General features: G+C 43.1%; 1 protein-coding gene and 1 long non-coding RNA gene across 2 annotated transcripts; one reads left to right on the forward strand and one right to left on the reverse strand.

The window, feature by feature from the left end:
• The first annotated feature begins 2,641 nt into the window (after positions 1 to 2,641).
• On the forward strand, positions 2,642 to 89,379 carry NGFR (nerve growth factor receptor). The gene is made up of 6 exons (XM_040435050.1): positions 2,642 to 2,756; positions 35,808 to 35,943; positions 73,814 to 74,173; positions 81,966 to 82,182; positions 82,823 to 82,971; positions 86,846 to 89,379. Exons 1-6 carry the CDS (start codon positions 2,721 to 2,723, stop codon positions 87,142 to 87,144), a joined length of 1,197 nt encoding a protein of 398 aa, XP_040290984.1. The 5' UTR covers positions 2,642 to 2,720; the 3' UTR covers positions 87,145 to 89,379.
• On the reverse strand, positions 22,596 to 23,005 carry LOC121003315. The gene is made up of 3 exons (XR_005779459.1): positions 22,986 to 23,005; positions 22,883 to 22,917; positions 22,596 to 22,642 (listed from the first exon to the last, which is right to left on the reverse strand). It is a non-coding gene; the product is annotated as an uncharacterized LOC121003315 (long non-coding RNA).
• Positions 89,380 to 144,179: the final 54,800 nt, after the last annotated feature.

Consider the following 144,179-nt stretch of genomic DNA (forward strand, 5'->3'; position numbering starts at 1 on the left):
ATCAGTATGGCAGCCCACAACAGAGAGCATAGTAATAGTGCATATGATAATAATGGAGGGTAGGGTTCTTAAGAATATGTCCATCAAGAATCTTCCCTGAGACAACCCCCTTAATGAATGTGATAGGTATCAGATTACCAAAGATTCCAGATTACAAAAGGATTGTAAAATAATACATCTGACACTTTTATTTTTTTATTTTTTTTTGGAATACAGATTATTTTGCATTGAACTACCTGAGATCTCAGATTATCAAATGCTGGATTAAAGGAATTAATTAAAAAATGAACAATCCTGACAATAATAATCAAATAAAAAATAAAATTTCTATTTTACCTCTTTCAGTTGCGCTTTGCACGTGGCGATGATGCATGTTTGAATGACCCATTAATCATCACAGAGCGAGCGGGTGACAATGGCGCCATTCAGACCTTGCCATATTTTACAATTTTGCAGCGCATGGACTATTTCTTGTGTCATGTGGCTGTGAGTATCAGCGCTGCAGTTTATACTGGCCGTATACTGGCAATGCATGAAGAGTGGAGGAAAACTACAAGGAAAAAGCTGTGACCGGGGGCATATGAGTTATTATTACTATTCATCTTATGTGCCAGGGAATGTGTGGGCGAGTCATACCCGGCAGAGAAATGACAGCATTAATTCTTTAAATAAAAAAATAAAAAAATCAATATTTTTATATGCTGTTACATTTGGGAAAGCTGGCAACGACTCCAGCCGTCATTAGACTGGGTTTACACATTGCAGTTGTCGCTGTGAAAAAAAGTAATGTACTGTAAAAAACCACATGCGACTGCTGCAGGTTTGCGATTTGTTAACCGGTCACGTGGTTTTTACATGTGAAACATGTTAAATAGATGTGCTTCCCATGTAAAAACCGTGTGGGCAATTACTGCTTCACAAAAACATGTGGGGTCATTTATCAAACTGGTGTAAAGTAGAACTGGCCTAGCTGCCCATAGCAACCAATCAGATTCCAGCTTTCATTTTCCAAAGGAGCTGTGAAAAACTAAAGGAGGAATATGATTGGTTGCTATGGGCAACTAAGCCAGTTCTACTTTACACCAGTTTGATAAATGACCCCAATGGTGTTTACTATGTGTTTTTGCTGCGTTTTAAAACATATTGCAATATGGACTCAGGCTGTTAGCTGCACACAGCTTTCCCACACTCCTGATATCCAAACCTATCCAAGGATACAGTCCATTAATACTTGAGAGTCAGGAAAAGCGAGAAGACATTCCCTGTGGGGGTTGCAGTCTGATTGGTTTTCACTCTGCTGTCCCAGATTCCTGAATGGTAAATCTGCCCAGTTATGCAGTGCTATATTCCCTGAATAACTAGGCAGACATGCAATGGGAATCAGGAAGACTAAGAGGCACCCTCTGAGGGAGCTCCAGCACTGCAGCACTTTCTGTACATAGAGTGCACCAAATTGCTAGAAAGTATGGTGGTTGGTGGACACTAAAGATACCTGGGGCATCATGGGGTATCAGGGAAGGGAGAAGATGCAGATACAATTCAATACTGAAAATACCTGGGCATCAGGGAAGGGAGAGGATGCAGATGCAGTTGAACACTGAAGATACCTGGGCACCATGGGGTACCAGGGAAGGGAGAGGACGCAGATGAAATTGAACATTGAAGATACCTGGGCATCATGGGGTACCAAGGAAGGGAGAGGACGCAGATGCAGTTGAACACTTAAGATACCTGGGCATCATGGGGTACCAGGGAAGGGAGAGGACACAGATGAAATTGAACATTGAAGATACCTGGGCATCATGGGGTACCAGGGAAGGGAGAGGACGCAGATGAAATTGAACATTGAAGATACCTGGGCATCATGGGGTACCAAGGAAGGGAGAGGACGCAGATGCAGTTGAACACTTAAGATACCTGGGCATCATGGGGTATAAGGGAAGGGAGAGGAAGCAAATGAAACTGAACATTGAAGATAGCTGGGCATCATGGGGTACCAGGAAAGGGAGAGGGCATAGATGAAATTGAACATTGAAGATATCTCGGCATAATGCGGTACCGGAGAAGAGAGAGGACGCAGATACAATTAAATGTGATATTTGTTGCCGCCAAGAGATCCAGAGCACTGGGCAAAGGATCTGGGACATGTTTCCCCTGGTCCCAAGTTCTATCAGTGTCACTGGAAATGTTCAGGCTCCGACCTGTGACCCATTTGTATCATCTGATACCCAGTGTGTGCTAATTCACATACATTAGGTCCAGCACTACCCAGGCATTGCCAGGCTGGTATTATTTGTCCCATGGCATTGCTTTACATAGCCCAGCACAGATTCTTCCTGTCAAACCACATGTGTGCAGAGCGAAATGCACAGCAAGGGGATCAGCAGAGGGACAAAGGAAAACGCTGCATCTTTTCTTTTCTCGTCTCCTCTTAAATAATTAGCAGTTAAGTGTTTATGGGGCTCAGATCCAAACATCATTCCCTAAATCCAATCCTGTCAACCAGTCGTTGCTTGTTGGATTGCTTCCCTGTATGGGAGGGAGGCAGGGAGGCGATGCTGTGTTTCAATGGGATGGACTTGCAGCTAATGGGAGGACAGCTAGGGGGAAGGATTTCTTTAAACAGAAGGGGATGGATTGTCAAAGCTTTAGGGGCAGGTGTAGCTGACTCGCTGCATTCTCTGTCTGCTTATCACTCCACAACCATCAGGACCAGGAGAATGGAGGCTCCCCTGCTTGTCATCCTGTGCAGCATAGTAAGTGCACCCTTTCTGTAGGACCACATCTGCAATGCTCCACAATTCATTCCTAGACCTAGATCCTTACATAATATAATGATATTATCATATTTTGCATGACATGCTTCTTGCGGTCCAGCTAGTGACTGGCCAACTCCATCATCTGGACTAAAGGATAGCATCCTTGCCTCTTGTTCCAGAAGGGTCATTCCGGGCTAAGCTTTGGCTTTTGATGTCCTTGTCCTATGGCAGCTCTATTATAGTTTTTTTTTATTCTATTTATGTTGTGTTGCCTTGCTGGGAGCCTTACTAGCCCAGATCTGCAGTGTCTAAGGGTTTGGCTTGTTGTAGATAATGCAGTGGTGGATAATTACCTTTCTATTACTGTGCACACAAAACCCTACAGACTCAGATTTCAGTAGAAGCTGCACAATGCATGCCCTTCAGTCCAGGAGCCAGTCCCAAACCTTTCACCCCCCCTCCCTATGTAAAACCCATTAATGGAATATATCATATGGTTAGTTGGTGCATGGAAGCTGTCACTCTCTGCTTATCTTCTGCTCCTCCTTGCAGTCTCCTTTCCATTCATATTCTGCTTATTTTCATGTCTTTATTACATTTTCATCTTACTTTTATGACATGCAAAGTTGGATGACCTTATTTGGTTCAGGAAAAGCCATGCTGACAGTGCACTGTCTGTATTCATTCAGATTAGATTGCAAGCTCTGTAGTCTAATTCTTTATTTCCTCAAACCCTGTTTTATTTATATAATAATGATATTCTAATTATTTCCGTTTTATAACTCAGATTAGAGAGAAAGCTCTTTAGATGTATGTTACTTCCACTCTTCCTGTATATTTTCGATAGCACAATGTAAAGTTCAAGCTCTTTGGTCTCTTTTTCATGTAATTGTTCCATCCTTCAAACTCTTAGGGTTTAATTCATTTACTCCCATATAGTCCCATTTGTAATAGCTCAGAGCAGAGTGCAAGCTTTTTGGATCTATTTCCCTTTTCCCCTAAATTTTTGTTCTCTCTTTCATAGCTCAATTTAGAGTACAAGTTCCTTGGGTCCAATTCCTTTTTACCTATATGGTACAATATGTATTAGCTTGATCTAAGTGAGCGCAAGCTCTTTGGTTCTAATTTCTTTTTCCCTATATAGTTATATCTACAGTAGCTTGGTCGAGATTGCAAGCTCTTTGGGAGACATTTATGAAATCTGATACGCCAGTTTTCTGGTGTTAAAATGTCTCAAGTGCTGGAGCATGTGACTTTTTTGTGCAGAATTTTGGACTCCTGCACCACCCCATGCCACTTTTAAAAGTGGGCTGGGATTAAGGCTAACTTTGCAGATTGAATCACTTTTAAGTCTCATTTATCTTCTGTAACATTCACAAAAGTCACAAAAATGTTTCAACTCCACACGAGGCAAACCCCAGACGTGCTTTAAAAGACTTTAAAGGCGTAAACCACATCACACTTGCACCAATTTCATTATCACTGTGCACCATTTCATAAATTAGGTGCATCAGCACAAACCAAAGACAGACTTACAAACTGTCTATTTCCATAATCCCTTCACTCTGCATGGAACTCTACCCATGCACTTTCCTTTATTGTATGGAATGATATAGATTAACAGAGTAATCAAATGCAGTCTTAATCATTTATTCTCCTGTTATGTTTAGTCAACACCCAACCCAAATTAAAATTCCTGTACGTTTGTGGCCATGTACAGACTGTGCCAGTGTAGGTGGGAAGTAATTTACAAGATGATTTTCTTTGCGTGTCAAGCTCTAGCCAGCAGTTGTGAATTTGGCATGCTTGTAATTTTAGATGTTTTCTAGATTCCACTGGAAAAGTTTTGAATGGGGAGATGATTTGGTTTGTAACTTTTTGAAAAAAGGGTGGTGAAGGGCATATGGAGATAGGTTGGGGTAGTGGTGTATAAATAGTGAATTATTCTAAATGCAAGTTACTTCAAGTTGGTGTTTCTGAGAAGACTTGCAAAGGGGAGTATCATGGTCACATATTTTTTTTTTTAAACATGTATGTACTTATTTAGTGAGAGTCTCAGTAATAGCTGTTTATTGTGCCCAGATTATGGGAGGATCACTGGTAAATGTGGCCACAGATGGTAACATTTTAGATACTCTTAAAGCCAATAGTTTTACTACCACAACTATAGAAACTCAATATCATTTTTTCACCAATATTAATCATACCCCAGACTTTCTCTTTAAAGGAGCCTCCAAATCAAACAGAGGGTAGTATATGACACTATGTGTGATATTGGACTTTGTTTTCTACAGGTATTGAACGTTTAGCTTAGGTTATGAAATCGGTTTTCAAAACATCAGGTCAAGTGTTCCTTCAAAACCTGGTCATGGAAGAGTTAAAAGTATGCCACCTTGAGAGGGTCCATTGAAAATCTATTGTTTCTGCAATCCAATTTTAACTCTTTCCTAAAAGCAGTCAATGGCATCTGGACTATATGATGCAGTGTTACTTGCAAGAGTAGGTGGTCCATATTCTGATTGTATCTCTACAAGAACTATTTTTGAGATATTTTGATGTCTGCTGAGTTGGCTTCTTTGATGAGGTGCTTTAGTAGTACTTTAGAATGGAGTTGGATTCTTGGTGACCATAGTAATGTTTCTCCAGGTTGTTCTGTCTTCTGCATGGGGCTTCAAGCTTCTCATTGGCATGTTCTTGATTATCAAGCTACAAATGGTCGTGTCCAGACTTGGGTCTTGTCATAAGGGATTACCATACTATCAAAATTGGTAGAGTAGTAGATAAACCATTGTGGACCGGTGACAGAATGTTGGATGTTGATTAGCATGGTTTTGTGGCCATAGTGTGTCCGTGGTTGAGTAACATATTTGTGTGTGTTTAAAACTTTGTAGGAGGTCAGTGGGGACTCAATAGGGATTGACATCCATCTTGTGCAGAACAATACATTGTTGTAAAAGCTGTCATGATTATTTCAGAAATGTACAAGAAATTACATTTGCTGGAAAGATGCTATAAATGTTGATTAACTGAGGAATGTGAAACTGATTATAATGTTTTCTTATGGACTATTTCACTTGAATAGCATCAATTATGATCGCACTTTTGCAAGTGACATAAAAAAAAACAGGTGTTGAACAGAGGGCTCTATAGGACTGTAAAGAACGTCTTATATGAGATGATCCAGGGCTACGCAGCGCATGGGCGACCAGCCGCTGCACTCATTTCAGGGGGGCTGCAGGGAGTACAACACCCCTGTTCTGGTGATTGTAGGGGTTCCAGCAGTAGAACCCACACTGATCTAATAGTTATCCCCTATAGGGGATAGGGGATAACTTAATCTACCCAGAATACTCCTTTAAAGTGCAACTGTTGTTTCAGTTTAAAGAGTCTTCTTAGCAAAGGCCTAAATAAATGTTGCTAAGGAGAGTGTCTTCAGTCTTCAGTATTTAACTGAGCATTGAAGCCACCTGTGTGTAACAAGTCAGACAGGCAGAGTGATGAGGAGTGATAGTTAGAGCACATATACATAGTCAGGGATTGGGATGATGAAAAGGGGTAGGCTGAAAGTCTCTGTATATTACACACAGGTGTCTTCAGCGATCAGTAGAACTGAAGACTGAAAGACTTTGCTTAGCAACGCTCAGGTAGAATTTTACTAAGAAGACTCTTTACACTGTTTTCTAATACTAAGAAACATATTTCCCTAATAAAGTTATTACAAAAATGTTTAACATTTCTGTTCCCTACGTTATACTAAAAATAAACTGAAATGACAATTACACTTTAACATGTGGCCTGGGCTTAAAATCATTAGATGCAATGGATAATGCAGGTTGTTGTCACAACCTTTAGATGAAATCCAACACATGATTTTATACGTCATAGCACAGATTAATATTGAACCTCCATCTGATTTATTGGTTTACACCACTAAATACCTAAGAACTTGAGACATGAAGACCAGTGTTTGTTTACCCATAATGTCCATTCCATGATCATTCGTTTTTCCAATGGTGTATATCCTGCACAGGTGCTCAATGCCCATTAAAATAAGTGATATAACCAACCAGGGCTTGGCCATATGTTTTTCTTCTATGGTAGGTATACCCTTGATTTGAATGTTGAATGTTGCATTTTCTCAACATCTTTAATATGTGTTGTTCTTATGGTTTCAGGTCTCTCTTTCCATTTCACCATTTGGGCTACTTTTTGTTTGCCCCACAAAATTTTTTCTACAGTTTTCAAACCAGCACTTGGATCTGAATACTTCTGCAATTGCATGTAATTAAAAATGTAGTAAAGCCTCAATGAAACCTGTTTGTATAGTGCCACCTGTTGTTTGCTCTTTGTCTTATGTCTCTGTCCACCTCTCTGAGGTGGATGCAAATGCTTAGTTCCATCCTTCAGCTGCAGCAGAAAGGACATCCCCTGCAAAAGGACATGCCAGCTTGAAATAAATCTAGCAGAGCAATTTGGGCAATGAATGGGGAGATCTCTGTACCCATGTCAGGTACAGAAATGGTTCTAGCCTTGTTAGAAAGAAATTGTCATGCAATATATAATGTCTGATTCTCATCTTAACATTAATCATGGGATAATCCCTTTAAGTGCAGTGTGGAGCAGTTGTTGGCATAACACTGTCCAGTAATGGAGCCATGAGTTTGATTTTGAAGGGATATCTTTTGCATGATGCTTGTACATTCTTTCAAGTGGATGTCATACACTTGGGTGTGTAAATGGGCTCCCTGTGAAATTGTTCCTAGAGTATGAGCCTCACTGAGCATTCTCTGACATTTTAATTGACCATTGCTACCATTTCTCTGGGCTTTCCTGGTAGTGTCTTGCTTTGGCTGAGGTTTGGGCACCATAGATATTTGCAATGTCATATCTGACTTCGTGTAATACTAAGCCAGTCATCTCTGGTTATTCTAGTCAACAAAGTTGCTGATTTTCAGGCTTCCCCAGTCTATTTGAGCTTTCACTTTCTTGGGTCAAACGTCAAACAATCTAGAACAACATTCCTAAAATTTACAAATTACTCCACCCTAAAGTCTATCACAAACTGTAGATCTTTCAGACATGGTGCTGGGTGCTTTACTTCTGTCAGGAATATAATAGTAATAACATAGTAACCACATATACAATTCAAATGAGTATTACACAGTCCACCAGACTGATAATACGTGTGAACCAATGATAGGCATTTATATAATGGTATAAAGGTAGCAGCTCTCTATACAAATGTAGCAAAGATGAATTTCTCATTTTATTCTTTGGTTCCGCCTTGCTTGTATATTGTGATTAGGGATGAACAAAGCGAGCTTGGATCCTGGATCCGAAGTCGCTTCGCTCAAAACTTTGGTTTAATGCTGTTCAGAGATCCGTCTCTGTACAGCATTAAAATGCATGGTCTCTAAAGAGGCGAAGTCAGTTATTCCTGAAGTCTCGTGAGACTTCGGTGAATAACTTCGATATTAGATTTTTAAACTGAAAAACTATTTTAAACTTGGATCCAAACTCGGGTTTCCAGGTACCAGCCCGAGCCAGCATTAAACCGAAGTTTTGAGCTAGGATCTGAAGCTCGCTTTGCTCATCCCTAATTCTGATGACTCTTTGGGTACGGCCACACGGTCAGGTTTCTGCATGTAGTTTTGGAAGCCAAAACCAGGAGTGAATAATAAAAAAAAAGTTGTATCTGACCTTCAAACTTTCTGCCCTTGTATGATTCACTCCTGGTTTTGACTTCCAAAACTGCAAGCAGAAACCTGACCGGGTGGCCGTACCCACATAGTTCAGAAAATGCTATATATCCCTGAGCTGTACCAAGTGTGAACGCTGCAGCACTTGACAAACCCAACACTGCCACAACTGTGTGTATTTCTTTCAGGGCTTCTGTACAGTGTAATGCACTCATTCAGATGACAGGATCCGTAAGTTAAGTCACACGTCCTCTATAGTGGTGAGGGTGTGTATATAACAGGTCCAGAGCTGAAGACTAATGATTCATGCACTTTATCTTACTTCTAACTAAGCCACCACATATTTCAATAATCTGTGTGTCCAAGACCTTGTGTTTGTTCACATGCCTGGTCGTGTGTTTAATTGTGCGATCATGTGAATTGTTGCGTGTCTACACTGGTTTGTTTGTGTGTGTAGACTTGTTTTTAATTATTTTTTCAAATGATTCTGTAAACTTCACTGAATGTATTTCTGCAACCTCTACAGGAGATAACCTAGTGGCCTATGTGGCATAAGGGTATCTCCACACGGTCAGGTTTCTGCATGCGGTTTTGGAAGCTAAAATCAGGAGTGGATAAGAATGGTCAGATATGACGTCTCCTCTTTTTTAATTCACTCCTGGTTTTGGCTTCCAAAACTGCATGCAGAAGCCTGACCGTGTGGTTGTACCCTAAGGTTGGGCTCCTTCCCACTACCTGCCTCTTATTATACCACCTCAATACATACCCTCTCTACCTCCTGAGTCCAATATTAATAAAACTGTTAAATGTTTGACAACCCCTGATGGGTCATATGGCCACTCTGGACTCTCATTCATAAATCAGAGCAGAGCGACTTTTAATATGGCAGGTTTTTTGGCCCCCTCAGGAACTAGGAGTTGGGTGCAACTGCAACTTTTGCACCCTCTATAACAACATCATCATAGTTGATCCTGCAGATCCTACAAGATGGGTCTTTCTGACACTCTCATACATCTGCTTTTATGTATCTATCCTTGGCCTCATAAAACCTGATTTCTGATTGGTTAACAGAATGCAATATCCTTAGGCAAAAACTCACTGAGTGAAGTCCATCCAGTGAGGTCCATCAGTAGTGATGGTTTAATTGCCATTTCAAAGCTACTAATGATTTCTTTATTACTGACCATCTGTCTTCATGAACGAGGCAAGCAGTGGTTTTGACAGTCCACATTTGAGACTAAAGTAGTAGGGGATCATCACCTTTTTGTATCCCTTGTCAAGGGCCAGAATAAAAGATTAGCTGATCTGTGCCCTGGGGCAGCAGAAGCTTAAGGGTAGATCTTCCATCTTACGGTGTATTATAGTCACTTCCATTAGAAGTACATTAGAAGATTGAGGGCCACCTTCACAAAAGATCCAAATGGTACCTGTATCATGATGGCAGGATTTACTGGCCATAACAAAATGGCCTAACATTTGTTTTCTCCTCCAAGCTATTTCCATGACTTTTGTGCCATTTCTCCACCCAAATGTTTCCCATGTTTCCCTCCATTACCACGCCTGTAGGGAGCACAGTCAGCATACCCTCATTTGCAGAACCAGTGTCAGAGATAATAGCATACCTCTAATAGAGACAGTCAATGCAGCTGCTATGGGGCGCGTGGAGGAAGGGGGCCCAGCCCTGCAGTAACGCCCCATTCCCAATTACATTTACATACAGTGGCGTTCCTAGGGTGTTTGGCACCCGGGGAGGATCCTTTCTCCACCCCCCCCTCCCAATACTTTAAAGATATTGTACCCCCTCACAGTATTATTGCCCTCATTGTACAACCTTCACAGTAGTTTTGTACAGATGTGTGCCCCTTCACAGTAGTTATGCCCTCTCTGTGCCCATTTCACAGTTGTAATGCCCTCTCTGGCCCCCTTCACAGTAATAATTCCAATTGTACCCCCTTCACAGTAATAATCTCCTCTGTGTCCCCTTCATAGTAATACTCCCCAATGTGTCCCCTTCATAGTAATAATCCCAATTGTTCCCCCTTTATAGTAATAATGCCCATTGTTCCCCCTCCACAGTAATAATGACCATTGTGCCCCTTAATAGTAGTAATGCCGACTGTGCTAGTAATGCCCTCTGTGCCCCCTCTATAGTAGAAATCCCCATTGTGCCCCCTTCACAGTAATAATGCCCACTGTGCCCCTTCACAGTAGTTATGCCCTCTCTGTGCCCATTTCACAGTTGTAATGCCCTCTCTGGTCCCCTTCACAGTAATAATCCCAATTGTACCCCCTTCACAGTAATAATCTCCTCTGTGTCCCCTTCATAGTAATACTCCCCAATGTGTCCCCTTCATAGTAATAATCCCAATTGTGCCCCCTTTATAGTAATAATGCCCATTGTTCCCCCTTCACAGTAATAATGCCCATTGTGCCCCTTAATAGTAGTAATGCCCACTGTGGTAGTAATGCCCTCTGTGCCCCCTCTATAGTAGAAATCCCCATTGTGCCCCCTCCATAGTAGAAATGCCCATTGTGCCCCCTTCACATTAGTAATGCCCTCTGTGCCCCCTCCATAGTAATAAAGTCCTATGTGCCCCCTCCATAGTAATAAAACCCTCTGTGCCCCCTCTGTATTAAAAACAAACAAAAACCCACAGTAACTACTCACCTTGTCCAGTTCCTGAAGCTCATATACCTCTCTTCCCTGCAGGCACAGATCGCTCTGCAGCACTGTGTGGGCGGAGCTTATGCAGATTTCGAGTCTGCAGGCTTCGCCCACACAGGCTGGCAGCGCGATCTGTGTCTGCAGGCTGAATGGTGCAGCGGGGCGAAGTCTTCCTGCTTCACCATTTTGTGCACCGCCGTCCTGAAGGAGGGGAGGAGCGCTGGGAGCTGAGCGGTGAGTGACAGGATCACAGCTCCCAGCGCTCCAGCAATGAGCACTTCCATCTGTATTAATGGAAGCGCTCATTGCTTCTGGCACCCGGGGCGGACCACTTCCAATGCGCCCCCCCTTAGTATGCCACTGCTTACATAGCTAACTGTGAAAACCTAGCTAGCTGTACAGAAGGACCTGCGATGATATAATCAGCATGTGTTCAGGGCAGTTTTATAGAGTCAGTAGTTTTGAAAGAAGTCCGAGGGCTGGGCCCACAGATTCAGAGGGTACACGATGCCACACAGACACAGCATTTACTGAACAGTTATAGTGAACAAGTAGCTGAGCTTACATAAACAGAATGGTAACAGAGCATAAACACAGTAAGGATAATACTGCCTAACACTAACCCAGTACTTGCGTAATTTTCTCCAATGTCCATAAAGCAGCCTGGATGCGCCTGAATGTTCCTGAGCAAGCTTTAATATTGGGGTGCACCCTAAGTATTGCGCAATACTATTTGTAATCCAAAGAAAGTGAAGTCTGTATCCTGCAGCTTTCATATATATCCAAAAGTGTCACTGGAACAGTGCAATGTGATGGGACATGGCGAAGCCGCACTTACAGTTCCTTGGATACTTAGGCAGACTCTTGGCGTTCTTTCCCTGAACCACTGGTCCACTCCCGAACTGGACCATACAGTCACGTGATTACCGGAGTCGTTGTTGCGAATATTCCCTTGATGCTGTTGCCAGACTCAACTGTGAGCCATAAATCCTCTTCCAGGCTCCACAGAGGTTCTCTCCTGACATCCTCAGCATTCACCGGGCAGCCTCCGTCTGGTCACTTCCTGCTCTGCACCAGAACTCCTCCTCTTCCAGGGAGAGTGTGATGCAGTAAGTTAATATCTTTGTGCAGCCTCAAATCTGCAATTACAGTTCGCTATCACCCTACTGAAGGTCCCTAAATTAACTTTATTTGAACTTTGAAAGACAAAACTGAATATAACTTTTCTCTGCTAACAGCTTTAGTGAGACTATATCTTATCGCCATCTACTGACAGAAGAGAGACATTGCAGGCATAATACAAATTACATTCAACAGCGTTAATGAACATTGTTCCACACCCTTACAGTTTTACAGCTGAAGGACCTGTGATGGTGTCATTGTCATGTCACCAGGGCAGGGTGATGGATCTCAGCAGTGAAGAGGGAAATGTAGTGAAACTACATGGGGAGGAGCTTCTGTGTGTGCCTGGAGGAGAGGTGAGTGGTGTCCTGGGATAGCCTATAACAGGCATGCTCAACCTGCGGCCCTCCAGCTGTTGCAAAACTACAACTCCCAGCATCCCTCAACAGCCTACAGCTATCAGCCTACAGCAATGCATGGTGGGAGTTGTAGTTTTACAACAGCTGGAGGGCTGCAGGTTGAGCATCCCTGGCCTATAACATCCTATTACTGGGAGTTGGAGTTTTGTCCTACTGTATCCACATCCATACAGGGGCGGACTGACCGGTCGGGCACTTCGGGCATGGTCCGAGGGCCCGGGCGGGATGGGGGCCCGCCGCAGAATAACATTATGTGTTAATGTTATCCCCCAGGGCTCCATTTGCGACTAGAGCCGCGCCGCAGCTCTGAATACAGCGGCGGGGCACAGGAGCTGAACTATCATGTTCTTATCAGCAGCGCAGTGGAAGAGTCTCTCCCTCCCCCTGTGCTGCTGCCGCCGCGGCCAATAAGAAGAGGGACAGGCGGAGGGGCTGTGGCCACTGCGCCACCAATGAAGATAACTGAGCTGTTAATACAAATACAGGAGGCGGGTGCTGGAATCAAATAGCCGGCACCCGACCTCTGACAGGGAGCGGCACCTAAGGGGTTAACTGCCGCTGATCGCAGCCCCCTGTCATAGAGGTCGGGTGCCGCTATTTGATTCCGGCACCCGCCTCCTGTATTTGTATTAACAGCTCAGTTATCTTCATTGGTGGCGCAGTGCCCCCCCCCCCCCCAGTATAATAAACATTGAGTGCGGCGCCCCCCCCCAGTATAATAAACATTGAGTGCGGCGCCCCCCCCCCCAGTATAATAAACATTGAGTGTGGCGCCCCCCCCCCCCAGTATAATAAACATTGAGTGCGGCGCCCCCCCCCAGTATAATAAACATTGAGTGCGGCCCCCCCCCCCCCATATAATAAACATTGGTGGCTCAGTGGGAAGTGCCAATGAGGGTTAAAATAAATAAATAAAAATTAATTCACCTCCTCCAATTGATCGCGCAGCTGCCGGTCTCCTGTTCTTTCTTCAGGACCTGTGGTGACGTCACTGAGCTCCATCACATGGTCCATTACCATGGTGATGGATCATGTGATGTATCATGTGATGAGCACAGTGATGTCACCACAGGTCCTTTGACAGGCTGCTACGCGATCAATTGGAGGAGGTGAGTTAATTTTTATTTATTTATTTTAACCCTCATTGGCACTGCCCACTGCGCCACCAATGTTTATTATACTGGGGGGGGCGCCGCACTCAATGTTTATTATACGGGGGGGGCCGCACTCAATGTTTATTATACTGGGGGGGTGGGGGGCGCACTCAATGTTTTTATTTATTTTTTTAACCCTCATTGGCACTGCCCACCAATGTTTATATATTTATTATACTAGGGAGGGGGGGGCGCACTGCGCCACCAATGTTTATATGTTTATTATACTAGGGAGGGGGGGGCGCACTGCGCCACCAATGTTTATATGTTTATTATACTAGGGAGGGGGGGCGCACTGCGCCACCAATGTTTATATGTTTATTATACTAGGGAGGGGGGGCGCACTGCGCCACCAATGTTTATATGTTTATTATACTAGGGAGTAGGGAGGGGGGGCGCACTGCGCCACCAATGTTTATTATGTTGGGGGGGGGACGCACTGCGCCACCAATGTTTATATGTTTATATGTTTATTATACTAGGGAGGGGGGGGCGCACTGCGCCACCAATGTTTATTATGTTGGGGGGGGACGCACTGCGCCACCAATGTTTATATGTTTATTATACTAGGGAGGTGGGGGGCGCACTGTGCCACCAATGTTTATTATGTTGGGGGGGGACGCACTGCGCCACCAATGTTTATATGTTTGTTATACTAGGGAGGGGGGGCGCACTGCGCCACCAATGTTTATATGTTTATTATACTAGGGAGTAGGGAGGGGGGGCGCACTGCGCCACCAATGTTTATTATGTTGGAGGGGGACGCACTGCGCCACCAATGTTTATTATACTAGGGAGGGGGGGGCGCACTGCGCCACCAATGTTTATTATGTTGGGGGGGGGACGCACTGCGCCACCAATGTTTATATGTTTGTTATACTAGGGAGGGGGGGCGCACTGCGCCACCAATGTTTATTATGTTGGGGGGGACGCACTGCGCCACCAATGTTTACTATACTGGGGTGTTGGGGGGGCGCACTGTGCCACCAATGTTTATTATATTGACCTTCTACTACACATTCTGCATTAAAGAATGCTATTATTTTCCCTTATAACCATGTTGTTATAAGGGAAAGTAATACAGTGAATAGACTTTCATCCTAGCAACCATGCGTGAAAATCGCACGGTTCAACCGGAAGGATGGATCCGGCATTCCGGTATTTTGAATGCCGGATACGGCACTAATACATTCCTATGGGGAAAAATGCTGAATCCGGCATTCAGGCAAATCTTCAGTTTTTTTCGCCAGAGATAAAACCGTAGAATGCTGCGGTTTTATCTTTTGCCTGATCAGTGAAAAAGACTGACCTGAAGACATCTTTTCCGGTATAGAGCCCCTGTGACGGAACTCTATGCCAGAAATTAAAAACGCTAGTGTGAAAGTACCCTAAAATATTAAAGAGGACCTTTCACCTGTATAAACTATGTGAACTGAGTATGCTGCCATATAGAGCGGCGCCCGGGGATCTCACTGCACTTACTATTATCCCCGGGCGCCGCTCCGTTCTCCCGTTATAGGCTCCGGTACCTTTGCTTCTTAAGTTATAGTAGGCGGGTCTTCCCTTGTCCTGTGGGCGTCTCCTTCTCCTAGGCTGCAGCGCTGGCCAATTGCAGCGCACAGCTCACAGCCTGAGAGGTTTTTTTCTCCCAGGCTGTGAGCTGTGCGCTGTGATTGGCCAGCGCTGCAGCCTAGGAGAAGGAGACGCCCACAGGACAAGGGAAAACCCGCCTACTATAACTTAAGAAGCAAAGGTACCGGAGCCTATAACGGGAGAACGGAGCGGCGCCCGGGGATAATAGTAAGTGCAGTGAGATCCCCGGGCGCCGCTCTATATGGCAGCATACTCAGTTCACATAGTTTATACAGGTGAAAGGTCCTCTTTAAGTTTAAATCCCCCCTTTCCCAATTTTACATACAAAATATATAAACAATAAATAAACATATTACATAGCGCTGTGTCCGAAAAGTCCAAACCAATAAATTATTAAAAAATATCTCCTATGCGGTGAGCATTCGCCATTTTTAGTCACCTTGTCACCCCAAAAAATAGGATAGGACTGTTCTATTATGGGCCGAACGTTTCATAAAATGCAAAATGCACGCGGCTTTTTTTGGTGTTTTTTTGCGCGGTATTGAGTATCGTAATACCTTTTTATGGTGACGAAAGCGAATCAAAACTTTGGTATCGAAACAACCCTACGCCAATCTGATCGGCGTAGCGTTGTCACGATACCAAAATTTTGATTCAGTTTTGATTTGGCGACTAAAAATTTAATTTGGCTCCTAAATTTTTCAGTTCAGGAGCCAATGGCTACTAGGTATTTTTTTTAGTCTGGAGCACTGTGCCCAGCACCCCGATTCCGAATGTTATGCTGGCCTGGTAATGGCAGCGGGGCCCGGTGCAGTCACTGTATTCTATTACACCGGGCCCCGCTCACTGTAATACTAATATTCATATGTGAACAACTTGAAATCCTCTGCGATCCTCTCCCTCTGAGCTCTCTGTACTCACACTCAGTAGCAGGCCGGGCGGCAGCGCAACTCACTGACGTCACGCGCCTGCTCCTCCTGCTTCATTCATAAAGTGGGAGGAGCAGGCGCGTGACGTCAGTGAGTTGCGCTGCAGCCCGGCCTGCTACTGAGTTTGTGAGTACAGAGAGGGAGAGGATCGCAGAGGATTTCAAGTTGTTCACATATGAATATTAGTATTACAGTGAGCGGGGCCCGGTGTAATAGAATACAGTGACTGCACCGGGCCCCGCTGCCATTACAACACAAGATGCCGGCCCCCAGACCCTGTATTGGGGGTCATTCACTCACAGCGACACTGTTATGGGGGTATCTGTGGATGACACATATATAGCATAAGGTGCTATATATGTGTCACCCACAGATCCCCCCCACAACAGTGCCATCCACAGCGCCCCCACAACAGTGCCATCCGCAGAGCCCCCACAACAGTGCCATCCACAGAGCCCCCACAACAGTGCCATCCACAGAGCCCCCATAACAGTGCCATCCACAGAGCCCCCATAACAGTGCCATCCACAGAGCCCCCATAACAGTGCCATCCACAGAGCCCCCATAACACCTTTTGGTTCAAAATATTTTTTAATTTGGCTATTCCCCACCCCTCTTGTAATTGTTCCGCTACTTGTGGGCTGCGCGGGAATGAGTTCAGTCACTTCGGTGCGCAATCCCGTCCTGCAGCGCGTGATCCCGCAAGACCCACCGCTGTAGGTCACGGGTCTCGCGGGATCACGCGCCGCAGGATGGGATTGCGCACCGAAGTGACTAAACTCATGCCCATGTAGCCCGCAAGTAGAGGATCAGTGGAACAAGTACAGGGTGGGTGGGGGGATGATCTGTGGGGTTGCTCAGACGGCTAGGCCCTTCACAGTAGTTATTAACCCCTTTCAGCAGTCCCCCCCCCCCCTTTCACAGTAGTTATGCCCAGATATGTGCCCCCTTCACAGTAGTTATGCCCAGATATGTGCCCCCTTCACAGTAGTTATGCCCACACTGCTTCTAACAGAGGCTCACTAATGGACGCTGAGCTTAGATCACCCCATACGAAAGCATTGAATCAATGCTTTCCTATGGGGAAAAATCTGACCCTGGAGGTCATCATGCAGAGTGTGAATACGTCCAGCGTCAGATACCGGACCAAAGGTCTGTTTTACTCCAGGAAGCCCTCAGGTGGCTGCCAGCCACTAGAGGCGGACTTATTGCTGGAACGTAAACAATGCCGTTTCTCTATAACATTGCAGCCCGATTTGCAAAAGGGACACTGTACCCAGACCACATCAATGAGCTGAAGGGGTCTGGGTGCCTTTTGTGTCGCTTTAACTTTGAAATGTTATTAAAGATTGTGTAGGGTGTGGCTGGAGGCGGGGCATGGAGGCGGGACAAGGGTGGGGCTTGCAGCAGAACATGGGTGGGGCCTGTAAGGGGGCCCTTGATTTATTTTGCCCGGGGGCCCTGAGGGTTCTCAGTCCGCCCCTGCATCCATATAATGTTCACGGACGCCCTACAATCTGGGCATGTTGGGAGTTGTAGTTCTCTCCTCTTATAATATCCACTGATGCTGTATAATAACAGTCTGGTAATGCTGGGGATTGTAGTTCTCTCCTCTTATACTCTCTCCCTCTAATGTCAACTTGCAGGGGCGTTGCTAGGGTCTCAAAAGATCCGGGGCCCAAGCCCCAATGCATACGGCCCAATTCTCTAAGACCAACCGACCCCTAAGCTCGCTATAGCTATATAGCTATACAGCAGCACGTACCTCTCACATCCAGTTACTCCCGGGTGACGTCTCCTCGGATGTAGATCTTCTCTGTCATCATCTTCTCCATTCCGTCCGGACAACTTCTCTCAGCTGCTCCTCGTCTCTACAGAGTGTGACACACAGACATCTTAGCTTCCTCATTTTTCTGTACCCCCAAATACTATCCTGAAGAAAAATGAGTGCCCCCATAGTAATAGTGCTCCTCATAGTCCCACCAATAGTAAGTCCCTTCTAGAATGCCCTCATTAGTAATACTGTCCCCTACAGTGCCCCCAACTGTGATAATGCTCCCTAAGAGGGCCCCCATTAGTTAAAGAGCCCTCCAGTATTAATAATGCCTTACAGAGCCCCTAGTAGAAATAAGGCCCCCCTATTGTTCCCCCAGTGGTAATAAAACTATCTACTGACCCCTCAGTAGTAATAAGACCCCCACAGTGCTCTTAGTAGAAATAATGTGGATCTATAAGTCCCTCCTATAGAGCCCCCAGTAGTAATAAGAATGCCTAATGTCTCCTGGATTTAAAATTCCCCCACAGTGCCCCCTACTGTTATAATGCTCACCCTGAAGTGCCCCAGTATTTATATCGCCTACTGTTATAATGCTCGCCCTGAAGCCCTCCCAGTACCCCCTGGAGTGCCCCCTGTAGTTATATTCCTCTGTTTACTGTCCTCAAAAATTATAATTCCTCAGCCCCTCCTCCATACAGTCTTGTGTAAATAATATTATTTCCCTTCTCCGCCATAGAGTGCCATGTAAATACCATCACACCATCTCTCCAGCCCCCTCCAATATACAGTCCCATGTAAATAACATCCGTTTCTATCTATAGCGCCCTCTAAAATACAGTCCTATGTAAATAACATCACACTATCTCTCCTGCCCCCCTCAATATACAGTCCCACGTAAATAATATTACCCCCTTCCCAGCCGCCTTCAACATACAGTCCCACGTAAATAACATTCCCCCCTACCCAGCCGCCTTCAACATACAGTCTCATGTAAAGAACATATCCCCTCCACAGCCACCCCCAACATGCAGTCCCATGTAAATCACATTACCCCTCAACATTCAGTCCCATGTAAATAATATCACTCCCTCCCACAGCCACCTTCAACATATAGTCCCATGTAAATAACATCACTCCCTCAACTTTCAGTCCCATGTAAATAACTTCACTCCACCCCACTGTCCCATGTAAATAACCTCCCTCCCTTCAGCCCTAACATACAGTCCCAGTTAAATAATTACAACTCCCAGCATGGCTCTGCCTCTCACACTGAGTAATCTACCCCTTCACTTACCTCTCCTCATATAGCAGACCTCACCACAGCTTCTTCCCAGGACTTCTCCTCACTGCTGAGCCGTCCTCTCCTGCACTGGTCATATGACGGTGACATCATGGCCCCGAGGCCCCGAATGTTTTAACCTAGCAACACCCCTGTCAACTTGTGTTCCATAATAACACCCTAGACATGCTGGGAGTTGTAGTTCTCTCCTCTTTTACCCCTCCATGTATTGCCCACTAATTTTCACCTGTTTCACACCTGTTGCAGAAGTCTGTTCCGACAGAGAACAGTCTGCTGGAGCTCATTGGATCTGGCATTGATGAAGCTTCCCGGAATACCCGCCGGCCCCATTGTACCCAGAGAGCTCTAGCAGGCCGTACTCTGCCGGAACAGTTGGCTGGAACTACTGCCAACAGTGTGACACAGGCCTAAACTGGTCATGATGAGATTTGTAGTTCTCCTATGACTATTATGATGTTCTACAGCAGCTGAGGTGTATATTAGGCTTTGTTCGCATCTGCGCTAGTGACGTTCGCTGTTCTGCTGTGTCATAGGAGCACAACAACGAAAATCAAGGTAGTGCCGATTCTGGCGCATCCAGACATGGGGGCCCAATTCAGATTCTTGCTATGGGGCCCAATGATTTTTATGTATGCCCAATTCAGAGATCAACCTTTAAGTACATTGTATCCACATGATGCATATTTATATGGGTTTTCATGGCATTTCGTGCTACTCCATGACTCTACGTCAGTGTGTGAGGTATAAAAACGTAAGTTTCCTGCAGAGGGTGTGAAAAGGACAGGTACATAAGATGCTCCGGGCATTATGTGTTTACTAGGAACCTGCTGCGAACTGTGGTAAACTTGCACCTGCAGGTTGTCAGCGTCACTTAGTTATGTCAGTCAGGAGGACAGGGCCAAAAAGCGGCTGTAAAAACTCTGCAAGAATTCAAACAATCCGAGGGAGGGACACGGAGATGCTCTGCAGATCAAAGCTGTGACAGAGGCTCTGCAGATGCCACTTCTATTACACAAAAAGCTATGCAGGTGTTATGGGCAATAACATACAAAAGGGATGTCATGAAATCACTTGACTTTATATATGATACCCCTGACATGAAAGTCAGTAATCACAAAGCATAGATTTTGTTGCCTGACACCTATTGTATGTATTAGCTCTAGCCTAATCAGTCAAGATCCCCCTCCTAGTTAGAGAGCAGATACAAAGAGCACCTCTTTCTCTGGAGGATCAGGCACGTCTATGCATCCTAAGGACAGCCCATTGATTTTATTGAGAAATGTGTAATGCTTAATTTCCCCTGTGGCGGCGCTGCACAGATTTCCCTACTTATTACAGCTGGTGGCTGGTGGCAAGCAGTGAGACATCCTATAATCAGCTTGGGTGAAAAATGATTATGAACCCCATTTTGCAGCACCTCTCTGAATTGGATAATAGAAGGGAGTTCCACGTGGGGGCTGACTATAGAAACATATAGCACTAAATATTTATAAAACTTAAAATTCATAAATCGGGGCTAATATGCAGATAGCGACCAGATGGACACTTTCTGAAACTGTTTAGTAAATTTAGTAAATTAAAGGGGTTGGCCCATCTCACTAGGTTATGCCACCGATGTCTGATAGGTGGGAGAGGTGAGAGGTGGGACCCGCACGGAGCCGGCAAAGTGGAGGAGAGCAGACTGCTCAAGTGCACTGCCCACCATTCATTTCTATGAGACTGACAAAAATAGACGAGCACTGGCTTGGTTGTTTCCTTGGCCCCATATAAGTGAATGGAGCAGGGGCCAAGCTTGCGCGGTGCACTTTTGATTAATTTCTACGGGCACTACCATAGAAATGAATGTAGGGCGGCAGCACATGCTGGTCCGCTCTCTTTCACTTTATGGGCTCTGTTCTAGAGATAGGTGAGGGTCCCAGAGATTGGTGGCATATCCTAGCAATTCCTTCCCAAAATGACCCAACAATTCATAGGCTGTGTTTGGTCTTGCAGCTCTGCACCATTCACTTGGAGGGAGCTGCGTTGCAATACCAGAAAGATCCTATGAGGGAAGCTGTTTTGAAGAAGAGAGCAGCCATGTTGTCCTAATCTCAGGCATCCTCTTTGATGAAGAGATCATGCCTCATTACTTTATAGGGTATTTAACTTTCAGTCATAATAAATCTGATGTAATTCAGCTAAAAGGTCTTTATTCCTACAACTGTTTATTTTTCTATTCAACCTCCAAGAAAAAAGCTTTTTATAATAGCATCTTATTTTTTAATTAGATTTTCATTCCATGTTATTAGATAGTTTTCAAGTAACCATAAATTTGCCCAATGTCCACAGGGGATTTTAAATGGGGTTTGAGCTAAATATTTTGACAGGTCTATCCTTTTAACACGTAGAACTCGTGGCTGAGTGACTCTCACATTATAACCTTACCTGGTAATTAATTTCACTGCCCCATATAATCTCCATTAAAAGAAAATCTGAAATGTATCAAGTTTTTTTCGTACCATAATAGTTTCTATTACTGTACATACGTGTCCATCTATACCCCTATTACTTTCAGATTTTCTCCTCTTATTACTCCTATTTTTCCTCCTATTACTACAGGTAACCTCTCCGTATATCTCCTCTTATTACTTCATATTACTTCTCCCTATATCTCCTCCTATTACTCCATATAACCTCTCCCTATATCTCCTCCTATTACTCCATATAACCTCTCTCTATATCTCCTCCTATTACACCATATAAACTCCCTATATCTCCTCCTATTACTCCATATAACTTCTCTTTATATCTCCTCCTATTACACCATATAACCTCTCCCAATATCTCCTCCTATTACTCCATATAACTTCTCCCTATATCTCCTTCTATTACTCCATATAACCTCTCCTATATCTCCTCCTATTACTCCATATAACCTCTCCCTATATCTCCTCCTATTATTCCATATAACTTCTCCCTATATCTCCTTCTATTACTCCATATAACCTCTCCTATATCTCCTCCTATTACACAATATAAACTCCTTATATCTCCCACTATTACTCCATATAACTTCTCCCTATATCTCCTCCGATTACTCCATATAACCTCTCTATATCTCCTCCTATTTCTCCATATAACTTCTCTCTATATCTTCTCTTATTACTCCATATAACCTCTCCCTATATCTCCTCCTATTACTCCATATAACCTCTCCCTATATCTCCTCCTATTACTCCATATAACCTCTCTCTATATCTCCTCCTATTACACCATATAAACTCCCTATATCTCCTCCTATTACTCCATATAACTTCTCTTTATATCTCCTCCTATTACACCATATAACCTCTCCCAATATCTCCTCCTATTACTCCATATAACTTCTCCCTATATCTCCTACTATTACTCCATATAACCTCTCCTATATCTCCTCCTATTACACAATATAAACTCCCTATATCTCCTCCTATTACTCCATATAACTTCTCCCTATATCTCCTACTATTACTTCATATAACCTCTCTATATCTACTCCTATTTCTCCAAATAACTTCTCTCTATATCTTATCTTATTACTCCATATAACCTCTCCCTATATCTCCTCCTATTACTCCATATAACCTTTCCCTATATCTCCTCCTATTACAGCATATAACCTCTCCTATATCTCCCCCTATTACTTGATATAACCTCTCCCTATATCTTCTCCTATTGCTCCATATAACCTCTTCCTATATCTTCTCCTATTACTCCATATTACAGAACCTCTCCCTATATCTCCTCTTATTACTCCATATAACCTCTCCCTATACCTCCTCCTATTACGCCATATAACCTCTCCCTATATCTCCTCATATTACACCATATAACCTCTTTCTATATCTCCTCCTATTACTCCATATAACCTCCCTCTATATCTCCTTCTATTACTCCATATAACCTCTCCCTATATCTCCTCCTATTACTCTATATAACATCTTCCTGTATCTCCTCCTGTTACTCCATATAACATCTCCCTATATCCCCACCTATTATTCTATGTAACTTTCCGTATATCTCCTCCTATTACTCCATATACCCTCTTCGTATATCTCCTTCTATTACTCCATATAATCTCTCCCTATAACTCCTCTTAGTACTACATATAACCTCTCCCTATATCTCCTCCTATTACTCCATATAAACTCTCTATATCTCCTCCTGTTACTCCGTATAACATCTCCCTATAACTCCTCTTAGTACTCCATATAACCTCAATTTCTCCTCCTGTTACTCCATATGTAGGGCATAGGTACTGCAGAATATCCAGGCCTGTGCTTGAAAAGTATTCTGCCTGTGTTGCACATGTGGGATGTTGTATATAGCATATGTGATACAGCATAACTGGAACATAGTCTTCCCTCCTCTGGAAGTTTTTATACCACTTGTTCACGGATTTTATGCCCTGTGATCTTTGGCGGGGTATGAACTTTGATGTGGATAATGTCAGAGGGGGTGTGATTGCAGGAGGGGACATATGCTTTTCATATATAGTATTATGGCGAGGGAGACCCCATACAGCTTGGTTTAGTATTAGAACCTTATTGTTATTTTTTCTTCATCTCCAAGATCTTTAGAAATCAATGTGCATATTAGCATGCTGTTTTATTTTCTCTCAGTCCATTAATACAGGGCATTTTGCAGACTCATACTTAAAAGACATTGGATCTGAAAATTCATCTTAGTTGAAATCCTTTCGTCTTCCGCCTCCTTCAAAGATTAGTTACCTAGGCTGTGGTATTTACCAGTGCTGGAGGTGCCTTCATGTTTCAGCACCCTATTAGTGCTACTCTCCAGGCTTCGTATTGATGAGCTGTTTAAAAGACTATAAAACCTAACGTACGGTACATTGGGCTTTATAATTAAGAGATGTTAATATCGGTCACACATATATATGTAAATGTCCTTGAAGTTCTCATAACTAGAGGTAAGTGAGATAAAGTGAGATACAGTGGTAATCATGGGGCAGACATTTTCCTGGACTTTCTGTTAGTAATTTTCAAATTGAAAGAGGGGCAGCATATAAAAAGAGAATACAATCCAAATGATGTTTATTCAATGTGGTAGCTTAAAGGGCTTGTCTACTTTCTTTCATAAGGGTCCAATGACAATGAGCTGGCCACAATTTGGATTCCCAGCATAAAGCTATAATGTTTAGGGAAACTTAACAATAAGTGTTTCTTGCAGTGCCACCATAGGGGAAATAAAGCATTGGACAATTCAAATTGAGCCCTACTAGCCAGTATGTCTAGTTTAATAGGGTTGATCCTGGTGACAGGGCCGCTTTAATAGGCAGTGTATATATAATAAAATTCTTTAAATTAGCTCCCGTCAACTTGAGGAATGTCTACTTCTAAGAAGCTGGTGTTCTCTCACAGTAGAAGCTGTTTTGGAAGCTGTTCAGATAATATTTTGTCTTATTTGTTTGCTTCCACATTTTAGGAAGAATTTAGCCAAACTTGGAGTTTCACTTTGAGTTTGGCTGTGTAAAGTCCATAATGTTTTCTATGTAGCCTATTTTTTTTGTGGCACCTCATATTACACAGGTTTATGTATAGACTATAGATGTTTATAGGATGAGTAAACCTATTTTCGGGTTACGCTGAGTGTATGGATAACAATTATTGAAATGGCGAATGGCTTGTCTAGATGTATAAAAGAGACGGTGTCCCATTTGAGCTACAGACATTTTGGTTGACCATTGGCAAGATCAACACATGGATTGTGGCAGCTCAATTACTCACAATCTATTGCATAAACATCTGTAACTGCTTGACAAATAATCTGACATCTACATTCCTGCCCACCCATGATGGATGGTTTCATTATGTAACATCACAGTTTGTATAACTTTATTCCCTAGAAAGTTACAGACTTACTACTAAGATATCAGTGTTGTCCTGTTTATGGGGAACAGAACAGTGGAGCTAGATATATATGTTTGAATTCGATACATACATGTAGACCTTCTACTTCAAAACGGACCCAGTAAATGTAGGAGTCTGTAAAAGCTATATGGAACATTTTCATCTTGTGTTGTCAAGTCAGGCACCCCCTAGGCAAATGAATTACCTCAGAGTACCCCAAAGCTATGATCATACCCTGTGCTTCACATTAAAAGCACAGCATGTGGACATTATAAGTGTAACCTGGGAACAGTGATGGCCAGTTCGCAGTGTTCGCCAGCGAACACATGCGGGCTGCCATCTTGACTCACAAGTCCGGTGATGCACAGGTAAGCCCTTACCTGTGCCACGAGCCGGTCTGAAACAAATGCGGTCACCGGCTCGCGGCACAGGCACAGGTAAGGGCTTACCTGTGCATCGCAGGACTTGTGAGTCAAGATGGCAGCCCGCATGTGTTCGCGGGCGAACACTGTGAACTGGCCATCACTGCCTGGGAACATGGCACTTACCTCCTGGGGTACAAGCACCACAGGATTAGATCCTAGCTTCTAGAAAAGCATAAACACACAAATAATATTATTTTACTTATTATTACATTCCTTTATAACAGGACTTACCATTGGGTAGAAGCTACAACATTCAAGTGATTAGTTGCCTATAGAAGCCACAAACAGATCTCAATAGGAAAAATTATGTATGGGCTACCTCCTAGTGTCTTTCCCTGTTACCACTCCATCTCAGAGCAGGACAAGTCGACTTATAGCTCATTGGTCGTTTTTCCCACCTCTTTAGAAGAAATAGTGCATCAAATTTGGTCTGATTCTCTTCTTCCATGTTTGATAATGCTTAAGAAGACAAAACATTACCAAAATTCCCGCCACTAATGTGGAAGATGTATGAGCCCAACTTTGACAGGCTACATAGTAGCCAAAAATGTTCCATGTGTCATGCATCTTTGCTTTGGATTGACTGTGTTTGGGTCAATATTCTGAAGTATTCGCACTTTTCTGCTAGAAATATTTTAATTGATCTGTTACATTGACATGACCTCCTCTGATTTGATTTCTCATGGAAAACATGTGAATCAGAGAAGTGAATCAGAAATGGGGGCACCTCACTATTGTGTTGGTCACCTTGAGATTTCTGTTGGTATATCATTGACAATTGATTGATGAGACCCAAACTGGTACTGGGATTAAGCCTTTCAGAACCACCAAGAAAGAAATTTTTTTGATGCTTGCAAATATCCAGGCGTATACTGATTCATATGAAGACATACCCTTGTATCCATGGTTGACATCATGGGCTTTAGTACATGTATTGTATCTGGTATATATGGCTGTTTCATATAAGCAGTAAGCTCTTAGGGATAAGCACAACCATGTATTTGAATAGGCAGGGCACAAGGACTGGTGGGAATCAGTAGTATCCATAAACCTTAGCCCATCTGTTGCCTTATTCAAGCACCAACACTTCACTAAGTATATTAATATAATTTTAGCCTTTATGTGTTTCCCGCAGGGCACATCTGGATGCCCGTTATTACATGTATTACTTTTATTTGTTTATAGGATGTAATTACAATTTTAGAAGCGTGCCGATGCTGCAAAAAAAGAGATTGGAATGTAATAATTTAGAGGAAAGCTTTAGAAAAACTCTAGTTATTTATCTTACTAAAGAAGTTTTTCTTCTATTTTAGTATCTGTGTACCAAACAATAGAGACAGCCAGCAACTAGTCTATTCATATAATCTATTTCCTCATTCCATGGAACCACCACCTTCAGGGTCAGATTAACCCACCAGATACCATATGTTCCTCCAATGACACAGTAACAGGCCCCTAGAATGCCAGTCTTTTCGTTTTCCCAAGGTACCCCATTCCAACACTGACTAGATCCTTTTCTCCAGTCTAGGAGTACTTAGATCATGTCTGTCACTCTTTGACCCCATTATATCACTTTTTAGCACCCCTTCACTCATTTGTTTAACCATTATATCACTTTCTAGGAAGAACCTGTACAGACTATATAACAGCTTTCATAGACTTCTAAAAGTAAATTTTTCCATTTTATGCAGTCATACAATGTCTGCCTCCAGATCTCTGCTAGAGGGGCTGTCCAAGTGTGAAAGAAAAAGAGGAGGTGCAGATGTTCCAAAACAACTGAAAAATAGTTGTCACCTCTTTAATCCCCCACCAATACAATGCACATGCTCTAGCAGTCTGCCGCCAGTCTTTGTTTATAAGCTGCTAGCTATGATTTGCTGTACCGTTGATGTCAGTAAGTACAGCACATGACTACTGAGGCCACAGATTGGTTGCAGTGGTCACATACCAATACAGAACATCATGACTTAGCAACCTGTAACCAGAGACCAGTGGGGGACCACCAGATCCATCTGTGCTGGACCAGCAGGGGATTGAAGAAAGGGCACTGGTATTTTTGCAGTACCTTTTTGGAAAGCTTCAAACATATAGTCAACTTTAGCTAGGCACATTTACCATTTGTGAGTTTCTGGCAACTGGTTAACAACCATTTTGGCCATATAATGGTGTCCATGTTGGTTGTTGGGAAATTGTACTCTAAGACCTGACAAAAGTGTAGAAATACTGATACCTTTTTAATTTGTGGATGAATATGTCCTTTAACTTAACTGTTCCTGTAACTAATAAAATATCCTCATGTAGAAACCACATAAAAGCTTTAACAAGAGGGTATAATGATTTAGTTTATATGTGGAAAAGCTTTTATTCCCAGTAAATAAAGTGCAAAGAATCTAAAACGAATGAAAATGTCCCGGTGTTTCGGTGGAATGTAAACTTAGCATCGGTCTGTGATCCCTTCTTTAAACAGCTACGTTCGGAAAGGCTGAACTGGTGCATGATACGTATCATTTATCATAACAAAAATGCTACACTTAAGAATTAAGAACGAGTGTGGCATCACTTATTAAGTGTAATGTACAGTGAGGAAATAACTCCTTAGATCTGCTTCTTATGTAATTGGGTGAACCCAGAAGATGTTAGGGACCTGACTGTAATTCTTCTTTGCAACCCCTGCAGCTACAAACTGTGCTAAAGGGATTTTCCAAAAATATGCACTGAAGGTCTATCATTCACCTTCTCCCTGGCTGTGACGCTCTCCGCTGTGACTGGATCGCAGCACAGCCAGGGAGAAGGAGACGCCCATTGAGAAACCCTGGCGTCTCCTCCTCCCTGTACCGATTTTCAGAATTACCATACTGTGCGGGAAAACAGCAGCAGGGCACAGCGGAGCGTAGGAGCGATATTTGAAGGAAAAAAAAACTGGCAGGGTGGCAGCATCGGGGTGGAGTGGGGGGGGGGGGGGGGGGGATACCCCGCAAGGAAAGGTATTTATCTAAACTAAAAAAAAAAACATGAAAGGTCCTCTTTAGCAGGGGTTTTCCAGTTATAACCCTGTTTTCAAATTAAAAAAAACATACTCACTTTTTGCCAGCCGTACTGTTCTAGCTCCCTCATTTGCGGTCTTCTGGTCCCCATCCTGTAAACCTCCAGACGAACAGGGTTATATGCGCCACTGCAGCCAATGACTGGCTTGAGCGGTGACATATTCCCAAACGGCACATGTCCCAGCAGTGACGTGCCACCCTGCAGCAGCAAACGTAACCCCGTCCATCTGAAAGTTTTCAAGTGAGTTAGGACCCAGGGAGGCAGAATGCAGTGGCAGGGCAGCAGATGAGTATGATTTTATCAATAGGTACAGCAGACTGGGCTTCAAATTTAATGAAGTGAAGTGTAATGAAACTCCTTTAAGGTGGCCATATGCATTAGATGAATGTCATCCAAACCTCCTAATTTCGCTGGTACTGTTAAGCCGTCTAATGTGTATGGGGGTATCCCAACTCTCTGCTGAGAGAAGACATCAGGGAAAAGAAGGATAAGACATGTTGGATTGCTTTACTCTCAGGAGATAATCTGGTGACAAAGGTGTCAGTGACTTATACCCATCTCCCTGTTGAGAACAGTTACTCGCTTGATTGAACCGAGAGGAGCAAGAATAGCTGTCAGTCCGACATGCTATGTAAGCCGTGCACCCACGTTTACCAGTATCAATTCCATAAATAAGATATTTGACAAAGGGTGTCAACTCATGGTTATGGTGGCAGTGGCAAATGCCTTTATAAAATGTTATCCAAAATTCTCGACTGACTCGATTATATAGATATATATATATTACTGATGTATATATTCCTATATGAAAAGTCTCCTATAAATACCAAAAATTCTTGTGTCTTTTGCAGTTGGAAGCCAGCAGCTGTTATGAGCTCAAGTAGCGCTCTGGGGTGACAATGGGGCCACTAAGAGCTACCAGCGTCAGCATTTGTCACTGCTGCTAATACTAGTCCTCTGCTGCTGGGTGGGTGCCAGGTTTTACATCTCATCTCACCCTTGAAGAGAGAAGAAACCCACTTTGTATCAAGGATTCAGGAGATGGATCCTGTACAGGCAGGCTCAGGCGGGTCCATCAGAAGGTCAGCACATAATCAAATGGGATTAGATTTTGCCATAATCAAATGAGATCAGATTTTTACGATATGATAGGACTTCACAGAGCTTCACCCCCTTCTGATCTGCAATATAGTGACCTATTAATAAAATTATACCGCGTTGGTCTGTAAAAGCTTTGCAGTAACATCCTCAAGTATCATTTCTCAATCAATAAACTGGGGAAGCTATGGCTGCCCAATCTATCATGACCAGTGGTGCGCCCCTCCAGTAGTGACAGGATGCACACCCCTCGGGTCCAATCACCAGTGAGGTCCATATGCAACTGCTAGTGGAGTAGATTAGTCCTGTTTTTTTGAAAGTCCTCTTTGATCAGTACATGTCTTCAGGAATAGCAGGCATTCAGATCATGGAGTGTTTATTCTGGAATGGTACTACAGACCTCGACTGATAATTTTGAAGTAAAACATCTTGGTGGTGATTAAGTATCCTCTTATATAGGCAGATTACCTAAGATTGGCCATATAGCAAGTCAAACAGCGCTATGATGGTGGTAGTAGTACTCACAGTACACGGTGGCAATGCTCACTTTGGCGCTCCCTGGGGTGCGCACAGTGAATGGAGGTTCGTTTTCATCCCTGAGGACACTCTCTGACTTTCCTGGCTCCTGCCTGATGGTAGTAGGGGTGCCCTTGATGTTAGGTGGTTGGCAGGGTGCAGGGCAATGTATGCAAAGTATGGATTGTAACAGCGGCTGCTGTATACCGCTGTTCCCCTGCTTACCGCCATGGTCCCAGGTGCTGTGTTAAGCGGTGATCTGCTACCAGTGTTTCCTTTCAGCCCTGGCCACAGCATGCTTGCTGCTTGTTTCCTGCAGCATTTCCTTAAGGGCCGGAGCGCATCACTTCCTGTGTTTTATGGGTTGGATCATATGACCTCGCCAACCAATCCTAGCCATCCTGCACATATATAAGTGGCTCAGCACCCTTCCCAGATGCTTCAGTGTCAAGGTCCTTGTGTCCTGCTAAGGTTCCTAATATCCGCTGGTGTTCCTGACTTGTACTTGTATTCCTGGATTCTGCTACCTGTTTGATCCCTGCCTGCTTTTCTTGACTCTCCTGTTGCTGACCTGGATTGCCTGACCTGTACCTGTGCCACCTGCCCTGACCTATTGCCTGTATGACTTCGCCTCTGCCTCATCCTTCGGTCCTGCACTGTTGCTCCTGGTTATGACTCAGCCTGTTGACAACGCATGTACCTCTGGTACCTTTCTCAGGTACCTCCTGGTCTTCCTGTCACTGATAATGGGGAAGGGGAAAACACCAGATACACACAAAATAACTAGACAACAGTCTAAGCCTCAAAAGCTAAGGAAGAGGGATGGTGACCTCCTAGTAATCCCTAGGCCTTTCCCTAACTCCTGCCAGTATGAGCAGATCCTGATGGTGGAAATGCTCATATGCCAGATACATATGCCCTGCTAAAACTGACGAGCCCTAGGATAGGTAGCAGGAGACGAGACAGCTGGTTCCTTCCCAGATGAAGAAACCCATGTCTCCATGAGGCCTAGAACCAAAACACACCACAGAGTAACTAACAGAAAAGGCAAGTTGTACTTAGCTTTGAGATGTATGGAGAAGCAGGAGATCCAAGACAAACAAGCTCTAGCAACTCCAAGAGGAAATATCAACCACATGGTCAGCAGTGTGAGGCAGACCTAAATAATGCCTCATCACAGATAACAAGCAGCATCTGAGGAGAGTTGAGATACAAATAGGAAAACAGAGACACCTGTCAGATACCCTCACGTGCAGCAAGTCTATCCGATCTTCTCACTTCTCTCAGTGGAGGGACCGTGACACCGCCTCTGAAAAGTCTATCCCCACCATCAGGGGTACTGTGAAGATCAAGGGGTTCACTTAGACAACGCCCTTAGAGGAGGTAGGACACGTGGCAATAAACTCTTTTCACAGCAGCAAAGTCTTTATGCCATAAACAAGCAAATACCTTGCTGTCATTACCTTGCATAGCCTTTGTGATTCTGGGACTTCTAAGATGGCTGGTCTCTTTTCTTCATGCAGAAGCTTGCACATGTAGGTCTTGTCTGTAGCTCTGCTAAGACTCACTAATTAATCAGGTGGTGGACCTGGTCCATCAACCCAGTAACCTAACCAGGTCTGCCAGTGTTAACTATATATTTCCCATACATTGCTATTAGGTAGGCTTAGTGCATATATAAATACGTGCTTTAGCAACAAATCACAACATTTAACTCAGCAACATTACGCTCACCCTTTTACTGGCACTTTGTGCAGTATTCCTCTGGGGCACTGCACTCCTGTTACACAAGCAAACAATTGCTGAAATGAAAGGCTGGATGAACAGTTGGTCACTACTTACAATGATATGTGCAGTAGTTAATTTCCATTATGGTCAGCAGCACATCCGCAGCTTACACAGGGCGATACGCTGCCAGATGCAATCATTTTTATGTACACATAAAAGATGCCATCAGCACTTGCTTTTTTGTTGGCTGGTTGCTGGGCATTACATAGGGTAATGATTGGCAACGACCTTCTGCAATTGCCATAGTCTGCCCGTGTAACACTGCTCATATCTCACACCTTTTTATGTATCTCAAATCTATCTATTGATTATATATACTGACTGTGTATATATATATATATATATATATATATATACATACATATAGTAGCTTCAGTCCGAGGTGTAACTTCAAGCTTCTGGGTTCTAGGACCCCCACCTACCATATACCATTTATAATAGTGGTGCTTTCTTATGTGACAGTGGGGCCTTTGGGCCCCCCTCAGGCACAAGGGCATTGGTGCGGCTGCTCGCTCTGCACCCCATAGAGGCACACCCTTGGCTTTAGTGCAATGCAGACATACTGTACTGTGCAACAGCCAAGATACATTGTGACCACAGGTGGTCAGTGACATATCTACCTGCACTAATGGCTCAGCCATCTGTGTGAGGATGCTATTAAGACATGGCCAGTTGGGTGGGGGGGGGGGGAGGGGTAAGGATATTGGAAACCACTAAAGTCATTTGCGCATATTTATTACCATGCTGAGTGTGGGAAAAGGGAGCAGCTTGATTATTGGAAAGCTGTCCAGTGTCTCATGGCAAATTGGTCTAGTTTATTAGGAGTCTCAGTCATTAGAAGATGGCTCACTGACTGGAAAACACTCTTACTAATTGGAAGGACATCAGTCCTGTACCTCCCGCTGTCATGTCACTTTTCTGTTTTATATATATAGACCACTAGTGGACTAGAAAAATATGGTGGCTTTCTTCCAGAGACAGCGCCACTCCTGTTCATGGGTTGTGTCTGGTACTGCAGCTCAGCTCTATCGAAATGATTGCGGCCAATCGGCAATACCACATGGAAAGGTTTGGCTCCGTTTTTAGAATAGAGCAGCCATGTTTTTCTAATCCTAAACAGACCCTTTAAGGAATTGCTTAACTAGCAATCCCCCTAATGAAACATTATGATTGGAATTGATGCTTTATAACCCAACGCCAAAAGCCCGTAGATTGCCCAGACGTAGGAGACAACAGCTCTGATCTTCTCCTAATGAGATTCCTGATGGGTCAAAATTAGAAAGAAGCTTACTTTTGGCTTGTGCGTTTCTCTAATGCTGGAGGAGCTCCAAGGTCTTTGAAGTCCTGAAATCCCAAATTCTTTCCCCAGCTGTGGAATATTTCCCATTGGAGGGAGGTGTTGACAAGTTGGAGGTACTGGACATCACCCCCTATAATGCAGTTTCATGGAGGATTTTACTTGTATGTGAACAAATGTTTCCTTTTACACTACTATTAGGTGCTTATTCAATGTAGGATACAATTGGCGAACCTAAGACTCCTCCAAAGGCTTATATACTGTGACTATGCTGCAGCTGCTTGTAAGGGAATACTGTCAAATTATCTTCTAATCAGGGCCATTTTTAAGAAAATTGGGCTCTGGACGATAAGCAATGTAGGATCTCCATGCTTACCACTATTAGACAGTTGTTCTTATTCAGGTCCACATAATATCATCATTCTGACATATGCCACCAAGATAATATAATACTGCCACATACAGTATTGTATGACACTGCCATAGAGTACTCAAATCATGCCCACTGAAAGAGCTATCCTAACAATGCTTTTTAACTTCCTTAAAATATGGCAATTCAGTTCCTAAATAATACAACTATGTACCGAAAAATAATGCTGGGTAGTTTTAGATTTCTTCTAGGGTCCATTTCTTTGGCCCCTGAGAAATTGTAATGTCACATTTAGGGAGATGACATAAAGTAGATTTTTTGCGGTGCGGAGGCACGGACAGAAACCCCACGGAAGCACTAAATGTTGCTTCCGTGGGGTTCCTTGCCTCTGTTCCGCACCGACCTTCTGAATTGCTGACCGATTCAAGTGAATGGGTCCGCATCTGAGATGAGGGGTGCACACGGTTGGTCCCTGTGTATTGCAGACCCGCTGTTTGTGGGCCGCAATATGGCCACTGCCTGGCCGTGTGCATGAGGCCTTAACCTGGTGAAAGGTTTCCAATCCCTTTAAAGGAGTCTTACAAGAAATGTTTATTGATGACCTATCCTCTGCATGACTTATCCTCTGAATAGGTCATCAGTATCTGATCGTGGGGGTCTGACACTAGGAACCCCCTGCGCGAGCAGCTGTTTGAAAAGGCACCGGAACTCCTGTAAGTTTCTCTCTGCTCACCATGCACAGCGCCGTACATTGTATAGCGGCTGTGTTTGGTATCTCGCTCAGCCCCATTCACTTCAATGAGGCTGAGCTGCGTGACCGATGAACGCGAGAATACATGGCCTAGGCAAAACTGGAGAAGACCGCAGCACTACTGCGAGCACCAGTGCCTTCTTAAACAGCTGATCAGCGGAGTTCACAGGTGTCGGACACCTACCAATCAGATACTGATGGCCAATCCAGAGGATAGGTCATCAGTATAAAAATCTTGGAAAACCCCATTTAAACCAAAAAGTGTAATTAATCCATAAAGTTCTTGCAGGACACCATGCCCCCTACATATTGTGTGTTACCGATACTGTATGCTACAAGTTGCAGATGAGATGCAGTAAAAGCGGTTGCGGTTTTTACAATGCGCCACGTCCCCAAAGTATTAGCCCAGCTTGATGAATATAGAGCTGATTTGCAATGGGTGCACCACTGATAATCACTAATTTTGTGATGAATGATGGTAAGCAATGTGAATACAGCTTAGATATACTCACATGGTTCACAATATGATTTTTTCATATACAAAATATATTTTGATATGCTAATTGCAGTTTAATGACTAATTGCACTTAATGATTGAAATGTATTGTGCTGCATGGATCATATTGCAACTGGGCTGGTATTTGTGCATTGAACATGGAAGAATAAACTGGAATCCCTGGAGAACTGCAATACTCTTGGCTGTATGTGACCCTGGATCAAGGTTGAGGCAGCTGGTACCCATCACTTTCTTTCCTAAAGTACTGCTTCCTTCTGCATAGATAATGGATGGAATGCATGGATAGATAGATAGATAGATAGATAGATAGATAGATAGATAGATAGATAGATAGATAGATAGATAGATAGATAGATAGATAGATAGATTAGACAGAAAGATAGATCGATAGATAGATAGATAGATAGATAGATAGATAGATAGATAGATAGATAGATAGATAGATAGATAGATATGAGATAGATAGATAGATATGAGATAGATAGATAGATATGAGATAGATAGATAGATAGATAGATAGATAGATAGATAGATAGATAGATAGATAGATAGATTAGAAAGACAGACAGAAAGATAGATATAAAAGATAGATAGATAGATAGATAGATAGATAGATAGATAGATATATAGATAGATAGATAGATAGATAGATAGATAACATGTTGTTAACTGATTGATGTCTTTTGTCTCGGTAGTTGTTGGTGGGTGCTGAAGACTGTCCAACAGGACAATACACCAAGAGCGGAGAATGCTGTATAGCCTGCGGATCTGGAGAGGGTGTCGTACACGAATGTGGGGTGAACCAGACTGTCTGTGAACCCTGCCTTGACAGTAAGTAACACCAGACTAATTGTATATATATTTATACAGTATATACTTGGTACATTAATAATCTGCTGCACTTCTGTGTCCTATACTGGCTGGGATTGTTTGGCTTTATACTGTGCATCACCTTCATATCAATGCTGCCCTGTTGACTTAAAGGGGTTAACTCAGCAGCTGCGCCCCAGACCTGGGCAATGCTCTGCCCCCCTTAGGGGGCCTCGCTTTATGTCCTTCAAATCAAAATCTGGATTCCATCTGCCATAATATAAACCTCATTACTTCAAAATCAATGGCACCCTCCCTTCTTCCTCTTCTCTCCTTGACTGTGACCTTGGGAAGAAGGGAGATAATATTCAGTGTGTCAGACATAGAATTATCTCTTATATTACCCTAATGAGTGTAATGAGAGAACAAATTCAAAAATGATTAAGTACGCTCATAAAGTAAGTGGACAACAATTTTCTGGTTATTGAGACATTGCAACTTACAGCAAATTTGATGATCTTAAAGCAAATTAAGGAATTGATTGTCAGGTTAGCTCTTGTGCTGATAGCACAGTAATTGTAGGACCACACAATATTATATATGAATACTGCAAAAGAATAATCTCTTTATAGGATTAAAGTGAATGTCCAACTTTTAACCCCATGTCGTTTTAGATGCAATATTCTGTGCTGATAAATGTCCTGAGATATCTTTTAGCTGTTGATGCTTGGTTTTCCTGATACAAACTTCCAAATCCCCTATATAGACATAGAGCTAAATAAAAAATTCCTGATTGTCTCCACCCTCCACTAGAGGGAGCTCAGGTGCTAACTTCATACAGTTTATTCATTGAACCAATAAATGAAAGAGTAAACAGTAAGCTCCTGAACTCCCCCTAGTGATCAGTGCAAGCAACCAGGAATTTAGCATTGAACTCACTGAGGGTAATTTGCCAAGTCCGGCATTTCATACGCCAGTTTTAGTCCTAACTGCGCTGGTGTAATATATTTGTCATATCTTAATACATTTTATTCAGTTTTGCCTGTACATATGCCGGAAAATCAAAATGATAGCTGGCACAGACTTGAGCTATAAACAGTATCCGTTTCCTATGTAAATTATAGTAAATTTGTTGGGCCACAGGAGACGACAATAAACCCCACACACTTTTTGGAAAACTAATAAGAGGGGTGGAAAATGGCCAAAAAGTTTTTGCACTAAATTTATGACTATCATTTCGATGAAAGATTCTACGGAGAACATTGATCTCAACCGGGTGGCTGTCTAGCACCAAGGAGGGAAACCAAGGAGGCACCAAGGAGGGAAACTACAACTCCCATCATGCTCTCATAGTCACACTTCATAGATGCGCACGTGCACTTCATAAATCTTCATGACGTGTAAGAACATGTCACAAAGAATCAGATTTTTTTGTGCTGAAACCGCACCATACTTGTCCATAAGCCATGTGTTCGGCATTGCAGCTTTAACCCAATGTATTTCAACTGCTATACCATTCGTGGCCTGTGGACAAGGGTGGTGCTATTTCTGAGAAACAGTAAACTCTTTTTTTCTATCTTCCTGCTTGCTGCAGTAAGACCCAGTATATATATCATCCTTACCAGTAATTATGAGTAGCCATCAGTGAGAAGACTTAGACCACTTAGCACATGTAGACTATTCAAAACCACGAACGCCAAAGGTATGGCCACACTTAGGGCTCTTTCACATGAGCGGTCGCCGTGCGGGTAATCTGCTGCGTGAAGAGAGAGAGCCAAGCCCCGTTCCGGACAGCAGAGACACGGAGCATGAACATGATTGATAATCCCAGTGAGATAAAGTTGTCACAGTGATTTTGTAGTAAAAAGGTCACAGAGAGGCATGGAGCATTATCAATCATGTTCATGCTCTGTGTCTCTGCTGTCCGGAACGGGGCTTGGCTCTCTTTTACGCAGCAGATTACCCGCATGAGATCTGCTCGTGTGAAAGAGCCCTTAGCAGAATTGCGTGCAGAAGCAGCATTTACAGTAGCGGCGAAGTGGAAGAGATTTAAAACATGCTGCCGAGAGTGTCCGCAATGAAATCCGCACATAATCTGACACGCGGTATGGATTTTTTCTGCAGCAGATTTTGCCCTTTGCAGTTTTGCGGGTGTTTTGCTGCTGCCATGTGTGGGCCTACTGTAAGGCCGCTCATACACATGGCATACATCCAAGGATGACCCTTAGATTTTTGCAACGGATTTGTAGTATGAATTCCATGAATCTGTGTGCGGACAGCCTCTGTGCTTCCCACAGGAAAAGGCACCAAGGAGGGAGACGTCCCTTCTTAATTTGGATTTGAAATCCTTGCAGAAAACAATGGTTACAGATTTGTTATGGTTTTCTTAAATTCCGCAAGGAATTAATTTGTATGAACATACCCTTAGGCCAGTAATAATCTCCAACTTAAAGGACAACTGCAGCGCCAACATCCATGGGATCCCTTTAAGATGACATAAGTGTTTGTCGTGACGCCAGTTGCACTGAAGCAACAAGAGCACAGGGCCCCTATTAGTGATATGGTGGTACCCAGTGTAGGAATTCCAGAGTAGTGTAGGGTGGCCTAAATGTCCCTTAATGGTGTTTCACTTGTCACGGTGCTCCTACCTGGATATTCTGGAACCCCAGGCGTGGTCGTGCGCAGCAGAGCAAAGGGGTAGTTGGTAAAGAGGATAAAGAAATAAATTGAGTCCAGACCTTGTATATCGTTGAACAGCATCTTTACTTTTCCTCAAAAAGTTTACAGGCTTTCTCTTGGTTTTCAGCAGGCGTTGGCATTAACGGTGGCAGGCAAACTCCTTTCTGCTACTTCTGTGGCTCTCTGGTTCTGCTGTGCCAACAGGTTTAAATAGGAATCTTTTCCTTTCCTTTCTGCTGTACTTCACTTTCTGTAGTCTGGTCTGTATTTAGCTTTGTCCATGGAAACTTTACTCCTGGCTTTTGAGACTTCAAGCTTTGGCCTCTATGTCCAGAAGAGCTGAAGGTGCTCTGCCGGCTTGGACACAGCCTTCCCCTAGCAGGGGGTACTCTATTCTGACCTTTAACTAGCTAAACTCTTCCCTAGAAGGGGGAGAATAGAATGGAAAGAAGGCACCATTCTATGTAAGGTAGCTCTGCCATATATGCCGCCATCTGCTGGTAAACCAGGCACATTACACTTAAACAGTTACAAAATAGGAAATATGAATACACATTTTGCAGGATCTGAAAATAAATACACATGATGACACTATACTAGCCCATTAGAGATACTAGCAGGGTGCAAAAGTGGTAATGCACCTCTGAAGAGTTACACAACTAAGGCTACTTTCACACCTGCGTTTAGGTGCGGATCCGTCTGGTATCTGCACAGACGGATCCGCACCTATAATGAAAACGCTGGTATCCGTTCAGAACGGATCCGTCTGCATTACTATGTAAAAGAAAAGTCTTAAGTCTAAGTGTAAGTCAAACGGATCCGTCCTGACTTACATTGAAAGTCAATGGGGGACGGATCCGTTTACAATTGCACCATATTGTGTCAATGTAAACGGATCCGTCCCCATTGACTTACATTGTAAGTCAGGACGGATCCATTCAGCTCCGCATCGCCAGGCGGACACCAAAACGCTGCAAGCAGCTTTTTGGTGTTTGCCTCCAGAGCGGAATCGAGGCGGAACGGAGCCGAACGAATGCATTCTGAACGGATCCTTATCCATTCAGAATGCATTGGGGCTAAACTGATCTGTTTGGGGCCGCTTGTGAGAGCCTCGAAACGGATCTCACAGGCGGACCCAGAAACGGCAGTGTAAAAGTAGCCTTAGGGCCATTTTACACTGGCCGAAGATTGGGACATTTATGGAGAATAAATGTTTGTACAAATGTTCATTCCCGATAATTGCCCCATATAAAGTTGCTGCCAATCACCTCCCAAACAAGCACATTCTCATTTGATGGGTAATCACATCTTTCATGTGGTATCTAAAGTCAGCATTTCTCAAGAGCATATCGCCCTGTGTAAACAGGAATGTGCTGCCAACAAGAAAGGAAACTGTGAAGGGATAAACTATCGTAGTAGCAATCATTCATCCGCATACAAAGAAAATGATTGCTGTATATGATGCAGATGAATGAGTGGGCAATGAGTAGGAATAGAGATGAGCAAATCGATTCATACATGAGGGGCTGTCCCCACTGCTGGAGAGGCTTCCCCCTGTCGCTCTGTGGACAGGGCTGGACATCTCACCTGGTCCTGACAATCGATTTGTATGATTTGATTTCTCTAATCGGAACAAACAATTAATTTCAGATCACTTCCCTGCACATCAGCCTATGTAAATAGGACTTAAGTCATGTTACTATTCTTAAAGGCTATGTACACCTTCGGAGGCAATTTTTGTTTATGATTGCATTTTACAGATTTTTGGCTAAAAATCATATTTTCAATTGGCTTTTATTAAAAATATTGAGCCGTTCTGTCACAAAGGGTTAACAGTTTTTCTAACTGTGTGACTGGTACTTTCACTTTGTGCCTCTAATTACCCTTATCTGTAAACTACTAAGAGGTCATAAAACACTTATTTAAGCCACATTCTTATCAGTAAAATAAGGCCTGAGCTATAAAATAAGGTCTCTGCTCTATGACATTATAATGTTTATAATGTCATAGAGCAGAGATTAGGAGTCCGTCTGCTCCCCAAATGACGGTAAAGACAAAAAATCCACAGGCAGCTAGTAGAGCATGTCAGCTCTGTACACAAAAAAGGATTCCTTTTTTTTTTCATAAAGACCAATTGAAAAAATGATATTTAGATCAAAATAAGTACAATGCAATTATAAAAATAAATTGCCCCCAGAGGTGTACTTAGTCTTTAAGCCTTATTCACACGTCATTGTTTTGGTTAGTGATTTCCATCAGGGATTGTGAGCCAAACCCAGGATTGGAGCCTCCACAGACATAAGGTATAAGGGAAAGATCTGCACCTGTTCTGTGTTTAGAGCCACAACTGATCTTGGCTCACAATCACTGATGGAAATCGCTGTCCAAAACACTGGTGTGAATGAGGCATTAATTTGAGTTTTACTTCAGTAGAAAGAAAACTTACTCCACAGTGGAAGGAAAGTATGGTCCAAGTTACAGTCAGTGGTGGCATTAAATGGGTTGTATAAGTCAAGGAATAAAGTATGATTCTTATCTTTGGGCTGGGTCTGGTATGGTACTATTCACTTGGTTTCTAGTAAAAAAGAGAATGGGGGTCCTTTACAAACACCGGCGTTTCACACTGGTTTTTGTTTCCCCCCTGCACTGGCGTACAAAGAGCCTAATTTATCATAAGGGGCAACTCTGTTGGTCCATGCTCCTGGAGTGAAAACTACTCCAGCTTCTAACTAGTTTTCATTCCTCTTTTACGCTTGTTTCCTGCTTCCAATTTGTTGGGGCCGAAGTCCCAGCCTGGTCTCGGCCCCCACCATGCCCCTGCCACTCTCTCACCACTCCCAGGCAGCGAGGACAGAGCAAACACGGCTGTGCGACCAAATATTTTTATACCAGCGTTAAAAAAGTCACAAAAAGGGGGTTTGGTAAGGCGTGTTAAGTAAATGTCCCCAATTCTCTTTTCTAATCTCATGCAACCCATTTTAAATTGAGTCTGTCACCAGCAACCTCCCTATCCAACTATTTTCATAGACTCATCGCTATGGTTCACCTGATTAAAATACTGTTTTCCTTTTGTGTATCTGAGGCTCTGTTCCTGTGTTATGATACTTTTTCTTAATATGCAAATTTGATCTTTGGTACACAGAGGGCACCACTATTGCTCTTGTTGCACCCAAGTTTCGCTCCTCTCTGTGGCCAGCTCCTCTATCGCTGCTTTGTTGCTGCCCGGCCCTGTCAATCAAAGCAGCAAAGGAGGGGCTGGCCACAGAAACAAGTGAAGCTTGGGTGCAAAAATAGCACTGGTGATGCCTTTGTTGCACCAAAGGTCTAATTTGCATATTAACAAAAATCAGTGCAATAATATAAACAAAAAAGCTTGAAAGCATGAAATACTCTGATGTTTAGGTCAAAGGGGTGAACCCCGACAACCCACTTAAGAGAAACATGGCTATTTTAATCTAGAAACAGCCCATACCTGTCCATTGGTCCATTGAATGTGAATGAGACTGAGCTGCAATACCATACACCAGCTGTGGACAGGTGTAGCGTTTGTGGAAGCAAGCATCCATGTTTTTCTAATCCTGTAAAACCCCTTTAAGTCACACAATCCATACGGCACACATTTTTATCTAATGGTGCCCCTCAAGTCACCATAGTAACCATGATAATAATAAAAGCCATAAGTACAAGTGAAGGGTACATGTGACTTTGAAGTTAGTTTTACACCTTCCCGAGTGTCTTAATCCCTATTGTTCTTGGGGCGGCCACCACCCCTGACTTTACCAGTTATGGCAAGAAAATGAAGAACAGTAGGATAATCCTGCTATAGGAATGAGTCCAAAATCCGCACTCTTCTGACTCACAAGCCAAGCAGCTATTAAAACGTGTTTTAATGGGATAAGTTAACGATGCAAATTACTCTAATGCCAGTGCGACAAGTTGTATTACACTATAAAAACCAACTCTACAGCCTCTAGCCGCGCATGGTCTGGAGAAGCTCCGACTTCTGCTTCCAAACTCAAATGGGATTTGGAGCACATCAAAACCTTAATGGAGTATTGAGGTTTACTTAGTCATTACTATTGCTGTAAATACAGAGATTTAGTTGACGACTGAACACTTTTTAAAAGCCGAATTAGTAAGTAATATTGCCATGAAATAAGATGTACAGTAAATCTGATGGACATGTATGATGGGTCACACCTAGCTCTCAAGTAGTCGCTAAACTTTCCTTTACCTGGGTTCAGTTCACTGTCCTAACCCTGTATCTAAATACCACAGGCAACATGGCTTTTTGGCAACCCCTTAGCACCCAGCACCTAAGGCACATGCCAAGACAGGCCATGCCTAGCTACTGTGTGCCTAGAGTGTCTATCTCTAAACTTGTGTCCATTTATAACCTACCGTAGAAAGGTCATATTTGCTACTGAAAGGCCAATTGAGACAGGTATCCCATGCCTGGTTACTCACATCCCCATTGTTATTAGTGGCAAGAATCAGATTAGGATTCCCCTTTCCAAAGGAACTTCATTGTTAACAAACAATGGGTAGGGAATTCACCATGAGAAGGGAGGGGAAAGCAAACACCTTCTTGTCCTGGGTGGCAAATTTCAACACCATAGTGGTGGGCCCAGATTGATCATCACGATGGTATAGCTTCCAGAGGCCAAAATTGAAGCCTCAGCCCTAAGTGCAAAATCTGTACCAAGAGCTCCCAATTATGCATTATTTTAAATACTCTCTTCATATGTGGCAGAGGAACATTTTGGGCTTCCTCAGGTTCCAAAGCCCAGGTGCAACTACACCCTGTACCTTCCCACCGCCAGGGGTGTAGCTAAAGGCTCATAGGCCCTGGTGAAAAAGTTCAGCTTGGGCCCCCCTTCCCTCAGTGTTTTGTGGCCAGGAGCAGGAAAGCATATAGCCCTCGTACTGCCTGAGGTAAAAATTTAAACTGCACCGCCCATGCCAAATTCTTGACCTAACTCCTTCCCTAAAGCCAGAGGTGTAACTTGACCATCATGCACTTTCTATAATACCGGTGTCTTTTTTATGCGGCACAAGGGTCTTTGGGCCCCCTCAGTCTCCTATGCACGGTAGTAACTGCTACCTCTGCACCCCCCATAGCTACGCCCCTGCTCATAGCTAGATGTAGCATTAAGGTATGATCACATGTTCAGGTTTCTTGAAAGCCAAAACCAGGAGTGAATTAAAAAAAGATCTTGTATTTGTCGTTTATGCTTTCTCTACTTTTATGATCTACTTCTGATTTTGGAATTTAAACATTCCATCCTGAACGCGTGGCCAGACACTTAGGCTACCTGCCCACAGGTGCGGCTTTTCAATCAAAATTTCCTCACAGATTTTAATGCAGATTTCCTGCATTTCCACACCAAATCCGCACCAAAATCTACATGTGCTACTTGCGGATTTTGTTACAGATTTGCACCAGATCTCATCCATTGCATTGCAAAGGGTGAAATCTGCACTAAAAATCCACAGAAATAATTAACATGCTTCGGGTTTCAAAATCCACATGGCAGGTGATTTACCGCATGGAAAAAATACAGTAAGTGGTAATGCGATTTATTAGATTTCACTCACTTTGCTGGTACTCTATAAGGGCTTGTACACACAAACGTGCCGTATTTAGCGATCCGCAAATTGCGTATCCGCAAAACACGGATGCCGCCCGTGTTCTTTCCACAATTTGTGGAACGGACGTCCCTTTATAGAAATGCCTATTCTTGTCCACAAAACGGACAAGAATAGGACATGACTCATAATTTTTGCGGGGCCACGGAACGGAGCAACGGATGCGGACAGCACACGGAGTGCTGTCCGCATCTTTTGCGGCCCCATTGAAGTGAATGGGACCGCACCTGAGCCGCAAAAAATGTGGCTCGGATGCGGAACCAAACCACGGTCGTGTGAATGAGCCCTTACACTGTGGTTTTTCCACAACATTTGTGGGGAAAAAATGCCCATAATCTGCAACATGTGCAGGTAACCCTAAAGTGAGACATATATCTCCTCTCGCAAGTCCAAGCTGACCAGTGGTAGTTTTCTACTGCACTGCAGCAACTCCCAGCATTTCAGTTGCAATTTACCTTGTTTATTATAGACTGGGCTTTACTGAAGTTTTACAGATTTGTAAGGATACGTCAGAGGTCCAGGCTACATAAATTTAGAATTACTGGTGAAATGTTTGAAGTTAAGACTGCCCAAAGATATGCGAACTGCAAACATCAGGGTAAAACCTGTCATGTTAATATAAACCACCTGCTGACTGGGCGGCCGAGCTGTCATGTTCAGCTCCACTGGCTCATACGAATGCCTTCCTATAGCTCATGGGCCACAGTGCAAAATTGGTACCAGGGTCCCAACTTATCAAGTGCCATTTGAGGAGACCCTCTCGAGCTCTCACGATCCAACATGTAGGTACATCCACACCCTCTGTAGTTAGTTGAAATCCTCTGTGTGACACATCAGTTTACGTATGGCTTAGGGCGGGTTTGCATTAGCATTCCTAATTCCATTATAATGAGATATAACGGAATATAATGGAATTTTAGGATGGAATGCAAAACGGAACCCTTTAAGAGGCATTCCGTTTTGCTCCATCCTAATACATGTCTATGGGCACAAATAACGGTTCCGTTTTGTTCCGTTATGCATGACGTAAAAAAATAGTCTTGTCGACAGGAAGAAAACTGATCAGTTATTTGTGCCCATAGACGTATTAGGATGGGGCAAAACAGAATGCCTCTTAAAGGGTTCCGTTTTGCATTCCATCCTAAAATTCCATTATATTCCGTTATATCCCGTTATAACGGAATTAGGAACGCTAATGGAAACCCGCCCTTATTAATACAAACGAATAAAAACTCGTCCAAGTTTTGTCGGTGAAAATGAAGAGTTTCCTCTTGCTTCTATTTTTCGTGACTGCATTCAGTTTGCCATTTTTTTTTCCGCACAGATGTCATCAGTTTGCCTCGGATTTTCACTTCAGTAAAAAAATAAAACTTAAGAATAAACACCTAGTGTGTCCTAGAAACCATCAGCGAAAAAAACAGACCGCCTGTCAGTGTGCTTCAGTTTTTTTTCCCGCTGATCCATTGACTTAAATGGCCCACTCCTGCGTGAAAAACTGATGACGATAGGACATGCTGTGATTTCCTCTGTAGGGACAGATTGTCAGTAAAAATTCTGCAAACGCGAAATACTCCGAATTGAACCATTAGGGCACATATATCAATCATTTACACCATGCCATAAAAAAAGTTGCACATGACATATTTGCAGCATAATTTGTAAATCAAAAATAGCAAGAAAAGTGGACGGAGCTTAACGGGAGGAGGCATGGCATCCCAAGTGTCCTCAGAATGAGTATAAATTACGCAATACAATGGAGTGAATTATAGTTCACACCTGTACTACTTCATAGCTGGTGTAGATGTGAATTTGTGGTGCACATATTGTTGGACGATGCACCAAAATTCATTAAATTCATTCTACAGTTTTCAAACCAGCACCTGGATCTGAAAACTTTCATAATCGCATGTAATTAAAAATATACTATAGCCACTGAGCTATTTAATTTATTTGTAAAGCACCACTTGCTGATTGTTATTTTTCTAATGTCTGTGTCCCCCTCGCTGTAGTGGATGCACATGCCCAGTTGTATCCTTCAGCTGTCACCAGCGGCAGCAGAGAGGACAACCCCCTGAGCTGTCAGCTTGAAATAAATCTAGCAGAGCAATGAATGGGGAATCTCTGGATCCATGCGAGGTACATGGCTGGTTCTAGCTTTGTTAGAAAGAAATTGTCATATACGATAAGATGTCTGATTCTCATTTTTTACATTAATCATAGGATAACCCCTTTAAGAGGCCAGTTCCTCTTAATAAAGGTTGTACATCTTACTCTAGCATTATTTTTTTTTTTTTAACTAAGAGTGGAAAATGAAATCTGTCATAATAAATCTACTCCATTGACTTTAACCCCTTAGTCCGTGATTAAAGACATTTATCCCCTCCGATGCCATGGTCAATTGCAACCACATGATCTGAGAGGTAATTTAGCAGGACTGGGCTGGTTTTGATGCTTAAAAGGCTTATACATAATGAGATAATAGGAACCACTTAGTTGCTATGGCAGCCTGGGTCCTTCAGAAGGCTCCCAAGACTGCCTTAGTTAATCTACAGTACTATTAAGTCCTGCCGGTGGAATCTGTCACTACTGCAGCAAGCCTAGAGGGAGCCAGAGCAGAGGATGGGAGTGTTAGTGGCTCTGGTTGCTACAGTCAAACACACTGACTTTCCTCACACTGTTGCTCCCAAGAGTCATGTACTGAAAGGAAGGTGCGCCCTATCTTTATGGTACTCATTCCTCTCTATCTTTATCAAGCATCTTTCTGCAGATTCTATGGCTGGCAATCTCACTATTGCAATCATTATAATTCGCACCTGAGGCATACAGGCTTTTTTAGAGATACGAATAGCCAAGTCATGTCCAAGTGTGTAGGGTGTCTTAACAGTATTCCCCTCACTGCAGTAAAGTCTAAATAGCTTAGGTAGCTGGGTACTTTACTGACTCCAGTGCTTAGCCGTGCAGATTTATGAACCTTCTTGATCATCCAGAGATTGAGTCTCTGTAGTTTTATTAGTCCAATCCTGTGAGAAATTGAGTACATGGAGTTGCTTCCTCCCTCTTCCTCTCCGAGCTAACTCCAGAACAGGACTCTCTAGTCTCAGTAAGGGGAGGATCCAGGATCCACACCCAAACTTCCTGTAGTGGTCCGGGCCACTGTCACTTCCACCTATTAACATACTGGGTATACAGCGCATAACATGAAATTAAATAACATTACAAGCATTAAACACCAAACAATTTGCAAGTTTACCTCCTGCTCTGGGGATACTTTACCTCCAAAGTCTGTCACCTGCAAAATCAAATAAGGTTTTCAGAGCACCATAGGCAGGGCCACTCCATTTAGTGCAACTAGCTTCTACCATGTCATTTCTATTGGCTCTGTAATTTTGGGGACTGTCAATCAAAGAAGAGGGGAAGGAGCTGGGTGGCATTACTGGTAGTGCAATGGTGCATGCTTGAAAAAAAGTTTTAAAAAAAAGCATTACTCAAGATTAGTGTGCTGGATTTTCACAAAAAAAGGCACGATTATTCTTCAGTGCAACTATGCTGCATGGCAGTATGCCTACTTTGAAACTGAATGAGGTGACAGTATATTCCCGTAGTCTATGGTATAAGTGATCTAATGATCGCATGTTCAAATCTGCTAGGGGGGCTAAAAATCAAGTTCAAAACGTTATTAAAAGTATAAAAAAAATACAAAAACAATAAAAAATTCAAACACCTTGTTTTCACAATCTGCAAAAATAAACATTATTGGTATCACCACATCCAAAAATGCCCAAAATATGAAAATGGAAAAAATGGGGAGGGGTTAATGTGTCAGTGTTCAGTCCAGGTGCTATCCAACCCAGACATGAAAATCGTTTGTTTTGACCTTAAAATGGGTTGCAAAAACATGGTAGGTTTCTTGAAGAAACAGTGCCACACCTGGGTTGTCTCTGGGATTGCAGCTCAACTCCATTTAAGTGTATGGTATTGAGCTACAATACCACACACAACCTGTGGACAGATGTGGCACTATTTTTGAAAGAAAGCAGCCATGTTTCTGGGAAAGAAAACAGGAAACATCCTGACACTGTCCAATCAATGCTGACATTGACTTTGAAGGGACACATCTCATTGACAACAGAAATGCTCAATGTATTCATATATTTACAGGAGGAATAACAGAGGAGTGCTACAATGGAGAAAAATGCTCCAGAATTAGTATTTCATTGGAAATATAAGTAAAGTATTTACTTCAACAGACATGTCAGGAGAGCTGACAGGTCCTCTTAAACCCTTCCCGACTGTGCCATGTAAATATACAGCAGTTTGCAGAAGGCCTCTTTGCAAAACTTATGTATATTTATGGTCTTCCTTCTGTAAGGATGTGGGGCAAGGGACCTTAACCCGTTCACTACCAGCGCCATACATGTATGGCGCTGGACCAATGTGTAAACATGGAGCCCGCTCGCATGTGCAGCAGGCGCCATGGCCGGCAGGTCTCTGCTCTTTTATACAGCAGAGACTTGCGGCTAATTACTGTGACCAGTAATAATACCGATCGCAGTAATTAAAGGCTTTAGATGCCGTGATCAAGCGAGATCACGGCATCTAAATGCGCAAAAACCCTTTCTACCAATGCCTCGTGCTGCTAATGTAGGCATCACAGGCTTTAAGTGTTCATGCTGCAATTATTATTTTGACCACCAGATGGCAGGCCAGGATAAGAAATGAGCAACTTCTAGTTTAAATGTAATTTTTAAAATCCCTGATAGAACAAAATCAAAAATTAAAAAACATTATTTATAGACGCATATATGAGCTTCAAAATCATCACAAAAAATAAAAAAAGTTAAAAAATATATAAAATATAAAAAAATATGTTTAAATCACCCCCTTTTTCGTATAATTAAAAAATAAATACCTAAATAACAATAAATATAAACATCATGGGTATCATCACGACCTAAAACGCCCATACTATTAAAATATAACAGAAATAATAATCCCAACACGGCGAATGGCGTAATGAAAAAAAGGGTCAAAATGGCCAATTTGACATTTTTTCCATTGCTTCTCTTATAAAAAAAAATGTAATAAAATGTGATCAAAAAGTCATGCACACTCCAAAATGGTATAATTTTTTTTTTATAGCAAAGTTTACATTGATTTTTACACTATTAAGACATAAAAACCTACTCATATTGGGTATCATTGTAATCATACTGACCCAGAGAATGAAGGGCATGGGTCAGTTTTGCCGTAAACAAAATGCTGTGGGAACAAAACCCATAAAATGGTGGAGGAATTGCGTTTTTTTTCCAATTCCATCCCATGTGGAATTTTTTTTACCGCTTCCCACTACATTTTATGCCATAATAAATGGTGGTATTAGAAAGTACAACCTGTTCTGCAAAAAATAAGCCCTCATACAGCTATGTGACCGGAAATATAAAAAAGTTATGGCTCAAGGAAAATAGGGAAGAAAAATTAAAACACAAAAACGAAAAAACCTCCGGTAGCCTAAGGGTTAAATATATTACTCTGCTATGTTGTAAATTGTATAATTACTGCAACATCTCACTTTGGTCAGTAGATGGCAGCAAAGGATAAGATGATAAGAACACACATAGGAGCTGCCTATCAGAGGAATACTAATAACCTACAGTACAGACCAAAAGTTTGGACACACCTTCTCATTCAAAGAGTTTTCTTTATTTTCATGACTATGAAAATTGTAGATTCACACTGAAGGCATCAAAACTATGAATTAACACATGTGGAATTATATACATAACAAACAAGTGTGAAACAACTGAAAATATGTCATATTCTAGGTTCTTCAAAGTAGCCACCTTTTGCTTTGATTACTGCTTTGCACACTCTTGGCATTCTCTTGATGAGCTTCAAGAGGTAGTCCCCTGAAATGGTTTTCACTTCACAGGTGTGCCCTGTCAGGTTGGGCCAGATGACATGGCCTCCACAATCACCGGACCTGAACACAATCGAGATGGTTTGGGGTGAGCTGGACCGCAGAGTGAAGGCAAAAGGGCCAACAAGTGCTAAGCATCTCTGGGAACTCCTTCAAGACTGTTGGAAGACCATTTTAGGGGACTACCTCTTGAAGCTCATATGACATATTATGAATATGACATATTTTCAGTTGTTTCACACTTGTTTGTTATGTATATAATTCCACATGTGTTAATTCATAGTTTTGATGCCTTCATAGTCATGAAAATTAAGAAAACTCTTTGAATGAGAAGGTGTGTACATACTTTTGGTATGTACTGTATTTATTTTGCAAAGTTGTAAAATAGCTAATTTATGATCTGTTTTGGACCCTTACAAGTGTGATAGCAAACTGAATATGCAGGTTTGACAGTGCACTTAGCAAATTACTTATTGCATCACACTCTCCCTGTGTAAGGGGAGGAGGTTCCTAGGGAAGCAGGAAGTGAGCAGACGGAGGCTGTGCTTAGTGCTGCTGGAAACCACAAGGGATCATCTATGCTGAATCTGGAAGGGAATGGACCGGCTCACGGTGGAGATTGGCTACAGCACGAAGGGGAGGTTTGCAGCGACGTTCCCAGGAGTGTCGTGTCTGTAGGATCAAGTTCTGGAGTGGACCAGGAAATAAGAAAAAGCACCAGTTACTTGCTCAAGGAACTGTAAGTGCAGCTTTGCCGCGTCACATTACACCACACTGTTGAAGTGGCATTTGGACATACAATAACGCTCCAAGTAAGTTACATTGCGGTGTATGGGCTGTGAGCTAATGCATAGCCCTAAGGGACTCATACGCTGACACCTTCCTTTCTCACTGGCTACTCACAGGGTGTTATATGCTGGGAGCCGGAGTAAGGATTAAAGTTACAAGAGACAGGCATCATTTTCCTGTGGATTACAAATAGGATAGCGCAATACTTAGGGTGCACCCCAATGAGGAACTCGTCCAGGCACATACAAGTGCAGCTAGGCTGATTATTGGACTTTGGGGAAAACATCACATTTAGGCCTCATGCACACAGCCGTTGTTTTGGTCCGCATCCGAGCCACAGTTTTAGCGGCTCGGATGCGGACCCATTCACTTCAATGGGGACGCAAAGGATACGGACAGCACTCTGTGTGCTGTCCGCATCCGTTGCTCCGTTCCGTGGCCCCGCAAAAAAAATATAACATGTCCTATTCTTGTCCAAGCTTTGTGGACAAGAATAGGCAGTTATATTAAAGGCTGTCCGTGCCGTTCCGCAAATTGCGCAACGCGCACGGATGCCATCCGTGTTTTGCGGATCCGCGATTTGCGGAACGCAAAACACACAACGGTCGTGTGCATGTAGTCGTACTAGTTTATTGTTAGACAGTGTTACATTTACTGTTGGTTTATTCTCTGTGTACCAATCTGTTTTTATATATTCTCAGCTTCTTGTTCACTACATTGTTCAGTAAACTCAACCGCTGGGAAAGAACCGTTGTCTGTGTGGCATTGTGTACCCTCTGTACCTGTGGGCCCAGCCCTCGGTTTTATTTCACTTCCCCCCTGGACCACAGGGTTCCTGCTGAGTTCAGGGCCAAGTATGACTGTAACTAACAGCCACTAGATCAGGTACTGACACTAGGCACCCAGATCGGTGGCTCCTATTAACCCCTTCTGAACAATACAATATAAATTAACCGACTAATGGCATGGTCCATATGTCAGCAGCTGTGCTTGTTGGGACTGTGTGCTTCTGACAGTCCTGATCCTGTACTGTGACAGGGAATGGAAATAATCAGCTCCCTCTCACAGAACTGTGTGTTGTGTTCCCTAAAGAAGCACTACTAGAGAACACCCTGATGTCAGTGATGACATCACAGGTACTCCCTGTGCAGAGAGGACTTCTGTGTCTTCTCTGCATGCATATGTATACAGGGCAATGTATAGAGAGACAGCAGGGTATAGAGATAATGTGTTCTCTGTACCCCATAGTACACTGCGTGCAGAATTATTAGGCAAATGAGTATTTTGACCACATCATCCTCTTTATGCATGTTGTCTTACTCCAAGCTGTATAGGCTCGAAAGCCTACTACCAATTAAGCATATTAGGTGATGTGCATCTCTGTAATGAGAAGGGGTGTGATCTAATGACATCAACACCCTATATTAGGTGTGCATAATTATTAGGCAACTTCCTTTCCTTTGGCAAAATGGGTCAAAAGAAGGACTTGACAGGCTCAGAAAAGTCAAAAATAGTGAGATATCTTGCAGAGGGATGCAGCACTCTTAAAATTGCAAAGCTTCTGAAGCGTGATCATCGAACAATCAAGCGTTTCATTCAAAATAGTCAACAGGGTCGCAAGAAGCGTGTGGAAAAACCAAGGTGCAAAATAACTGCCCATGAACTGAAAAAAGTCAAGCGTGCAGCTGCCAAGATGCCACTTGCCACCAGTTTGGCCATATTTCAGAGCTGCAACATCACTGGAGTGCCCAAAAGCACAAGGTGTGCAATACTCAGAGACATGGCCAAGGTAAGAAAGGCTGAAAGACGACCACCACTGAACAAGACACACAAGCTGAAACGTCAAGACTGGGCCAAGAAATATCTCAAGACTGATTTTTCTAAGGTTTTATGGACTGATGAAATGAGAGTGAGTCTTGATGGGCCAGATGGATGGGCCCGTGGCTGGATTGGTAAAGGGCAGAGAGCCCCAGTCCGACTCAGACGCCAGCAAGGTGGGGGTGGAGTACTGGTTTGGGCTGGTATCATCAAAGATGAGCTTGTGGGGCCTTTTCGGGTTGAGGATGGAGTCAAGCTCAACTCCCAGTCCTACTGCCAGTTTCTGGAAGACACCTTCTTCAAGCAGTGGTACAGGAAGAAGTCTGCATCCTTCAAGAAAAACATGATTTTCATGCAGGACAATGCTCCATCACACGCGTCCAAGTACTCCACAGCGTGGCTGGCAAGAAAGGGTATAAAAGAAGAAAATCTAATGACATGGCCTCCTTGTTCACCTGATCTGAACCCCATTGAGAACCTGTGGTCCATCATCAAATGTGAGATTTACAAGGAGGGAAAACAGTACACCTCTCTGAACAGTGTCTGGGAGGCTGTGGTTGCTGCTGCACGCAATGTTGATGGTGAACAGATCAAAACACTGACAGAATCCATGGATGGCAGGCTTTTGAGTGTCCTTGCAAAGAAAGGTGGCTATATTGGTCACTGATTTGTTTTTGTTTTGTTTTTGAATGTCAGAAATGTATATTTGTGAATGTTGAGATGTTATATTGGTTTCACTGGTAAAAATAAATAATTGAAATGGGTATATATTTGTTTTTTGTTAAGTTGCCTAATAATTATGCACAGTAATAGTCACCTGCACACACAGATATCCCCCTAAAATAGCTAAAACTAAAAACAAACTAAAAACTACTTCCAAAAATATTCAGCTTTGATATTAATGAGTTTTTTGGGTTCATTGAGAACATGGTTGTTGTTCAATAATAAAATGAATCCTCAAAAATACAACTTGCCTAATAATTCTGCACTCCCTGTATAATAAATAAATAAATAAAAAATACTGACTAATTAATACAGTACAATATGAAAAAAATATATAAAAGAAAAAAGTGAAAAAAAAAAGGGCACTTGTCCCCTTTACAAAGAAGTTTCTGTACTTGGATGATTATCCTTCATGTGTACATGATCTTTTTAAAGCTAACAGAGGGATATCCATGTAAAGCTAAAATAGAGTTTTTGTTTTTAGCTCTATAGCAACATCAGGGTACACTTATGAGATATGAAAATTAAAGGATACTTTTTTTTGAATAAATATTAATATCTACAAAATGAATTATTATCCACAATTATTTAAAATGATTAGAAAACCCATGTGTTCCGGAGAAAAAAAAACATTTTGATATATATGTCACCTTAAAATGCCACATAACAAAAGGTCAAATTTTGCTGTGGTCATTAAGGCCCAAACCCCTGTGTTCATAAAAGCATTAAACTTCCATGCTATCCATTAATTATTACATGATGTAAAACAGTGTTCCCTTCTTAATAAAATTATTTAATCTCGTTTCTGGATCTTAATTTCAAATTTCATCTTCTGATACGTCGAGCTGGTGAATTCCGTATCTTATCTGGAAACAAGGCATGCCACGGCTTCCAGGCGCCAACTGCTCTGCTGCAAGACATGCCATAAGTGAATTAGAATATGCTTAATGAATCACATCGGGTTTTCCTCCCTTGTACAGTGGCGGACATTGTCAATGGCATCTAAGGCCCTCTTTATATTTTAAGTTCAGTGTGTGTGGGCAAAGCATATGTCACATGTATCAATAGGCCCCCATTCACCGACACAGTCCAAAAGAGTGTCCTTTAGGCTTCTGTCAGGCTGGTACTGTATGAGTCAAAATTGCATAGGAAAGCATAATCTGCTATCTATAGTACATTATAGTAATTTATTTTCTTCCATTGAGGCCTACCGTTGACCTAAAGGTTGTCTAACATCTGAAAATTGAGTTATGGGTGACCGTCGCGGGCTGAAAATTAAAAAAACAAACACTAGGTAGGACTGGAAGCCATTCAGTAGTTTTAGCAGTGACGTGTGCAGGAAGAGCACGTGACTTGTGAGGCTGAATAGTCACGTGCTGATACTGACACATCACTGCTGAGGCCATTGACTGGCCACAGTGGTGATATGCATGTTGGCGGTACATCACACTCGCTTCACATGATCACACACTTAGGTTAGTAGGAGGTCAAGCGGCATTTATCCCTGAAGTAAATTTCTCCTTCCTTGTAGCTAACAATGGTTCATACAGATGTGGAGGCGACATCCATGTCTCACCATTTATTAAAACAGAGATAGCGGCCAACCTGAAATAGGTTCCCATGGAACCTACAAGGGCTGCCTTTATGGCGCATACTCGCTTGCACCTACAGTTTTGGGGAGATGAGATGTCCTATGATGAATTGTTCTTCATAGTTGGGAAGATGAGATGTTTTACAGAATCGTGGTGGTTGAAGTTTCCAGTAACATATGATGGGGAAATAGCAGGCAAAGGGTAAAGATAAGTGGCTAGGCATAGTAATCCATCTTTTCAAGAAGCAGATCCATCATACAATGTCTGACAAAGAAGAAAACTCAAGGACTTGATTTTTTTTTTTACCTCTTGTTGGGCACCACAGCTTGTATTTAATACACATGTAAATGCCAGTGCCGCTTCCAACGAACCTTTACATAGATGGTAATTGATGTGCTTGGAAGAACTTGTTAAAACAAATGATTCACTGTGTCTCCCGGTATACAAAGAATGCAATGAAAGTCAATTATTTATGCCTCTAGCAGAACATTGAGTCAAATGATGTAGTAATTCCTGCTGTCCTGTTGAGACTATGGTCTGCATGCATCAAAACGTGTTTTTGATGTCCTTTCCCCCTGAATCTGAGAAATAGGCTTAATGTTGACTTAATAGCTTTCCAGTTACACGAGTGTTGCAACATCATAAATTGCTAGTGTTACGGACTCAATGCAATCATAGTGGTTAACATCAGGGAGCAAATCCTGGATCTGGAAAGATGCACATAACATATATGGGATGATGAGGCTAATAATGGATACTATAAGACAAAATATTGTCTACTATATGTCCCTGTTCAAGAATAGGGTTGAACGAACCCGAATATTATCGTAAAAGTTCGGGTTCAAGTTCAGTGTTCAGCGATTTAATGGCGCTTTTTGAAAGGCTGCAGGGCAGCCAATCTACAAGCATTTAACTAGTGTGCCCTTAGATGCCTATTAATGGCATGGCTGTGATTGGCCAATGCAGCATGTGGCCCAGCCTCTACCTGCACTGCAAATCTGATAGTGAAATATAATCAGTAAATACAACTGGGACATTGTGGGTGAAAAAATCATATATTTTTTTCCATAAAGTACCTTTGCAACCTGTGCTGCAAATTTGATAGTGAAATATAATCAGTAAATCCATCTGTTTCACTGTGGGTAAAAAAATCTTTTTTTTTTTGGCCATAAAGTACCTTTGCGACCTGCACTGTAAATCTGATAGTGAAATATAATCAATAAATCCATCTGTTTCACTGTGGGTGAAAAAATCGTATTTTTTTGCCAGAAAGTACCTTTGTGGCCTGCACTGCAAACCTGATAGTGAAATATAATTAGTTAATCCATCTTTTTCACTGTGGGTGAAAAAATCATATTTTTTCTTCCATAAAGTACCTTTGTGGCCTGCGCTGCATATCTGACAGCCAGGCAAATAAATACAGTAAATCCATCTGTGGGATTGTGGGGTGACATTTTCACGGTTACCAGGCCAGTCATTTACAAGTGGCTTGGAGGGTGGGTTCCTGCACCAACATAGGCCAGGTACACAATTGTACAGCTAGGGCACATGTGCAATACACAATTTTTACACCCCGGACACAGAAAGATAATTTATCTATCTGTTCATTCTGTGGCTGACCTTCATACAGCAATTATTTGGTGGTCGCAATGCAACATCTAAAATAAATCTTAATAAATTTAAATATTAATAATTTAATACTTAATCCGTCAGTTAGGTGGGCGAAAAACAAATTTCTGTGTGAAGTACACCTGCACGTGCATATGTGCCAGGGACAATAATATAGTTAATCCGTCTGTGATATTCAGGGGTTGACATATTTGCATTGTTGGCTGTTTTATACCCCTGCTCTACATAGCAGACAGGGAAATAATAAAAAAAAATGCGTCTGTTACATTGTTGGGTGACATTAACCCATTTTTGCAGTTGAAAAACCCCTGCTCTGCATAGATGACAGGGAACTAAATTTAGTAAAAACGTCTGTTACTTTGGTGGGTGACCACAAAAATAAGGAGAGCATCAAATAAGGGACGTGGCCCTGGTCGTGGTGCTGCTGGTGTTGGTGGAGCTCCTGTTGCAGGGAGAGGATGTGGTCAATCTGTGCCAGCTACACGCACAAGTGAAACACCTTCCTCAGGTGTGAGTAGGCGACAGAACCTTCAGCATTATTTGGTAGGCCTGAATGCCGCTCTACGAATGGTGAGGCCAGAACAAGAACAAGCGATAGTAGATTGAGTGGCTGACAGTGCCTCCGGTTCCTTCACATTGTCTCCCACCCAGTCTCCTGCTGAAAGATAAGAGTTGGCACCTGCAGCCCATGGCCATTAGTCTTTCACCTCACCCCCTTGCAAATCAGCCAAACAGTCTGAGCCCCAAGTCATGCAGCAGTCCCTTCTGCTTTTTGATACAGGCTTCTCATTTCGGGAACAGGTTACTTTGTTGCATTTGCATAACTTGCAGGAATGTTCAGATGATATATGTGAACAAAATACAGTGAATTTTCAGGTGAAAAATCTCACTTTTTATCCTCTCAAATCACGGAGTAATGGAATGGACACATTCCAAGAAGTAATAGAGAGGGAATTGACGCAAATTTATGATGACACTGTAGGGAATAAAAATAGTCACAAAAACAATAACCTCACTAAATTACAAAAAATTGCCATTGAGGGGTTGCAAAATAGGGAAGATATTATCATCAAGATGGCGGACAAGGGCGGCGCGGTGGTGGTTCTAGACAAAATAGTGTATCAACAACAAATGTGAAAAAAAAGAGATTCTGATGGATACAACTACATATTGCAGATTAGATTCCAATCCTTTGGAATCCTACCGCAAGGAGTTAACAGACATTCTACAGGAAGGCAGAAATTTGGGAATCTTTTCCCACAGTGATTTTCAAAATTTAAATGTGCAATGTCCGATCACTCCTATTATACATGCCTTACCTAAGGTTCACAAAGGTCTCTTCCCACCACCGCTCCGCCCTATAGTCTTGGGAATCGGTTCTCTGACAGAGAAATTAGGTCAATGGCTGGATACAATCTACAGCCTCTAGTCAAGAGAACACCGGGATATATTAAGGATACAGGAGATATATTGAGAAGCTTTTATGATAAAAAATGGTCCCAAAATTACACATGGTTGACAACAGATGTAGTCAGCCTCTATCCCTCTATTCCCCATCAGATAGCGCTCATGGCGTTAGAATACCATTTACATCGCTACAGTGTGCATGGTGACGTTTTCATTGACTATGTATTAAAGATAACAAATTTTTTGCTCACACATAATTATTTTAGTTTTGATAGCAAATTTTATTTACAAATGCAGGGTGTGAGCATGGGAGCGAAATTTTCCCCGTCACTTGCAAACGTCACCATGGCATACTGGGAGGAGCGCTATATTTAGGACACTGACAATCCTTTTGGTGATTGTATAGAGTGGTATGGCAGATACATCGATGACCTGTTATTTATCTGGTCTGCCGATGTATCTGCCATACCCTCTTTCCTGGATTATCTGAATGGTAACCTTTATGGATTGCGATTTGTTGAAACGCATGATGGCTGTAAAATCAATTTTCTGGATGTAACTTTGATGGGTATTCCGGGCCAGATAATATGCACCCGGACCTACCGTAAACCCATAGCGGGAAATACGGTATTGCGAGCTGACAGCCATCATCCGCTCCATACGATAAAGGCTATCCCAGTGGGGGAGATGATCAGAGCCAGGCGCAACTGCAGCAGAGACCCTGATTTCTATGAGGAGATACAAATAATTGCCAATAGATTGCAGGATAGAGGATATCCACTGTGGATGACCGAAAGGGCAACTAATATAGCTAAAAGAAAGGAACGGCAAGATTTATTGTTTGGAACTCCCTTGAACCACAAAAAATCTAATAGAAAAGAAAGCAACAAAGAAAAATATACTAAAAATAGGGAGGCCAGGGAAAATAGGATTAAATTAGATTATGAGGATAAATCCTCTAATATCCCAACACTTGTACTGACTTTCAGTAATCAGTTTTCCATAATAGAGAAAGCGGTCTCCAAGTGTATTCCCATTTTGTATGAGGATCCACAGCTATACAAAATACTGAGGGGAGGACACAGGGTGGTATCCAAGAGACCTGCGTTTTTGGCTGCCTCTCTGTCTTCCTCTCTCTTCAGTCAAAAATTTGTGGGACAATCGCGGACATGCTGGTTGCGATATACAGGCTTCACACGATGTGGCAATTCCCCATGTAAAGCCTGCAATTATGTAACTCCAAAAAAACAATTCCAAGATTCGGAGGGCAATAATAAATATCAGATTAAAACTTACATTAATTGCAACACATCAGGAATTGTATACATCATTGAATGTGAAGAATGTCGGTTAATATATGTGGGTTGCTCAACCAGAAAATTTAAAGTGGGGTTATTAGAGCATATTAATTATATATTAAATCCTGCATATGTAAACATCTCAAGTGCGGCAAAACATTTTATTATGGCTCATAATAGAAGTTTATCTTCATTTACAGTTTATGCCATAGAACGAGTGTTTTTGCCCACAAGAGGTGGAGACTTCAAAAAACTTGTATATCAAAGAGAAGCTTTTTGGATTCTGAAACTGAATTCCAGAAGCCCTGCAGGATTAAATCTGAGAAAAGAATTTATGTATATCTATTAATAGCATTAACAACTACACCTTGTTGCAACTTTAAAGAAAAATATTACATAGCCTGAATGAACTGGATTAGATTGCAGCCAGCGAGTATAGAGGAGTGTTCAGAAGGAGCGGTTTTTTGGATGTTTCCTTATATTTATATTTATATATTTATGTCCCGCGACTGTCTTTTTCTCTCCTCCCTACCTGCTGGATTAAATGTCATGGGATGTCTGTTCATAATGGCTCATTCTGGATTTTAAATTTAAATGTGTTTTTGTGCACTTAAATTTCTGTCAGGACTTCTGATTACAACACCTGGGATGATTAGCACCGCCCTGCTAGTTTAATGGGGGAGGGATTTTTGTGTTCACCTCTATATATATACTGTGTTAGAAATTGATTGTGGAGGTCATGATTAAGAACCATCTGGTTCGAAATGCGTAGACCGTATTGGGGCTTGTATTTTGAGGATTCTTTTACCGCTGTATATTTGGTTTGTGGAATAAAACACCGTCAAGCAAGAACAACGAGGTGCTGGATTTCTTTTCCTCTTAAGTTCATATGTTTGGGTCTCTCCCCATCCGAGCACTCCTCAAATTGCTGATGCAGATGAGCTGGACTTTTACTATTATTTGCTTTTTGATGACTCTGCTAGTAGGGTTTCCCAGGGCCATCCACATAGCCCTGCACCAGAAGTGGAAGAGATTGAGTGCACCGATGCCCAACCACTTATGTTTCAGGATGTGGACATGGGAGGACCACCACAGCACGTCTCTGATGATGAAGAAATACAGGTGCCAACTGCTGTGGCTTTCTGCAGTGTGAAGACCGACAAGGAGGGCAGGGGTGGAGACTGGGTGGAAGAGATGTGGAGGAAGATGAGGTCCTCGACCCCATATGGAATCAAGGTCATGCGAGTGACCTGTTTAGTTCGGAGGAAGAGGCGATGGTCGCACAGAGCCACCAGCACAGCAAAAGAGGGAGCAGGGTGCAAAAGCGGAGAGGCCGTCCCCTAGACACATGTACTGACTGATGGGTCTACCCCCTTCAACTTCTGGGTCTCCAAATTGGGCACATGGCCTGAGCTTGCCCTTTACGCCTTGGAGGTGCTGGTCTGCCCTGCAGCCAGCGTATTGTCTGAATGTTTGTTTAGCACGACAGGAGGGGGTTATCACAGACAGGTACAGCCGCCTGTCCACAGCCAATGTGGAAAAGCTCACGTTCATTAAAATGAACCAGGCAGGGATCCCACAGGACTTGTGCAGAATAGACAAGTATACCGGCCTCACACAGCCATTGTTGTACTCCAGCGCACTTTCTCTTTGTTTTTGTTTTTTATATTTCCCAATGTTTTGGGGTCCACCCAAATTTTAACAAAATAAAATAAAAAACCAAAAACCAGTGTTGGCTACCTTCTCCTCATCCACCGCCTCCTCAACCTCCTACTCCATATGGACCTCCTCCTCCTAGATCAAGATTTTTTTTACGTATTTTATGTTATTTTAAGTCATTTCCCTATTCACATTTGTTTGCAGCGCACTTGCCATGTTGTTAACCACATTTTGCTGCCTTTTTCAGCCCTCTAGCCCTTTCCATGACTTTTTTAGAGCCATTTTAGTGCTCCAAAGTTCGGGTCCCCATTGACTTCATTGGGGTTCGGGGTCAAGTTCGGATCCCGAACCCAGTGAACCCGAACATCCAGGTGTCCGCTCAACTCTACTCAAGAATCCTTAAATTTGTCTCATACAAAAAAAAAGACTTGAACTCCATGATGAAACATCTTTGCAAGAAAAGATTTATAGTATATAGTCACGTCTGAAGATAAAGATTTGAGCAAAATGACACAGACACGAATGGTGCCCTGCTCAGAATGTGATGTTGCGAATTCCAGTGATGGAAATATCCAAGGGGTTCTGGTACTTTGAAGATTGTCTTGCTCCTGAAATTCAGACTCTCTGAACTCCATTGATGGGATTATCTAATGTGACATATAAGAGTATATTATGAATGAGTGTGGCACGAACCTTAAATGGAGTTTCCATACCTTATATTTTTATGCCATGCATGTAGGGTGGGATTCCATGTGCTTGTTATCACATAGACATCTGTAGAAAGAGCCATGGCCACATCTACTGCTATAAGTGGTCAATGCTGGTCCTCTTGGCAGGTTGAAGGGCAATCAGAAGATCCAGATAGAAGGGATCCCAGGGTTGGAACTCATACTGTCATGGACGTTCCCGCGACAGGTGGCAGGAGATTGGTGAGACTCGCAGCACGTGGTTTGATCTGACATGTTTTCTATTTGGATCAAATGACGTCTGTGTTGTTTCTGGTGCTTGCCACACCTTCTTTCCCCAGGTGTGGCTATTATGGTCATTTAACCTTCTCTATTTATTGTTGCTTCTCCCACTATGCTATGCGGTTTATAGCTTCAGTTTGTGTTGTGAAACGCTGGTGTATGGATCTTGGCTGAGTCTCTGGTGCTGCCATAGCTACTTGAAGTTAAGTGTTTTTCTTTCCCTTTTGTATGGGTTATTTTGTGTGTTGCATTTCCCTGTAATTGGTATTAAGGCCTGAGGGAGACTCCTGTTCATCCTTCCTTTTGGAGGAACAGGTTGTCTGAGTCCTGACATTAGTACCAATGTCCTATAGGGTGAGTTAGGACATTAGGTATTCCTGTGTATGAACTCACCTACCTCTGGGGTCTGTTCATACTGGTAGTTAGTCAGGACTTTGATTATGGTTTTACTAGGAGATGTCCATCTCCTTTCCCTAGTTTCCAGGTCTTATTCCCTCACCCCTTTCCCTCCAATGTTTGGTGTGGTGTTTCCCTCCCACACCCGAATGGGACACATACCTATCAGACATTGATGGCATTTTCTGGCTTTAAGGAGGGACATCATTTCTTCATATTTATGGGATGCGCGCACCAATGATAAGAATGTGGTCCAAACTGTGGTGTGTATCTGTGGTGTGTGGTCAGGTTTAAATACTCAAAGGGTTCTCCATATACACCTTGACCTTTTTATGTGACCTGGATTGTTCTGTAGGCTTCCATATATCCCACTAATTTCAATAGGTACAAACCACACAAGTACATGGTCCATTGAAGCCAGTGCTTGGCTTTTCTAAGTTATGGAAATGTCAGTGCCTCTTCATTTAGAGAGTGTCAGGAAGGCCCTTCTTTTAGAAAACTCGGAGACTGGCTAACATGGGAAAATGTCAGGGCCCACTGCATTCAGGTAGACCCAAGCCAATCAATGATCATCTTATATGCTTGTTAAAATGTAAGCGTTGGCAATACAGGTGGCCACTGTGACTTGGTCACCCAAGTGCCTATGTACACCTGGAGCTGTCCCAAGTACCAATTCCTACAAACCAAGGTAATTACTGTCATTGCTATGTCCTATAAAATTCTTTTGGTAGCTATTTTTAGGGTTTATCTAAGCTACCACCTGTGTTTGTAACCTTTCTATAGCTACTTTTAGCCTCCTCTATCAATGTGCCACACACAGTACTGTGAGGAAGACAGGTGAACAAGAGTCGAGTACTGAATACATTCTGATAATATACTAGTCAGCAGCATTGGAGTGGGCCACCAGAGTTCCAGAGGATCATCTGGTGGCCCAGGCTCTGGTATTGTAGTGGGCCTCAAAGGTCTAGCATAAAAAACATTTGGAGCTGTCTTTGAGGACAATAATTTGCCATTAGGGTCTATTTTTTTGGTTAAATCCTATTAGACTTTATTGGTGATATAGAGGTTGGGGTCCTGAAAATACATTTTTCTGGTGGGCCCAAGAAACCCCAGTCCAACCCTGTTACTCAATGAGTCAGGATGTGGAAATATAAATGGTTTATAGCTAAACAATAGAGTTGTGGATACAGAACAGAAATCACTTTCCTTTGTTTGCACATAACACGTTGTGCCAGATTTTACATCTTGAATTGATTTTTCACTCACTGTGGGAAGAAATGGCGAATGACAACAATTAATGTAGAATCAGTGTGTGCCAGGTTGCTGTCAATGTGAGGGAACACTTCTTTGAAAACAGCAGAAAATGTTAATTACATATGAATGTGCCTATTGTCTGCTCTACACAGGTAAGGGCAGTGAGAGTCCACCAGCAATCAATGACATCATCAAACCATTAGATTACTTGATGCCATCATCAGTGTTCTGTAAACTCATAAGCAATTAGTAAGTCCCCCATTAGCTCACCATGGCTCCTTGCTAGGTTTGTGACTATTTCCTTGAAGAAGAAAAAACTATAGGGAAAATTATCTATCTATCTATCTATCTATCTATCTATCTATCTATCTATCTATCTATCTCTGTATATCTATCTATCTATCTATATCTGTATATTCTATCTATCTATCTATCTATCTATCTATCTCAGATCAATCTCTGTATCTATTGGGATTCAGGCTATTGGCAATAGGACCTTATATTTTCCAGGGGAGACTTAGGAAGTTCAGATTCCACAGCTCCTATCTATCCACATTTTCCCATCTAAAAACATAACACTTCTAAAATAATCTATCTGTAAAAGAATTTCTTCAAGTACAACCTTCCTTACAGAGTGAAAATCATAAAATAAACTAAAATTAAGTGCGTAATGTGAGACCAGAGCGGCAAAACCACAAGTCAGGTGCTTGGCTGTACTGTGTGTTTCGCTGCAAAATTAAAGGTGCATTTACACCAACAGATTATCAGACCAATAGTTGGTGTGTGTAATAATTATAACAAAAGATCTGTGTGTGTAATTGACCATCTGATTGGTCAGAAAATCTGTCAGATAATCTGTTGGTGTAAATACCCCCTAAAAGTGCATTGTGGAAATGGAAAAACAAGATTGATTGCCAGACATGGCTATAAATACCACACTCCCTGGTTATATGTAAATCACCATTGCTGTCGCCATCTTTTTTAGCTATACTATTTAATGAGATGACATTTGTACTTCCTAATAAGTGTTGCTCCCCTAGATTTTTCAGGGGGTCTCTTAAAACAGGGAAACTCTCCTGCAAATGGTTCTGGCAACCATCTCTAGGGGGAGTTTACTGTATACAGTATGCATTTACATAACTTATATTCACTTCCATATCAGGCGTGTAAATATATAAAAATTCTATAATTTAATTGTATGACTGCACAAAGAGTAACCCTATTGTGTATTGGGGTGCTATGCTGGCACTATTGTTTATTGGTGCACTCTACTGTCACTGTGTATGGAGGCTGCGTGCAGATGATGATGAAGGCAACATGACTTTCATTATGAGGGTGGGGTCTGTACATATTGGCAGTGTTTACGAGAAAAAAAACATTTCTTTAACAAATATTTCTTAAAGTAGGAAAACATAGTCATTCCTCCCAATAAACTACTCGGTTGTCAATTATGTCTTTTTAGCCTCTAGAATTAGGGGGAAGTGCATTGTATTGCATATAGTGCAGCATTACATACCATGTTCAAATCTCTATAGGCAGGGGCATGGCTATGGGGGATGGAGAGGTTACAACAGTGGTAGATTATAATGGGGCTGTTTTGGGTAGCCCCGGGCCTAAGGTACTTGTGGGGCCTATGAATGATTACAACATTGATAGCTCTATATTTCTTACCAGAGATGGACTGGGAACTTACAGTGACCCTGAAAAAAGCCTAATATTGGCCCCATGTTGTATGCAGGTTTAAAATGACAGATGGCAGGGCAACCCAGGTACAGTAGCCAGGGCCAACACAAGTAGATGGGGGCAACACAAGTAGGAAGGACTCATTAATAGTGCAGCACAAAATGCCATCCCAGCAGAGTCGAATACCATAGTGCAGTACAAATTGTCATCCCAGCATAACCCAAAAATATAGAGCAGCAAAAAATCCCAGCAGGACCAAACACCATATTGCAGTACAAAATACCATCCCAGCAGAATAAAATACCACAGTGCTGAACAAAATACTGCCTCAGCAGAACCAATTACCACAATGCAGCACAAAATACTGCCCCAGCAGCAAAAAATACCTCTGCAAAAGCTGCCCTTCTGTGGTGGCCAGCACCAGTTGCCATATCCTCTCCTCCTCCAGTTGTCTCTAATTAGGATATGTAGCAGGGAACTTAGTAGGTGCCTGGTCTTTCAGTGTTAGAAAACATAAAAGAAAATACAGCACTACATGCCTATTACATCCAGTAATGTTTTCTCTGAGGTAGACACTCTTTTCCTTACCTTCTACATTTGGACCAGACCACCATAATAACTTCTTTCAGCCACATTTCTTGTCTCTGCAGAGTTTGCCATATAGACATCTTAAATTCCACCAATTTTCCACCATCCTCCCCATCTTCTTAACACAAACTCCAAATCCTAGTGCGCCAAATGTGGAAATATTTACTGTTTTATGACAACAGTATAGTACAAGGATCAAGTGAAGTACTGCAGGCACCCCCTGAAAATATCAGCTCCAGCTCCTCTTCCTACACTGCATATATAGCCCAAGAAGATGGAGGAAGAAGACCCAAATCAATGCTAATTGCTCTACCTGTTACTCTGTTCAATTTGTCAGTGAAGTAAGGATTAGTGACAGGAGTTTGAGGCTTTGTCACTTTGCAGGGAGCAGGTAAACTTCTTATAGTAAGTTGGTTTTGGAGACTCTCAGTCTGTGTGTTGTTAATTGTGATTTAGGGTTGGTAGTGCTACTGTATGACCATAGACATGGGGTGGCAAGGTGATGGTGAGGAAAAAGGAGGACACAGCCTTTGGTATACTTGATCCGCTCCAGGATATCAATCAATACTTTTGTTAATAAATATGGGGAATTTAAGTAATGTCCCCAGGCCCGCTCGGTAACATCCACTCTTGAGTGAAACAGTGCAAGATGATTTTGCCAAGATTGTGTCTGAAAATTCAGGACAAAAACAGCAAATTTTGGATTAATAGTAACTATGGCAGTTGGACCTAGGCTAAGGTGCCTGAGGGAGGTTAGAGACCAAATAAGAAGACACTAATATAATAACTGGCACATAGTAGGTGGGGGTCACTATAATACATTTTGCACTGGGACCCAGGAGCTTCAAGTTACATATCATTAGAGCCTCTCTGTGTAAATTCACAATGGTCCAATGTCAGCCATCTTGCCTTTGGTTGTACTTGACTCTTGAAATTAGTTTTGTTTCCTAATCTCAATTTTCTTCATTTATGCCAAATTGTAGTTTGTTTTTCATAAATCTGGGAACAACATTGTAACATTCCGAACATTTGCCTATTATCTTGTGGAAGAGCCATGAAATTTGTCTTACAAAATGTCATCCTTTTTTGAAGTTTCAGAGTTAGGTCAATGTCCTACACAGAAAACATAGGAGTTAAGATACATGTGGTGACTGCTATCCCGTGGGTGCTGCATGGAGCCTGGTCACCACATGGAGCCTGACCTGAAGTATCCTCTGATATTTTATATTAATCATGTGGACAGCTTGCTTTGTTTTGCTGCCTTTGCTGCTGACTATAAACTTACATATGAACTTATATCTGCATAGGGATATCTATAGAGATGTCTACATGGTGGAAAATATGTAAGGTCGTGGGTATCAACTACTCATAAAAAAGTACAGAATGTCTGATTTTTTAGATCCAAAATTCCAGGCTGAATTATTTCATAATTAATCTTTATAGTGGCCAAGCTCCATTTTCCTGATGTAGAACTTCAAATTCCCTGTATAGTCATAGAGTTAAATCAACATTACAAAATCTACATGACACTATTAGTTCATGGCCCATACACTGCGTGCAGAATTATTAGGCAAATGAGTATTTTGACCACATCATCCTCTTTATGCATGTTGTCTTACTCCAAGCTGTATAGGCTCGAAAGCCTACTACCAATTAAGCATATTAGGTGATGTGCATCTCTGTAATGAGAAGGGGTGTGGTCTAATGACATCAACACCCTATATTAGGTGTGCATAATTATTAGGCAACTTCCTTTCCTTTGGCAAAATGGGTCAAAAGAAGGACTTGACAGGCTCAGAAAAGTCAAAAATAGTGAGATATCTTGCAGAGGGATGCAGCACTCTTAAAATTGCAAAGCTTCTGAAGCGTGATCATCGAACAATCAAGCGTTTCATTCAAAATAGTCAACAGGGTCGCAAGAAGCGTGTGGAAAAACCAAGGCGCAAAATAACTGCCCATGAACTGAGAAAAGTCAAGCGTGCAGCTGCCAAGATGCCACTTGCCACCAGTTTGGCCATATTTCAGAGATGCAACATCACTGGAGTGCCCAAAAGCACAAGGTGTGCAATACTCAGAGACATGGCCAAGGTAAGAAAGGCTGAAAGACGACCACCACTGAACAAGACACACAAGCTGAAACGTCAAGACTGGGCCAAGAAATATCTCAAGACTGATTTTTCTAAGGTTTTATGGACTGATGAAATGAGAGTGAGTCTTGATGGGCCAGATGGATGGGCCCGTGGCTGGATTGGTAAAGGGCAGAGAGCTCCAGTCCGACTCAGACGCCAGCAAGGTGGAGGTGGAGTACTGGTTTGGGCTGGTATCATCAAAGATGAGCTTGTGGGGCCTTTTCGGGTTGAGGATGGAGTCAAGCTCAACTCCCAGTCCTACTGCCAGTTTCTGGAAGACACCTTCTTCAAGCAGTGGTACAGGAAGAAGTCTGCATCCTTCAAGAAAAACATGATTTTCATGCAGGACAATGCTCCATCACACGCGTCCAAGTACTCCACAGCGTGGCTGGCAAGAAAGGGTATAAAAGAAGAAAATCTAATGACATGGCCTCCTTGTTCACCTGATCTGAACCCCATTGAGAACCTGTGGTCCATCATCAAATGTGAGATTTACAAGGAGGGAAAACAGTACACCTCTCTGAACAGTGTCTGGGAGGCTGTGGTTGCTGCTGCACGCAATGTTGATGGTGAACAGATCAAAACACTGACAGAATCCATGGATGGCAGGCTTTTGAGTGTCCTTGCAAAGAAAGGTGGCTATATTGGTCACTGATTTGTTTTTGTTTTGTTTTTAAATGTCAGAAATGTATATTTGTGAATGTTGAGATGTTATATTGGTTTCACTGGTAAAAATAAATAATTGAAATGGGTATATATTTGTTTTTTGTTAAGTTGCCTAATAATTATGCACAGTAATAGTCACCTGCACACACAGATATCCCCCTAAAATAGCTAAAACTAAAAACAAACTAAAAACTACTTCCAAAAATATTCAGCTTTGATATTAATGAGTTTTTTTGGGTTCATTGAGAACATGGTTGTTGTTCAATAATAAAATTAATCCTCAAAAATACAACTAGCCTAATAATTCTGCACTCCCTGTACAATATTAGATACATTTACCTGTGGGGTTGATACTTCAAAATTGCCTATAAAGAATCATGTTTCCATAGAGGTGAAACCGTAGTCATAGAATGATCCCACTGTTGTCAATCATCATGCCCCCACTCCCTCTTTCCTGGCATTTTTAGAGCATTATGCCATTAAGTAGAATCTGTATATTAGAGAATGGAGTACCGCACACTGTTTTACTCTTCCCGGTGCCAGCAAAGACTCGACGGTCATCCAAAAATAGTATAAATATGCGGCGCACAAAATATTCTTTGCAATTTAAAGGTTATTTAGTGATTTTCACAATAAGATGTTCATGATCCAGTTTATAGGAAATTAAATGCTGCATAACCACTTTCCATCTATAAGCTGGACGTTTCGGTCCATAGGGACCTTTTCTATAGAAAAATAATAGCACATCTATAATGAGATATCTCAACCCTTTGTGATAAATGAAGCATTCAATATGGATATATATATACACAATTGATTATATACATAGGGAGGATAAAGGCCAATATACAGAGGAAAAGTGGTGGAAAGAGAGAGCATGGGAGGAGTCCTGTGTGGGGATGTAAGGAAAATATAGACCAAAATGTCATTTTGCTCTATGTACTGGACAATATTAGAGATGGTAGCTGGTAAATGGTATATAGCAGTATGGTGGTTGTATGAAGTACAGCTATATATAGAATGCTATATACCACTTACCAGCTACCATCTCTAATATTGTCCAGTACATAGAGCAAAATGACATTTTGGTCTATATTTTCCTTACACCCCCACACAGGACTCCTCCCATACTCTCTCTTTCCACCACTTTTCCTCTGTATATTGGCCTTTATCCTCCCTATGTATATAATCAATTGTGTATATACACTCACCTAAAGAATTATTAGGAACACCATACTAATACAGTGTTGGACCCCCTTTTGCCTTCAGAACTGCCTTAATTCTACGTGGCATTGATTCAACAAGGTGCTGATAGCATTCTTTAGAAATGTTAGCCCATATTGATAGGATAGCATCTTGCAGTTGATGGAGATTTGAGGGATGCACATCCAGGGCACGAAGCTCCCGTTCCACCACATCCCAAAGATGCTCTATTGGGTTGAGATCTGGTGACTTTGGGGGCCATTTTAGTACAGTAAACTCATTGTCTTGTTCAAGAAACCAATTTGAAATGATTCGAGCTTTGTGACATGGTGCATTATCCTGCTGGAAGTAGCCATCAGAGGATGGATACATGTTCTCATTCTGTTTATGCCAAATTCGGACTCTACCATTTGAATGTCTCAACAGAAATCGAGACTCATCAGACCAGGCAACATTTTTCCAGTCTTCAACAGTCCAATTTTGGTGAGCTCATGCAAATTGTAGCCTCTTTTTCCTATTTGTAGAGGAGAGGAGTGGTACCCGGTGGGGTCTTCTGCTGTTGTAGCCCATCCGCCTCAAGGTTGTGCGTGTTGTGGCTTCACAAAAGCTTTGCTGCATATCTCGGTTGTAACGAGTGGTTATTTCAGTCAACGTTGCTCTTCTATCAGCTTGAATCAGTCGGCCCATTCTCCACAAGGCATTTTTGCCTACAGGACTGCCGCATACCGGATGTTTTTCCCTTTTCACACAATTCTTTGTAAACCCTAGAAATGGTTGTGCGTGAAAATCCCAGTAACTGAGCAGATTGTGAAATACTCAGACCGGCCCGTCTGGCGCCAACAACCATGCCATGCTCAAAATTGCTTAAATCACCTTTCTTTCCCATTCTGACATTCAGTTTGGAGTTCAGGAGATTGTCTTGACCAGGACCACACCCCTAAATGCATTGAAGCAACTGCCATGTGATTGGTTGACTAGATAATTGCATTAATGAGAAATAGAACAGGTGTTCCTAATAATTCTTTAGGTGAGTGTATATCCATATTGAATACTTCATTTATCACAAAGGGTTCAGATACCTCATTATAGATGTGCTATTAATTTTCTATAGAAACTCCAAGCCACTGAAGAAGGTCCCTATGGACCGAAACGTCCGGCTCATATATGGATAGTGGTTACGCAGCATTTAATTTCCTATAAACTGGATCATGAACCTCCTATTGTGAAAATCACTAAATAAAATTACATTTAAATTGCAAAGAATATTCTGTGTGCCGCATATTTATACTACTATTATTAAATAGAATCTGTCCTGCCCACACAGACAATAGTCTCCTCTATTCAAATGGAAACGTACATTACACATAATGTATAACTCTGCACCATCTTTTGCAGCATGATGCAAAATGGGTATTATTGTGCCACCCATATTAACACACGAGTATGTTTATGGAGGATGGCAATTAAGATTATTGGATGAATTTTATGTTAGGGGCTACTAAAATTAGAGCCAGAAATGGTCGCCAACTGGTGTCTCCCCAGCTGTTGCAAAACTACTACTCTAAGCATGCTCTGACAGTCTACAGCTGTTACAACAGCTGAAGAACTATAAGCCAGTGTACCCTCATAAAACACAGTATATGTGTATAAGCTTGGTGTAGTGCACAGGGTGGATCAGCTTGTAGTATGAAGATGTATCACATTCAAGACATTGTTTATTTCAATGTGGCAACTTTTGGTGGCTGTTTTCTATGTGGCAGTAAACTGGCAGTCACCAATTAGCATTATGTACAGTCTTATCTGAGAAAAGCATTGAGATTCTTCCCAGGAAGTCTTTGAGAAGTCCCTACACTAGGTTTGTAGCCAAACCACTGGTGGTGGACAGCCCCTTTACATTGGTGGTTAGTGTACTACCATACACGTAGTCCTTCCATTCATGGAGCTTTCCATGCATCAAGTCCCTCTGTGGAGTCTTTCCATACATGAGGTTCTGCCTTTGTGTTGCATTGAGTCCTTCCATACAGTTTATCCATATATGATGTCCTTCCATACAATCCATAATATATGACATCCTTCTATACATGGAGTCCTTCCATACAGTCCATCTTATATTAAGCCCTTCCATACAATCCATCTATACATTGAGTCCATCCATACTCATCATATATGGAGTCCTTCCATACAGTCCATCCATACATGGAGTCCTTCCACAAAACCTACAACCAAGTACAGGCCATAACCATTTTATAGTCAGACTATCGGCGTATTCATGAAACTTTATTCAGAAATGGTGAGAAATATGGAGTGTGTCTCCAAATGAGCAATTGTTGGGAAATGTTTATAGAAAATTCTGTATAAATATTGTATGTTTCCACTTTATTGCTGAATTATGTTTATTATCTATCTTGGTCCTGCTTTGTGTACAGTATAATTGCTCAGTGAGTCATGTATGAGTCACCATGGCTGTATCTATGGTGCATCTGTTCTCCACTTGAGAAGAACATGGCTTTTCAGGATGTTATAATAGTTAATGAGGCAGGGGTATAACTAACATGTCCAACTTCACAAGGTCAGAGTTCCCCTTATTAAGAATATCCTCCATTTCTGTTGTACATAAGCAAACGTGTGTATATATGTACATTGTAATATACAATTTACTTTATTGTCTGTGATGGTTTCTGAAAAAAAAGGGTAATTGTGCATTGTTACATCCTGTGGGTGTGTGGAACATAAGTTTGAGTAATCACCTGAGATCACAGCAATCAGGGCTGACTTAAATTGAGGTGCCCTGTTGGTAACTTTTGTTGCTCTCGCCATATAGTGTACATTTTACAAATAACCAAACCAAACAATTCCTCATTATAACCGCCAAATATTATGGTTCCCTAATAACAGTGCCATATATTGTCCCAATAGCACTTCGAAGCAGTTACTTAACTAATAATACTACACAGTGCCACCACTACCATACATGCAAAAATAATATACAGTGCTTACATACCAGTTTATTAACAAAGTAAAGGAATCATTTGAGTGAGTTTTAGGCCAGGGCAAATGCAATAGGTAGGGTTCACAGGATCTTGTTGGCCCCATTTATGGTGGGTATGTGCATGAGGCAATGTCTAGCAAACCAGCAACATAAACCAACAAATAACACATAATGAAAATGCGTTTCAGGCAGGGGAGGACTGGGAACTTAAAATGGCCCTGTTAAAAATACTAAAAGTGGCCCCGTTTTGTAGTCGAGTCCAAATTGATGGAAGGCAGAGCGATCATTACCATATTGTGGCACATTATACCACCCAACAGAGCCAAATACCACAGTCCATCACAAAATGAGAAGGGCCAAGGCTGCCCTCTTGGCATCGGCCCACTGGGAAATTTCCCTGTAAGGTCTTTGGCCAATCCGGCCCTGGTTTAAGGATTAAATGACTCCTTTAGGCATCAGAAGAAGGTTATTTCTAATACAGCAAATATTGAATATTCACTGTAGGATTCTCAGTAGCATGTCCACAGGTCCAACTTCTATGCTGTTGTAAAGTTATAGGCCAGGGCAAATGCAGAGTAGATCAAACTCCTGCACTATTATCAAACCAATAGAGAGGGCGCCCAGAATCTTGTTGGCCCCATTTATAGTTGGTACGTGCATGAGGCAATGTCTATCAAACCAGCAATATCACCTTACCAGACAAGGATCAGGAGAACCTACTAAGAAGTCATAACTCCTATGAACGAGAAAGGGGGAGGAATCAATCATGGTCCTCCAGTGGGAGAAATGGTGGTTGGAGCCATAGTAATATTATTATTAAAATGTTTAAAAGATCTTCTCTTTTTTCTCTCATAGGTGTAACCTATTCCGACACGACCAGTGAAACAGAAGCTTGTAAGCCTTGCACAGAATGTGATGGCAATACACGCATGATAGCTCCCTGCGTGGAGACGGATGACGCAGTGTGTGCTTGTGCTTATGGGTTCTACAAAAGCGAGGATAGCGGAATATGTCTACATTGCAAGACGTGTCCGATCGGATATGGTATGATCCTACCATGTTATATGAACCAAAATACTATGTGCGAAAAATGTCCTGAATGGACCTTTTCCAATGTGGACAACAACATGGACCCGTGTCTGCCATGTACAATCTGTGAAGATGATGAGGTCGAGGAGAAAGTTTGCACTGCAACATCGGACACAGTATGCTACGGTGAGTACATATGTGGACAGAAGAGGTATACAAAGGTGTACTATTATATCCCAATTATATCCACCATATAAATGTACATCTTATCGGTTTGATTATACCATTTTCTGCAAATAGCTCCAATGAAAATAGCTCAATGGTAAAAGATTGCAAACAAACCCTGAAAATTCTAATCCTGCAGCCATACTCCTATGCTCTCCCGATGCATTAACACTAATTATAACATCTGCTCAATACTTAAGAAATCCTGAAAACATGACCAGCAGTTGGCCCTGAGGACTGAAGTTGAGGAACACTGGTCTAGGGGATTGATAGAATGCAGTATGACACCAGGATTAGACCACATAGAATATTTTAATCAAGTCTATTTGCAAAGTTTTTTATTCAACTGCTCAGTAGCAGGAATAGCGCTACTTTTGTCCTTGGACAGTGTCTGGTATTACACCATAGCCCGTTCAAATGAAAGAAGAAAGCAGACCAGTGTTCAATAAAAATGCATGTCAGCATTAAATGACTCCTCTAGGCATCAGAAGAAGGTTAATTCTACTGCAGGAAATATTGAATATTCACTGTAGGATTCTCAGTAGCATGTCCACATGTCCAACTTCTAAGCTGCTTTAAAGTTGTAGAAAATCCATTAATTCTTAAGAAAACTTTGCTTGGTATCTACAGAACTCGATCCTGATTCTCTTTCCAAACCGCTAATACAGACAACAAATGAGAGACTTTATATTAAATATACCGTAAACAGCTTGTGTCCCAACGTCACTGGATAGATTATAAGATTACAAATATATTATCACTCTATCTATCTATCTGTCTATCTCATATCTATCTCCAATCAATCAGTCAATCTATATATTGGAATTCAGGCTGCTTGCCATAGACTCTTTTATTTTACAGGGAAGCCTTAGGAAATTTGCTTGTACATCACTTCCCTACTATTCAGTGAATAACGTCATATACCCTGTGGGGATTCGCTCTGGTAATTAGGATTAGGCGCAGTACAGAGGCAAAATACAAGTTTGTAATTCAAACTTCAGTGTTTATTCACATATGATGCCAAAAACAAAACATCACTTTCGCAGTGTTGGTGATACTTCACACCCAATGTCAAGTTAATAAAACAAAAGTCACCTGGCAGTGCTGGCTGGTTTTTATGCCTGGCAAAACCCGGCCTGGAAGACGGGGAGTAGTCACCCACCCAGAACTTTGACTACTCCCAATAAGAACAGTCCCGGATCAGCTATACAGCTATGCTAAGTACCAAGCTGTCAAACAGCAACTGCTGCTGACACATATAAACTGTCTCTTACTCCACCGAGGCCAGGAACCTCAGTGACACGTACCTATCATCCACAATAATTTTTTGTACCTTCTTACATACCTGCCCCCTTTGTTCAACCCTGAGGGGGTGAACACATGCCATACAGTATACTCGGGACAGGGCATCCGCGTTTCCCTGCAACGGGCTTGCCCTGTTTTCGACGGTAGAACTTAAAGTTTTGTAAGGACAGGAACCTCCTGGTGGTTGGTCACCAGGTGGAATGTTCTCCCCAACAAACCAACAAATAATTGTGGAGAGACTCAAGTGCCCTCTTGATAGCCAGGCACTCTCTCTCCACTATACTATAGCGGGTCTCGGCTGGCGTGAACTTACGGCTGAGGAAGACAATGGGATGCTCCTCCCCGTTGACTTCCTGAGACAGTACAGCACTGAGGCCTACTTTGGAGGCATCAGTCTGTACTATAAACTTCCTTTTGAAGTCGGGCGTCACCAAAACTGGGGACCCGCACAGGGCCGACTTCAAAGGGGAGAAAGCCTCTTCCGCCCGATCATCCCAGCGAACCATCACTGACTTGTGTCCCTTCAAGAGCCCTGTCAATGGCGCGGCCACCGTAGCCAAGTGGGGGACAAACCTCATGTAATAGCCCACCATTCCCAGAAATGACTATACTTGCCTAGTGGTGACAGGTTGGGGCCAATTTCGTATTGTCTCTATTTTGCTCACTTGGGGCTTGATGACTCTGCGCCCAATGACATACCCCAGGTACTTGGTCTCCTCTAACCCTATCGCACATTTTTTTGGGTTAGCGGTTGGTCCAGCCTTCTGAAGGGAGTCCACTACAGTCTTCACTTTGGATAGGTGACTTTCCCAGTCGGTACTGTGGATGAAAATATCGTCCAGGTAAGCTGAAGCGTATCGGTGATGTGGACGCAGCACAATGTCCATAAGCCATTGAAAAGTGGCAGGGGCACCATGCAGACCAAAGGGTAGCACCTTGTAATAATACAGTGCTTCAGGTCTGATGAAGGCAGTTTTCTCTTTGGCAGCCTCGTTTAGGGCACCTGCCAGTACCTTTTCGGGAGGTCCAAAACAGAAAAATACCAGGCTTGTCCTAACCTCTCGATAAGCTCATCCACACGGGGCATCGGATACGCATTGAATTAGGAAATCTCGTTTAGTTTACGAAAATCGTTACAGAACTGTAACGTCCCGTCTGGCTTGGGTATTAAGACTATAGGACTGGCCCACCCAGTTTTAGACTCCTTAATGACATATAGTTGCAGCATTAACTGCACTACCTCCGGAATGGCTTGTCGCCGAGCCTCGGGTACCCAGTATGGTTTTAACCGGACTTCGGCCTGAGGTTCCGTAACAATGTCATGATGTATTGTGGAACTGCGTCCAGGGAGGTCCGAGAACACATCCGTGTTCTGACTAACGAACTCCTTGGGGTCCTGAGCCTGTTTAGAGGAGAGTCTGTCAGCAACATTTACGGCGGCAACAGCTTCCCTTGCATCAGACAAAGGGGCCGGAACCGCTTCCCCTAGAAAACTCAGACGCAGGCTGTCTTCCGTAGAGGTCTGCCTATCCTTTCAAGGCTTAAGTAAATTAACATGGTAGATCTGTTCCGGCTTTCGCCACTCTGGCTGGTGTACCTTGTAGTTCACCTTTCCAGCTTTCTTGAGTACCTCGTAGGGCCCCTGCCACCTAGCCAGGACTAACCGGTACCAGAACTAAAACTCGATCACCCGGGTTAAAGATCCGGACCCGAGCCTGCCGACTATAGACCCGACTCTGGGCTTGCTGAGCTGCCTCCATATGCTCCTTAACAACAGGCAACACTGTCTCTATTTGTTCTTGCATCTGGTAGCGTACTCAACAACACTTTTATACGGAGTGGGCTGTTGTTCCCATGCCTCTCTGGCTACATCCAAGAGACCTCCTGAGCTCCACTGTCAGACGGAGGTAATCCTCTTCTCCTGGCAGTGCTGGCTGGTTGTTATGCCTGGCAAAACCCAGCCTGGAACGTGGGGAGTAGTCACCCACCCAGCACTTTGACTACTTCCAGTAAGAGCCGGATTAGCTATACAGCCATGCTAAGTACCAAGGTGTCAAACAGCAACTGCTGCTGACACATAAAAACTGTCTCTTACTCCACTGAGGCCAGGAACCTCGGTGACATGTACCTATCATCCATGATGATTCCTTGTACCTTCTTACAACCCCTATACAGCTACATGACATATACAGCCCTGCCTGCAGAGATACATGCCGGCGTCACCATATGGATGGAGTATCACTACATCTTTGCTCTCACATGCACTTAGGATGACATAACATCCACATCAGCCTGATGATGGGTCCCTCTGTCTGTCTGTAACTCATTGTTCTAATTGCTCACAGTGACCTTATTGTGTGACACAGCAAAGGCAGGAAACAGCCTATAGGCATCCTAGACCACAACAGGGCCATCTCTGTCCTAGACATCACACAAAGCTCTGCATGGATTCATTAGTGGAGAGATAGCCTGATAGAGCCTGCTAAAGATGTGTAGTGTCATTCTGAAGACATCTGGAGAATGTACAGATAATGTATTAGAATGTACATTTATTTATTTTTTCGGTTATAGTATTGTATAAAATAATATATATATATATATATATATATATATATATATATATATACAGTACAGACCAAAAGTTTGGACACACCTTCTCATTCAAAGAGTTTTCTTTATTTTCATGACTATGAAGGCATCAAAACTATGAATTAACACATGTGGAATTATATACATAACAAACAAGTGTGAAACAACTGAAAATATGTCATATTCTAGGTAGGTTCTTCAAAGTAGCCACCTTTTGCTTTGATTACTGCTTTGCACACTCTTGGCATTCTCTTGATGAGCTTCAAGAGGTAGTCCCCTGAAATGGTCTTCCAACAGTCTTGAAGGAGTTCCCAGAGATGCTAAGCACTTGTTGGCCCTTTTGCCTTCACTCTGCAGTCCAGCTCACCCCAAACCATCTCGATTGGGTCCAGGTCCGGTGACTGTGGAGGCCAGGTCATCTGGCGCAGCACCCCATCACTCTCCTTCATGGTCAAATAGCCCTTACTTTCAAAGTTTTCCCAATTTTTCGGCTGACTGACTGACCTTTGTTTCTTAAAGTAATGATGGCCACTCGTTTTTCTTTACTTAGCTGCTTTTTTCTTGCCATAATACAAATTCTAACAGTCTATTCAGTAGGACTATCAGCTGTGTATCCACCTGACTTCTCCTCAACGCAACTGATGGTCCCAACCCCATTTATAAGGCAAGAAATCCCACTTATTAAACCTGACAGGGCACACCTGTGAAGTGAAAACCATTTCAGGGGACTACCTCTTGAAGCTCATCAAGAGAATGCCAAGAGTGTGCAAAGCAGTAATCAAAGCAAAAGGTGGCTACTTTGAAAAACCTAGAATATGACATATTTTCTGTTGTTTCACACTTGTTTGTTATGTATATAATTCCACATGTGTTAATTCATAGTTTTGATGCCTTCAGTGTGAATCTACAATTTTCATAGTCATGAAAATAAAGAAAACTCTTTGAATGAGAAGGTGTGTCCAAACTTTTGGTCTGTACTGTATATATATATATATATATATATATAATTTCCAGGAGTGTCGTGGAGTTTTTTGGTTTATATTAATGAACCACAGATCAAGGATATTTTCACTAGCACCGACCTATACGTCATTGGAGTTATGCTTTCCGGATGTGGATGTATATCATCAGACCATATGGTCCTCTGAAAGTGGCCTATGACTTGCAATAGCCAAATTTACCTGAAAAGTGCTCATCTTCAATGGTATACATAGAAGAGAGGGAAAACCATAGTAAACATCAAGATATCCCCCTTATTATGGTGGCTGGTGTTTCCAACCATACAGTTCATGCATAAATTTTCATCCTCAATTAGCAAAGTAAATGGGACAACCAGGGTTGGATTGTCTCTCAACACATTATCAGAATTTTCCTCCTTATTCTGTTTCCCAACTTCCATTTATATGGAACTTATGTGCCTACACTTTTAAGTGCACCCTAAGCATGCTCCAAATCAAGGGTGTCTTCTGCTCTTGGGCTGTTACAATGGCGGTTCATGACAGCTTCTGCCCCATGCGTACTGTCGCTAGCTTCCTGGATGTGAATTAGGGCCATTGTTCATGTATACCCCCGCTGTTCTAGTACTGCAAGGGTTAACCTTCTCTTGCCTTGTGAGCTGTTGCAAGGCTGTTCCCAATTGCTAATTAGCTTCTGCAATATAGGTGTGCTGCTGACCTCACTTCTTGGTCTGAGTAAAGGGTCTCTACAGATCTTGTTAGGTTTGCTGGAGCCTGTAAAAGAGTTATAATCCATTTGTCTGTCTGATTCCTTGTTCCTGACGTTTGCCTGTTCACCATACTGATCCTGTGACGCCTGCCTTGACATTTAAATAGTTTCATAGATTAGCATTAATTCTGCCAATCCTGACCTCTGCTTGATTCCCAACTACGTGTATTGCCTATTCCCTTAGTACCACTCACCAGTGTCTCTGATCTCCGTAGGTCAGCAGCCAACCCCACCAAGAATATTCCAGGAGGTAGCGGCCTGGTGCCTCCCCTGCAACAAAGTCCAGATCCCTGTATTATGGTTAATGGGTGAATACCAGGGGACAGTCAGAGTAATGCCCTTAGGTCTAGCCCAAAGTCAAACAGTTTTTTTTTTTGGCACAGTGGTTCCACCACTTGGCCTGCTGAAAGATGGGCTAGTATGTTGGTCATACCACTTTCCACCTAGAGTACCTCTAGTTGACAGGACACAATCAATACGGAGTAACACACACCAACATGAGCAACTAACAAGGACATATTATAAGATTACATTACAAAATGCCTTTGGCGTGGATTTAGGCAACCATATTAGAGACAACACAAACCTGTGTTGAATGTTCCAGTATTTCAGACGATGTCGTGAAAATTCTTATAAAGTTGTCACAAGAATGTTTTCTATAGTTGGCAGTCTGTCTATGTCTCGCTCGAGGCACATCTTCAAAATCAGAGTACAAGGAGATTAAATCACTATAAATATTTCCTAGAGTTGGCAGCCTGTTCTCTGCCTTCCTGAAGGGTAAATCACATGGCACATTCAGATGAGAAATTAAACATTTTAGAAAGTGAAAAAAGTTTTGCTTGTACGTATCTATAAATCCCTGTGGAGTAATTATTATGAAATTCCTTCAGTGCTCAGTCTACAGATCGCTGTCTTTAACACCCATTGATCACTGTGTTGAGGACACAGTCAATTTCTTGAAATTCATCCAGTACCAAATAACATTGCCCAGTCTTTCCAGCACATAGAGCAGGCCACAGCACATGCATTTACACATGCTATAGTAAAGTACTTACTGCCTGAAACGGTATTGATTCTAGACCTCAGCATTTTGTATCTTGCGTATCCTCTCATTCCTTTGGCTCTTGTTCATGCAGATCCTAGAGCATGTGTTCCCCTATGAAATCATCTTGAAAGCCCTGTTTTATCTGACCTCAATCTTGCTTCCCTAGGGCCACTATAGTTTTCTTGTCCTAGAGCATATGCCCACATTTGAAATGGCAATAAATGCTCATTTTTGTCCTCCCTCCAGCATCCTTCCCTGAGGCCCCCATAGTTCTTTGGTCCTTGAGCATATTTACACTGAGTACATGGTATTGAAAATCACTTTTTTGTCTTACCTCCACCATTTCTCTCTGAGACCCCTATAATTCTCTGCTTCTTGAGCATGTACCAACTTATGAAAGGGACCTGAATGCCCATTTTCCGTCATAGTTTTACCATCCCTAACTAGAGCCCATGTAGCTCGTGAATGTGTCCACTTATAAATTGGCCCTGAATTACCCTTTTTTTCTTACTTCAACCATCTCTCATTCGGCGCCTATAGCTCTGGTTCTTGAGTATGTGTATACTTATGCTTTGATCCTGAATGGCCCATTTTCCTCTTAATTCCTGTATCCATCACTGAGTGAGAACCCTTCTAGCTCTCTGGTCTTCGAGCATGTGCCTACTTATAAAACACACTCATTGCCTTTTGCTGCTTTTTCCTTCCAAAAGATCGTTTTAAGTGTTATCTAGCCTTCATAGATATATTCTGCCCTGTTTGGGGCCTAAACAATACAGGGATCTCAAAAGTCAAATAAATCTTCAAGAGATGACATTTCAAATTTATCTTACGTCAGGGAGACCTCTGCAACTTGTGCATGAATTTGAAGTATTTTTTGAAGTATTACGATTAAATCACATACCTCTGCACCTATGCCCCCATGCTGCAGACTAGTGGCCATGATCCCCACTGGATATTCCCATGCACGAATGTTGAGAACAAACAATGTCACCCAAGTATGTCATTGAACTGTCATTGACAAGTTAATGTAAGACAATATAGTAAGTGAAATATAAAGCAAAGTTTTTGTTTTTTCCTTCATTTTCTCAGATCCCAATCCACGTATGGCATCGGTGACACCTTTTACTCTCAGCACGGATACCACCATTCAGGACAGCACTGTTATAGACATGGAGACAGTCAATCCATCTACTGACGGTACTGAGCCTATCACTCCTAGTGGAGCAGCTGAGAACCTCATCCCAGTCTACTGCTCCATTTTGGCAGCGGTTATTGCAGGACTGGTAGCATTTATAGTCTTTAAACGGTGAGTTTTCCAATTTTCATACCTGTACATGGCGCAAATGATGTCCTGTGTGACCTATGGGTAATGTCCAGTACCCAAGTAGTAACCCTCCATAATAGTACAATACACCACCCCTAATCATGTCATCTAGCGCTGTTCCAGCTAGACTATATTTCCAGTGCTCATAAATATCATTGCACATTGCAAAATCATCTCTAGAGTTATGTATTAGGCCTACAACATACAATAAAACAAAATGGCTGGAGCTAAATACAATGCCAAAGATAGTACTATTGGGTGACATATGTTTGCTAATATTTTCATTGTCGTAATTGAGATTTGTGGGCTGTTATCCCATCCACTACTACTGATGAGCTAAAAAGGCAATTATCTTTCTAAAATATAACAGGACAAACTTGTTCCATGTGGTCTATTAGGCTATTAGGGTTTATGGATGTCACCGAAGGACGTCAGTTGCCTGGGTCTCCCTCTATGTACCAGAGTAGAGATACATCTATATCAGACTTGGTGCAATAATGTTGTATGACAATGTTGCATGGTATCAATCTGCCCTCAGCCATATTGCCATGCATTGCTACCTGAATAAGTGTAAACTGTGCTAAATAAATGTGTTTCAACCTTTTACATTATATATCTACAGATGGAACAGCTGTAAACAGAACAAACAAGGGGGTAACAGTCATCCGGTAAACCAGACCCCATCCCCAGAAGGAGAGAAGCTTCATAGTGACAGTGGCATCTCTGTGAACAGTGATAGTACAGCTGAACAGCCTACAGGACACACACAAGGTATGGAAGACCTGTGAAGACTGATAGCTCATGATGTCCAATGTCAAACAATTCATTATGGCCAACAAAATGGACTCCAATGGACACAATGTAATGCTTCATTGAACTAGTAAAAGCAATACAGGGTGATACTAGACTCCCCCCCCCCCCCCCCCCACATCCCACTTGTGATAATAGTTTATCACTAGAGGAACCATCTGATAGAAATAAGATGTCCAAAGGGACCACCATTTTATTGCTAACATCTAACATGACTACCGAGCACCTTATAGTATCAGTAGAAACTGCAAATAAAAGGGGCTTTCCAGGACTTATTTATGGATGACCTATCCATAGAGGGTCTGACTCCCGGCACCCCAGTAGATCAGCGGGTTTTACTTACTGCAGTGTTGGAACAAGGCGCTAGAATTAAACAAAGTCATAAAACATGTAATGGATGTGCCTGGTTACTGCAGATCTACTCCCATTCACTTGAACTTTGTTGTCTGATGCCCCGCCAATTTATCCTAATGGTAGGTTATCAATATGTAAATCCTGGAAAATCCCTTTATTCAGAACTCCATGTCAGACCCCCATCAGACTTCAGATCAGACTTCCATGCCAGAACCCTATGAGAACTCCATGTCAGACCCCCATCAGACCTCAGATCAGACTTGCATGCCAGACCACCATCAGACCTCAGATCAGAGATAAAATAAAGAACTTAACTTACCTCCCCTGCTGTGCTGCTCCTCTCCAGGTCCGGCTATTACTTCTCTAGTCACACTCCCTTGTCTTCTCCAACCCGCACTGCACTATCACCACACTGCATGCAGCGTTGGGTCATAGTGCGCGCACTATGTCCTGATGCTGTACGCGGTCAGGACCTGCAGTGCAGCAGGGGCCAGAGAAGAACACAAGACAGGGTGAGTACTGGCAGCGCTCACAGCACTTCACCCGCTCCCTGTACCTAATACATATGGAAGCGCTCACTAGTATTTGCTTTGTAAGACACACGGCCATTTTGCACGTGTGTCTTATAGAGTCTTATAAAGCGAAACATTTCTCCTAAAATACATCAGACTCTTTATTAAGTTTGATCAAGTTCTTGAGAAAAAAACTAATTTCTGCAAGTTATCAAGGTATTTATTTTCTTTTTAAATCTGTAGTTCAATTTCTTCTTCTCCTGACAAGTAATATATTGAGCTTGATATACTGGTGTGTCACCCTGAGAAGCACATCGAGTGAGGACTTGTCACATGCACTGTCTGTACCTCTGCTGCTCTTATAAATGTCTGAATATGTAATATTCTTTTGCCTTGTAGGTGTCAAAGAAGTTGATTTTATGCCAGTGTTTTATTACATTTTTGGTTCACCATTGGTTCCCAGGCGATAAAAAGGAAATTGACATAGTTGTGTATTCACTGAACAGAACAAAGGTGTAGAGGTCCTGGGGTTTAGGGTGTAGAATGGAAATGAGGGAATTGGAAAGGAAAGATTATTGTTACTTGTTAAATCTACATAATAAAACAAGAATATATAGTACTCAAGGGTATGGTAATCCTGATCCATGAAATCTATGGATAAATTACACACCTCGTGTACTCTTATTTGAGCGCAGTTACTCTACGTAACACCCTGAATGAGTGCAGATTTATTTATGAGATTGCTTTATAATATGCTCAGCCACCGATCTCTAAGGCCACCAATGTGCCAGGGAGATCATTCTTAGTATATATAGGTCATAGTGCAGTCCACTGTGACACTGTGTTACCGTGTAGGCTGGCTGCCTCCACCCTTGTGTACTGGCTTCAGGCTGTTACCCGTGTATGCTGGTTGCTTGGGTGGTGCGTGCTGGCTGTGGTGTCCTGTGGCTATATGTGATCTGTCTCCTGTGACTTGAATATTGTGTACATGTAGGAATAATGTTTTCCTGGTTTGTGTGTTTGATGACCAGGTGGTCAGGTGCTCTCATCACCCAGCTATTCAGTTCAGTGAGCTGTGTGCCTGAGAGGAGTCTTTCTGTAGGGCTTCTGTGTACAGGGGGCTTTCTCCTGACCTGGGTGTTTGTAATTTTACCCTGATCTGTGTGGTCACCTGATATTGCCATGCTCCCCATTACGCATGGGTTCCGGTGTATGTACTTTGTTACTACTATTTCACAATGTCTAAGCCTGTTTAGAAGTTGCTTCTATTTCTCCATGTTCAGCTCTGTCTGTGATCTCCATGCATCCAGTTCTGCATTAGGTCCAGGCATCTGTCTGTCTTCATGTTTGCATGTTCTGTCTGTGATCGCCGTGCATCTAGTTCCGCAAGGGATCCAGACGTCTGTCTTTGTTTGCATGTACTGGTCTGCCTGTTTTCGCCATGTGTCCTGTATATAGTTTTGAATGGGTTCCTGACTATGTGGCTCATCTTTGTTCCGGTACTTGATTTGTGTCTGAACAGTGTCCTATGTTGCAGGTGTATGGGTTTATGTTTGTTTGCCTATGTTCATGTTTTGTTACGTGCTTGGACCGCTGGTGTCATGCACCAACGTCTGTTCCTTGCAGGTCAGCTGCCAAGTGACCGGAACCATCCTAGGGCGTAGCAGTCTGGTTGCTTCACTGCGACAGAGACCAGATCGCTGTATAGGGGTTAAAGAGTGAAAACCAGGAGAGCAACGGATTAACGCCTTTAGGGTGTAAGTCAAACCGGTCACTTGGCCCAGTGGTGCTTCATCTGCCACTGTTCCCTACCTGTTTGTCCAGGATTATGCCAGTTGTGTTGGTCATTAGTTAATAAAGTATTTGGTTTAGCTCTCTGGTTGGTTTGTCTGTTTTCTGTATGATCATGGTATGTTCTGGGGTTCTCAAGACCCACTAGAACATGACAATATAGTTCCACGTCAGGGTTGCTAACTGGCTAGAAATTTCTGGATAGTCCTTTAAAATAGGCAACTTTATTCCTGTGTCCATAAAAAAAAAGTTTAAAAAAAGTGTCTGTGATATTTATAAGGGTGGTGGTACTTGGCTAGATAATTTTAGTGGTAATTATCATCAGTTAACAGTTTACAGTAAATGCTGTAATGAGTACTTAGCAGTATATTGAGCTATAAGGTTGTATTACACTGGCAGATAATCTGCCAGATCATCGATAGCGGCCATTAGTAGTAATGCTCATTGGCGATGATCTCGAAGTGTAATACTGCCGCCGATTACCTGATGAATGAGTAAACGCTCGCTCATCAGGCAATCCAGATTTTTAAGCATGCTTAAAAATCATCAGCCGCATCGTTAAATGTAATACAGCCCATAGATATGTATTACTTATAATCTTTATCTTTCCATATGTTTTTCCATAATGCCCACAAATAATGTTAGCTGTCCGTAATTTCTGGAAAAGTTGTCCAGAAAAAAGAAAAATTCTGTTTGGCAACCTTGGTCCACGTCATAGATCAGCTATGAAAGTATGCCACATCGATGTATAAATGTATGTACATGATGCCTATATAATGCCGCCTGTTTCCTTGTGAGGGTGTGTAACCTGAAAAATAAGTAGTAGTTGATAAGACTCTCATTCAGGATCTACAAAGCTACAAAAAGTGTTGTTCTCTTTGGAGGACCCAGGTGAGTCCATGCAGTACATAGACAGCCGACTGATATCAATAAAAAAAACTGTAATACCTAATTTCCCTTGTGGTGGCAATGCAAAGGAATTCAACGCTTGTTACTGGGTGCCCTCACAGTTTAGAGCTAATCACTGGTGTTTGCAACTTTTTTATGCCACAAAATTGGCACAGGGGGTTAATAAATTTCCCCCTTATGGTTTATTTGTACTCTGTAGCTTTATCAGTACTATTTTTTTGTAGCCTGTAGCTTTATCAGTAATACAATGTGTCTGTTCCTTTCTCCAGGTAAGAATGATCTTCGCCTATACAATAACCTATCACCACATAAGCAAGAAGAAGTGGAGAAGCTTCTGACTGGGTCATTGGATCAAACTTGGAAAAGTCTGGCTGGAGAACTTGGCTACCAAGATGAGATTATAGACACTTTTACAAGAGAAGAGTTTCCAGTACGAGCTCTGCTTTCTGATTGGTCCAACAAGGACTGTGCTACCACTGACGCTCTATATACAGCTCTACGCAAAATTCAAAGGGAGGACATCGCCCAGAGCTTGCATAGCGAATCTACTGCTACCTCACCAGTGTAATCAAGACGTAATGGGACAGAAGGAAGATGTTCCATGTTGAAATATTTCAGTGGAACATTCCGCACGAGATGTGAAGGAAAGTTTGCCCCTCAACCCTGAAACCCTTCAGCTACCCTTTTCACCCAGTATTAACGGAGAATCCGTCTGCACTGAAGCATTATTTTCAGTATTGTGGTGTGTAATCTTCTCCATGGACCTTTCATGTCCTGTATCTCCAGGTTTCTCACTGTGATGGACTATAAGACTTTGAGATGATAAGGAAACGGGAACTATGAATCTTAAGACATTGTTTTGAGAATTCAAAGGTGCACCCACCTTCTTGTATAGTCAGTCTTTTTTTTAATCTAGATTTAATTTTTTTTTTTTATCTAGACATTATATTGTTTTATACGCCTCGAAGGGTGACCCCCCTTACCCAAATGGCTGCTAACCTATAAAGAGATTGTTCACTTCATGCTGTCATGGTACTGAGACACAAAAACCTGATGAAGTTGTATCTCACTCAGATGGACCATATTTAACCCAAAGATCAAGACTAAATATTTAAAAAACCCACTTCCAGAAACACACTTCCACCTTGATCAGTATAGAGACAGACATTTTATGTAAGTCAACATTAAGCCCTTAAAGTTTCTAGGTCAAATGAGATGTTTAGCGCATTGTATGTCAAGCCTTAGTGATGTCATCAGCTCCTTCCACTAGTCTCCACTATTGGAAGGGGATGGATCTGCTGTAAACATTTTATATAGATACATCAAGACGTCAGATATCCATAAAAATAACCCATTGGATATCCAATGTGCTACCATTAGATGAATCAACCATAGTTGTGGAAAAACAGGAAAATACCAAAGTTTTACCTGAATATAGGAGTGTGTATTGGACCACCAGTATTCCATAACTTGGACCAATGATCTAGGGATCAAGCATGTATACTTATTAACCCATAAGGATTTAGAGTTGCAAACATTTAGATCATCAATGAGTACAGCCAGCAGAGCTAGTATTACTGCCAAGCATGTAGCCGAATACAATGAATTACTATTTCAGGCTCTGAGACAATCATTCATGGTGGTACCAATGACATACAACTTATCCCATATAGTATAAGCAATATTAGCACATTCTGAATGCAAATATTATAAAAAGTATCAGTTTTTTTAGCCTGTGTCTAAGTTCCCAATAATAACCACATATCCACATCCAAAAATATTCAGTCCAATTATATGTGCCTCCAAAACAGAGTACCTGATGAATTAATAGGTTGCAGATTCATGAACATTTGTTTAACACACAATCATGGCAGCCTCTTTGAAATATGCTTTGGAACCACTAAACAGAAGCTAATATGACACCGTGTTGCTTTATTTGGTCACATACATTACTAAGATCCATTAGCTGTCACATGATGATCCAAATAAAGCTGCCAAGTACAGCCTTGTGATAGCAATCCTATGGACAACCATATGAAATACCTCCAGCCTGTGACACACTCAGGGATAAAATGGACACATATAACATTATCCAAACACAGAACAGACCAGACACTAGTGAGAACAATCAGGTTATCCATTCTATTGCTAGATCCACACCATTATGTAAACAGTAGCCAACATTATGTACATTTAATACATTCAGGTGTCCAGGATAAAGTTTTTGTTACCCATTCTAATCATTTGTTGACATAAATGAGCAGTTTAGGATTAGAAAAACATGACTACTTTCTTCCAAGAACAGAACCACACCTGTCTTCAATGAAGCTGATCTATTAAAACCAGATGCAGTCCATGGACAGGTGTGATAATGCTTCTGGAAGAAAGCAGCAATTTTTTCCTAATCCTGGACAACTCTTTTAAATCTTTAAAAGGCCTTCAAACCACTGTTGGCTAGAATGTGGTTGGATATTGGAAATCACCTTTTCTTATGCATCAATTCTCTATGTGTCTCTACACATGAAGATTTATCTGGTGTCTCATATTACAAACATATAGTTTGACCTTTCTGCTTGAATCCATGAAGTCAAAATGACCTATAGACCACCAGTCTTTATATAACCCATCCTGTATTGACCATAGGACCCTTAAATCCTCAGAACTCTAGCAGTATGTCAGCTACGGATTCTTTCTCCAACGTATGGTAAGATTCATCTGTCTCCGAATTGACCACCTTAATGAATTCAGTAGCCAGTTCTTTAAGGGTAACAGTTAAGTTCTCATTAGAAACCCTGACCATTTAGTGGCCACCAAAAATGCAAGATCTGATCAAGACTAGGTGGTTACTACTTGTAGTAGATTTTTACTATTAGTGTTGACCTAAATTCCAATCAAACCATGCCAAAAATGCACTAGGTGTTGATGTTCCAGATACTATAAAACCCAAAAACAAAATGTTATTTTTGAGAAGACATTGCCATGGTGCTCTCACTCTTTGTCTTCCATGTATTCAGCTGACAGGTATAAGATTTCATGTTCATAAATGATTGCAGCTAAGTATAGAGGAGATGTGGAGGTATGAAGTATAAGATGGACACTTTCACCAGGACCTCATGGGCCATAGCACTAATGCTGTTACCTATAGTATGTGCTTCACACTTCACTGATGGTTAGTGAGTAGTCTAGAATTGGAATGGTCCCGTGAAAAATGCTGTAAAATGTTATGAAAAGTGTCTAATAAGAAATGTTGGGAACAGGGTACAACACATAATGCCCCCATACTCAAGTGCCACAAAACTTCCTATTATGATCTGGACATGTTCTCCACTCTCCTCTTACTGTCCTTTTCTATATTTTCTATTGTGTATGCCTATGTACACTAGAGTAGGTTTTAGGCAATAGACACCTACAACACTGTGGATGAGAATATTAAAAGTAATTTGAGAAATCTAATTGCAAACAGGTCTATGAAAATGAAAGTAGACAATGTTGACCATAAGCCATATAGCTTTGTATAATCCTTCACTTCTGGCTCTTTCCTATGTTATCTTATATTTCCTGGCAAACAGCCTCTTGTGATTGCAACAATGCAGATTAATTAGAAAAACATGACTGCTTGCTTAAAAATAGTACCATAACTGTCAATGAGTTGTGTCTAGTATAACAGCTTAAATCCAGTGACGTGAAAGGGGCTGAGTTGCAATGCCACACACAATCTGTGGTTAGGTATGGAGCTGCTTTTGAAAGAAGACAGCCATGTTTTTCTAATTCTTTACATCCCTTTGACAGATACAGTATGACTAGAGGTCATGATTTGCACTGTGAGGCCAATTTTTCAGAGCTGCAGTTGGAATACTTTGCCAAGTGTCTGCTCCTTTGGCTTTTTGCATAAGTTGCAATTGATAATTAGGCATCAGCGGAGTTAGGTTACAAGATCACTTAAGCCAAAGTCACTTGGCCCAGGCTTGGAAAAGGATTCTCAAATATCCTAGGCTCCTGGAGTAACGCTTATAGATTGTTAAAAGAAGCAATGAAGAATTTAAATAGATCAGTTGTCATTCAGCTGTATCAGCAGTATCAGCTAAAGCACTTAAGCAGAGGTCATAACCTTTCCAATTCAACCTGTGAGGTCAGAGGTCATGTTTCGGGCCTAGTTACCATTATTTACCATGAAATACAACAAATAATGTGCCTTTATTTTACTATATATGTTGTCTTTCTGTAACAAATTCTAATTGCAGCATTTCTGCTATTTTAAAAAAAATAATTTTTTAGAGCACTTTTTATATAAATATCTAAACTTGTTGGATTTTTTTTGGTCTGTTAATATTGTTTGTTATTGTTCGGCTGTTTTTTTTCTGCGTTGATTTTGTTAAAATTGTAAATATTGATGTTTTATTCTGTAATAAGCCTAGATCCCTTCCCTTCCTCTCCCTGCCTCAGCCAGCCCCATGTAAAATAATTTGACTGACAATTACAAAACCGACATTACAACTATTACAGAATACCTTTTGTGTTTATTTTTTCCCAAAGAAATTATTATGCGTGAATGGTGTGTGCCTGTTTGGACGAGAAAAAGTAAATGGCAGCATGGCGGTAAGAACCTGAGTTTAAATCTTATGAGGACAGCTACTGTTTGGAGTTTGCATGTCCTACCTGTTCTTGGTGGGTTGGGTCTACAAAGATAATTGGAGATCAGTAGATAGAACCCACTAAGCTCTGCTCCTAAGCATTTGCTAAGCTCCGCACCATCGCCCCACTATGCCCCATTTGAGCTTTGCACCCGTCACTGTTAAAGGGTTAAAGGGGTTGTCTCATCACAGACAATGGGGGCATATCGCTCGGATATTGCTGCAGTGGGACTTGCACCTATATCAAGAACGTAGCCCCGAAAGTGGTGGAGGGCGCACTGCACAAGCGCAGCAGCCTTTTATTCATTTTCTATGGGGCCGCCGAAAATACCCGAGCACCGGCTCGGCTATTTCCGTCGAGCCCATAGAATTGAATGGGAGCAGTGGCCAGTCATCTCCCATTCACATCTATGGAGCGTGCACTTGGTGATGGCTGGACTGGAGTCCTCCAGCCACCACTTTGCAGGGCTCCGCAAATATGCCCCATTGTCTGTGATGAGACAACCTCTTTAATATTGTTATATTCAGGTTGGCTATTTTAAAGGACCATTATACATTGAAAAACAAGTAAAAAACATAAACTGCTAAGGAAAGTTTATCTTTATCTCTTTCTGCTTGGACAACTTCAAACTGCTACAGAAAGCAGTTTTAGGAGATTTCCTGCAGTCAGACAAATCCCTTATCTCTCCTTGCCCCTCTGTCTTTGGCTGGATGGAGGCTGTTATCAGTTTACATGCCCTCTTCGTGACCTTACAGTCACACAGGAAGTTCAGGAAAGGGTCCGAGGGCTTAATTCCAATAAGAGTCACAACACTATGAAATGAAAATGGTAAAACATAGCAGCTTCTTACAAAACATCCTCCTGTGTGTGTGTGCAGAAATACTAGACAATAGAGATGAGCAAAGTTCTTAAAATTTCAAGTCAACTGCTTCGCCGATTTTTATAAAAAAATTCGCTTGGTGACAAAATACTTCAGATGCCGCATCCATCGCTGACCACGGCATCTGAGATAAATATTAGGCCTTTAAGGGTTGATCAGTTAAAAAAAAAAGTATTTACCTTATCCATTTCAGCGCGAAGAGGCCGCTGCAGCCATCTTGCTTGAGGATCCAGCGCGAAATCTCACACAGTGCGTCTTCAAGCAAGATGGCTGTCATGGCCTCTTCACGCTCAAATAGCTGAGGCAAGTATGATTTTTATTTTTTTTACCGCCATTTCAGGGAAAATTTATGTTGTTACCACGAAGCATGAGGAAATTCGGCTTTGCGGCTAGTTGAATTTTCCCTGAAATTGGAATCGAAGTCAACTTCGGATACTTCAATCCGCTCAACACTACTAGACAGTACAGTGCACTGCCACTATAGACAGTGCTACCCAGCTTTCCCAGGTACCTGAATGTCAAGTTTGCCTATATAAGCAGGAAGGATTTTTCACTGTCTATCTAGGTATATTTGACATGCAGCAATATGGGAAGGTTGGAAGTCTTGTGGATCTGTTCACACTGTCTAGATAATGTTACCCTTACAATGTGCAAGTAACCCTTCCCAAGACCCTGGAAGGCAATTCTGCCTAGATATGGCACTATTTAAGAGTGAGGAGGATTTGTCTTGGTTGATTTACCGTATTTTTCGCTTTATAAGACGCACCTGATGATAAGACGCATCTAGGTTTTAGAGGAGGAAAATAAGGAAAAAATATTTTAAACCAAAAAGTGTGCTAAAATATTTAATAAAATAAAATAATATTTCACACTGTTATGTTTGATCTGCTGCTGACACACGGTTATGGTGGGATCTACGGATGACACACTTATGGGGGGATCTGCAGATAATGCACTGTTATGGGGGATCTGTGGATGTTATGTTATGTGACTATAACTCCGCTCATCCTTAAGATGGCATCCAGGCCATGCAGTACATGGTTGCATTCCTCTGGATGAGGGGGGTTATAGCCACATTTAATGTAAACACTTAGGCCAATAATGATACAGTCCCTGGTCAGTGTTCATATTAAATGTGACTATAACCCCCCATCCTTAACCCCTTCAGGACCCTGCCATTAGAGATGGCCTTGCGGTTCGCCCGGCAGTCGTTTCGTGGCGAACTTTGCTCGTTCGCTGTTTGCCGAATGGGCGAACATATGGCGATATTCGCGCCCTCCATATTCTTTTACCTTGTGAAGAACTTTGACCCATGACACATCCGTCAGGTGGTACAGGACAGCCAATTGAAACGTTTCAGCACATGGACATACCCTCTACCTTATAAATAAACCCGATCTGGCCTCCATTTTACATTCAGTCTTTTGCCAGTGTAGGGAGAGGTTGCTGTGTGGAGCAGGGACAGGCTGTTAGGGACACAAATCGCTAGCTAACAGGGCCACAAAAGTCCATTTAAGGACTGGTATAGGTGTGCTATCGATAGGTGTGACATACTGAGTGGTGTGATATACTTATAATATACATTCTAACATAGAAAGTACATTATAGTGCAATTGTATTGTGCAGCAGTTTTGTGCGGTTCTGCTGCTATACTGCAGCCACACAGAGTGCCAAACGCTATTGGAACAAATAATTTCGACTGGTGTGATATACCAGTTTCCCCCCCAAAAAAACTGATTGAAGCAGGGGTGTTTTATACCAATAATATACTTTCTATATAGTGCATTTAGGTAGTGCAGCATTTGTCTGCGGTTTTGCTGTGTTACCGCATTTACACAGAGTGGCAAACGCTATTTGAAGAAATAATTTCTAATGGTGTGATTAACCAGTTGCCCCCCCAAAAAAAAAGATTGAAGCAGGGGTGCTATATACCAATAATATACTCTCTATATAGTGCATTTAGGTAGTGCAGCATTTGTCTGCGGTTTTGCTGCGTTACCACATCTAGACAGAGTTAAAAACACTATTTGAAGAAATAATTTCTACTGGTGTGATTAACCAGTTGCCCCCCCAAAAAACTGATTGAGGCAGGGGTGTGATATACCTTCTTCCACAAATACTGCTCTTCCATAGGGACTTTTGTCACAGGTCATTTTGAAAATGACAGGCAGAGGAAGAGGCAGGCCATTCCGCAGGGGTGGTAGGGGTCGGGCAGGTGCACCAGGCCGCAACCTAACTGGGAAGTTGCAGAAGGTGCGTGCGATTACGTCAAAGGATGCACCAGACTTGGTTGAGGGGCTCACTTAGCCTTCCGCTTCTGCACCTTCCTCATCCTCTCTATATGCACCCTCTTCGTTCTCTTCTGTGTGCACCCTCAAAGAGACCACCACCACCACCATGTCGACTTCGCTCGAGTCAGAGGAATTATTTTCCCATCCATTACAAGACCTTACCGATGCGCAGCCATTGTTGGCATCGGATCAGGAAGAGGAGGCATCAATGGTCGCCACCCAGCAGTCTGACGACAGTACCCAGATCAGCCCAAGGAGGCTGGTCCCCGCTGTTGCTGCCTACTCCGAGATCTATAATGTCAGTGGTGGTGAAGGTGACGAATCCAATGATGATGTGTTGATTGACGTCACATGGGTGCCCACAAGAGAGGAAGAGGAGTTCAGAGGGAGAGACAGAGCAGCAGATAGGAAGGAGAAGCAGGCAGAACTTACAGTGCACAGGAGGCAAAAAGCAGACTGCTAATGTATCTGGAACGAGCCATCCACAATGCACGGTCACATCTGGCGTTGCAAGGACGCCGGCACATGGCTCCGCAGTGTGGGCTTTTTTTAAGCTGACAATAGTGTTGCCATCTGCAGCCTGTGCTGTCAACGCATAAGTCGCGGTAAGCCCAACACTCACCTAGGGATGACCGGGTTAAGAAGGCACGTGTCCTTCCATCACTGAGCCCAGTGGGAGCAACACCATCAGAACCCACAATGCCACACTCCCGGCGCTCACAGTCCTGTCTCTTCTCCTTCTCCTCTCTCTACCCAGTTGTCCTCCACCTTCCACCATGCCGTCGTCACGTTCATGTGGCAAAAGGCAGGCCTCCTTGCCCCAAATGTTAAAGCGAAAAAAGATGATGACGCCGGATAACCCTCTTGCCCAACGGCTGACTGCTGGCTTGTCAGAACTGCTAGCCCGCCAACTACTGTCATATAAACTGGTGGACTCGGAGGCCTTTAGAAAATTTGTGGCCATAGGAACACCGCAATGGAAGGTCCCCGGAAGGAAATATTTCTCCCAGAAGGGCATCCCAGAGCTATATGGCCACGTTCAGCGGTAAGTGAATGTATCACTGACACACTGTGTTGGTGTCAAGATACATCTGACCACAGACACGTGGTCTAGCAAACACGAGCAGGGAAGAATATGCATTTCTATTGGTGTGCCAGCCGGGTGTATTGCGGATCCAACCCACCAACATGTTCTCAGTGGTCATCTGTGACTGCAGAAGACACAGGACCAGATACTACAACGGTTTAACTGGCCCAGTGTCTTTAGAGAGGTGGATGACTTTTGTAAGTCTTGCCCGACCTGCCAAACCATTAGCTCCCATCACCTGTTCCGCAGTCCCTTAGTGCCCCTCCCGATTATCAAGGTACCATTTGAGAGAATCGCTATGGATCTCGTAGGCCCAGTACCAAAGTGCGCTAGGGGGCACCAACACATCTTGGTCATCCTAGACTACGCCACTCGGTACCTGGAAGGGGTGCCACTGCAACATACAGCGGCCAAACTCATAGCAAAAGAGGTTCTTACTGACCAGGGGACTCCTTTTATGTCCAAGGTCATGCCGGAGCTCTGTAAGTTGCTGAAGATCAAAAAGATACAGACTTCCGTCTATCACCCGCAAACTGACGGCCTAGTAGAAAGGTTTAATCAAACGTTAAAAACTATGTTAAAATGAGTAGTAGCTAAGGATGGAAAGGACTGGGACCTCCTTCTGCCCTACCTTATGTTCGCAGTGCGAGAAGTGCCCCAGGCCTCTAACTGGATTCTCGCCCTTCGAACTACTATATTGCAGATATTCACGTGGTCTGTTGGACATAGCCAAAGAGGCATGGGAGCAACAACCCACACCATATAAAAGTGTTGTTAAATACGTCACCCAGATGCAGGAACGTATGGAAACCGTGTTGCCACTGGTAAAGGAAGATATGGAGCCAGCTCAGCGAGCTCAAAGTCAGGTGTATAATCGGCAGGCTTAGGTCCGGATCTTTAACCCAGGAGATCGGGTTTTGGTTCTGGTACCAACAGTGAACAGTAAGTTACTGGCTAGGTGGCAGGGACCCTACGAGGTACTCGAAAAGGTTGGAGAAGTAAACTACAAGGTACACCAGCCAGGGCGGCGGAAGCCGGAGCAGGTGTACCTTGTGAATGTACTAAAACCGTGGAGGATAGAGAGACCAGTACTGATGATAGCCCGCGGACGAGTTTTCTAGGGGGAGAGGTTCCGGCCCCTAAGTCTGATGTAAGGGAAGCGGTTGCCACAGTGAAGATTGCAGACAGCCTCTCCTCTAAACAGGCTCAGGAAGCCAGGGAGTTCATCAGCAGGAACATGGATGTGTTCTCAGACCTCCCTGGACGCACTTCCATAATCTAGCATTACATTGTCACTGAGCCTCAGGCCAAAATCCGGTTGAAACCATACCGGGTTCCTGAGGCTCGGCGACAGGCCATCTCTGAAGAAGTACAACTAATGCTGCAACTAGACGTCATCGAGGAGTCTAGAAGTGAGTGGGTCAGCCCTATAGTACTGATACCCAAACCGGACGGGACGATATGGTTTTGTAACGATTTTTGAAAATTAAACGAGGTATCCAAGTTCGACGCGTATCCCATGACCTGGGTAGACGAGCTGATTGAGAGGTTAGGACAAGCCCGGTATTTTTCTGTTTTGGACCTCTCCAAAGGGTACTGGCAGGTACCCTTAACGGAGGCCTGTATAGTATAGTGGAGAGAGAGTGCCTGGCTATCAAATGGGCACTCGAGTCTCTCCGCTACTATTTGTTGGGGAAAAAGTTTTGCCTGGTGACTGACCACTCCCCTCTCAAGTGGATGAGCCAGGCCAGGTGGTTCCTGTCCTTACAGAACTTTAAGTTCTCTGTGGAACACAGGGCAGACCGGTTGCAGGGAAATGTGGATGCCCTGTCCCGGGTATACTGTATGGCAGGTGTTCACCCCCTCAGGGTTGAACAAAGGGGGGAGGTATGTAAGAAGGTACAAGAAATCATCGTGGATGATAGGTACGTGTCACCGAGGTTCCTGACCTCGGGGGAGTAAGAGCCAGTTTTTATGTGTCAGCAGCAGTTGCTGTTTGACACCTTGGTACTTAGCATGGCTGGATAGCTGATCCGGGACGGCTCTTATTGGGAGTAGTCAAAGTGCTGGGTGGGTGACTACTCCCCAAGTTCTAGGCTGGGTTTTGCCAGGCATAAAAACCAGCCAGCACTGCCAGGAGGAGAGGATTACCTCCGTCTGACAGTGGAGCTCAGGAGGTCTGTGTGCTGGGATCTGGGGCCTGTGCTGGGCTGGAGAGCGGAGACCCGTGTGTCAGGGGAACAGGCCACCTAAAGCCTTTATTTGAACTTTCTGAGGCAGAACTGCCACCAAGGTGACTTTTATTTTATTAACTTGCCATTGGGTGTGAAGTAACACCAATACTGTGAAAGTGATGTTTTGTTTTTGGCATCATGTGTGAATAAACACTGAAGTTTGAATTATGAACTTGTATTTTACCTCTATACTGCATCCGCTAGTCCTAACTACCAGAGCAATCCCCACAGCAGGTATATCAAACCCCATAATCAGTATTTTGTGGAAGCAGGTATATCGCACCCCTCAATTAATATATGGTGGAAACAGGCATATCGAACCCCTTAATCCTTATTATGTGGAAGCAGGTATATCACAGGCCTAAATCACTGCAAAAAGTGCACCACAAAGATATGCAACTCCTCACATTTAGGCCACTTTATTTCAGTTATTTTTCTTGATATGTTTAGAATGTGCCATTGCGTACTGCTGGTAGCATTCTGTTGCACCTGGTAGCCTGTGTCACATGGCCTGTTATGGGTGGGGCTTACAGCCTTATCATCTCTCCCACTACCTGAGTGATTTCACTATGGAGATATGTGGGAGCTTGGCTGTAAGTTGTATCTTAGCACCTCTCAGACCGTGTTCACACACCGTATGTAGTCTAGTGGTAGAAAACCCTTGCCACACTGAGATACCTTGACGGTGGTGCAAAAGGGCTCCAATGTGTTCCTGACAGGAATACATTGGCTAAAGTCTCAGCATGAGGGATTAGCCAGTATTGTCAGTTGCATATCTTTGTGGTGCACCTTTCGCAGTGATTTACGTATTTTTATATTTGCATCCACACATTATCCCATCTTGTGTAGGATGCCATTGTGGTGCATATGGTGCACTGCTGATATCCTCCATTGTATGCATTTTTGCTGGGGATTGCGGAGAAATTGCTCCCCCGGTTATAAACACGCCACAGTGTTTGGGGTTTTTGAGCATTTCCTCCCATTTAGGCCACTTTATTACAGTTATTTTTCTATATTGCAGGCCTCAATCAATATTTGGTAGAAACAGGTATATCGAACCCCTTAATCAGTATTTTGTGGAAGCAGGTATATTGCAGCCCTCAATTAATATATGGTGGAAACAGGTATATCAAAACCCTTAATCAGTATTTTGTGGAAGCAGGTATATCACACCCCTCAATCAATATTTGGTGGAAACAGGTATATTGAGCCTCTTAATTGGTATTTTGTGGAAGCAGGTATATCGCAGGCCTCAATCAATATTTGGTATAAACAGGTATATCGAACCCCTTAATCTGTATTTTGTGGAAGCAGGTATATCAAACCCCTTAATCAGTATTTTGTGGAAGCAGGTATATCGCAGGCCTCAATCATTATTTGGTGGAAGCAGGTACAGTACAGACCAAAAGTTTGGACACACCTTCTCATTCAAAGAGTTTTCTTTATTTTTATGACTATGAAGGTATCAAAACTATGAATTAACACATGTGGAATTATATACATAACAAACAAGTGTGAAACAACTGAAAATATGTCATATTCTAGGTTCTTCAAAGTAGCCACCTTTTGCTTTGATTACTGCTTTGCACACTCTTGGCATTCTCTTGATGAGCTTCAAGAGGTAGTCCCCTGAAATGGTCTTCCAACAGTCTTGAAGGAGTTCCCAGAGATGCTTAGCACTTGTTGGCCCTTTTGCCTTCACCCTGCGGTCCAGCTCACCCCAAACCATCTCGATTGGGTTCAGGTCCGGTGACTGTGGAGGCCAGGTCATCTGGCGCAGCACCCCATCACTCTCCTTGTCAAATAGCCCTTACTTTCAAAGTTTTCCCAATTTTTCGGCTGACTGACTGACCTTAATTTCTTAAAGTAATGATGGCCACTCGTTTTTCTTTACTTAGCTGCTTTTTTCTTGCCATAATACAAATTCTAACAGTCTATTCAGTAGGACTATCAGCTGTGTATCCACCTGACTTCTCCTCAACGCAACTGATGGTCCCAACCCCATTTATAAGGCAAGAAATCTCACTTATTAAACCTGACAGGGCACACCTGTGAAGTGAAAACCATTTCAGGGGACTACCTCTTGAAGCTCATCAAGAGAATGCCAAGAGTGTGCAAAGCAGTAATCAAAGCAAAAGGTGGCTACTTTGAAGAACCTAGAATATGACATATTGTTCAGGTTCTGGTTGAGGGTTTCCTGCAGACAGCGGACTTTCCCTGCAGAGCCTGGGTCCTCCTGCCAGGTCTCTGGGGTAACGGCAGGGATTAAAGGTTTGGCCAGCAGGGTCACACCGGCAGCAAATGGGCCTTGGATTGAGCACATGGGGGTATATTCCACTTGATCCCCTGCGTATAGGTTGTGATGGGCCTGGGGCAAATAATGGCGTTTAACAGAGCGGCGGCCCACAAATATTTCAGACCCAGAATGACTGTCCTGGAGGAATCCCACTCCTCTTTCAACAGAGAACCAGAGCACAGTCCCAGTGCGTCTGGTTAGCTTAGGGTCTCCTGGCTGGGGATCATCTATCACTTGTTTCACCCATTCTTCCACGGCTGATATATATTCCCAGGCCGTCTGGGCATGGGTAGTGATCTCTGTGGGGACCTCTGGGTTCATGCTTCCCGCTGTGGTGGTATTGGCTCCGGGCGGCGGAGTAGAAGTTCCGGCCGCCTCCGCCGCACCAGTATGTGTGCATGGCGGAGCAGGCTTGGGCCTATCAGGGATATCGGGACCCACTGGGACCGGTGCAGGGGCAGTTTCGGACCGGGCCTGGGCCTCAGGGAGCGCGTCTGCTCCTACCTGATGTCGCGGCCGGGAGGCTGGTTTCGAAGCCTCCTGGTGGTGCGTGGGGGCCTCCGCGATAGGTGACATCATCATGGCTGTCTCCGAAGCGGCAGCCGGTAAGATGGTTGGTGCAGTCGTCTCCTCCAGTGTCTTGAGAGGGGTGGCATCTGCTTCCGCAGGAGCGGGCTGGAGTGCGGTGGCCATCTTGTCTTCGGCGCTGGCAGCGGTCTGGGTTGCAAGGTCGGTAGCCACGGAGGGATCCACTGCCTCTGGGATTGCGGCAAAGACGGAGGGACCACTTTTCCTCACCAGCTGGGAGACTTGGATCGCTGGCAGGTGATCTTCGCAAACAGGCTCTCCTCCAATAACCATTTGGTTCCATTTTGGTGAAGGGAGTGCCATTTTCCTTGGCTCTTCTGTCACGATCAGTGCAGGAAATGCAGGAAGTGAGGGTGGAGCCCAGAGGGAGGAGTCTACACTCCCTTGGCTCGCATTGCAAAGTTCTTGGTGGGCAGGCTTGAGAGTTCCTGCTACTAGGAGGGCGTAGTCATCATTTTCACGCTCTTGATAGCCATGAAGACACTGCGCCATGAAGGAAAAATGGCAGATTAACCCTTGTAGTGCTGACGCGCACAATGCAGCGTTTTCTGGTCCCGCAATGAAAGTAATAAAGTCCATTTTCAGGGTTTTTGCATTCTCAGATCTTGCAGTACTTTTAAACATGCAATTTGATCCAGTTAAGGCACAAAATTTAATCCGGTTCTGTTGGCACACAGTTGGATCTGGTTGACAGGGATAGGCACACAATTCAATCCGATCCTGTTGTAGCAGGGATAGGCACACAATTCAGTTCGTATCCTGTTCGTGACGCTACTTTATGCAACGAGCTGGACCGTGGTACGGTTTCACGGACGCCAAATTATGCAGTGGGTCAGGATATGGGTATAATAGTCTATAGTTTTGTTTGTGATGCCAATTGCAGCGTGCGCAGGGTACTGACACAGGGCCCTTTAAGGTGTTGTAACTCACGTACCAGGTTAGGAATGCCAGAGTGGTGTAATGTCTCTGTGTTGTAGTGGTAATGGTGTCAATGGTGTCTCCTACCTGGGTACAGCTGGACTCCTGGATCCTGGCTCACTTGCAATACATTGAGTGTTGTGCTAGTAAGAGTAATAGAGGGATTTGCAGCAGTAATTGAGATCCAGACCTTTGGTAAAGTTCAAACTTGTCTTTACTAGTTGTAGCTTTCATCCAAGCAAGATACAGCTTTGTCTTTGGTCCCAGCACGTATTGGCAATGTGCAGCAGTAATCTATCTTCTGCTCTATCATGTGTCTGGAGCTTTGCAGGAAAACGACGTCTGCTTAGTAGCTCTGTAATGTGGCAGGAATTTATCTTCTGCACTATCTATCTTCTGCTGTATTGGGGACTGACTTGCTGAGGAGGAGTTTAGCTTCTCCTAGGTCTCTGGACGGTACTCACAGCTATCTTCACAGGGTATGCTTCTTCCTGGAGTTATGGAGTGGTCTGCTTGCTTCTAGCTGAGGCTGCAAGGCTCAGGCTGGGGATGATGATCAATTGTCTCAGCCGAGACAAGATCCTGGCTTTGGATCCCTATATCTGTGAGCTCCTACACGCACAGCCTTCCCCTAGCAGGGGTGACTGGCACACTAACAACTTCCTTTTCTCCCCATGAGGCAGGATATGGAATAATCCACTCTGCTCACAGAGAGGGGAGCTAAACTGGAATTTACTAATCCAGTTCAGAAACACTAAACTAACTTAAGTCCTTGCTGAACACATTGAAATTACAGCAATATATATTTACAAGGCTTTACAATGCACATTTGTGAGGAAATTATGTGAAATTACATTAGATGACAAAGTTAATGCTCTTAACAGGTTGTAGCGGGGTAAAAGAGTTTCGTAACACAACTCTGGGGTGTTACACATGGTACACCTGGAGAGAGACATAGTGGGGAACATCATACTGTCTACCCCTAATACAGAGCCTCTTAGAGAATTACTGCCTTGTGAAATACTTGAATCCTGTGATTACTGATTATATTTGTACTGCAACCCTCATCATCTATTGAGTAAAGAGAGACTTTATTTGTGCTAACCAAGCGGGCCTGGTCTCTGCCTTCACCATCCGCCAGCCCCTGCACTTATCCTCATGCCTTGCATCCTGCCAACCATCCACCATCAGGGGCATCCGAACTACCAGCAGACAGGAGCCCGAAGCTCAGGGTGTGTACTGAGGGGAACAAAGGGTGTGCTCCTCCGCGTTGGCTCCTGGGTGAGCCACCGTGAGAGCTACCACCACCCTCATTGCTTCGGCCACCACTCCTCTTTACGCTCTCCATTCTCATCCTTCGCTCCCCAGGGCCTTGTGCTGCTGAACTGGCTGCACAAGCAGTATGTTTGTCCCTTTAGTTGTATTTTCGGCCAAACACTTGTAGCCAGCAGGAGCCCCCTGATCTCTGTGGCTCCAAGCATTTGCTTAGTTTTCTTGGTGGTAAAGTCCGCTTTTGTGTATCTATCATCCATCTATCCATATGTCTTTAATCTCCATATGTATTTTACTTTTTGTGCGTGCATATAGATGCATAAGGGTCCATTCACACATCCGTGTGTGTTTTGCGAATCCATGGATCCGCGGATCTGCAAAACACGGACAGCGGCAATGTGCGTTCCGCATTTTGCGGACCGCACATTGCCGGAACTAAGAGAATATGCCTATTCTTGTGCGCTATTGCGGACAAGAATAGGACATGTTCTATTTTTTTCAGGATCGGAATTGCGGACCCGGAAGTGCAGGTCCGCAATTCCGGATCGGGGCCGCACGTCGTGTGGCCCCATAGAAATGTATGGGTCCACAATTCCGTTCCGCAAAATGCGGAATTAAATTGCGGATGTGTGAATGGACCCTTAGGGTGTAATTTTTTGCCATGATATTCGCAAGTTCAGCAAGAACACAAAATAACACCAACAAAAAGCAGAAAATGCTCCTGTAAAAATTGCAGGACACATCACACGCCAAAAGATTACAGTATCTATGCTGTAAAATGAAAGTTACTGCAACCACAAGTCATCAGAAGTCCAAACCTGCTGGATTCCTGGTAACTTATGTCATGGAGCCAAAGTGGCCATGTAATCGTAGCCTAAGGCCATAACCATGGAAGGCACCATACAGATGTCCCCAATGAGCCTCAGTGCTACTTGTTATACCCCTAGAGGAACCTTTGTCTGCATGCATACCCCGCACCTGCAGACCATTATTGCACTTTACTGTTAGTGCTAACAAGTAGTTTACAGATATCCTTACATGTTCAAGAGCAGTCAATTATATGAAAGAAAACCTGCTGTAATAAGTGGCAGCTCACTTTTATGACCCGCACCAAATCTACTTCTTCATATTTATATGAAGTTGACTCCTTTTATAGCAAGCATTATTTTTCTCTTGAGCATATTACATGTTTGAGATAAAGCAGTCTCCCATCAGAAAAACACTGTATTACAATTCCAAACTAAAGTATTACAATGGCTTACAACGTTGTTGGATTTTTTAGTGACCATATGTATAGATACAATTTTATGCACCCCTATTGGGTGACCCTAGTGGCAATAACCTGAGATAACAGACTGTTGGTAATAACCAAGGGGAAAAAAGGAGAGGGGGGTACCTTCATTATTAAACCTGGCCCCTCCCATACCAGCCCAAAACAAAAGACACTGACAACCATTCTTTATCTTTAAGGCCCCTTTCACACGGGTGAGTATTCCGCGCGGATGCGATGCGTGAGTTGAACGCATTGCACCCGCACTGAATACCGACCCATTCATTTCTATGGGGCTGTTCACATGAGCGGTGATTTTCACGCATCACTTGTGCGTTGCGTGAAAATCGCAGCATGCTCTATATTCTGCGTTTTTCACGCAACGCAGGCCCCATAGAAGTGAATGGGGTTGCTTGAAAATCGCAAGCATCCGCAAGCAAGTGCGGATGCGGTGCGATTTTCACGCACGGTTGCTAGGAGACGATCGGGATGGAGACCCGATCATTATTATTCTCCCTTATAACATGGTTATAAGGGAAAATAATAGCATTCTGAATACAGAATGCATAGTAAAATAGCGCTGGAGGGGTTAAAATAAATAAATAAATAATTTAACTCACCTTAGTCCACTTGATCGCGCAGCCCGGCATCTCCTTCTGTCTCCTTTGCTGAACAGGACCTGTGGTGAGCATTCATTGCAGGAACAGGACCTGTGGTGACGTCACTCCGGTCATCACATGATCCATCACATGATCTTTTACCATTCTGATGGATCATGTGATGGATCATGTGATGACCGGAGTGACGTCACCACAGGTCCTGTTCAGCAAAGGAGACAGAAGGAGATGACGGGCTGCGCGATCAAGTGGACTAAGGTGAGTTAAATTATTATTTATTTTTTTAACCCCTCCAGCGCTATTTTACTATGCATTCTGTATTCAGAATGCTATTATTTTCCCTTATAACCATGTTATAAGGGAAAATAATACAATCTACACAACCCCGATCCCAAGCCCGAACTTCTGTGAAGCCTATGGGTCATCTGATATAGTTTGGAATCTACCTCCTTTTCATCAGAAGCCCAGGCTGTGGCTCTGTCTCTCTATGCCTAACTCTGCGGCACTGACTGTTCTGTTTGGCAGGCTCAGCAGTAAATTCAATTATGTTACAAGGATTATTTGCATTGAACGCTAAGGAGTGTGTGGAGGATCAGAGTGGTAGCTCTGACGGTGGTGGTATTACTCACAGATCACAGTGGCAATCTCCACTCTTGTGCTCCATAGGGCCATACAGTGACCGGAGAACACACCCTTTCTTTTCTCAGGACATACCTGGTGTTCGGACTCCTGTCTGGTTGATTGGGGTGCTCTTGATGCTGGATGCTTTAGTGGGTGCAAGGTATGGCCATTGGACGATGATGACAATGATCAGGCCTGCAATAAATAAAGGGGCTCATTTATTATTAGATATATGCCAATTTTTGGTGTATATCTTTTCCCTGCTCACAGCAGGTCTAAAAAAAAGGGCGTGATGTGGGTGGACAAGGGGTCCGTTCAGCCGGTCAAATTTATCATTTTCTACACCTTCTTTAGACGTAGAAAATGAAATAAATCCATCTATGCCTACGCAAGGAAGCTGCCAAAGATTGAGGCCGGCGGTATATACCGCCTAAGTTATGTAGAGGCCGGCTCCTAAAACGCGAGTCTTAATAAATGACCCCAAAAGTATCTCATTAGTAAGTTGATGATAGGAATTGTAGTACAAAAGGCACAGTTCCACAGTATATCACAGTGCAATATTCCCTCATTAGCCGCATGTGGACAGCAACAATGATTGTGGTTATAGTATTCTCTCTATAGAGACACTTTGCAGTCTCTCAGCAGAACCACAGGCATGCAATAAGGTTCTTTTTAAGTTCTTCTGCAGTTCCTGAACTCGGGTGCAAAACTGAGATATGGGTGCCCAATCAGTTTAAAAGTATGGGGGATGCTTTTGCAATATTCCCTTTCCACAGCAGCAAAGCCTTTCTGCCATAAAGGAACACAATACCTTGCTGTCTGAGTCTAATGCACGGCCTTGTGAGTTCTAGACATTCTCAGATGTCTAGTCTCTCTTTCTCTCTGGAGTACTTTTATAGTATGGCTGCTTTCTGAGCAGTTGTAAGGTCAGAGACTAGGGTTCTCCGAACTTAAACCTAGTTGTGCAGGAGGTCAAACAGACATGTCTTCGCTTCAGGCTGCTTCCGACTCTCTGAACACCAACTAGTGAGGGGCAGACCTAGTCCATCTCCTGACAACCTAACACAATTTCCCAAGTTGTTAACAATATGTTGTACATAGAATTCCATTAAGTGCATATATATAACAAATCACAATATTTAGCATTTTGTCCTCACATACTGTGACTTTTCCCCTTCCCTTGTAGATTGTAAGCTCTTGCGGGCAGGGTCCTCTCCCTTTCTGTACCAGTCTGTTACTAAGTTCATGCTCATTATACTTGTGTTTTTCTATTATGTATGTACAGCATCATGGAATTAATGGCTCTCAAGTAAAAATATTATATTAAAGGCTACTGAATGTACACCTTTGGGGGCATTTTTTTTTATTATTGCATTGTACTTATCTTGAGCTAAAATCTTTTTTTCTTTCAATTGGTCTTTATATAAAAAAATAAATTAATCTTGTTTTCTGTACAGAGCTAACATGCTGCAGTAGCAGCCTGTTAATTTTTTGTCTTTTCCGTCATCTGGGGAGCGGACGGACTCCTTATCTATGCTCTCTGACTTTATAAACACTAATTATAGCTCAATTCTTATCTTACTGATAAGAATGTGGCTTAAATAAGTGTTTATGACCTCTCAGTAGTTTAAATATAAGGGTTATTAGATGACCAGCACAAAGTTAAATACCAGTCACACAGTTAGAAAAACAGTTAACCCTTTGTGACAGAATGGCTCAATATTTTTAATAAAGGCAATCAGATTTTTAGCCAATATGAGTAAAATGCAAGCATAAGCAAAAATGTCCTCCTTTAACTCTATCAATATACAATATACAATATACAAAGCCTTTAACTCTATCAATATTAACCATTTGCAGTAGACCTTCTGGGGTACTGCATGTTCGACAAAAGCTACTAAACCAGCAATACACTGAGGCATCTTGGAGCTTATTTTCCAGACCTTTGTGTTTTTCCTGCAGTTAAACATCACACTATACAATTTTATTTTAGATTTCTACCCATTGTCTTTGCCTTTTATACCAGTCAGTGGTTCAGAATCTTTTACTAGGGAAACCGAGAAATAATATTCCTGGGGAAACTCTACTTTTAGCCTATCAGTGCTATATCTATAAGGGTACAGAACTAACTATTAAATCTTGGCCCTGGTGCTTAAGGGGGCCTAGGGACAGCTCTGCTACATAAGAAGACACCAGCATGGTAAACGGATTTTGGTGAGTTGGGCACTTTATTTAAAATTTTGCACCAGGGCCCAGAGCCTTCAGCTTGGTATGAGCAAAAGTTTCTATAGTTCTCGCCCATTCTATGCTATGACCAAAACTTGTAGTCTGTTTGCCCCCCTGAATGTAAGTGATGGCTCTGGGGACTGCTTAGGAGATACTTCCGGAGGATAGACCGTTCATAGCTAACATGTAATTAGGAAATACTACAGTCTCCTACTGTAGGTTTCTAGTCGAACATCTGGAACTACTACAACTCACATTTTCATACAACCACTGTTTTAACTGGTCATGAAATTGGCTACTAGGGGGAATATTGTGTTTTCAAATGAAATTTCTAATTAGACAGCTTTTCGTGCTTGCAAGTTACTATTACCATTTAATCCCAGATCAACATAATGCATAATAAGCAAATGGATTTTACCAGCTTAAGAAGCTCATTTAATAATGACTAGAGATGCAGACTCATGATGCGTTTAGTTTCGCACAACTGCACCTATTTACGTGCCTTGGGTATGTCTGGTTGTAAGCTGAAATACTGGCGAGGATGTGAACCAGATGGTGAATACAAAGTTTTGCCTGCTATGACTTTTCTATTGACCTCTTCATTAAAGAGGTTGTCTGAGTTAAATAAAAACTCAGGCTGCCGTGTAAATGGTCTAAATAAAAAACAGAATCAATACTTCCCTTTTTTCTCCCCTAATTTTAAGCCCTGCGGTCCCGCCACTGACGACATCTTCTTGGTTGTGACATACCGTGCCCATAGGTCAATGTGCAGCCAATCCCTGGCCTAAGTAGTATATGGAAAGTTTCTGCTGAGGCTAGTAGTGATGGATGAACATCGGCTGGGACGATTCGTGAACCGCAAGTTCGCGGCAGGCCCCATTCACTTTAATGGCAGGCAAACCTGAAAAACCTTCAGGTCATTATTGCAGCCACCAAATACTTACAAAAAGTGCACAAATCGTCCCACAACATGGACAGTGACATACCAGAGGGGGATCAATGGCAAACATTTCCACAAAAAATATGTATTTTAATCAGGGGCCATTTTTATGTGTCTTAAATGGAAACTCTCAAAAATGTGGCCTGCTGGAGCCTAGAAAATTTTTATTTTAGGCCACGGGAGTACAGGCCCCCAAAATTAGGCATTCACCTGACAGAAAACATCAAGTGATTATGTGGCTGGAGGTATATTAGACGGTCATTGGATATCAATTTTACTGCAGGCCAGTACAAATAGATGTCAAATACATATGTTTAAAAGAACAATTGAAAATGTGGCTGGAGGTACATTAGGCGGTCACCGTATAACAATTTTACTGTTGGCCAGTTAGATTAGAGGCCCCAAAAATTATGCATTCAATGTACATAAATGATCAAGTGATTATGTGGCAAGAGGTATATTAGACGGTCAATGGATTTAAATTTTACAGCAGGCCAGTGGACTACAGGCCCCAAAAATTATTCATTCACCCTACAGAAAAGCACAATTGATAATGTGGCTGGAGATAAGTTAGACGCTCACCGTATAACAATTTTACTGTTTGCCAGTTAGATTACAGGCCCCAAAAATGATGCATTCACCGTACATAAATGATCAAGTAATTATGTGGCTGGAGGTATATTAAATGGCCATTTAATATCAATTTTACTACAGGACCCAAATATTAGGCATTCACCAGACATAAAAGAACAATTGATAATGTGGCTGGAGGTACATGTGGCAGGCGCAGCACTATCAAGTGCCTTTTGCACTGTGGCATTAGAATAATTTTGATATCTCTGACTTTTAGTCTAACCAGACTATCTATTACTTTGTAATTCCTCTAGCCCCGTTCTATGGAAACAGTAGGTTTAAAAAGCACACTAAATGCTCCATATAAGTTCTTTATTAACTTCAACTTTTCTTCATACATAATACTAATACCTCAGCAGCAGATAGTCCATGTCCAAAACATGTGTTGACAAGATATCACAAAATGGCGGTATGCATAAGATAGTAGTTCAACTGTTCAATCTTGTCATTCAACATAAAATGGTGGATTTATTTCTCTCTTGAGTATCTGTACTCTCACTTTAAGTTAATTAAGCATTTTATGATCTCTCTGAGAGGTATATCGGAGGTCTAACTAATAGGTCACTTGCAGTATGCTGTTAGCAGTGACAATTTGCAGATTGGTTGAGTATGATCTGGTATGGTTGTATGCAATTTGGATTGCATGATGAAATCTGAATGCTTGCAATTGTAGCTTGGAATTTGAAACTTGCAATTGAATTTGTATAGAAACATAGAAACATAGAATGTGTCGGCAGATAAGAACCATTTGGCCCATCTAGTCTGCCCAATATACTAAATACTATGGATAGTCCCTGGCCCTATCTTATATGAAGGATGGCCTTATGCCTATCCCATGCATGCTTAAACTCCTCCACTGTATTTGCAGCTACCACTTCTGCAGGAAGGCTATTCCATGCATCCACTACTCTCTCAGTAAAGTAATACTTCCTGATATTACTTTTAAACCTTTGCCCCTCTAATTTAAAATGATGTCCTCTTGTAGCAGTTTTTCTTCTTTTAAATATTCTCTCCTCTTTTACCTTGTTGATTCCTTTTATGTATTTAAAAGTTTCTATCATATCCCCTCTGTCTCGTCTTTCTTCCAAGCTATGGTTGCTATTGTAGTTTGGTGGAACTGTAAGTAAACACATATACAGTACAGACCAAAAGTTTGGACACACCTTCTCATTCAAAGAGTTTTCTTTATTTTCATGACTATGAAGGGATCAAAACTATGAATTAACACATGTGGAATTATATACATAACAAACAAGTGTGAAACAACAGAAAATATGTCATATTCTAGGTTCTTCAAAGTAGCCACCTTTTGCTTTGATTACTGCTTTGCACACTCTTGGCATTCTCTTGATGAGCTTCAAGAGGTAGTCCCCTGAAATGGTCTTCCAACAGTCTTGAAGGAGTTCCCAGAGATGCTTAGCACTTGTTGGCCCTTTTGCCTTCACTCTGCGGTCCAGCTCACCCCAAACCATCTCGATTGGGTTCAGGTCCGGTCACTGTGGAGGCCAGGTCATCTGGCGCAGCACCCCATCACTCTCCTTTATGGTCAAATAGCCCTTACTTTCAAAGTTTTCCCAATTTTTCGGCTGACTGACTGACCTTAATTTCTTAAAGTAATGATGGCCACTCGTTTTTCTTTACTTAGCTGCTTTTTTCTTGCCATAATACAAATTCTAACAGTCTATTTAGTAGGACTATCAGCTGTGTATCCACCTGACTTCTCCTCAATGCAACTGATGGTCCCAACCCCATTTATAAGGCAAGAAATCCCACTTATTAAACCTGACAGGGCACACCTGTGAAGTGAAAACCATTTCAGGGGTCTACCTCTTGAAGCTCATCAAGAGAATGCCAAGAGTGTGCAAAGCAGTAATCAAAGCAAAAGGTGGCTACTTTGAAGAACCTAGAATATGACATATTTTCAGTTGTTTCACACTTGTTTGTTATGTATATAATTCCACATGTTTTAAATTAATAGTTTTGATGCCTTCAGTGTGAATCTGCAATTTTCATAGTCATGAAAATAAAGAAAACTCTTTGAATGAGAAGGTGTGTCCAAACTTTTGGTCTGTACTGTATATTTAGTTCAGTATACAGTTCTAAACACAATACTAACAATATGAACATTATATAACGGTTTTAAATACCTATATTGGCCTCTTGTTCCCATTAAACTCAGCTCTCAGTGGAGTGAATGTCTCTTCAGCTCCTGTCTCTGGTGAATAATGATTCTAGCAGCAGGAGCTGGGGGAATTCCTAGACAGACTGGCTGTGAGGCTGGCTGTGATTGGCGAAAACGCTTGCTGTGTGAGAAGCTGGCTGTGATTGGTCTAGACATCTGCCCAGCAACAACAGATTAACACTATGCTTTCTGTTGTTTTTGCTGGGTCACTGAGCTTACCTTACACTATAAAATGAATCCTATAGGCATATTATCTTTTCTGCGTCTGTGAACACAAAATATAACAGTTATATTACATCCAAAACATGATGTCACAGTAAATAACTCTGCATTTGTCTTTAACACATAAACATATGAACTATATTAAGGCTATTGGCAGGTTTAGCTGTATACACATATAAGCTATACTAGAAACCTAGGACAGGTCTTAGCTGGGCAGATAAAGTACATTAGGCGGTCACCGTATAACAATTTTACTGTTGGCCAGTTAGATTACAGGCCCCAAAAGATGTATTCAACGTACATAAATGATCAAGTGATTATGTGGCAGGAGGTATATTAGACGGTCAATGGAGATCAATTTTACTGCAGGCCAGTGGACTACAGGCCCCAAAAATTATTCATTCACCGTACAGAAAAGAACAATTGATAATGTGGCTGGAGGTACATTAGGCGGTCACCGTATAAAAAATTTACTGTTGGCCAGTTAGATTACAGGCCCCAAAAATTATGCATTCAATGTACATAAATGATCAAGTGATTATGTGGCCAGAGGTATATTAGACGGTCAATGGATTTAAATTTTACAGCAGGCCAGTAGACTACAGGCCCCAAAAATTATTCATTCACCGTACAGAAAAGAACAACTGAAAATGTGGCTGGAGGTACATTAGGCGGTCACCGTATAACAATTTTACTTTTGGCCAGCTAGATTACAGGCCCCAAAAATTATGCATTCAATGTACATAAATGATCAAGTGATTATGTGGCCAGAGGTATATTAGACGGCCAATGGATTTTAAATTTACAGCAGGCTAGTAGACTACACGCCCCAAAAATTATTCATTCACCGTACAGAAAAGAACAATTGATATTGTGGCTGGAGGGAAATTAGGTGGTCATCGTATAAAAATTTTACTGTTTGCCAGTTAGATTACAGGCCCCAAAAATTATGCATTCACCATACATAAATGATCAAGTGATTATGTGGCTGGAGGTATATTAAATGGCCATTTAATATCAATTTTACTACAGGCCCCAAACATTAGGCATTCACCGGACAGAAAAGAACAAGTAATTATGTGGCTGGAGGTATATTAGAAGGTTATTCAATATCATTTTTTACTGCAGGCCAGTGTAGTACAGGCCCCAAACATTAGGCATTCACCGGACAGAAAAGAACCATTGATAATGTGGCTGGGGGTACATGCGGCAGGCGCAGCACTATCAAGTGCCTTTTGCTCTGTGGCATTAGAATAATTTTGATATGTCTGACTTTTAGTCTAACCAGACTGTCTATTACTCTGTAATTCCTCTAGCCCCGTTCTATGGAAACAGTAGGTTTAAAAAGCACACCAAATGCTTCAAATAACTTCTTTATTAACTTCAACTTTTCTTCATATATAACACTGCCACCACCGCAGCAGATAGTCCATGTACAAAACACGTGTTGAAAAGATATCACAAAATGGCGGTATGCATTAGATGGTGGTTCAACTGTTCAATCTTGTCATTCAACATAAAATGGTGGATTTATTTCTCTCTTGAGTATCTGTACTCTCACTTTAAGTTATTTAAGCACTTTATGATCTCTCTGAGAGGTATATCTGAGTTCTAACTAATAGTTCACTTGCAGTATGCTGTTAGCAGTGACAATTTGCAGATTGGTTGAGTATGATCTGGTATGGTTGTATGCAATTTGGATTGCATGATGGAATCTGAATGCTTGCAATTGTAACTTGGAATTTGAAACTTGCAATTGAATTTGTATGGTTGCTATTGTAGTTTGGTGGAACTGTAAGTAAACACATATATATTTAGTTCAGTATACAGTTCTAAACACAATACTAACAATATGAAAATTATATAACGGTTTTAAATACCTATATTGGCCTCTTGTTCCCATTAAACTCAGCTCTCAGTGGGGTGAATGTCTCTTCAGCTCCTGTCTCTGGTGAATAATGATTCTAGCAGCAGGAGCTGGGGGAATTCCTAGATAGGCTGTCTGTGAGGCTGGCTGTGATTGGCGAAAACTCTTGCTGTGTGAGAAGCTGGCTGTGATTGGTCTAGACTTCTGCCCAGCAACAACAGATTAACACTATGCTTTCTGTTGTTTTTGCTGTGTCACTGGGCTTACCTTACACTATAAAATGAATCCTATAGGCATATTATCTTTTCTGCGTCTGTGAACACAAAATATAACAGTTATATTACATCCAAAACATGATGTCACAGTAAATAACTCTGCTTTTGTCTTTAACACATAAACATGGGAACTGTATTAAGGCTATTGGCAGGTTTAGCTGTATACACATATCAGCTGTACTTGCAACCTAGGACAGGTCTTAGCTGGCCAGCTACAGTACATTAGGTGGTCACCGTATAACAATTTTACTGTTGGCCAGTTAGATTACAGGCCCAAAAAATTATGGATTAAATGTACATAAATGATCAAGTGATTATGTGGCAGGAGGTATATTAGACAGTCAATGGATATCAATTTCACTGCAGGCCAGTGGACTATAGGCCCCAAAAATTATTAATTCACCCGACAGAAAAGCACAATTGATAATGTGGCTGGAGGTAAATTAGGCGGTCACCGTCATATGCCGTTAACCCAATGTTGTCGGACACCTGTCGGTCTAGGTGTTCCCTGAGGCTGTATCCGGAGGGCGGCTGTCGATGGGTTGGCCGCCCTCTTCTTGCATGCGCTGTAGGATTAGTTCTCGCAACTGTTTCTCTGTGGGTGAATATTTGTCACGCTGGGTAGGATACAAGATACAATAGGAACATAGAAAACCATGAAACAAGTGTCTAGGCCAGAAGATGGGGATAAAGGTCACCTCCTAGCAAATCCCTACCAACTCTCCCTGGACTTCTGTGCCTACGTTCAGACCCTAAAGGTGGGAATAAACGTGCCCCCGTGCCTAAGACTGAGGAAACCCTAAGATCCCTATGATAGTGGAAAAGGGGAAAAGAGACAGCCTGCTTCCTCAAGCAAGGAGGGAGCAGGTGTCTCCCTAACAGTCTAGACAGAACACAAGAAAGAAACAAAACCAACTTATCTGTAGCAGAGCAGAAACAGCAATTCCTTCCTTCCTTCCTCAGGAAGATAGAAGCTATAACCCGCACAGGACACTGGGAAAGGGAGTAATTTAAACTCATACAAACGACCCCACCCAGTGCACCTGGAAGGAGGCGGATACAGCTCAAATCCAAACCCAAAACAAAACAAACTACACATGTGCTGCTAGTCTGGCAGACCTCCGCACATAACCTGAGCAGGGCATGACAGTACCCGCCCTTCTACGAGTGACCTCCGGACACCCCGGCCCAACGTTATCCGGGTGGGCCCTGTGAAAGGCCCTCACCAGTCGGCTGGCACTAACATCCACAGCCGGAACCCACATCCTCTCCTCGGGGCCGTATCCCCTCCAGTGCACCAGGTACTGAAGGGAACCCCGAAGAACACGTGAGTCGAGAACCCTAGAGATCTCGAACTCTAAATTTCCATCAACCAGAACAGGGGGAGGGGGCAATGGCGATGGTTCCACCGGTTTCACATATTTCTTCAGTAAAGACCTGTGGAACACATCATGGATCCTCCAGATCTGCGGAAGATCCAAACGAAACGCCACTGGATTGACAACCGCAGATATTTTGTAAGGTCCAATAAATCTTGGACCCAGTTTCCAAGATGGCACTCTCAGTTTAATATTTTTAGTAGATAACCACACCAGATCACCCACACACAGGTCCGGACCAGTCATACGTCTCTTGTCAGCCATTCTCTTATACCTCTCACCCATCTTCTCCAAATTCACTTGGATCCTCCGCCAGATAGAAGACAAGGAGGAAGAAAATCTCTCCTTCTCTGGCATCCCAGAGGAACTAGTCCCAGAAAAGGTACCAAACTGAGGATGAAAACCGTATGCGCCAAAAAATGGCGACTTACCTGTGGACTCCTGCCTACGGTTATTCAAAGTAAACTCTTCTAGAGATAAGAATGAGGACCAGTCCTCCTGATTCTCAGCCACAAAGCACCTCAAGTAGGTCTCCAGGTTTTGATTAGCACGCTCTGTCTGCCCATTCGACTGCGGATGAAAAGCCGAAGAGAGCGAAAGTTAAATGCCAAGCCGAGAGCAGAACGCCCTCCAAAACCTGGAAACAAACTGCGTGCCCCTATCAAAAACCACATCCGAGTGAATTCCATGTAATTTCACAATGTTATCAACAAAAACCTGAGCAAGAGTTTTGGCATTGGGCAAAGTAGCTAACGATACAAAGTAACATAGTAACATAGTAACATAGTACATAAGGCCGAAAAAAGACATTTGTCCATCCAGTTCGGCCTGTTATCCTGCAAGTTGATCCAGAGGAAGGCAAAAAAACCCTGTGAGGTAGAAGCCAATTTTCTTCACTTTAGGGGAATAAAAAATTCCTTCCCGACTCCAATCAGGCAATCAGAATAACTCCCTGGATCAACGACCCCTCTCTAGTAGCTATAGCCTGTAATATTATTACGCTCTAGAAACACATCCAGGCCCCTCTTGAATTCCTTTATTGTACTCACCATCACCACCTCTTCAGGCAGAGAGTTCCATAGTCTCACTGCTCTTACCGTAAAGAATCCTTTTCTATGTTTGTGTACAAACCTTCTTTCCCCCAAACGCAGAGGATGTCCCCTCGTCACAGTCACAGTCCTGGGGATAAATAGATGATGGGATAGATCTCTGTACTGACCCCTGATATATTTATACATAGTAATTAGATCTCCCCTCAGTCGTCTTTTTTCTAACGTGAATAACCCTAATTTTGATAATCTTTCAGGGTACTGTAGTTGCCCCATTCCAGTTATTACTTTAGTTGCCCTCCTCTGGACCCTCTCCAGCTCTGCTATGTCTGCCTTGTTCACTGGAGCCCAGAACTGTACACAGTACTCTATGTGTGGTCTGACTAATGATTTGTAAAGTAGTAGGAATATGTTCTCATCACAGGCATCTATGCCCCTTTTGATGCAACCCATTATCTTATTGGCCTTGGCAGCAGCTGCCTGACACTGGTTTTTGCAGCTTAGTTTGCTGTTTATTAAAATTCCTAGATCCTTTTCCATGTCAGTGTTACCAAGTGTTTTACCATTTAGTATGTACGGGTGACTTGCATTATTTCTTCCCATGTGCATAACCTTACATTTATCAGTGTTAAACCTCATCTGCCACTTATCTGCCCAAGCCTCCAATCTATCCAGATCCCTCTGTAGTAGTATACTGTCCTCTTCAGTGTTAATTACTTTACACAGTTTAATGTCATCTGCAAAAATTGATATTTTACTATGCAAGCCTTCTACAAGATCATTAATAAATATATTGAAGAGAATAGGGCCCAATACTGACCCCTGAGGTACTCCACTAGTGACAGTGACCCAATCTGAGTATGTACCGTTAATAACCACCCTCTGTTTTCTATCATTGAGCCAGTTACTTACCCACTTACAGACGTTTTCTCCTAGTCCAAGCATTCTCATTTTATATACTAACCTTTTATGTGGTACAGTGTCAAATGCTTTGGAGAAGTCCAGATATACGACATCCATTGATTCGCCGCTGTCAAGTCTAGAACTTACCTCCTCATAGAAACTGATAAAATTAGTTTGACATGACCGATCCCTCACGAAGTCATGCTGATATGGCGTTATTTGCTTATTTCCGTTAAGATGCTCTAAGATAGCATCTCTCAGAAAACCTTTAAACAGTTTACCCACAACAGATGTTAAACTTACCGGCCTATAGTTTCCAGGCTCTGTTTTTAGACCCTTTTTGAATATTGGCACCACATTTGCCATGCGCCAATCCTGTGGGACATTCCCTGTCAGTATAGAGTCCGCAAATATCAGAAATAAGGGTCTGGCTATGACATTACTTAATTCCCTTAGGATACGGGGGTGTATGCCATCTGGTCCTGGCGATTTGTCTATTTTGATCTTTTTAAGTCGCTGTTGTACTTCTTCCTGGGTCAGACAGGACACTTTTAATGGGGAATTTATTTCAACATTCAGCATTTCATCTGACAGTTTATATTCCTCAGTGAATACAATGGAGAAAAAAATATTTAACAGCTTTGCTTTCTCCTCGTCGCTCTCTGCGACTCCCCCCTCATTACTCTTTAAAGGGCCGACACCTTCAGATTTATACTTTTTAACATTTATATAACTGAAGAACATTTTAGGGTTAGTTTTACTCTCTTTGGCAATTAATATCTCGGTCTCTAGTTTGGCCGCTTTTATTTGTTTTTTACATGTTCTGTTTTTTTCCTTATAGTTTTTCAGTGCTTCCGTGCTACCCTCCTGTTTTTGTGTTTTATATGCTTTCTTTTTATCATTTATTGCTTTCTTTACAGTTCTGTTTATCCACATTGGTTTCTTTTTGTTCCTTAACCTTTTATTCCCATACGGTATGTACCTCTCACAATGAGATTTTAGGATGTTTTTAAAGATATCCCATTTTGTGGCTGTATTTTTATTTTTGAGGACTTTGTCCCAGTTAGTTAGGCCTATGGCCTCTCTTAGTTGGCTAAATTTAGCTTTTTTGAAATTTGGTATTTTTGTTCCTCCCTGTAGAAACGCTCTTTTGAATGATAATTGGAAGGTTATTACTTTATGGTCACTATTTCCCAGGTGTCCCCCAACCTGCACGTCTGTTGTTCTGTCAGGTCTATTGGTTAATACTAAGTCCAGTATGGCCGTCCCTCTAGTCGGGTCCTGAACCAGTTGGGAGAGGTAATTGTCTTTGGTTATTGCCAAGAATCTGTTTCCTTTATGAGATATACAAGTTTCAGTTTCCCAGTCTATATCTGGGTAGTTGAAGTCCCCCATAATAACCACATCATTAAGATTTGCCGCCTTGTCTATCTCGTTTAGTAGTAGATTTTCTGTGGACTCTGGTATATTAGGTGGTTTATAGTAAACTCCTATTAGTAATTTATTGTTGTTTTTAGCTCCATGTATCTCTACCCACAGTGACTCCACATGTTCATGTCCCTCACTTATATCTTCACGGAATGTGGGCTTTAGACAGGACTTTACATAAAGGCAAACCCCTCCCCCTCTCCGGTTTTGACGATCCTTTCTAAACAGACTGTAACCTTGTACATTAACCACCCAGTCATAGCTATCATCCAGCCATGTCTCAGTTATTCCCACTATGTCATAGTCCTCCTCACACATCACTAATTCCAGTTCACCAGTTTTATTAGTCAGGCTTCTGGCATTAGTATACATACATTTGAGAGGTTTATGTATATTTTTTACCCTACACCTTTCCTTCTGAACTGTTCTAGTCCCTCCTTCCATTCCTCTCCCAGTCCCACTACCTTGCCCCCGGTCTCTATCTGCACTATCTTCCCCTTCTATAGTGTAATTACCCTCCCCCCCAGTCCCTAGTTTAAACACTCCTCCAAAGTGAGCCATTTTACTAAAATGGTCAACAACCACCAGAATCAACGTTTTCCCAGAGGAACTCGGCAGATCCGTAATAAAGTCCATAGACAAGTGCGTCCAAGGACGGGATGGAATAGGCAAAGGAAGAAGTGAACCAGAAGGTCGAGTGTGAGCAACCTTTGACCGTGAACAGGTCTCACAAGCTGCTATGTAATCCTCAACACTCTTACGTAACCCGGGCCACCAGAACCTCCGGGAAATAAAATCAAAGGTGGACTTGCCACCAGGATGTCCAGCAAGGACAGTATCGAGATGTTCCTTGAATACCTTGTATCGCAGTCCATCAGGAACAAACAACCTCCCTGGGGGACAAGAATCAGGGGCCCCCTCCTGGACTCCCAACACCTCCATCTCCAATTCAGGGTACAGAGTGGAGACCACCACCCCATCAGCCAAAATCGGAGCAGGATCCTCTGAATCACCTCCCCCAGGAAAACTACGAGACAATGCATCTGCCTTGACGTTTTTAACCCCCGGACGAAAAGTAACCACAAAATTGAACCTAGTAAAGAACAGTGACCATCTAGCCTGTCTAGGATTCAGACGCTTGGCAGCTTGCAGGTAAGCCAAATTCTTATGATCAGTATATATCGTAACGGGATGAGACGCCCCCTCCAACCAGTGACGCCATTCTTCAAAGGCCAATTTGATGGCCAGCAATTCCCTATCTCCTACATCATAGTTCCTCTCGGCGACCGAAGCTTCTTGGAAAAAAAAGCACACGGAAACCATTTGCCAGGAGATGAACCCTGCGACAACACTGCTCAAACCGCCACCTCTGATGCATCCACCTCCACCACAAATGGCTGAGACAGATCGGGCTGCATCAGAATGGGAGCAAACGCAAAACACTACATAATAGCCGAAAAGTCCTGCAATGCCTCTTCCGACCAGACAGAGAAGTCGACGTCCTTCTTAGTCATATCGGTCAGAGGTTTTACAATGGTAGAATAGTTCAAGATAAATTTTCTATAATAATTGGTAAACCCCAAAAACCGCATCAAAGCTTTCTGATTCTCCGGTTGGTCCCATTCCAGAACCGCCCGGACCTTTTCGGGGTTCATATGAAAACCAGAGTCAGAAAGCATATATCCCAGAAACAGAAGCTCCTGCAGAGAAAACACACATTTCTCTCAATTTTGCATATCATTTATTTTCCTGAAGGATCGACAAAACCTGTCTCACGTGATTCTGATGGGTCTTAAGATCAGGAGAATAAATAAGAATTTCATCCAAGTAAATTACCACGAACCTTCCCACAAAATGATGGAAAATGTCATTGACAAATCGCTGAAACACTGCTGGCGCGTTAGTTAACCCAAAAGGCATAACCAGATTCTCGAAATGACCCTCATGCGTGTTGAAGGCCGTTTTCCACTCATCCCCTTCCTTGATTCTGATCAGATTGTAGGCCCCTCTTAAAACTAACTTGGAAAACACCTTGGCTCCAACAATTTGATCAAAAAGGTCAGAGATCAAAGGAAGGGGATTTGGATCACGGACCGTAATACGGTTCAATTCCTGGAAATCCAAACAAGGTCTAAGCGATCAATCCTTTTTCGTTACAAAGAATAAACCAACTGCAACCGGAGACTTAGATGGTCTAATATGACCTTTTGCCAAACTCTCGGCAATATACTTCCGCATGACCTCTCTTTCAGGTTGAGAAAGATTGTACAGCCGAGACTTTGGCAACTTAGCCCCTGGGATGAGATTAACTGAACAATCATAGTCACGATGGGGAGGCAATTCCTGAGCCCCACCCTCCGAAAAGACATCCGCATAATATGAGAGATACTGAGGTAAAACCGTAGTAGACACACCAGAGATAGATGTGCCAAGACAATTGTCCGAACAAAATTCACTCCAACCAGTGATCTGTCTTGCCTGCCATCTATAATTGGGTTATGTTTTGTCAACCACGGTAACCCTAAGACTATAGGAGCGGGCAAGTCCTTCATGACAAAACAAGACATGATCTCAACATGTGAATCACCCACCCTTAACTGAATACCATGAGCAATATGAGTGAGACTCCTTTGAGAAAGAGGGAAAGAGTCAATTGCGCAAACCGGAATCTCTCTTTCTAAAGTGCAAGTACTTAGGCCAAGATTTTGAAGAAAAAGAAAATCAATAAGGTTTACCCCAGCACCACAGTCAAGGAATACTTCAACATTAAATTTTCTTGAGTCTAGCGCCACCATAGCTGGAAGGAGAAAATGAGTATTACAGGGAGCTTGCATACCTGCTTGCTCCGCCACCCCATTCACACTACCAAGAATCAGGGATGTTTTTTTTTATTTATGTAAACCTCTTTGTGATTCTTTATCATCAACATGCGGTTTAACTAAAAAACAAGCAAAAATAAAATGACCACTTTCTCCACAGTAATAACATATCTTATGCAACCTCCTAAAGTTCGCATTACCAGAACGGAAAGACACCTGACCCAGCTGCATGGGTTCCTCCCCTACCCCAGAGTTACATGTCATATCACCCTGGGGAACAGGTGAGACGAAACCACTCACCTTACACCTCTCTCTAATACGTCTATCTAACCACCGTACTGCCAAAGACATAGCATTCTCCAATGTATCCGGGTACTCATGAAAAGCAAGGGCATCTTTTAATCTCACAGACAACCTCTGACAAAACTAACTACGTAGCGCGGGGTCATTCCACTCTGACTCAGTAGCCCATCTCCTAAATTCAACGCAGTAATCCTCTGCAGTATGTTCACCTTGTAATAAATGACGCAATTTAGATTCCGCCATCGAGACCCGATCTGGGTCATCATAAATTAATCCCAAGGCTTTAAAAAATTCTTCCACCGACTGGAGGGCCAGAGAACCGGACGGCAGAGAAAAGGCCCAGGATTGCACATCCCCTTTAAGCAGGGATATGATTATCCCTACCCTCTGACTTTCATCACCAGATGAAGATGGACGCAACCGAAAATACAGATTGCATGACTCTCTAAAGCGGATAAAGTCATCCACACCCCCTACAAATCTATCAGGGAGAGCGACTCTAGGCTCCCCAAAAATTTGACTTCCTCCTATTGCACCTGATGCCAGAGCATTCTGACATCGTGTGACTGAATTACGCAGATCAGCAACCTCTAGGGATAATCCCTGCATGCATCCATTGACTCCATCTCAAAGCAGCTGAGAAATGGCAGTCGAAGTATCGGCGGGTTATAATGTCACGCTGGGTAGGATACAAGATACAATAGAAACACAGAAAACCATGAAACAAGTGTCTAGGCCAGAAGCTGGGGATAAAGGTCACCTCCTAGCAAATCCTTACCAACTCTCCCTGGACTTCTGTGCCCACGTTCAGACCCTGAAGGTGGGAATAAACATGCCCCCGTGCCTAAGACTGAAGAAACCCTAAGATCCCTAAGATAGTGGAAAAGGGGAAAAGAGACAGCCTACTTCCTCAAGCAAGTAGGGAGCAGGTGTCTCCCTAACGGTCTAGACAGAACACAAGAAAGAAACAAAACCAACTTATCTATAGCAGAGCAGAAACAGCAATTCCTTCCTTCCTTCCTCAGAGCAAGATAGAAGCTATAACCCGCACAGGACACTGGGAAAGGGAGTAATTTAAACTCATACAAACGACCCCATCCAGTGCACCTGGAAGGAAGCGGATACAACTCAAATCCAAACCCAAAACAAACTACACATGTGCTGCTAGCCTGGCAGACCTCCGCACATAACCTGAGCAGGGCATGACAATATTCCTCTGCCAGCGCCCGCAACAGCAGAATGCAGCATCTCTCACAGTAAGGCCTGGAAATGCTGCATTCTGACATCCCTCTGTGATGCTGGTAACATGTCCGCCATTTTGTGTTTGTACTGGGGGTCTAAGTACGTTGCCACCCAGTACTGGTCTTTTCCCTTTATGCTTTTTATACGGGGGTCCCTCTTCAAACACTGGAGCTTGAAGGCCCCCATTTGCACTAAATTGGAAGCGGTGGAGAGGCCTGGCTCCTGCTCATCGCTCAAGATAATGTCGTCCTCGGTCTCCTCTCCCATCCACGGGCAACACCAGGGATCCCAGAAAAGTTTAAAGCCTGCTCTTCTTGCTCCTCTTCCTCCTCCCAGGCAGCACCCTCCTCTGACTCCTCTTCAGAATCCTGCTGACTTGTCTCAGATGGAGTAGCCCCCCTGGGAATTCATTCAGCATTGCGACTTCCTCATCTTCCTGCTCTTCGGCGGCTTGAACAATGACACGACGCAATGCACGCTCCAGAAAGAAGGCGTGAGGTACAATGTCACTGATGGAACCCTGGCTGCGACTGACCAGTTTGGTGATCTCATCAAATGGCCGCAGAAGTCTGCATGCATTGCGCATTAGCAGCCACTGGCGTGGTGAAAAAAATACAAGCTCCCCAGAACCTGTCCTGCCCCAGAGTTCGTACAGGTAGTCGTTAACAGCACGTTTCTGCTGAAGAAGCCTATCAAGCATATACAAGGTGGAGTTCCAGCACGTCAGGCAGTCACAAATCAGACGTCTGACGGGCAAGTGGTGTCGCCGCTGAACGTCAGCAAGGCGAGCCATGGTCATGTAAGATCTTTTAAAATCGGCAGAGATGTTCCTGGCCTGTCGCAAGACGTCCTTGACCCGGGGGTATTTGGCAACGAATTGGGGCGCTACTAAGTTCAGGACGTGTGCCATGCATGGCATGTGTGTAATTTTGCCCTGTTTCAGCACACTCAGCAGATTGTCACCGTTGTCGCATACCACATTACCAACTGTCAAATTGAGCAGGGTTAGCCACTGATCGGCCTGTGACTGCAGAGCTGAAAGGAGTGCAAGATCAGTGGTGGCTCTTGGCTTCCAGGCACAACAGCCACAGCACAGCATGGCAACATCTCACCTGGCATGTCAAATAGGTTCTGGGGAGCTGGGGGGGTTCAGCGGAAGAGGCAGTAGTAGTGGAAAAGGAGGAGTCAGCCGAGGAGGAGACAGAGAATGGAGGAGGAGGAGGAGAAGAAGAGGCAGGCCTGCATGGAATCCGTGGCGGTAACACCAAATCGACACGGGTGCCACGGGTTACATGCTTGACGGCCGTCAGAAGGTTCACCCAGTGGGCAGTAAAAGTTATGTACCTTCTCTGCCCATGTTTGCTAGACCACGTGTCTGTGGTCAGATGTATCTTGGCACCGACACTGTGTGCCAGAGATACATTCATTTGCCGCTGAACGTGGCCATATAGCTCTGGGATGCCCTTCTGGGAGAAATATTTCCTTCTGGGGACCAATGACAACAAATTTTCCAAAGGCCTTCGAGTCAACCAATTTATATGGCAGTAGTTGGCAGGCTAGCAGTTTAGACAAGCCAGCGGTCAGCCGTTGGAGAAGATGATTATCCGGCGTCATCATTTTTTTTTACGCTCGAACATTTGGGCCACGGAAGCTTGCCTTCTGCCAGATGAACGCGACGACAGCACAGTGGAAGGTGGAGTGGAGGACAAATGGGAGGAGAGAGGAGAAGGAGAAGAGGCAGGACGTGGAGCACCAGGAGGGTGGTTTTGTGCGTTCTGACGGCGTTGCTCCCACTGGGCTCGGTGATGGGACGCCAGGTGCCTTCTTAAGGCGGTCGTCCCTAGGTGAGTGTTGGGCTTACTGCGACTTATGCGTTGACAGCACAGGCTGCAGATGGCAACACTATTATCAGCAGCTGACAAGTTTAAAAAAATCCCATACTGCGGAGCCATGTGCCGGCGTCCTGGGAGCGCAAGATGTGACTGTGCATGGTGGCTCGCTCCAGATACATTTGCAGTCTGCTTTTTGCCTCCTGCGCACTGCGAGTTTCGCCTGCTTCTCCCCCTTCTCCTCACTATCTGCTGCTCCATCTCTGAACTCCCCTCCTTTTCCTCTCTTGTGGGCACCCATGTGACGTCCATTGACACGTCATCATCGTCACCTTCACCACTACTGACATTAGAGATCTCGGAGTAGGCAGCAACAGCGGGGACCACCCTCCTTGGGCTGATCTGGGTACTGTTGTCAGACCGCTAGGTGGCGGCCGTTGCTACCTCCTCTTCCTCATCCGATGCCAAGAATGGCTGCGCATCGGTAAGGTCTGGGAATTGAGTGGAAAATAATTCCTCTGACTCGAGTGGAGGGGCTATGGTGGTGGTGGTGTCTTTGGGGGTGCACACAGCAGAGAGTGAGGAGGGTGCAGATACAGAGGATGAAGAGGGTGCAGAAGGCTGAGTGAGCCATTCAACCAACTCTGGTGCTTTCTTTGACGTAATCGCACGCACCTTCTCCAACTTCCCACTTAGGCTCTGGCCTGGTGCACCTGCCCAACCCCTACCTCCCCTGCGGAATGGCCGGTCTCTTCCTCTGCCTGTCATTTTCAAAATGACCCTGTGAAAAAGTCCCTATAGAAGAGCAGTATTTGTGGAAGCAGGTATATAGAACCGCTTAATGATTATTTGCTGGAAGCAGGTATATCAAACCCCTTAATCAGTTTTTTTGGGGGGCAACTGGTATATCACACCAGTTGAAATTATTTGTTCCAATAGTGTTTGTCCCTCTGTATAGCTGCGGTATCTCAGCAGAACCGCACAAAACTCCAGCAAATTACAAATGCACTATATGGAAAGTATATTCTAGGTATATCACACCCCTGCCTGAATCAGTTTTTTGGGGGGGCAACTGGTATATCACACCATTTAAAATTATTTGTTCCAATGGCGTTTGTCTCTCTGTATAGTTGCGGTATCGCAGTAGAACCGCACACAACTTCTGCAAATTACAAAAGCACTATACAGAAAGTATATTTTAGGTATATCACACCCCTGCCTCAATCAGTTTTTTTGGGGGGCAACTGGTATATCACACCAGTTGAAATTATTTGTTCCAATAGCGTTTGTCCCTCTGTATAGCTGCGGTATCTCAGCAGTACCGCACACAACTCCTGTAAATTACAAATGCACTATACGGAAAGTATATTCTAAGTATAGCACACCCATGCCTCAATCCGTTTTTTTTTTTTTGGGGGGGGGGGGGGCAAATGTTATATCACACCAGTTGAAATTATTTGTTCAAATAGCTTTTGTCCCTCTACATAGGAAATTATATTATAGGTAAATCACACCCCTGCCTCAATCAGTTTTTTGGGGGGGCAACTGGTATATCACACCAGTTGAAATTATTTGTTCCAATGGCGTTTGTCCCTCTTTATAGCTGCGGTATCTCAGCAGAACCGCACACAACTGCTGCACAATACAAATGCATTATATGGAAAGTATATTATAGGTATATCACACCCCTGCCTCAAATCAGTTTTTTTGGGGGGCAACTGGTATATCACACCAGTTGCAATTAGTTATTCCAATAGCGTTTGTCCCTCTATATAGCTGCGGTATCTCAGCAGAACCGCACACAACTACTGGACAATACAAATGCACTATAATATACTTTCTATGTTAGAAAGTATATTATAAGTATATCACACCCCTCAGTATGTCACACCTATCGATAGCACACCTATACCAGTCCTTAAAAGGACTTTTGTGGCCCTATTAGCTAGCATTTGGTGTCTCTATACTCTCTAACAGTCTGTCCCTGCTCCACACAGCAACCTCTCCCTACACTGGCAAAAGACTGAATGTAAAATGGAGGCCAGATCGGCTATATTTATAGGGTAGGAGGTATGTCCATGTGCTGAAACGTCCCAATTGGCAGTCCTGTCCCACCTGATGGATGTGTCATGGGTCAAATTTCGGCGCTATGCAAAAAAATATGGCGCGCGCAAATTTCACCATATGTTTGCATGTTCGGCGAATCGCGAACGAGCAAAGTTCGCAGCAAAACGACCGCCGGGCGAACCGCAAGGCTATCTCTAGAGGCTAGTGATTGTCTGTAGCAGTGACCTGTGTGTTGGCGGAATGTCACCGCTGCAGCCAGGAAAACAAACAGCAGTGGGGAGGACTGGAGCACAACCAGGAAGGAGAAAAGGGCTGGGTATTTCTTCTTTTATTACTTTAGTCCATTTAAAGGGTGTAATGTGTTTTGCACCCCTATGTTTATAATCACATGCATTTGGCCACTTTGGCATGTTATTTATTAGCAATTAATGAATTAATATACAGTGATGGGTTTCTTAGGGTTGTTCGGGGTCACCATTGCACATGCAGGGCATATCATCAATAGGATCTACAGTAATTAATCCCAAATGAAGTTTACCCAAATATCTTATGCTGAATTATCAAAATTATCCAATGCTTTGGGGATGTCAGTCCCACCATTGCCATCAGTCCAAAAAATTCAGTCCTTATTGTCTAATAAGATCTAGACAATGGGTTAGCAAGTAACGATTAAGTCTTATAGAAAAACTTGGAATGAGGTCTCATTCCACCATCATCACCTTCTCAATCTTAGCTTATATCATGAGAATCTTATGATTATTATCATCTCTTTTCCTACATTTAATGTTTTCTCTATTTCCATCACCCATACTCATCACTAACTGCTCCTCATCTCTGAGTGGAGGTGGTACCCGTTAGTCACTGGATTGACTGGCTCCTCTGGGCAAGTGGTGATGCTGGCCAGCACGTCAACTTTCCAGGAGTGGCTTGTGGGTATAACCATATACAGGCCTCATTTGTGTCGTGCAGAAACACAACGAATAATAGAAGTTGGTGCAGCATCTAGTAAAACCTCTTTAAACTTTATTTTTCCAAATGTTTAACGCTTACTCATTTCTGACCTAACACTTAAGAACAAGTAAGGACAGGTTTTATGTACAAAATTGTTGAATATACATCTGTAAGCTCCATGTTATTATTTTAAAATAGAAAAAAAGCTTGAAGAGGTCTTACAGGATACAGTACCAGCTTCTATTATTTAGAGAGGGAGTCTCCCTCCTGCGAATGTGATCCACCAAAAATAGTAGTGTTGTAGTAACGGAAACCACAAACATATCCCTGTTGAGTATGTGCAAGCAAAGAAGTGCCACAGACCAGGCCTAAAATAGAGATCCTATCTTGGGACATGGGGCAACAGTCACAACAGCTACCAGATGGCCATAGATGCTAAATACAGCTTAAGTGTATGCAGTGGCATCGCCGGGGGGGGGGGGGGGGGGGGGCGGAGGGGGCCACGGCCCCCCCTACATCAAGCTGTGCCCCCCCATGTGCCCCCCCAACTAAAATGTCCCCCATTCATTTTGGTATTAGTTGGTCTGTGCTGCGCTGCTGCGCACTGCGTAGGCACTAGGCAGCCCTACCGGACATCTTCTTCACATCTGATGATCTGATCTGACTGAGTCTCGGACTCGGTGCCGTTGCGGTCTCACTCTCTAGTCTCCACCCACCGCCGCGCCGCGTCCCCAGCCCCGCCCCCGGCCCCAGGACCTGACCAGTTCAGTCAGACTCAGTCAGACTCAGTGGCAGTGCTGTGCATAAATCAGCACGCCGCTAGTCGAGACTAGCTGATTCTGATTCATTCAACTACTGGCAGCAGCTGCTTAAAGGGCTTCTGTCACCCCACTATAGTCATATTTTTTGGCAACTTAAATTCCTTATAATGCGATATATCAATATATAATGCTCTTACTCATTTTGGTTGGGCAGTTTCTTCAGAAAAAGGACTTTTATAATATGTAAATGAGCTCTCTACCAGCAAGTAGGGCGGTTACTTGCTGGTAGCAGCCGCATCCTCCTATCATAAAGACGCCCCCTCCTCATGTTTATTGACAGGGCCAGCGAACGCGCTCGTCCTCTGGCTGGCCCTGCGCCGAGTGTAGATGTGACATCATCGGCTCAGGCGCATTGAGGATGGAGCGGCCAAGCGAGCGTCCTCCCCTCAGTGCGCCTGCGCCGACTGAAGACATGTACGGCGCAAGCGTCAGATTTTAAACGCAGACAGGGCCAGCCAGAGGACGAGCGCTTTTGCTGGCCCTGTCAATCAACATGAGGAGGGGGCGTCTTTATGATAGGAGGATGCGGCTGCTACCAGCAAGTAACCGCCCTACTTGCTGGTAGAGAGCTCATTTACATATTATAAAAGTCAGTTTTTTTAAGAAACTGCCCAACCAAAATGAGTAAGAGCATTATATTGATATATCGCATTATAAGGAATTTAAGTTGCCAAAAAAATATATATGACTTTAGTGGGGTGACAGAAGCCCTTTAAGCCAGCCAGGCCCAGACTAGAGACTGTGAGACAGACAGTTTGTGGCGTGGCGTGGCCCTACCCTAACCTAACCTACCAATACCGAACAGACTGGACTGAGACTGACTGAGCCTGGCCTAGTGGTGACAGTGTAGCAGATTAACTTAATAATAATAAGGTACAACTTACAAGTAGTGACTAGTGACTGAGTGGACTGACTAAGTCTATTTCTATTCTAACTAGAGAGATTAGATCTGACTCTGACTGAGTCTGAGAGGAGAGCTGGCTGGTGGCTGCCCCTGAATCTTCCTGATTTAAAAGTTAAAGGGGTTCTGCACTTTAATTTAACTGTTTACCGCCGGCCCAGTCATGTCACGAGTTACGACTAGTATCAACTAGCATGGGCGGGGCTAAGCTCCATTCAAAAGGCTACTTTCACACCTGCGTTAGGTGCGGATCCGTCTGGTATCTGCACAGACGGATCCGCACTTATAATGCAAACGCTTAGATCCGTTCAGAACGGATCCGTTTGCATTACCATGAACAAAAAAAAAAATTTAAAATTTGTTTTTTTATTATTATTTTTTTGTTCATGATAATGCAAACGGATCCGTCCAGACTTTACATTGAAAGTCAATGGGGGACGGATCCGTTTGAAAATTGAGCCATACTGTGTCAACTTCAAACGGATCCGTCCCCATTGACTTACATTGTAAGTCTGGACGGATCCGCTCGCCTCCGAACGGCCAGGCGGACACCCGAACGCTGCAAGCAGCGTTCAGGTGTCCGCTCACTGAGCGGAGGCTGAACGCTGGCAGGCGGATGCATTCTCAGTGGATCCGCCTCCATTGAGAATGCATCAGGGCTGGACGGCTGCGTTCGGGACCGCTCGTGAGCCCCTTCAAACGGAGCTCACGAGCGGACACCTGAACGCAGGTGTGAAAGTAGCCTTAGCCGCGCTCAGGCTAGTTGATACTAGTCGTGATGTCAGTCAGTGGGCCGGCGGTAAACAGTGAGAAGGCCGCGGTGCTGCTCGAGCGCCGGTGCCTTCTCAAACAGCTGATCGGCGGGGGTCCCGGGTGTCTGACCCCCGCCGATCAGAAGCTGATGATCTATCCAGAGGATAGATCATCAGTTAAATGAAAGTGCAGAACCTCTTTAAAGTTAATGTCAGTGCAGCCTGGATGATTACAGTGTTTACTACTTTACCGTTTAGAGAAATCATGTTCCAATGTGAGCGGTGGGGAGGGTGATCTGTGGTCTGTGGATGTCATGAGTCATTACACTGTTATAGGGGGGAGGGATCTGTGGATGATACTCCTATAGTGTTATAGGGAGGGGGATCGGGGGTCTGTGGATGTCATGACACTGTTACGGGGGGGGGGGGGAATCTGTAGATGACACTGTTATAGGGAGGGGGATCTGTAGATGACACGGTTATGGGGGGGGGATCTGTGCCACTCTGTGGATGACAATGTTAGGCTCCATTCAGACGTCCGTAACAGCGGCAATGTGTGGGTCCGCATTTACGTATACAGCAGCACGTCGTATGTGTGAATGGGGAATGGGGCCTTATAGGGAGAGGGATCCTGGTATGACACTGATATGGGGTGGATCTGCGGATGACACATAGCATAAGATGCTATAAACGGTATGTGTCATCCACAGATCCCCCTCCATAAGTGTCATCCACAGATCCCCAGGCAGCTAGGACATGTTGAAATCTGAGTGATTGGGGTTTTTCTTCCCCATTGCGGTTTTAGGTATTGGGTAAAGTATCGCAGCATTTTCTAAGAATACTTGTGTAAATGCATCGTTATTATAGCTGCCCCCCCTACTTTTGTCCTGGCCCCCAGTGTGCCCCCCCCAAAATTTGAAAGCTAGAGACGCCACTGAGTGTATGCTGGAGGAGAAGAAGTCTCCCTCTTGCAGAATTGTCTTGTTGAGAGCCAAACAAGAGAGGCCATGACACAGCCTTGAGTCCCATGGGAGGAGTAGGAGTCTCCCACCTCATAAGTGTGCTATTAAGGCAGACAACTGGAGATGAGATGGCTGCAGACACATCAGTTAGGCCGAAGCACACCAGGCCCAACATAAATGCAGAGCCACAGACCAGGCCTATCTTATAACCGATGATCAGCAATGACAACCATAGTAGGAGAGGGAGATTCCATCCCTGCCAAAGTAACACGTAAGAAGAGCTGTGTCCCTGAGAAGAAGAGGCAGTAGGGTTAATGCCATTGGTAAAGAGAAGCAAACACCATGGTCTATGTTTTAGCCCCTGGAAACAAAGGGGTAGCGGGAGGAGTCAAGTAATACTTTATTTTATCATAACCTAAGCGTTTTGGACATCTACTCATGTCCTTATTTTTGGCACTGGACAAGGACTTGAGGACATGTACAAAATGTTTAGTATTTTGTCTGTACCATCTGCAATAAAGTACTACTTTAGTTGGGATGGGCGCTGAAGAACCTGTATCCTAGGAACCTGTAGTATGTGCCACCTGCAACTACTAAGGGCTAATTCACATGCCTGCAGGCCGTCCATGCTTGTATTGGGGACCGCAAGCAGCGGACCTGCAATATATGGGCATTCCGTATCATGGATGCGGACCCATTCACTTGAATAGGTATGCAATACGCAATATATGGTGTGGAGTGGAGGCACGAAATGGAAGCCCATGGAAGCACTACGGAGAGTGGAGGACATGTCCTGTTTTTTGCCGTATATTGCGGATTACTGACCCATTCAAGTCAATGGGTCCTTCCGCAATAAGGAATTCCCATGGACGTTGTCCGCTGCATGGGCAAAAACCGCCTACAGTCAGTTATTGTGAGCCAAAACCAAGTGTGGGTTTAAAATACAGAATAGGTGTAAATTGAATCATTACACCTGATCTCTGAGTAGGCTTCACTGCTAATTTTGGCTTACAATAACTGATGGAAATAACTGACCAAATAACTGAAGTGTGAACACAGCCTAACCTGGGGCCAGGCTTTATGAAGACTTAAAGAGTTTAATGATGCCTAACATTTAAAGTTGTGTGACTGCAGTACATTTTTGCCCATAGGGATGCATATACGTGGGTTGAACTGTAAGTGCCTGATATCAACTCCCTTAAAACCATTGTGTTATATTTTACTCTGTTTTAATGTATTGTATTGAACTCTATACTATTATGGATGGGCCCTATAACATTGTTTATACAATGGAGGGAACACATGGTGGCCTGGTTCCGTTCATTGTATAAAGTGTGGTGTTAAATAAAGTTATTTACCTGGTGATAGGTGTCATCCTCAGGGATTAACGGTTCTTGATGGTATGGTGTCAAGGTCTTGATCTTCATTGGACGGCAGCCTAACGATATTCATCTGTGATCACCTATAAAAGAAAGAGCACAACGGTATTAGTGCATTCACGGCGCTGAAAACAATCTATCCGGACCTGTTGCTACAATCGTCATGGAGGAGCTTCTAAAAGAATTGATTTACAAGGCTGAAGCAAAAGGGGGGCGAAGAATGGCTACGTAAATGTTTGGACTTACCTTATTCGCCTCCTGACGCAGCTCTGCCATCGATTGATCTTGATTGCTGCGCAGCTCCTTGCATGAGCACCAATGTTCCGGATCAGACACATATCACTGGCGTGACGATTCTTCAGCAGCGGAGCCTGGGAAGAGAAGAAGAAATGATCGGGTAATATTTTTGCCCGGTCATTCATCTCTTACCAGGTCTAAAACAAAGAAGACTTCGCCTGAACCCAAGAAGGCCACGCAGAAGAAGAACACATCAGCTCCACAGAACCGACTCTCACTCCAACCGTCACGTTGCATTCACAGGATGGTGAGATAACGCTTATTAGTCACGGTTTGGAGACAAATTATACTATACCTTCTGAGGGTATTAACCTGTCAGCCGATAAAATAGGCCTATTCAATGATTTTCTGGATTTTATCTCTTCAAGAGATAAACAAGAGAATGTAAAAAAAAATTGGGTTGCTAATGATAGTGACTTCGGACCACACACGTCCACAGCTGCGGTGCATAGTACACCAGTTCAGGAAACATGCTTCAAAGAAGCAATGGTTTGCCATATTTCCCCCCTAGGCTACTATTTACCAGTGGCAATTAAAGAAAAAATATGGAAGAGAGAATATATTGATTTATATTCTCTGTTGCCATCCATAAAATAAGTTCATAAATTAGATAAGAAGGATACAAAAAATTATGAGGATCAGAAATTATTAAAAACAAAGGGTTTGTAAGTGGTCTTTACTCCGGTAATTCTATTCACTTATCGGACATTGGCAACGATATAGTTATAGTTGGTTTTCAGAATATTGTTGAATTAGGCCTGCGATGCTTGGGAGATGCCATGTATTGCTACATGGCATATGGGGTAATTTGCTCATATTTTGAGTGGACATATGTTCTGTTATGGTATATACGGTAATAAAATGCTGGTAAATATTAGAACATTGCAGCCTTTTCAAGCCACTCATAAAGCCTTTTAATTATCTTAATAAGTTAAATAATAAAATTTTTGGCAGTCTATATATTCTCCGTGTCAATTTATTAATGAAAGCAATGGAACCTAGGCCACCATGTGAACTCCAATGCATTGAATATATGCTTACAATGAACACTCCAGTCACTAGATGCCTCTGTTACACCGTGGACTATAAACAGAGGCTGTACACTGGAAACTTTCATTGTGTGGCTGAGACCACATGAAGGGTCTGGGGAGTCTGTGTATCTCAGATAGACTGTAGGCCCCAGGTAGCTAACTCCAGTCATACAAGTCAGAGCTGAAAGAGTGTGTACAGCAAGCACATGCTCTGTAGTGGGGATTGCTGTGAATTTGGGCAGAGGGCTGGGCCTAGTAAGCCACCATACCCATTAGCTGTGAAAGTCCAAGAAGTGACTGTAACCTGCGAAGGAGTGTGTTCATCTGGCTGCTGAGAGAGAAAGTGACAGAGAGATGGATTCTGAAGAGAGAAGCCCTCCGAGTTTTCACTTGAAGATAATTAGAGAGCTGCAGAGGCTGGGGATTCTGAGAGAGGAGGAAGAAAAAAGTGTCTATATAAGTTACTGTCAAGTTATCTGTGTGGTGTAATTCAAGTTAAAATGGTTCTCTTAAATAATTAGTGTCTGATACAGAGACTGTGGACTTGGACTGTGTTAAGAAGGAACTGCTCTCTGTTAATTTACAAATATGAGTGACATACAAATTATAGGTGGCCACTAAATTTATCAAAGTAATTCTGAAAGCTGTCAAAACCCGTCAGCCATCTTTGGATGCAACCTGACCTGCAAGCCCAAAAGAAACTGTGAGAGAAACCATCAAGCTGTGTACCTCTTCTAGACAATATAACCAATGCGCTTTGGTGCCACTTCAAATGCCAGTAATTGCCAAGCTTCATGTCCCTCTATGAAAGAGATGTGTAGTGTTCTTTTTGCTAAAATTTCCAGTATACTACTCTCCTTTAAAGGGGCTATCCCATGATTAATGTAAAAGAAAAATCAGATATATAATCCATAAAAAAGCTGTTATGGACAGTGAGTGAGGACCCACTGTGCTGACCAATTGAGATGACTTTGGGCTAGTCCAAATGGCATTATCCTGGCAATCCCCTGGTTTTTATCCTTTTAATCTCTATATAGGGATCTGGCCTTCGCTGCAGGAGAGCCACCAGGCCGCTACCTTCTGGAATAGTCCCGGTGTGGTTGGCTGCTGACCTACAGGGTTCAGAGACACCGGTATGTGGTGCTGAGGGAATAGGCAAACACATAGTCAGGAAACAGGCAGAGGTTAGGGCTGGCAGAGTTTGTGTGAATCCTTGAAACAATGCAAAGGTCAGGGCAGGTGGCACAGGATGAGTACTGGGTACAAGAATGGGTCGGGAATCAGGCAGACAAATTGATTGTAGCTCTTTTAAAGGCTGTGGCAAGTTATAGAGACCTAGCAATATCTAATTGATCAGGCCAGGAGGTGAGGAAATTTTTATTAACCTGCAATTACAAATGTATTCATATCCAGGTGCTGGTTTAAAAATTGGAGAATATTTTTCAAGAGATGCAATATGCCAGGGAATTATATGTGAGGTCACGGTGTGAGCATTAGGTGGGCCGAGGCAAATACAGTTCTGGTTACTCACGGTTGCTCCTGGTAACGGTAACATCCAAGTATAAAACAGTCTCTAATACATCCAGACATGAAATACAGTCTCTTTAAGATGGACAGAGGTAAAGCTGCAAGAGGTCCACTGCTTACAGGTGTGATGTCTGTCTCTCAGGCAATTAATGTTTTATGCTTACTGGTAGAGGACTTCTACGCTGGTCCCTGTTATCCCAGTGCAGGTTAGTGAGGCTGCCGGAGGCCGTTAAATCCTTCACTTTTAACTCCAAAGCAATGGCCGTAACCCTTTGGGTCTCTGATTCATTAGTAGTGTCGATCACGAATATTTGAATTTCGAATTTTTATTGCGAATATAGGTACTTCGAAAATTCGCGAATATTCCGAATATAGTTATATATATTCGTAATTTCGAATATGCAAAATTTATTTTTTATTTTTTTATTTTTTACATTTATTTTTTATTTTTTTATCAGTACACATGATCCCTCATTGCTTCTAGCTTGTGGGCCAATAAGAAGGCTGCAATATACTTGACTTTAGGAGAAGTAGTGTTTGCGAATTTTGCTCTATATTTGTTTTTTTGAATATTCGCTATATTGCTAAATATTCTTGTTTTAGAATATTACGAATATTCGAAAAAACTAAGTTATAGCAATATAGAGAATATTTGAAAAAAATCGAATATAGAGCAATTTAGCTAATATAGTGCTATAATCTTCTTTGTCTAATAGTTGTAAGTTGAAAAATTCGCAATAAAAAAATTCGAATCCGAAAATTCGAATTCCAAAAATTTGCATATTACACAATCATTACCTTTCCGATTTTTTGAGTAAAAAAAAATCGTGAATTTTTGAATTTGCTAATTTTTGACGAATATTCTACAAAATATTCGCAAAATATCGCGAATTCGAATATGACCCCTGCCGCTCATCACTATTCATTAGTGCTTTCTGGACTAATATCTTTTCTGAAGCTAAACTTCTAGCTGATGTCCACTAACTCTTAGCAGAGTTCTGAGCTGGATGTGGACCTCTTCCGCTTAGATCTGAAGACTCCAGACTGAGAGCTAAGACTGAACTAAAACTGCCTAACTAGGCCTGAGCTGGACTATATATATGGGATGTGTTGTCTCCCTCTAGTGGTAGGCTCAGTGTAATGCAATCTAACACATCTGTAGGCAGGGATTATGCATAAAGATGCACTGCAGCATAAAACATGTTATATAAAGCATGCAAAGCATAACACTACAACTTTGCAGTACCCACGAGGGTAGTGGGACACTGCAGAGACAACCCCTTTAAGTGTGACAGTCCATGAAAAAATGAACGTAAAATTGTGCAATAGTGGCCCCTTATTTCTATTGGCTTTTATTGATATGACTTACATAATAAATACTTGGATTCTACATGGTAAGTGGCAACCAGTACTCAGCTGACCAACCTGCAGAACTATAAAGGGGTTATCCTATAAATAATATAAAAAAGTAAAATCAGACATCCTACAGGACAATGTCTTTCTAGCAAAGCTAGAACCAGCCCTGTACCTCACATGGATCCAGAGATCTCCCCATTCATTGCTCTGCTAGATTTACAGTATATCAAGCTGACAGCTCAAGGGGAGTGTCTTTTCTGCTGCAGCTAAGGGGGCATGTCAATGTTCTCCCTATCAACTCAGGAGGCAGTTGAAGGATGAAACTGTAACGGGGTTCCGAAGGTGCACTTGGTCCCCCATTACCTGCAGACCTGTTGCTTAGCTTTGGGAATGTGGATCTGTGTTTGACCTCATTCCCAGGGCAGCTTTACTGCTGGGTGGCTCCCTGCTCCTAAGTCTGCCTTGAGCGCCGAGCTGATCACTCGGTGCTCAACTGGTTGGTCTGTCGGTCATGTGACGCTGGCCACGTCACATGACCCTCACTCCCCACTATAAATACAGGCAGCCTGCTAGTCACAGGTTGCCTGTTAATTTCTAGGTTCCTGTTGGACTATTGATTACTCACCTGATTCCGTTCCCTGACGATCCTTTGCCTGCTCCTCCTGTACTGCGCATCCGTCCTGGTATTGTGACCTCGGCTCCCACCTGACTACTCTCTTAGGACTCCTCTGGTACTTCTCTGCTCTCCTGGTATTTGACCCCGGCTTCTCCTGACCATTCTTTGCTTAACCCTTTGTACTGCGTAGCTCTCTTGGTTCTGACCCGGTCCATTCATGTTCCGTATTTTGTCTTGTCTGTCTTCCCTGCACGTATCCTAAGTTAGGGACTGTCGTCCAGTTGTCCCCTGTCATCAGGACTCGTGAGGCAAGTAAGCAGGGCCAGGGGTGAGGGTGGAGCGCAGTGGTCACTATCCCTCCCCCTGTGTGTGTGTGGACGTGACCGTTACAGATTAACAGGCCCAATAACCACTGTATCATGAATCCTCTTACTACCCTGACTGACCATGTCTCTAACTTGACACAGATGGTGCAGGAGCTAGGAGAGAAACTCCGTTCTTTTGAGTTAGAGCAAGGTTCTTCCACTTCTCTGCCCTCCAGTCCACATTTTGAACCCCAGATCAAACTCCCAGAACCCTTTTCTGGAGACCGGAAGAGCTTTCTCTCCTTTAAGGAGAGTTGCAAACTCTACTTCCGTTTGCGCCCTGTGTCCTCCGGTCCCGAGAGCCAACGCGTGGGGATTATCATTTCTCTACTACAGGGTGATCCCCAGGACTGGGCATTTTTGTTACCTCCTGGGGTCAGTTGTCTAACTTCTGTGGAGGTTTTTTTTCAGGCCCTGGGTACCCTCTATGACGAACCAGACAGGGCTCTGGTAGCCGAGACGGCTCTTAGGGCACTGGTTCAGGGCCATCTCCCTGCGGAGGAGTATTGCACCCAATTCAGACGATTGTGTGTCCCCTCAAGATGGAATGAACCAGCCCTGAAGAGTCAGTTTAGGTCTGGTCTATCTGATAATTTAAAAGATCTATTAGTCAATTATCAAATTCCTGAGACCTTAAAGGAGATGATGACCCTAGTTGTCCGACTTGACAGACGAGTTAGAGAGAGACAACAAGAACGACAGTTCTGTTCTTAGATGGTGGTCCAGCCAGAGGCCTTTTCCAGGGACAACACTGAGGTCTCCACCGAGGAACCCATGCAGGTTGGCATGACCCGGGGTAATCTTCGTCGCAGACGCGGAGAGTGCTTCTACTGTGGAGATCCTGGCCATTGGATCAACAAGTGTCCTAAGAGGGTCCTCTCTGACAAGTCTCCTAAGGCAAGACAACCTAAAGACCAGGTACACCATGATTTTTCTAAATGTAAGCTTTTAGTACCCATAACAATTTCTCTGGGGGTTAATGAGTGGCCAGGTAAGGCCTTTATTGATTCCGGTTCAGCGGCCAGCTTTATTGACTTTGAGTTTGCTAGTAAATTGGGTATTCCAATGTTTGCTTTACCTACACCTATCCATGTCATGGCTATTGATGCTACTCCCCTGATTGGTGGTACGGTGAGGTCATGTACCTCTGAAATTTCCCTGACCGTGGGTGTGTGCCACTCTGAGAGATGTTCTCTTCTAGTCCTGGAGAACCTACCGGTTGAGGTGGTACTAGGGTTGCCTTGGCTCCGTTTACATAACCCCACAATTGATTGGTCCAAAGGAGAGTTGGTGAAATGGGGACCTAAGTGTGACGCATGCTTGTCCATGGTCCAGGCTGGGGTTTCAGTAAGGTCTAATACATTACCCTCTGTTATTAAAGAATATTCTGATGTGTTCTCGTCCCCTACTCCAGAGGTTCTACCCCCCCATAGACCTTATGATTGCGCCATAGAGCTAATAGAGGGTGCCGAATTTCCTAAAGGGCGAATTTATAGTCTTTCAGGGCCCGAACGCAAGGCTATGGAAGATTATATTAAGGAGAGCCTTGTTAAAGGGCATATTAGACCTTCAGTTTCTCCTATGGAAGCAGGGTTTTTCTTTGTTAAAAAGAAGGATGGTGGTATTAGGCCTTGTATTGATTACCGGAGACTAAATAAAATCACTGTCCAAAATAGATACTCTCTCCCATTGATTCCGGATTTATTTAACCAGGTTTTGGGGGCAACCTGGTTTTCCAAGATTGACCTGAAAGGGGCATACAATCTAATCCGAATCAAGGAGGGAGATGAATGGAAGACAGCGTTCAATACTCATATAGGACACTTTGAATATCAGGTGATGCCTTTTGGACTCAGCAATGCCCCAGCTGTGTTCGAAAACTTAATGAACGATATTCTTAGGGAGTTCTTAGGGAAATTTATTATTGTCTATCTTGACGACATTTTGATATTCTCTCCTGATTTCGAATCTCATGTGTCTCATGTCAAACAAGTATTAGAGGTGTTGAGGGAGAACCAGCTATCCGCTAAGCAAGAGAAATGTGTCTTTGGTGTACAGGAGATACTGTTTCTAGGGAACGTTTTAACTCCTCACGCCTTTAAGATGGATCCTGGTAAGGTTTTAGCAATTAAGGAATGGGTAAGGCCTTCATCCTTAGAGGCTTTACAACGGTTTTTGGGTTTCGCTAATTACTACCGTAACTTTATCATTCATTTTTCTGTAATTGCTAAGCCATTGACCGACCTTACTAAGAAAGGGGCGGATTTGGAGAATTGGTCTACCAAGGCCATTTCTTCATTTGAAACATTAAAAAAGGCATTTAGTAGCGCTCCCATTCTGATCCAGCCTGATCAGGAGAGAACCTTTATTGTGGAGGTGGATGCGTCCGAGGACGGCGCAGGAGCAGTCCTTTCACAAGGTCCTGCTAGCCTTACTAACCTTAGACCGTGTGCCTTCTTCTCTAGGAAATTCTCTCCCACGGAGAGAAGCTACGACATAGGGAATAGGGAGCTGCTGGCTATTAAATGGGCATTTGAGGAGTGGAGGCATTTTTTGGAGGGGGCAAGGCATCGAGTAACTGTTGTCACTGATCATAAAAACCTAATGTTTCTCGAGTCTGCTAAGAGGTTGAATCCCCGAAAGCCCGATGGGCTCTGTTTTTTACCCGTTTTGATTTCTCCATTACGTTCAGGCCGGGAAGTAAAAATGTGAAGGCAGACGCATTATCTCGGAGCTTCCATGCTTTTCAACCCACTGAGACGCCGCCTGAATCCATCCTACCAGCAAACATCTTCTTAGCGACTCTAACCCAGGATTTCTCGGCTCGCATTAAGGCTGAACAACATCTGGCACCGGCATCCACCCCAACAGATAAGTTGTTTGTCCCCGTACAATTTCGTCTCCAGCTGTTGGGTGAGTGTCACAATTCTGCCTTTTGTGGACATCCGGGTGTTGAGGGCACTAAGGATCTGGTTTCTAGATCTTATTGGTGGCCCACTCTGACCAGGGATGTCAAGTCCTACGTGTCAGCCTGTGAGGTTTGTGCCAGGTCTAAGACACCTAGGACTCGCCCTGCTGGTAACCTACGACCCCTACCCATTCCCAGTAGACCCTGGTCCCATATCTCGATGGACTTTATAACTGACCTACCGCTGGCGGAGGGTAAGACTGTGGTTTGGGTAGTGGTCGATAGGTTTAGCAAGATGGTTCATTTCATTCCCCGGTCTAAACTTTCGAATGCTAAAACCCTGGCGTCTATTTTTGTGAGAGAGATTGTTCGTTTACATGGCATCCCGGAAAATATTGTTTCTGACAGGGGTGTGCAGTTTGTGTCCAAATTCTGGAGGGCCTTCTGTCAAAGATGTAAAATTTTGTTGTCTTTTTCTTCCGCCTACCATCCTGAGAGTAATGGGCAGACTAAACACCTTAATCAGTCTGTGGAACAATTCCTGAGGTTGTATGTTGCTGATGACCAGCAATTATGGGTCAAATTCCTTCCGTTGGCTGAATTTGCTTTGAATAACCGTGTCAATTCTTCTGCTGGGGTCTCCCCTTTCTTTTGTAACCATGGTTTTCATCCCCGTTTTCATTCTGGGTCGTCCGTCTCCTCCTCTAACCCTGAAGCTATAAACTCTCCTCCGAACTGTGCACAGTTTGGGCCCGGGTTCAATTGAACCTAGAAAAGGCTCAAAGTTCTCAAAAACTCAAGGCCGATAGGAGACGTTCAAGGGGGGTGAACTTTCAGGTGGGGAATATTTTGAACCGGTAGTACCATCGAAAGCCTCGCCTCCGCCGGTTCTTGTTAATGATGCTGTTGAGTATGTCGTGTCTAAAATAGTGGATGTCAGGAAGGTGCGTAATTCCTTGCAGTACCTGATTCACTGGAAGGGGTATGGACTTGAAGAGAGATCTTGGGTACCTGCCAGGGAGGTTCATGCTCCTAGACTGGTTCGTAAATTTCATTTAGAACACCCTGAAAAGCCATCGCCTGAAGTCTTGGGTCTGGTGGCCCCTCGTAAAAGGGGGGGTACTGTAACAGGGTTTCGAAGGTGCACTCGGTCCCCCATTACCCGCAGACCTGTTGCTTAGCTTTGGGAATGTGGATCTGTGTTTGACCTCATTCCCAGGGCGGCTTTACTGCTGGGTGGCTCCCTGCTCCTAAGTCTGCCTTGAGCGCCGAGCTGATCACTCGGTGCTCAACTGGTTGGTCTGTCGGTCATGTGACGCTGGCCACGTCACATGACCCTCACTCCCCACTATAAATACAGGCAGCCTGCTAGTCACAGGTTGCCTGTTAATTTCTAGGTTCCTGGCTATTTGTTGGACTACTGATTACTCACCTGATTCCATTCCCTGACGATCCTTTGCCTGCTCCTCCTGTACTGCGCATCCGTCCTGGTATTGTGACCTCGGCTCCCACCTGTCTACTCTCTTAGGACTCCTCTGGTACTTCTCTGCTCTCCTGGTATTTGACCCCGGCTTCTCCTGACCATTCTTTGCTTAACCCTTTGTACTGCGTAGCTCTCTTGGTTCTGACCCGGTCCATTCATGTTCCGTATTTTGTCTTGTCTGTCTTCCCTGCACGTATCCTAAGTTAGGGACTGTCGTCCAGTTGTCCCCTGTCATCAGAACTCGTGAGGCAAGTAGGCAGGGCCAGGGGTGAGGGTGGAGCGCAGTGGTCACTATCCCTCCCCCTGTGTGTGTGTGGACGTGACCGTTACAGAAACTGAGCATGTGCGGCCTTCTTAATTAGCCGGTCAAAGAAATAATAAATTAAGTGGCACTATACAGATACATTTTATTGAACTCAGTAGCTATACAACATTTTTAACTACATGCAATTACAAAAGTATTCAGATCCAGGTGCTGGTTTGAAAACTGTATAATATTTTTTGTGGGACAACCCCTTTAAAGTAGTCCTTTACAGGTTATTATAATAATGTCCCCACAAGGCAATGATACAAGGGTATTTTCACATGGTGGGTTCTGCCATATTCTGCATACCAATCAAACAGTATTAGGGTCCATTCACACGTCCGTTGTTTCTTTCCTGATCTGTTCCGTTTTTTGCTGAACAGATCTGGACCAGATCTGGACCCATTCATTTTCAATGGGTCCTGGTAAAAAATCAGACATTGAGCTGTCCGTTTTTTTTCAGGACCCATTGAAAATGAATGGGTCCAGATCTGGTCCAGATCTGTTCAGCAAAAAACGGAACAGATCAGGAAAGAAACAACAGACGTGTGAATAAGGCCTTAATGTGGATAGTTAACGTGTGGCCTCCTGCCGCGGTTTCAGCACTCCAACCATAGTAAGGCTAGTTTCACACTGGCGGCAGCCTTCTCCAGCATGCCATAGTTTTATTCTGGCTGCCTCTTGGCATGTTTGCCGTGCTGCCGCCGGAACTCTAGCCCGCCTACATTATAGTCAATGGAGCCGGAGCGGACCTCCTCCGGCACACTTGCAGTAGCGGCAGCATGGATCCGACAGGCTGTTCACCCACCGGAACAGCCTGCCGGAGAAGGATGCCGCTAGTGTGAAACTAGCCTAAGATAGGGTAGGTTCCTTTGTTTATCACTGCGTCGATTCTAACGAGTAGGTTCTGCATCGGGATCAGCATAAAAAAAAAACTCTATAAAAAAACATACAAACAAAATAAACCTCTACAGTTTTTGATGCTATTTTATTAACTAAAGTCAGGAGTGGATCAGCAAGAAGGAGAAGTATAGGTCCTTCTTTTATGTTTTCCATTCTTTTTGGATCCAGTTCTGCAGCGTTTTTCCAAAAAAGTGTGAAACTACTCTAATACGGATCGGTGCAGTTCCCTAATAAAGAAGCGTCTCACAGATTCCTGTCCTGGTCACATATTTTCTGTATCTATCATGTTATCTTTATCAAGTATGATACTGTTTGTAACAAGTACTGCCGTAATCTTCTCCCTCCTGGGCATCCTACTACACCAAAATCGGTGTAACATTAAAGAAAATCTATTCTCCGCAGCAGTCTTTGTGTACGGTAGGTGTATTGTCTGTATGGTGGTATTACGGCCTGAAATATCTACATTAATGGAATATTTGTGTCAGAGATGCTGAAAAGATAATGCACGCAGAGGTTTATCTCAATAGACAATGAACATTGTGTGCCACTATAAAAGATTGTTCTTTGATCCTCTTATGTAAAATGAAAAAGGGTCTAATATGTTGGGGTTGGAAAGTGAAGCCTTGTGTTGTGTCCATGGCAACCTAAACCAGGCCTAGCTAAGCAACTAGAGGCCTTTGGCGGTAGCCATGGCAATAGGAGAACGTGTCCTGCTTCTCAGCGAGGGTGGGGGGGGAACCTCAATCCTGTATTTTCTGTCTTGGTGTCATGTTTTTGCAAGTTGTGCTGTAAGTTTAATATTAACTCTTTGATGATCGAAAACATGAAATTTCATTGCCATTTTTTCTCTGTTTCTCCAAATTTCACACAGGCAGCAAAAAACAGCCCCACAATTTTCACCTTTCAGCAAATGCGCAAGGCAGATTGGCGGAAAAAAAAGGCTCAGTACTTAGAATGTTCAGTCTAAGGCCCTTTCA

Source organism: Bufo bufo, chromosome 6, assembly GCF_905171765.1.
Source record: "Bufo bufo chromosome 6, aBufBuf1.1, whole genome shotgun sequence".
In the NCBI taxonomy this organism is placed as follows: Eukaryota; Metazoa; Chordata; class Amphibia; order Anura; family Bufonidae; genus Bufo; species Bufo bufo.

Coding starts and splice junctions, on each gene's coding strand:
- NGFR (XM_040435050.1), top strand. CDS start 2,721: ATGGAGGCTCCCCTGCTTGTCATCCTGTGCAGCATA. Junction 74,174..81,965: donor ATCGGACACAGTATGCTACG/GTGAGTACATAT, acceptor TCATTTTCTCAG/ATCCCAATCCACGTATGGCA. Junction 82,972..86,845: donor GCCTACAGGACACACACAAG/GTATGGAAGACC, acceptor TCCTTTCTCCAG/GTAAGAATGATCTTCGCCTA.